The 143,772-nt window shown below is 42.2% G+C and overlaps 2 protein-coding genes across 2 annotated transcripts; both read left to right on the top strand.

Annotated features, from left to right (window-relative positions):
* Positions 1-2,853: 2,853 nt before the first annotated feature.
* On the top strand, positions 2,854-27,189 carry DGAT2 (diacylglycerol O-acyltransferase 2). Its single transcript, XM_063150002.1, has 8 exons — positions 2,854-2,986; positions 11,042-11,161; positions 12,130-12,237; positions 13,044-13,114; positions 21,413-21,617; positions 24,008-24,182; positions 24,815-25,017; positions 25,784-27,189. Exons 1-8 carry the CDS (start codon positions 2,947-2,949, stop codon positions 25,936-25,938), a joined length of 1,077 nt encoding a protein of 358 aa, XP_063006072.1. The 5' UTR covers positions 2,854-2,946; the 3' UTR covers positions 25,939-27,189.
* Positions 27,190-39,447: 12,258 nt separating this feature from the next.
* On the top strand, positions 39,448-127,381 carry UVRAG (UV radiation resistance associated). Its single transcript, XM_063150001.1, has 15 exons — positions 39,448-39,574; positions 53,671-53,788; positions 55,205-55,239; positions 57,024-57,185; positions 58,006-58,080; positions 60,237-60,322; positions 73,078-73,183; positions 75,014-75,140; positions 76,072-76,156; positions 76,631-76,718; positions 77,286-77,346; positions 79,318-79,483; positions 96,311-96,389; positions 114,274-114,365; positions 123,746-127,381. The coding sequence occupies exons 1-15, from the start codon at positions 39,494-39,496 to the stop codon at positions 124,446-124,448; spliced, it is 2,064 nt and encodes a 687-aa protein (XP_063006071.1). The 5' UTR covers positions 39,448-39,493; the 3' UTR covers positions 124,449-127,381.
* The last annotated feature ends 16,391 nt before the right edge of the window (positions 127,382-143,772 follow it).

Below are 143,772 nucleotides of genomic sequence, written 5' to 3'. Positions count from 1 at the left end.
ACTCAAACCATTCTGTGCTTTTATGATCCTATAGTTCTATGATCAGAGGTTGTCATTTGTACAACAAAGAATGGCCATGCACAATTTGTTACTGGGTTCAGAGATACCCTGGTGGACACTTATTTTGCATGTCTGAAGTGTGGCTGGCTTCTGCTGGTATGGCAGGTGTCACGGAGATATTTTCTGAAAAACACCTTTGCTAGGATTTTTCTCCTGAGAAGCTGAGAGGCCTTAGAAACGAAATGTAAACAATGATTATCTGATTGCTTGGAATGTGGTTTGGAGGTTGCTTACCAACAGATGCATCTTTGATTGGTCTCATGTGGATTGTTTGTACTCAATGACCAATCACAGGTCCATCTGTGTTGGGACTCTGGTCAGTCACAAGATTTTATTATCATTCCTTTCCTTGCTAGCCTTCTGATGTCTCCTTTCTCTCTCTCTTTCTTTAGTATATTTTTAGTATATCATTTTCTTTTAATGTAATATCCTAAAATAATAAATCAGCCTTCTGAAACATGGAGTCAAGATTCTCATCTCTTCCCTCATCCTGGGGACCCTCAAACATCACCACAGGCAGGCACTTCTCTGGTGGTGGAGCATTGGAAAGTACCAGTCTGGGCTCCTAAAATCATAACACCTAGCTCAGAAGCATGGTGATGTGAACCTGGGGGGACAGAACACTTCCACCCACCCACAAGAACAAGGACTTGAAGGATCTTACCAGAAGCCACAGCCAGAAGCAGGAGAAACCAATGGGAGCTTTGAAGCTCATGAATTCAAGACTAAGGAATGGGGTGAAGGACCAAGCATGAAATTCCCACAACTACCTAAATCTGCATTGTTTCTTCAGCTTAGTTCCCCAGTAAGCTTGTCCTGATGAGCCAAATACAGGAAGTATCCTATATACATCCAAGCTGCTGGGTGAAGACATTGAACACTGATTCTTTGAAAACAGGGCATTTTCTGCCTCAAAGTAGCTGCACAGGAATAAAGCTACAGAGCTGCAACCAAGTTCTGACTCAAAGCATTGCAAATCCACCCCACAACTTGCAAACAATTCCTGCAGGCTCTGAATAGAAGTGGGAAGGGGAAAATAAGTGTGTTCTCAAAAGCTTTATTCAATAGGCATTGCCCTAAAAATTCAGTATATGTATTAAAACAGGAGTCTAAAACTATTGTGAATTGTTCTTAACCGCAGAGAGCTGGAGGACTGGCTCCTATCTGTGTTTCTCTGTCCATAGCCCATGTTTTTCAGACTCATGAGAAGTAATAGTAGGGTATTTGAAAACATGTTATTTTTCAAGAATAATCATGCCAGACACACAGGTTAATAACAGACAAAGTTGTATATTTCCTGTGTCAACCAAAACATCAAGAAAACATGTCCTGAGTACTTGAAAAATCATTACCAAAGCAGCACCTGGTGTGTGGCTTCTTGTTGGGAAAAACATCCTTGTGTGAACACAGGCAAGATATTTCTAATCTATTATTTAGGACTGTTTGCTGATTTTCAGTGAGTGGGATGGGAGAGGAAAAAATAAGTTTCAGGACAAGTACTCTTCAAAGAAGAGAGACACTGCACTGCACTGCTCAAGAAGTGGGAGTCAAAGAATCCGAGAATGGTTTGGGTTGGAAGGTTCCTTAAAGCCCATCTTGTTTCCATCCCCTGCCAAGGGCAGGGTCCCCTTCCACTAGAGCAGGCTGATCCAAGCCCCATCCTACCCGCCTTAAACACTTTTAGACACGGGGCAGCCACTCTGCTCTGGGCAACCTGTGCCAGGGCCTCACCACCCTCCCAGACAAGAATTCATTCTAGCCCTGCCCTCTCTCAGTTTAAAGGGATTCCCCTGATTGTGTCATTGCATGCCCTTGTGAAGGCAGAGCCTGTTCTGGGGCTCAGTTGTATTATCAGGTTGGGGCTTACATTTTCGTTCCTTACAAGAAACTTGGTGGCACAATTTACAACTTCAAGTCCCAAAGCAGCTGCTGAGGCTGAGGCTGTCTATGGTGGTTGCATCTTTACTCCTAACAGTTGTAATAATCCATGAAGCACTAAAAGATTTTCTTAGTTTATTTATTTAAATTTTCATGCATCCATCTAGGCTGGGGTACCATTGCAGCATATGGAGCAAGAAAAGCAGCCCAGAAAACTCCCATGTCCTGGGCCTGGGCTGATCCCACAGCATGGCAGCAGGTGATTGTGCTCTTGTGCCCCACTCAGGTGAGACCCCACCAGCAGAGCTGCCTCCAACATCAGAGGGATGTGGAGCTGCTGGAGACCTTAGAGCCCCTGCCAGTGCACAAAGGGGCTCCAAGAGAGCTGGAGAGGGACTTTGGACAAGGTCATGGAGGGACAGGATAAGGGAGAATGGCTGCCCACTGACAGAGGGCAGGGTTAGATGGGATATTGGGAAGAAATTCTTGGCTGTGGTGGTGGTGAGGCCCTGGCACAGGTTTCCCAGGGTAGCAGTGGCTGCCTCATGCCTGGAAGTGCTCAAGACCAGGTTGAATGCGGCCCAGAGCAACCTGCTGTAGTGGAAGGTGTCCCTGCCCACGGCAGGGTGTTGGAAATGGATGAGTCTTAACATCCGTGCTAATCCAAATCGTTCTGTGATTCTATAAAACAGGGCATGAAACAGCCTGTATAGGAGCCGGGCCTCTGCTTGGTCTCCCCGCTTACTAATCCCTACCCCATGTATCCCATGCAGAAATCTGCACCGCCGGGACCAGGAACTTCCCCTCACCCTCACGGCTGTGCTGAGAGACCCGGGAGCTGTGCCGGGCCCGCCCCTGCACCCTCCCCGCGTCTCCTCCTCCTCCTCCCGGGCTATATATGGATACGCGGCCGGAGCCTCCCCTGCTCGCTGGCTGCGCCGGGGCTGCGGAGCGTGGGGGGCTCCTCCGTCCCATGGCCCTGCCCGAGCCCTGAGCGCGCCCCCCACCATGAAGACCATCATCGCCGCCTACTCCGGCGTGCTCCGAGGTACCGGGGCACAGGGGGAAGGGCGGGACGTGAGCCTCCTGCCCGGAGGGGATGCTGCGGTGCGGAGCAGCTTTCCGGTCCTTCAGAGGCTGGGGTGGGAGCAGCACCGAAACACGATATTCTTCTTTTCTTTATTTTTTTATTTTTGGCCTCAGGAACGTTGTTCACGGGGAGTAAGGAGCGGGAAGAGCGATGTGCAATGGCGGGGAGGGAGCTGTAGCTTTCCTTGGTTGAGGATTACAGGTCTCTGCGCAGGTTCTGCGTTTTAGCAGCTCGGGGTGCTCTCCTGGGGCTGCCGGGAACGGCTCTAGTTGGGTCTTGTACATTTTGCCGAGGTGCAAATTACAGTGAGTTTGCACCTTTGCAAAATTGTGGGCGTGGGGCACTTGCGTGTAAACGGGTCTTCCCCTCACCCACCCCTTCCTTTTGTCGGGGTAGGAAGAGAAGTGTAGTCGCTTTATCGGATAAAGTTCATTCTCGACTCTATATTCATAGAATTGCATTTAGCTTGGGAAAGGCCTCCTCAGCGGGTCCAAGTGTTTCATAATACCGTGTTCCCCACACCTACATCAAGGGGGAAATGGCAACGTGTTGCTATTTTTGCTGTCTTCTAATGAGGAGGTGAAGGTTCAGTGCTGAGCAGGAGTTCGGTGGTAGCCAGTTCTGCCAGGTTTGCTGTCGCAGCCCTCCAGCTGGTCAGTGACCTGTTGAGAGAAGCGGAACGGGTGTCACCACTGGCACCCATCGTGGACAGAGCTGCTGCAGACACCCAGCGCTTCCCTGCACGCTGGGACATGTTGGTTAAGGGCTGTGGAGAGAGTATAGGAAATCCCAAACCATAAGCTACCTTGCCTGCTTGTAAAGGCATCTCAAAGGATCTTCTAGGAATTGATTCAGCGAGTCTAAATGTTTTGCTAGATAGGGTTTTGTATGCCTTCTGCAAGGGTGCTTGTCTGGAGAAAGGTCAGGATTTGCAGACGGAGGAGCTTTGCGTGAAAATGCAGTTGGACAGCGATTTAACTTGTGATTTGTGGAGGGTCCTTGAGTGATTGCTCTGTGTTGTGAAAGAAAGGCTTTTTGCCCTCAAAAAGCAAACTGCTAACACCTCCTAGGATGAAGAGACCTGTGACATGTTTTATTGGCTAAACAAGTCATTAGCAGAGCTGAAGGGACGTGAACCTGGTGAATTAACCTCTGAAGTCTTGATTTTGCAATGGCCTGTCTGGTCCTGGGTGTAGAGCTGCTGGTGCTTATCTCAGCCAGGATGTTAGATTGATCTGAAGGCTCGGTTGTGAACTCACTGGGGAGAAGACCTTCATGTGTTTCCTGTGTTCAGATCTGTTTCTTTAAATAACTTCGCTTGTTTGCATGACTAACCGAGGACAAGTTATCTTTTCAGGGGAGGGAGGTTATTGGAATTAGCATCCTCTGAACTATTATATTGAGAGTTAACTGTGGAGTAGGTGCAGAGAATAAATAATTCAGGAAACCTATAAAATATGTAGGGTTGACCCGAGACCTCAGCAGCCACCTTGTTGGCACTGGCATGTTAATGTGGATCTAGGACACATGCATAATTCAAAATGGACTGTGGTTTAGGGACAGTGATTGGCCTCATCTCTAGATAATCCTGATTAGTGATGGAAAGCTGTCTTAACTCTCCTCAGGTCAGTTTTCCTCTGAGGCACCTCGTGGGGATCTTGCAGTGATATTTGTGCTTTTTAGCTTAATTTAACTTATTTCTGCCTGGGAAGAGAAGGGATGTTGCCTTGGTGACTGGAACATCTACCGAGCCCTTGCCAGTGCTGTAGCTTGGGCAGGAAAGCACAGAACTGGCTTCAAAGCTGAATCCAGGTGCCTCCCAGAGGAGCTCTGGCTTGGACTGGGTATGGAGAGAGTGGTGTGGGACCCTGCAGATCAAAGCTGGCAGAAGTGATATGGAGGCTCATTTATGAGACCTTTTGTACTGCTTGATCATATTGGACAACTTCTCTCACTACAGAAGATGTGCAGAACAAGCCCACTAGATTTTTTTTTCCTACATCCCTGAATATTTTCTTCCAAGTATCATGCTTGTGCAGAGGGCTGACTTTGGGGTGAGCATCTGAATGGCTCATACTGTCCTTTAGTCTTACTGTTTTCCTGGCATCTGATTTTGCTCTGGTGCTGGTAAATTTGGCTGAATTAAGTCTGATCTTATTTAAAAACAAGCAAAAAAAACCCAAAAAGGTGCAGGTATCTGCCTCTATATTCATCCCTGTATGTATGCAGAGGAATGTTCCTTTATAACTGCAAAAATCCGAGCAGGCTTTGTACCAGTGCCTAGGTTGGATGATGCTCTGAGACGCCTGGTTGGGTAGGAGGGCTTGTGGTCTCCTCATCCTGACCTGCCCCACTGTGGCCATAGGAGGCCCAGGAGGTCTCCTCCTTGTGTTGGGCAGGGCAGCAAGGAGGTCTGGTGTGGCTGGAACCTTGAAAGGCTGTCCTGTGCTGAAGTGTCTTTTCTAATGTTACTTCATCACCAAGAAGTTTGGGATGAAGATGATTTTGCTCAGCTTTACCTTGGAGTTAGTCTTACACTGCACTTGAGGTTACCAGACTTGAGTTCTGCTCTGGGGAGCCTGGGAGCTCCTGTTTTGGGAGAAGAGGATCAGGCTGGCTGCCATGAGGTGCTGTCTCTTGACAAAGTTGCTTGGGAGGTGAAGGTCTGGGCTTGCTGATGTGAAACCCCTCTGTCACAGCCCTCATGTGCTCTGAAGACACTGATGAACTGTAGTAGCATGGGTCATTTTCTCCAGACCTGTGCAGTGTTGCTAACTTAAATCTAAGCTTGTTGGCTGCTCTTGGACAGTGGGGTCTTGTGGCTACATCACTTTAACACACATTCTGCTGTGAATGTAGAGGCTGACGGCTGAGTTTAGTGCTGTGAGTAAATCCAGAACTAACATGAGTAATCATGACAGATTTGTTTCCTGGGTCTGGAGAATCCCAGCTCCTTTCTAAAAGAGATGATAGAAATTTTTATTTGCACGTCCCTGTTCAAAATATTGTTGATTTCCAGTCATAAACACACCGTACTGCAGATAATGTAATTGAGTAGCTTCCTGGGACAGGAGCAAACTGTTCTAAAGCTGTGTACAAGGCAGGATAGCTATACTCTGTGCTCTTTACTCATTATTTTCTTAACAAATTGTTTACTTTATATTGAATATGCTTGTGCTTGAGGCACCCAAGTAAACCCAAAAGAACTTGTGTTGCTCAAGGGGTTTTCCAGGTGCTCCTTCTCTTGCATGGGTGGCTGAGTCCTCCTGAATTTTCTAGTGCTGGTCTGTTTTTCTTGTCTTAGTTCCAATTTCAGCTTCTCTGCAAAATATATGGCTCAAAATGTCCATTTGCAGTTTATGCTTTGATGGATCTAATATGGTTTTCTTCTAAATAAGCCATGTGAACAGTTTAATTATTGACCAAGAATTAACATGCTAATTGTCTGGAAAAGGTGGCAAATGGAGCTTGGGTTTAACAAGGTTTCAGTGTATTTTTAACTATATGTAACACTTGTACTTCTCAGTTAATTTCCTTTGCTGACATTTAATTAAGTCATGTCAGTTGGGTGCCCGCATGTGAAATCCTGTTTACTTCCACTCTTGGGATCTTTGATTCTACTTCCCTGCCCAGATAAATGTTGTTTGTGTAATTTATCTGAAATAAACTGTGCTAGAACAGCACCAGATGCTGAGTCCGTAATGCAGGAATCAAATGCTTGGTCGAATCATTTGCTGCTTCCAGGATCTCCTTGGTAGCAACTCCTGCATTTGGTGTTAAATGGAGCTAAATCATAAAAGTGTGGTGAGCCCATCACCAGTTGCAGGATAGGTGGCTAATGCCCCTGAGCTTCCTTGGGAGGCTGCAGATGAGCAGCAAGGGAGAAGCTGTACTCTGCCCATTGTGACAGGGAATGTCCTTGAGAAGTTGTACTCTCTCCATTGTGACAGGAATGTTCTTGAGAGCCGTGCCTGGCTTAGTGCAGGGAGTATCCCATCAGGACTCCAGGGAATGGGCTGCAGTGGGGGCTGGAGACCAGCTCATCTGAGACCAGGAAAGCTGTTGGTAAAGTATGTCTTGTGGAGATGTGGTTTGCCAAGGCTGATCCCAACAGGGCTTGGGTTAGAAAGGATCTTAATGATCATCTAGTTAAGGCTCCCCAGTCAGGCTTCCCAGTTCTGGGACAGGTAACCTGGAAGATGCTCCAGGGACAGTGCTGTGTGGCCAGCACAGGATCAGCTACTGTCTTCAGTGGCAGAAGATGGAGGTTTGGGTTTCTTCAGGATCCAGGATATTTCCTTGGGGAAAGACTGATAGGAATATACAAATTATAGTTATGTCTACTGGGTAGGAATATACAAATTATAGTTATGTCTACTGGGCCCTTTTAAAGTAGGTTATAAGGATAATCTGTCCCCTGAAAGTTACAGAAAATGCCTTAGGTTTTTAATGTGTGCAAGGTGCTTGGTGTGGGCCCACTGGTGAGCCATTAGGAGGAAGTATTTTCTCTGGTGGACTGAACTCGGGTGTCAGCGTTGGGTTATTCTTCTGTGGCTGAATGCCAACCCCCCCTTCCTCCCATTTCTGTTGACTTGTGAAAGCTCTGCTGCTCTGTGTCACTAGTAACTGGTCTGGTTCTCCAGAGCATGGAGAGTCTTTCCAAAAATGCCTCCTGGCTACTGAAGCTGGCAGGAGATAATGCTTTCCTTGGGGGCTTGAATACACGGTGTCAGTCAGACATGATGAACGAGAAGCTCAGGACTCTCTGGAAAGGATTGTCTTGGCACTAAAGTCTGTAAATGCCTGGTTGATGGAATGGATTAATCTGGAGTCTGCAGGTTTGGTGCAAAGGTAGACCTGATGAACTTGCCAGTTCGACTGACCATTCCCATGGTCCTTTCCTTTGCTACTGGGCATCTTTCATTTCTTAACTGGGAAATAAATGCTAATATTCAGGCCATGGTAGCTACTGACTTCCCTGGTGTCTTGGTTTGAAAAGACAGGAGCTGCTCCTGAAATGGGAGATGTAAACCCCCTCCCTCTAAATTATAAATTTGAAATTAAGGGAAGGCTCTCAGGCAAAGATGTGGGAGTTGGAATAACAGTTCTTTATTAAAGAAGAAAATTTAAAAAATTAAAAAAACAATGCAGTAATACAAACCAACACTGACAGAGTCAGAACACAACCTGACATCCTGTTGGTCAGGGTGTTGGTAGCAGTCCAATTGGAGCTGTGGCTGCAGTGCTGTTGGAGTGTCAGTGTTGGAGCAGGGATCCTGTAGAAGGGGTGTAGTCTTCCTCTGAAGATCCCGTGGAAGAGGCAGCTGCTCCTCTGGGAATCCAGTGGAAAGGCTGTTCTGGTATCCCAAAATCTCAGATTATAGCTAATTGAGAATGCTTGGCTCCTCCCTCTGGGCAGAGTATCTCACAACTTTTATCAGCCATGCAGTGACATTCAATGTCCCATTAACAGCAGATGTCTCCCTAGGGGGAGGATTGGCTTGTAGAAGAGATAAAGAAAAACTGCCCAATTAACAGAAGAAACTGCCACTCCTCTAACAGATGGCAAATGGAATACACACATTGCCCTGCAATCTAGGACACCTGGTGTAGAGAATATTGTTCTCTCTGAAGGATACCTTTGCTTTCAGCAAATAACTGACCCAGGACACTTGTCCAGGGGCAGGGGCTTAGAGCTGTCTGGCAAGCCACTGCCTTCCCTCTGTCTGCAGGAGCTGAATGTGAGTTTTATGTGGTTCAGAAAACAAGCTGACAGGTTGACTTGTGCTACTCAATACTGGTCTATTTACAATGCCTACAATTTGTTCGAACATCTAGAAAATGCTGAAGTACAAATTCTCATCTAGAGGGATAAACAGCTGTTCTCTTTGGTAAGAGGATAGGGATTTAGCTGATCCAAGGCTGGAGTGTTTGGTTTATGAAGCCAGAGAGGTTTGGTAGTGTAAATGCGTGTGCTGGAACTAAAAAATTACATGGGGCTGGGCTTTTATTGTGTCACAAACAAACTTTTGGCTTCTTTTGGAGGACATAGACATATGTCCAGTGACACTACTATTGCTAAATGCTTTCTTTAAACTTGTCTGGTAATCCTCAGTCAATATCAAGTCTGTCCACATGCAATTTTGTAAGGTTTTTGGGACAGCAAATACCTGGAGCCTGTGGCCCCTCAGGAAGAGTTGAACAACCTGGTCTTGTGGAATGTATCCCTGCCCATGGAAGGGCATTAGATTGAGGTGAGCTATAAAGGTTTCTTTGAATACAAATCATTCTAAACCCAAAGATTTATTTTAGCCTTGAACAGGCAACTGGCTTTGTAAAAAATGGGGTGAAGTTTATCCCTCACCCCAAATTTGGGGATTTGCTGCTAGATTTTACAGCATGAGGTTTCTGAATCTCACTGCTTAGATACTGTAGTGTGGCAAAACCAATGCACAGTGACAGTTTAACTCAACATATTCTCCTGTCTCACCTCTGAAACTATCTGCTGGATTCATTCTTAATACTGCACTATATTATCTTGTAAAGAACTGCCTCCAGCTCTAGCTGTTGTTTCAACCTGGATTAGTGCTGTAGGTTTCAGTTCACTTGCAGTTGTAGTTGTATGATCTATCCCAGCCCAAAAGTTGGTCTGCTTAGAGTAATTAATGCCCAATGCACTACTGGGATTGTTCATGTAACATAGACTGAGCAGAATCCAGGGTCTGAACTGGGTGGCTGGCTCTAAATTTAGACTGCAGCCTTTGGTGTGGCTGCCCCCCAAATGTTGCCAGTGATGAGGCATCTCTGGGTAATCTGTGCCAGTGTTTCACCACCCTCACAGTAAAAAACTTCTTCCTTACCTAATTTAAATTGACCCTCCTTCCTAAGAAACAGTTGCTTTATATATTTAAAGGATGCACCAGTGAGAGTATCTTTGTAGAAACTACCAAAAATCATAGTGCCTGTTTATACCTAGAGAAGCTATTTTCAGTCACTTTGACTGAGTGTGAACACTTGCTATGCTATTACCACTAGCAGGTAATATCTTGAACCTGCTCAGTGTAATAGCTTCTTTCATTGTTCTAATAACAAGACAAAAGAAAAGATGTAATTACACATAAAGGGATTTGTATTTTGGTCAGTTTATTATGGTGCTTGTAAATAAAGTAATGAAGAAAAGTGAAGGAAAACCCACTTGCAAGTGCTTCTTTCTGGGGGCTGTGTATGCTGTCAAAAGCTGCAGTGGGTGGTTCTTCATATAGAAAGCAAGTGTTTTCAGTGTTTTACCCACTTCTGGGTTTTTTTCCCTGCTTGAATATCTTAAGCTTCTACATGAGTGGCTTTCAGCTCCTTCCTTCTTATTTACTGCTTTGGGAATGCTGATAGTGTTCGTTACTCATGGAGCTGTGGATCCCCAGGGCTGTTTGTTGAGGTGTTCAGCCAGCATTTGGGCTGTGCTAGGAAGGCTGGAGCACAGAGCTTTCCTTGAACAGCCTTGGGAGTTGTGCAACAGGCCTTGTGAAGGGAGAATAGCTCACAGCACAGCCATGTGCCTGCTTGCCTGTGGTGTGAGGCAGCTGATCTTTATCTTACTGTGAGCTCATGGGGTTCCCTTTTACCAAACACCACTGTGAGGAGCTGCCAGTGTGAGGTGATAGTGGGTGTTAGGAACATGGGTTAACATCCTCTCCCCTTTTATGGTCAGGTTAACAGAGGCTTGTTCGGATGGGTACTGATGATTACTCATTAATCCCCTCCAGTGTTCTGAAAAAAGCTGGATGCTGGCACATGGCAATCCTTCCTCTTCCAGGATGCCCAAACTCCATGGAAAATATTAGCTTTTAAGCAAGGCTTGCTGTAAAAGCGAACTGCACGTTTATCTGAAACCTCTTACTAAAATAAGCTGGACTTGATGACCCTTCCTTCTGTGATTCTGTTTCAAAGAAAAAATATTGTTTCCTTTGCTCAGTGTGCAAAAACATAACTTTATTTCTTTTATTTTTCTTTCTTTAGGCACGGGATCGAACATTCTTTCTGCTCTGCAGGATTTGTTCTGGCTATTGAAATCCAAAGTAGAGAAACAACTCCAAATCATCTCTGTGCTGCAATGGGTTCTCACTTTCCTTATCATGGGTAACACATTTTGACCTAAAGCAAAGGGGTTTTGGCTGTAATTCTGGATGAATTTTAATGCAAAATGTTAACTTGTTTCGTAAGTGTTAATTACTAGATGTGTAGTGTAGTTCCTGGGGTACATGGTTACTGTAAACCAGTTACATTGATATTTTCAACTATAAATGCCTTTTCCTGGCTCTAGCAAGTCATAAGAGCTATGGAAAGACTGCCTGATGTTTAGCTTGTGTTGGTGTCTACCATGCAAATGAGGCTGAAACAATTGGAAGTGCCTTTATTGGCTGGCTCATGGGAATATCCACAGAGATTTCTTAGAAGCAGCTGGTAACTGATGCAAGTGGATGCAACAGGAATGCTCTCCTCTTGGCTTGGTCTGCTTCCAGGAGGTACCAGAGATGAGCAGGAGTTGTTTGTGTTAGACCAGTAAAAGAGTGAAGCCTGTTTATCCCTGGGTACTTGGATTATGTGAAACCTCAGGCTGCTCTGTTGGGTTGTTAATGATTAAACTGGAGAATGGCTGCTCTCAGCATCTGTCTCACTCTACCTTCCCAGTTCAGTTTGTGCTGAAATGTGTCAGTTTTGGGTGGGATCCTTGGCACCCTGGTGGGATGGCTGATACAGAGCTGGTGTAACCTGTGGGAGATGTGTGTAGCTGTGGGGGAAAATCCCATTGGTGTGGGCCGTGGAGAAATCCTCATGCTCATCAAGTCTGATGAAGCAGCTGCCCTACCTGGAGATAGAGGAGATGCCTGGAGGCACCATTAAGGGGAAGTTGAGGTTTTCCAGATCTCTAGAGGAAGCTGCCTCAGCCCTGCATAAGGGGTTTTTGACCAAATCCAATTTATTTGAGGATTAATGACATCAGACTGAGACTAAGATTTCAGCACAGAAGAGTCAAAAGGCAGGGGGTGTAAGTGGAGACCAGAACCTGCTGCAACCTTGTTTTCTTCTTTCTTGCACCTCTCCAGGTATTGCTTGCACTTTAATCCTCATGTACATACTGTGCACAGATTGCTGGGCGATTGCTGCTCTCTATTTAGCCTGGCTGGTATTTGACTGGAATACACCAAAGAAAGGTAAATATTGCAGAAGAGATACTTGTTGTTCAAGTGTCCCTGTCTCCATGTTTGGACAAAGAAGCACTTCCTTGTAATGGATGACTTCTCTTTTAGTGGGACTTGGCTGAATCACTGACCAAAAGCATTATTCAGTGTAGCATTTAAATGTCAGCCCTCAGCATGAACAGTGACTGCAGGTTCCAGTGGTGCTGAGGGAAACGCAAAATTACCATTCACTGCTGTTATGCCATTACTGGCTTTTACTAACATATTTATAAGGCACAGGTTCTTTACTTCAGTAAGATCTAAAGATTCAAGACCTTTTTGTCCTGTCCAGCTCTTGCAAGGTTCAGATTGTGATGTCATTATCAAGGTGTAGCTCCTCTGTGGAGTCAGTGTTGCTACAGATAAGGCAGATTACTTTATTTCAGGAAAAAAATCCCAAACCTGTAGAAGCCAGCTCTGGGAACCAGCAGTGGTAAGCTTTGGCAACTGCTTTTATAGCCAGATGAGCACAGGTGTCCATTGCTTCAAGGTGACTGAAACCATCTGAGATTTTGGCCTTTCCCAAAGGTTGCATTGGAGTGGTTCTAGTTTGAATTGTAGAGTTGTCTATCCTGAATTTGCAGTCAAGCCTTAATTTGTTTGAAGTGCCATGTATTCCAGAATGTGCATTGATTTCAGTGAATGGTGCAGGTCTCCCACTGGGAGGAATGAGAGTGTTGATTCCTCTAGTGAGACAGCAAACCCTGGAGTCCTTCAGGCTTGCTGATGGACAGCCATGTGGAAAGAGCTTTAAAGACATGATGCCTTTTTTTCAACAGGGGGAAGAAGATCCCAGTGGGTGAGAAACTGGGCTATATGGAGGTACTTCAGGGATTATTTTCCAATAAGAGTAAGTAAAAATTTAACTTTGTACCCTGAGGTTTAACTACTTTAGTGTCTTCCACTGGCACTAGTCTATGACACTGAACTGCAAGCAGGTCATGGCTCAGTTGCTGTTGTCACACTGCTGCTTGTGGCAGCTGTGGTTAGAAAATCTGAAATATATTACCAGTGATGGCAATGTGATTGCCAGAAGCTGCTGTGGTTTTACCAGATTCCTGGAGGCAGTGTGCAATCCTTGTTCATGTCTCCAGCTTCTGGAGACACTGGCACAGGTTGTCCCAGCAAGTGGTAGTGCCTCATCCCTCAAAGTGTTCAAAGCCAGGCTGGATGGGGCTTGGAGCAGCCTGGTCTAGTGCAAAGTGTCCCTGCCCATGGGAAGGAAATGGAATTGGATGATCTTTAAGGTTCCTTCCAAGGCAAATCATCCTGTGAGTTTCTTCTGTGCTGCAGCGGTCCTGTGTAGTGCCTGACCCTAACACTGTTCCCCTCTCATAAATCATAACATCTAGCTCAGTTTCTACCTGTTTTCCAGTAACATTTCTGCTCTGGGATGTATTGGGCCAGAGTATCTGGGACCTCTGTGCACCCAAAGTCAGCACTTCACTGGGAGCCCTGAAATTTGTCCTCAAATCTTTTTGCTTTGGAGAAGTGGGTTTTCCAGCAGTGGGAATAGCTTCAGTTCTGCAGCTTGTAACTTGCTCACCACATACTTGTATTTTTCCTACTGGTTCAGACATGCTGCAGAAAGAGGACAGGGCTGCCAGGCTGCTCTGGGACAGCAGAATTAGCTGGATGACTTGGAAGGGAGCAGGGGTCAAATTCGGCTAGGAGGGAACTCGATCCTCTTTGGAAGGGCACGCAGCTGAAAGGACTATTATGTAAGGTTGTTGGCAAGTTTTACTCAGCTTGACTATGAGGGAGGGACCTTGATAGAGCTTTTGAGCTACCTATCCCCAAGATAGTCTAGCCTCAGGAAGGAACAGGGAATCCAGTTCCAGCAGGATGCCAAAGCAGCTTAGACTGGATTCTTCCCTTGCACAGTCACTTGAACTCTCGGGGTACCTGAACGTGCTGCTGGTGAACAAGCCTTTTGTTGTACTCTGAGAAGCACAGAACCATTTAGGTTGGAAAAGACCTTTAAGAGCAAGCCTGACCATTGACCCAGCACTGCTGAGTTCACCATGAAACTTGCTGTTGTTAACAGGTAATTCTTGGCAAGTCTAAGTGTACACAGAGAAATTCACTATGCCTGCACAGGCTGGAAGTCAGCCTGGGTCTCATGGCTGACAGAGAGCTGAGCAGGCTCTGCTGTTCAGGATGGGTCTCAGATGTGCTGTGTTCTAGTACCAAGTCCTTAGTGCTGCACTAAACACTGCTGCCTTGGATATTGCTGAAATGGGCTCTGTTATGCTGGGGACTTGGTTCCAAAGGGTCACCTGTAGCGCTGGTTCTGCTGTTCCATCATTCCATTCCTTTGATGCACATTTATCCTTGTCTTCATGGAAATATGCTCTGCACAAGCCCTGCAGGTCAGATTCACTGTGGATGTTAAAAGTTTGTCAGAGAGCTGGGTTGTTTAGGTAGGTTTAGAGATGAGATGGTGTAGATAAACTGAACTTTGCAGCAGTTTTTATTTAAATACTTGCTAGCTCACATATCCGTTCGTGAGAACCCCTTATGGGTGTAATTCCTTTGCTGCTGAGGGGGAGGAGGAATTGTGCAAGGTTTATGGAGCAGACTGGTATTTCACATGCAAAGGGCAGGACAGGAGTGCTGACAGCTGGGAGATGAGTCCTGCACGTGTTTTGGGGGAGCAGCCAGCTGGCTGCAGGGCTGGGAAAAGCTGCTGCAGGGATCTTAGGCCAGAGAGGTGCTAGAAGTGTTTTTCTGCAGTTATGGGACGGATGCATGAACAATGGATAATGTCTCTTCATGCCTTGGGCTTGCTGAGAGCATGGGAACTCCTGGGTTAAACTAGTTACCTGTTCTTGCCCAAGAGGGAGATGGTTCTACAGAGGATCACTTGTTTAAATGTTCTCTCTGCAAAAATAATTTTTACTGGATTCTGATCTGTGTAATGGCTCAAGGACTTGGTTTGTGTCCCAGGCTTATGGTTTGTCAGGACAGTCCTCTGCTGCATCTCATCCTGTGTCAGACGCATTTTATGAAATATTCTTTCCTTAGGATTTTTTCTCCCGAGAAGCTGAGAGGCCTCAGAAACAAAACATAAACAATGATTATCTGCTGCTGTAGAATGCAACAGGTGCATCTGTGATTGGTCTCATGTGGTTGTTTTTAATTAATGGCCAATCACAGTCCAGCTGTCCAGACTGTCTCGGTCAGTCACAAGCCTTTGTTATTCATTCCTTTTCTATTCTTAGGATTTCATCAAAAGGCTAGCTTTCTTCTATTCTTTTAGTATAGCTTTAATATAATATGTACCATAAAATAATAAATCAAGCCTTCTGAAACCATAGAGTCAACATTCTCATCTCTTCCCTGCGAACACTGTCACAGTCCTGTTCCGTGTGTCTGCTGAGCACTGCCAGGACAGATCACACCAGTGACAGTCACACTGGTGGCACTTGTAATGCTGGACTGGCCTCCAGCAAAGTCTGCATATAGAGATGTGGTAGCTGCACCCATACCTGCACAGGTACCAGCTGTCAGCTCAGATTTAATTCATAGAATCACAGTACAGTTGGAAGGCACCTTAAAGCTTGTTTCCTCCCCTCTGCCATGGTCAGGGACATCTTTTATTAGACCAGGTTGCTTCAATCAGGCTGGATAGCCTGGCCTTGTACACTTCCAGGGATGGGGCAGCCACAGCTTCTTTGGGCAACCTATGCCAGGGCCTCAACACCCTCACCCTTCCTATTTGGCTTGCTGTATTGAGGCAGCTGCATGAGAACCAAGCTCTGCTCCAGTGTTTGTCCTGATTAGGCTGGTCTCACTAGAGTCAGCAGTGCCTCCCAGCCTGACACACCAGGACCATTGTACCCCTACCTGGAGATATGAGGTCATGTTTTGTAATACCAGGTGGATTTGGAAAGCATCCTGAAGCTGTCTCAGTTACTCAGCATGAGCTGAGTTGGCCACATTCCCTGGAACTTCATGCAGCTGCTCTGACAATAATAAGTTACTTTAGGGCACTAGAAACTTCAGTTTGTCTGCTGGTTAATGGCTGGCCTTGCAAATAGTGCTTTAAGCTAAGGACCATGTGAAGTGGCTGAGGAATGTTCCAGTGAACTGAGTCCTGGATCTGAAGTGCAGGTGAAGCCCAAGCCCTGGCAGGTGTGTGCATGGGGCTGGACTGAGCAGACATCACCTGCACGCACCATCTCAATCCCATGCACACACTCACCTGCACACACCCTCTCAATCCCATGCACACACTCACCTGCACACACCATCTCCATCTCATGCACACACTCACCTGCACACACCATCTCAATCCCATGCACACACTCACCTGCACACACCACCTCCATCTCATGCTTGATCCCAGCAGCCTCCTAAGCACATGCTGATCTGAGGATATCCTTCTGGCAGTGCCATGACCTAAAGGTTTTGTTTAGGTAAAGAAGCTGTCAAGCTGTCACCTGTGCATGTGAGCACCTCCACATGCAGCAGGATCCCAGGGAGCCAGGGCTTCAGATCTTTGGCTTACCTTTGTCAGACTGTGAGCACTTCAGGTGTGTGCAGGAGACCTGCTCACTGCTGTGGAAGAGTTGGCATCTGGCCAGAGCAGGAATTGCTGCCAAAAGTGTCTTTTTTTTCTTCAATTCATCTTGTATTCTGTGTCTTGGCTTGCTTCCTGGCAAAGCTCCTCCTTAATCATTGTACATGATTTACAGAATGGAAATAGAAGGGTTTGATTGCTCTGTCCTAACCTAGTGTAGTGGAAGGCCCATGACAGGGAGTTAGAACAAGCTGAGCTTTAATGTCCTTTCCAACCCAAGTCATTTTGTGAATTTGTGACATATATAATACTGGGAGCCTGGTGAGGGGTCTTCAGGTCCTGGCTTGCACTGCTGGGAAGGGAAGATAATTCCTTCCATTGTGTTGCAGGGTGTGATGTGGCTAAGTGCAGGTTTTGGGTTGTTTTGCAAGCTTCCATGCTCATGGGACCTGCTGCTTGGATTCTGCAGGATGAGCTCTGGTTTTCTGCTCTCTGAAAGCTTCCAGTCAGTGCTGCTCAGCTCCCACCCAGACAACTGATTTTTTTCCCTGCTTTCTGGCTCCTGGTGCTGAGCAGCAGTGGTTCTGCAGTCCTCTTTCTCCACTACTGAATGTGCCACTGTTGCTAAAAATAAAGCTGGCAATATGGTTCTTTAGCTGTATCTGGCACTGAAATATTAACACTCATTTTCTTTACACTATTGCACTGGCTTACTGCTTCTGTAGGCTGGCTTAATTCTGTGTAAAGAAATCTGTCATTATTAGAAAGGTGGATGGACTTTGCTCCCAGAGAAACAGGTTTGGTCTCTAACAGCAGCTGGGAACAGGTGTGTTAGTGCAGTGGGGTGAAGGTTCATCTTCACTCCCAGTACTGGTTGTCCAGCTGAGATGCAGCAGGGATGTGCTGACTCTGCCTCATCCTGGGAGCACCGAGGCTCCACAGAGCTGTGTGGAAATGGACAAGACCTTGGAGGCTAAAGGAAAAGCCAGCTGGAGGGTCAGAACAGTGGTGATGTTCAGTGACAGCCACAGCAATTCCTTGGGGCAGCCTGATAACACTGTTTGCTTGTGTTATCTCAAGGGGAGGGGTTCAAAGAACCAGCAGTGAGTGATCAGCCTCCTGAAGAGAGGCATGGAATCCTAGGATGGTTTGGGCTGGAAGGGACCTTTAAATGCATTCTGGTTCCAAAGCCCCATCTTGTGCACTTTGCTATCTTCACTCCTGCTTGAGTCTAGAATACATGGTTTACACTACTTCAAAAACTCCTGCTTCCAGATTAAATTTAGGGAGAGATGGAGGTATTGGCAGGTCATACCATCCCTGGGCTGAGTTTGTGCATTAGCAGATTCAAGACCTCTGCTTGCAGAGAACTGCCCAACCCTGTCTGATGTCTGTTGGTCTTAGGTTCCCTGGCTTGACTTGGGTGGAAGAGCACATAGAATCACCAAGGTTGGAAAAGACCTTGAAGATTGAGTCCAACTATTCCAGTGCCTTTTGGGTAATTTTTCATAATACGTGATCTGAACCTCCCTTGGTGCTACTTGAGGCTGTGTCCTCTTGTCACTCCTCACTAGGAGGACAGGCTGAACCTCACCTGCATCCTCCACATTTACCTTCAGGGAGCCTCTGTGCTGTGGGGCAGGTGTAGAGGGCAGTGGCAGCCTGCATGGGACAAACAGGGGAGAAGCACACATGTGTGAATATGAGGCTAAATCTCAGCACTCTCCCTTGCCTTTGTTTGGTTGGATCCCTGCACACCCCTTGCCCAGCTCCTGCAGTGCTGTGGGTGATGGATTGTCGTGGGTATTGCCAACCCTGTGGCTCCTTAAGGGGAGCTCCTGGAAAACAGCCACAGTGATAAGGCTGCAGCTTGGCTGGGGCTCCTGTGAGGTATCCAAGCAATGGCTGCACTGGGATCTGGGTGTCCTTGCATGTGTGGAGGGGCTGGAGCAGGAGAACAGCGTGTCTTCCATGTGTGGCTCTGCCAAGCTCAGCATGCAGATGCCTCATGCTCCAGAAGGACGAGGACAAACCTCCTTTCAGCTGTGTTTCCTATTAAAGGAGCTGTGCTTGGTGCAGGTGAGAGATGAGGCTTGGAAATCACTACCTTGCTCTGACAGGAGCTTTAAGGAAGGGGTTTCTGCTGCTTGTGTAGCCAAGCCTTGTGTCTGTATCCACCAGGCCTGTAGTCAAAATGTCAGAATATTGTCTAGGCTGGAAAAGTCCCCCAAGATCATAAAGTCCAACCATTCTGCTAGAAGTGCCAAGGCCACCATTAATCCATGTGCCCAGGTGCCACATCCACAAAGCTTTTAACTCCCTCCAGGGATGTGGGGTCCACCATGCCCTGGATAGCCTCTTACAGAAGTCTCTCTACAAATGAGTGAGAATTGATAGGTGGAGGGGTTGCTTACCATATCACTACTTTTTTCCTGGAGATGGGTTTTTGGTCTTTAGTCTGTGATCCCTGTTTCTTGTAACTGATCAAGGGGACAGCCCTTCTATCCTGGAAGTGAAAGCAAAGTCATCTACAAATGGGTAAAGAATTGGCAATGGGCTCTGCAGAGCTGTTGCCACCACAAGCCTCTCTGCCTTCTTCCTGGAGTTCTACATGACCTCAGAGCCAGAGGAAATTATGAGGAGGGCCAGTCACCTTGCAGAATCTGCTGCTGCATCATGCTTGTATCACAGCCACTGTTTTAAATAGCACAGGAGCTGTAGCTTCATCTGAGGACAAGGCTGAGAGCTTCATCTGAGGACAAGGCTGAGAACAGGGAGAAAGGAATCAAGTTTCTGGGCACACTGCTTTAGGGTGTTGCAATGGTGCTTCAGCTCCCTGTAGTGTGATCCAACAGAAAGAGCTTGCATAAACACTCCTTGTCTAAGGCAGTGGCACATGCTGGTGTGACATCTTGGAAATCTGTGGAGTTTTTTTTTTTCCTATGGAAACTGATGCAGAGTGGCCTTTGCAAATATAGTTTGAGGGATGGGCTGCCAAAGCCTCAGCTTGTAGGTCTGAGAGCTGCTGGGGTGTCGCAGACACCTTTTCACTAAAAATCCTTTTTAGGATTTTTTCCTTTCTGAGAAGCTGAGGCCTCAGAAACAAAATGTAAACGATGGTTATCTGCTGCTGTGGAATGCATCAGGTGTGTCTGTGATTGGGCCATCTTGAATGTTTACAATTAATGGCCAACCACAGACCAGATAGCTTGGACTCTCTGTCTGAGCCACAGACTTTTGTTATTCATTCTATTTTATTCTTAGCTAGCCTTCTGAGGAAACCATTCTTTCTGTTCTTTTTAGTATAGTTATAATGTAATATATATATATATCATAAAATAATAAATCAGGCCTTCTGAACATAGTCAGCATTCTCATCTCTTCCCTCATCCAAGAACCCCTGTGACCACTCTCACACTGGGGTGTTGCAGTTGGCACTGTTGCAGCCTGGAAAGAGGAGCTGTTTAGATTAGACATTAGGAGGAGGTTATAGACTCTTAGGGTAGCGAGGCCCTGGCACAGGCTGCCCACAGGAGCTGTGGCTGCCCCATCCCTGGAAGTGAAGTGTTCAAGGCCAGGATGGATGGACAGGGCTTGGAGCAACCTGGTCTAGAGAAAGGTTCTCTGCCTATGACAGAGGTTTGGACCTGGATGATCATTAAGGTTTCTTCCAACACCAACTCTTCTAACAGATGGAAAAAATTAAATTAGATCTCTATTTTTGTAGAATGATGCAGCAGCCCTGCTGTGTTTTGTCCTGTGTGCTGCCTGGGGAAGATGCTCTGAGACATGGGATGCTGCTGCTACCTATAGCATCACAAAAGCCCCCTCTGGCAGTAGTGGTACCAGGGAAAATGGGTTGTTCTGTGCTAGCTAAGACAGCTGTGGAGAGTCCAGCAAACAGAGGAGCAAATGGTTAGGAATATTGCACACCCTGAAACAATGTGATCACAACTCCTAGTGCGTGCCCTGCAGGAATCAGAGATGGTTTGAGGTGTCTTGTTGAGCCTTTGTCATGTAGGCTAGAGCAGAACCTCTTAAAGGGAGGGATAATTTCCAGTGGTTACCACCCTTCTGCACATTTTCCCACTTGGAAGGTGGCCAACAGGCCTATTAACTGGTTGGCTCTTTTTTCAGGCATTAGCTGAACTTGCTTCTGCTGCGAGACAGTGATGTTTATGTTCTTTCTGCCTCATGCTGGGATGTGAGCCACTAATGTGCTGAGAGAGGGCCTGGAAGGAGGCAGCTGTGGCTACAGGACTGGAGAACTTGATTGGTTTGGGCAAGAGGTGTGTCAGAGTACTTTAGGTAGGAGCAGAGAAGCAAAAGGCCCAGGCTGCAGCAATCCATGCCCTGTTCCTACCTGGCTGGCCAGCTTCTTGTGTGTGAGATTAGTCTGTTTACCTTGCTCCCTCTGCTTGGAAAACTGAACTCTAAATGGCTGCTCCTGCCAGAGCCTCTGAAATCCAGGAGAGTCTATACATGAGCTCTTAGGCTGTTCTTCCTGATAGGAAGAGAGACAAAACCTGAGGGATATGATTTTTTTTTTCTTTTTTGCTTCTCCCACTTTTATCTACTATCTCAAAATATCCATCTTCAACTGAGCTCTTTTTTCTTTCCTAGCTGGTTAAAACCCACAATCTGCTGACCACCAGGAATTACATTTTTGGGTACCATCCACATGGCATCATGGGCTTGGGTGCCTTTTGCAACTTCAGCACAGAGGCCACGGGTGTGGGCCAGAAATTCCCTGGGATCCGACCATACCTTGCTACCCTGGCTGGGAACTTCAGGATGCCCATACTGAGGGACTACCTAATGTCTGGTGGTAAGCACAATCACACTGTGCCATTTCTGCTTTTGCTTTTGCCTCTGAGCTGTCTTCACCTCTGTCAAGTGAAAAGCTGTGTAGGAAGCTCGTGTAACCACTTCCTGCTGGTAGCATCACCCAAACGTTGTTTTCATATGATTGTTGAGAGGAAGCTGTGAATAAATGTGAGAAATCCTGTCTAGTGGAAGGTGTCCCTGTCCCTAGCATAGGGTTGGAACTGGATGATCTTTAAGGTCCCTTCCAACCTAAACCATTCTGTGATTCTGTGAATATGCCTGATTTGGGCTGTAGGGACTGCTGTTCCCTTGTGTTCATCCTTAACTCTAGGATACTCCTGTCCAAAACCATAGTAAAGACATCTGACAACTGTGGTCATGGAAGGTGGAGACATGGAACCAAGTTATGTCCCAGCTCACGTGTGAAGGTACAGGAAGAAGTTGCACTGACTGAAAATACTGAGTAGCCATGGCCAGCTCGGCTCCTGGGCTCACACCACATCACTTGTCACACATCTGTGTTTTGTGGTGGTGGATGCTGTCTCCACCCAGTTGCACTGCTGGGTGCCTGCCAGGGGTAAAGAGTCTGAAGTATTGCAGGATACCAGCTGTTCACAGACCCCCTTCCCTGGATGTGTTCCTGTAGATGGATCCCATGAATTATGCAGTGATGTACGTGTGCCAAATTACACTAATAGATCTGTTTTAATGCAATCCAGGATTTTAATGCTGGAGGGCTTGTAAGTTATGACTGGGCAGAGGAAACAGTGTTTAAAATACCAATAAAGTGTTAAAGACTGTGAATTGAACAATCCAGTAACCTGTTTGCTGGTTCTGGAACTGATTCAGCAATAAATGACTTCAAAACAGATATCTTAGTAAGTACCGTGGCTGGGAAGGTGGTAGGAGTAGCTGTAGCTGACTCTGACTTGTTAGAATTGACTATTTCTGAGATTACTGTCTTAAATGAGGGAGAGAAAAACTAACTGGATCTGGTGCAGAGGAGGTGTTTGTCCCTATCTAGAAAGGATGTATCTCAAGCTGGTTTTTCTCTTCCTGTACTGATGTTAGTTGTTATGTGAAGCCCATAATTTGGGAACTCCCAGGACAGCAGTACATGAGAAGTTGGGATCTGCTTTCCAGTCTGTCATGTCTGTAAATTTAGTTGTGTTGCTTAAGTTTCCATGCAGCCTTTTTATATTTTTTTTAAATATCTTTAATCTGTTCAGTATGACTTGCAGACAAGTCTTGTGGCCAGCCAGAGCTGCTTTCTCCTTTTTGGAAGGAATGTGGGAGTAGGCATTAGCAACATCATTGCTGGCTTGGCTATCCCTGAGCATTGTGCTTAAACCAGAGCAAAACTGTGCTTCTTCAGTTCCTAGGATCTAAGCAAGTCTACAGGTATCACGAAGTTAACCTTTTGAAAGCCATAATTTGTTTTTACTTTCCCCATACTAGAACTTAAGGGTGCTGATAGAAAGGCTTTACATCACTTGGAAAGTGCTGATAATTCCCTCAGTCCTTTTTTCTGTGGATAAACCATTTCCAGGTGAAATTATAACAAATCATAACACTGTACCAATACACACAGTTGGTTTACAACTAGTATGAATTCTTAATTTTACAGCCTGCTAGAGGCTAAGGTACAGCAGGGACCCTGTAAGGCATGAGGGCTTGACCAGAAAACCCTATACACTGTATGAATGTGCTGAAGAGCAGAATTTTATCTATTGCCACTTGTCTCCACGTCTCATGGGGACTGGTGCTTTAGGGCAGAGATTGCTTACTAAAGGTGAAGGGAGGTCCTGCTCTTTGCAGTGTGGAATGGAGGGAAAGACCTTCACAGACACTTTCCTCAGAGTATGGATTTACATAAACACTCTGTCCTGTAAATTGCAAGAGCTTCATATTATTTCAGATCTGTCTTAAAGGCTTGTCCATTTATTCTTTTGATACTGCTAAATCTATTCCACATCTATCCAACTACCTGATTTTGCTGAGGAATTGGTCAATATGAGACTCCCATCCATCAAAATAATACAACTGCTTTCTTCCTTTCTGAAGGTAAACCAAATCCTACTGTAGAGTTTACATGGAGAGAGGATGTCTGACACCAATGCCTTTGATATCACTAGATACAGAAAATCCTTGCTCAAGTCTTTTGATAAAGGAAAATTTTTGAGAGCTGAGGTCTGTGGAGTTTATGACCAAGTCTAGTGTCTGTGAACTGCTTGATTAGTTGAGGAATAAGTTCCCTGCTAACACTGCTCTGACCAGAGGGAGGTGGGACAGTCCACTTGCAATTGAGGCACAGACTTTGTGCTGTAAGTATGAGAAGATCCTGAAGTCCCCAGCCAATCTCATTGCCTTGTGTCTGTGTCCTGACTGCAGGTATATGTCCTGTGAACCGTGACAGCATAGACTACATCCTGTCCAAGAATGGCAGTGGCAATGCCATCGTCATCGTGGTCGGAGGGGCAGCAGAGTCCCTGAACTGCACCCCAGGGAAGAACTCTGTGACACTGAAGAACAGGAAGGGATTTGTGAAACTGGCCCTTCGGCATGGGTAAGGGCAGCCTCAGGGCTGGAGCAGGACTGCTGCCATGGGGAAGGTGCTTTTATTTCAACAACCTGGTCTAGGTGAAGATGTCCCTGTTCAATACATGGGTACAGGACTAGATGGCCTTTAAAGGTCCCCTCTTGCTCAAACCATTCTTTGATTCTGTTCCTTGAAGCAGCTGATACCTTGGAGGGATTCTGTGGGTGTTTGCCCAGTGCATCAGACATGAGTGTCCTTTGCCTTCTGCCCCTGAGCAAGGTGCAGGGCTAGGGGGATCCCTGGGACAGCTGGAGGCTGCCACAGCAAGGAGAGGCAGTGCCAGTATGGAGTGATGACCTGTGCAGTTCCCCTGATCCCCATGTGCCTGAAAAGAGATGGCCATTAAAAATAGGAGTTGAGTATATATGGAAGCATGTCCCATGCCTGACAGCACAGTGTTCCACAGGCCCATTGTCAGTACAGTTCTCTGGTGTGCTTTCAAAGTATATCTGTTATGTCAGTACCTTGTGCTGCTAAGACAGCTCTGGGCAGTGGCACCAGCAGCTGTGCAGCCTGGCAGAACACACAGCAGCAAGTGTGGGGCTGTCATGTGAGCTGCAGTCCTGGGGGTGGGGTTCTGAATTTTTCTGTCTTTCTAGAGCGGACTTGGTTCCTGTCTACTCCTTTGGGGAAAATGAAGTGTACAAGCAGGTGATCTTTGAAGAGGGTTCCTGGGGAAGATGGGTTCAGAAGAAGTTCCAGAAGCACATTGGCTTTGCTCCATGCATCTTTCATGGCCGTGGCCTCTTCTCCTCCAACACCTGGGGCTTGTTACCCTACTCCAAGCCCATCACTACTGTTGGTAAGGTTTTGGTATAAACATGCTGTGTGCCTCTCTAGGTAGCAGAATACTTGAGTCTGTGCTGTACACCTGCTGTAGTTTGGTTTTGGAGTCCCGACTATAAAACGGCTTTCTCTCCTGTATAAAAACCTTCCAGCAAAACTGAGAATGAGCTTAGAAGAGTTTCCAGAGGTTACAAGCCTTCAATCAATGTTCTGCTTCCAGGCAACTTTGCAAGAGAGCTCTTTTTGGGGGGGAAAGGCTGTAGCTCTACTTTCTTTGGCCTTGCATAGCTAAAGTCAGAAGCAGCCTGCCCCCCATATTCCAGTGGGATGGATGTCTGACAGCTGAGTGTTTAAAGCCAGCCCTAAATCTTGCATTTGAGTCTTCTAAACCAAAGCAGCAGGGCTTTAAGGGAGGAGGGGGAAAAGGTCAGCTTTGCTTTTGTGGTGTGTTTAGGGGAATACCTAAGAACTGACTCTTGGCTCATGTTAATTGAGGAGGGATTTATCACTCTGCTGTAAACAGAAGGGGGACTTCCTAGCCACTTTGAACAGTAGATGCATTTGTGCAGCTAAAGCAGATCTGGTATTGCTGCAGATTTGGTGTGTGTCCTTGTGGGACAGTTGTGCTTCAGAGCCTGGTAAAACTGTGGGGAATGAGGCAAACCTCTGCTGTAATGGCAAACTGTGCTGTGCCAGAATGGATAGCTGTGTCCATAGAGGACAAATAACTTGGGTTGTAGGAACATTTAAGCTAATATGGATTTGTCCCTTTTTTTTATCAGTTGGAGAGCCCATCACCATCCCCAAAATTGATAATCCATCCCAGCAGGATGTGGACTTCTACCATAGCATGTACGTGGACTCCCTGATCAAACTCTTTGACAAATTCAAGAGCAGATTTGGCCTGCCGGAGACTGAGGTCTTGGAAGTCAACTGAAGGCACTGGCTCAGCAGCACGTCCTCCTCTCAGAACCAACACATCATTTCCAGGAGTCCAAGTTGTCACTGTGTACTTGAAAGCCTGTGTGGGTGTCTGTATTCTTCAAAGCAAGTGTTTAAAGTATTGCTAAACCACTTAAAAAATAATAAAGGCTTTGCTTTAGAGAAATCCCATTAAAACATCTTTTTATACAAAAAAAAAAAAAAAAAAGCCCAACTCCCCATTGCTGTGAGGATTTGGATAAATGATTGCCTTTGTAATCTGCTGTATAATGCTGTTGGATCACCAGCAATGAATTAGAAAAATTCCTACAGCTACTGTACCCACTAGCACAAGCAGTTTTGGGAGAGTAGGATTCATCTGGTTTTCAATCTAAAAAGCAGCAGGTTGATTTGAGCAGCGTGGCAGTTTTACAATTGTGTTGCACAAGAGCCCTGTTGAGACATGCTCATGTAGTACAAGGGTATTTCTGCTTTGGAAAAGCCCTTTCTGGAAGTACAGTTGGGCTGCCAACCCCCCTGGTGTGGCATCTGTGCAGAGAGTCAGGTGAAGCTTGATCCATAGTGCAGTGGATGATTTTGTGGCTGTAAATTCACCACTGTATTTAACATGTCAGTTCAGAGGCAGGTATGTCCCAGGTGCTGCTTGCACAGAGGCTTGTAGCTGGAAATATGAGGCTTCTTCATAGCCACAGAACTCCAAGGATAAGCTCTAGGAGCAGTGGGATGGTGCAGTCCTGTAGCTCTGGTGTTGCAGACTTTTAGGGTAGCCCTTAGGAGGAAAATGCAGTGGGGCTGTTGATGCAAGTGCTTTGGATCCCAGAAGTATTTGGGGAAATCTAGGAGTTACTTCTGGCCTGAAGATGGCTTCCAATTACTCCATCCAGTGAATGTAAAGGAGTAGCCTTTGCACACATAGGATCTAAAGTGAGCTACTTTTAAAAGTATTTATAAAATGTTTATGTGGATGTTAATGCTGCTTGTAGTGAGATTTCTTGGGAGTACAAATTGTTTATGTATAAACCCGAAACGCTGCACTACTTGCATGTCTGACCTGCCTTTTGAACCGTTCAGTTGAGTGTATCTTGAGCTCTAAAATGTGCCTTTCTTCCATGCAAGAGGATGGTACTTCACATTCCTGGAATCTTGCCTCGAAAGACAAATGTTCATCTGTCATATTTGATAGATTATTGTATTACAGAGTATCAATTTTTGTACAAATTTCTAGAAATAAACTTGGCCAAAAATAGTGGGCTGCTTTGGTCCCTTCAGTGTTGCAGGGTTTGTGGCAGTAATTTGTATGATTGCAGTTGTGCCTTTTCTCCTACAGGGAAAAATGGTTTGTCTCTACAAAAGCAGACTCACACCAAAATCACCATCTCTGGAAGTGTGTAGTGGTAGACCTGGAAGAGTTAGGCTAAGGATTGGACTTGATCTTTAAAAGTCTTTTCCAAGCTTAGTAATTCTGTTCTACCATCTGCATGCTCCGTGCATGGGGCAGCCAGAATACTTCAAGCAAATCTTTGTGGTTTAAAGTTGGAGTTTTGCTTGGGAGTGTACAAGGAGCTGAGGCAGCCTCCATCTGTGGATCTCCACTAAGCAGATACAGAAAGCACATGCCCTACTGCCCCTTACAGCAGATTTCTTTGGGTTTTGTTGCTGCCTAGAACAGAAAATGCTGGATTGCATTCCTGGTCCTCAGGTGAAGAAATCCTTCCAGCCCCTTCCAGTACTTAAAAGGGAGCTTCATAAAAAAGATTGACTTTCTATACAGAGTGCTTAGTGATAGGACAAGGGCCAAATAATAACTTCTATAAATAGGCAATAAACCTAAAGAAGAGGTTTAGATTGGATATTGGGAAGAAATTCTTCCTTGTGAGGGTGGTGAGACCCTGGCACAGGCTGCCCAAAGAAGCTCTTGCTGCCTCATCCTTGAAGTGTTCCAGGCCAGCACCATGGTTTAGTGGAAGGTGTCCCTGCCCCATGGCAGGGGAGTTGGAATGAGATGAGCTTCAAGGTCACTTCCAATTCAAAACACTCTTTGATTGTTCTTGTCAGAGCCCCCAGACTTCTACTACTGCAAAGTGCTGCAGAAATAGCTCACAGTGAGCTATTGAATAAAGTTTATGTGGGCTTTTCTAGTAACAAGGGAGGTTTTAACTTGTTTTTGGGCTGGGTCTGTCCTGTGAACCATGGAAGAAATCTATCAGTGCTGGCTGAGTTTCACAGCCTCACAATGCTGTTCTCCAAGGTGAAAGCCAAACTTGATATATGAAGTATATTTGCACTTCTGTGGTTCTTTAAGATCTCCCTGTCCTCCTAACATTCCTCATTATTCCTGCAAGAACCCTGATAAATCTGTCCCTCATGGGCTGGAAGAGGGGACTTTCCACTTTCACCAGTTTTTCCTCATGTGTTTATACATAGTTACTGTCCTGTTTTGTCCTCTTTGCCTCAAATCAGAGCTCTCCCTCTGGCAAACAGAGCAAAAGGGAACATGACTCAGTTTATGGAAAAGGCATGGCAGTTGGATGCAGGCCACCTGCAGTGATTTATCCCTTCCTTGACCGCCAGCCATGGGCATCCTGAGCACCTTACATGAATCCTGGCTTCAGTTTTGAGCCCTTTGTGACAAGAAGGGCATTGGGGACAGGAGTATGTCCACAGAAGGGAATGCAGCTGGGGAAGGGGCTGGAGTGCCAGAAGTGGCTGAGGGAGCTGGTGGGGCTCAGTGTGGAGGAAAGGAAGCTTGGGGGGACTTTGTCACTCTCTACAACTCCCTGACAGGAGAGGGAGGTCAGCTGAAGGTGGGCTCTGCTCCCAGGGGACAAGGGACAGGACAAGAGGAAATGGCCTTAAGTTGCACCAGGGAAGGTTTTACACAGTATATAAGGGAAAAATTCTTCACTGAAAGGGCAGTCAGGCATTAGAACAGGCTGCCAAGGGCAGTGGCAGAGTCTCCATCCCTGGAGGGGTTAAACAGAAGTGTAGGTGTGGTATCTGGGAACATGGGTTAGTAGTGGGCTCGGTATGGAATGGCTGGACTCAATAGTCTTAGGGGACTTGCCCAATCTTCCTGATTCTGTGCGTCTGCTCAGCTGTTTTTTCCCGCTCCGTTATATTTCCTACAGCACCAGCCATAAAGGTGGGATATCACCAACTTGCTTTGAGCCCCTCGTTAATTAGCATAGCATAAGCCGAATAATGCTGTTTGTAGTGTGTACACAGCTTTTTTCTTTTATTTTTTTTATTCAATGTGGAAGTGGACCTGGGTCTAATGAAGGAGATTTGAAAAATAGAGAGGACGTGCTGCCCCCATAAGGTGCCTGTCAGTAACTCCATGATCATGTAACAAAGCTCCCAAGCATTTTGGGGAAACGCCAAGCTAGGAAATCATTCACCCAGACTAGAACAGCCTTCCTTTGAGGAGGCAGAGACCAGAAATAGATGCATTACCCTCTAAATGAACTTTTTGTCAATTTAGCCCAAGCAGCAGTACCACAAGGAATAGCAAATTATTTTTCTAGTGTGCACATTCTCAAAGCTTCATGCTGTAAAATGATCCCCTTGAAAATGGTTCTGTTTGGCAACAGCTTAGATAATTGAAGTTTTTCCATTTAAAGAAAAATCCATACTATCACAAAAATAGGCATATTCTTGCCTGCCAATGCCCAGGATTCAAGGGACCACATTAGGCAGCTGAAAGGGCAGGAAAAAAAATGCTAATGTAGGCCTTTCTCTGTTTTGCTTTGTGGTTATCTTTTTTTCCTCTCAGATGGGGTTTTTGGAGTGAAGATGTTTTAACAAGTTGTAAAAGGCCATAATGTAAGCCTAGTGGGAATCTGAACTCCATCCACGGTCTGATTATTTACTGGGTCCCTGATTCCTCTTAGATCTGATCCACACTTCTAGCTAATCATACATTGGGAGCTTTTTCCCCCAGTAGTTTTTGGCTTTGGGGTGTGCTTTGATCAAGGCAGCAAAGTGCAGGCAGGAGCACCCTCCTGCCACATTTGACTGAGCCAATATTAGCCTCTGTGCCAAAATGTCATACTGCCATTGTGTGCTGAGCTTGATGATCTGAGAGGTCTTTTCTAGCCTGAATGATTCTGTGATTCTGTACTTTTATGCAAATAGGCTGTACAGCATCAGCAACCATAGAATCCATTCTTCTTCCTTTGTCACAAGAGGTCTGGATATCCCAAATTCTTTTGAAATAGATGTAAAGGTTTCATCAGTGAAGTTTCATCAGGATATTATGACCTACAGATGATACCTTATAAGTATCAAAGATAAGAAAGTCTTGGTGGCTTGGTATAATGACATTATATTGTCTGGGAAATGCTTACAGCCAATGGAAGTACAAAGTTTTGGTGCAAATGCTGTCCTGGGGAGGCTTAACAGCCAGTAGGCTCCAGTTCAATGCCTATACTGATTTTTTATCTTCTTATGTATATTTAGCTTTCATCAATGCTTTCATCCAGCAGAACCTTTTCATTCAAAGGGCCTTAAAGGTCTCTATAAATATTGCAAACAAGAATTTACTTTTCCCATAGATTAAATGGAATCACTTCAGGAGTGGAAAGCACAACCATGACACATGAGATTAAGTGATAAAATCACATTACCACCTCTGCAAGATGAAAATGCAGGTGCACTAAAGGGAGGGGCTTTATTTCAAGCAGAATTCAGAGATAAGTTTCCTTCAGGGACTTATGGTAATGTACCAGGAGATATTTCATGACTGTACTTACATGGGAGCTTAGGAATTTTGCAATTCTTGTTTGGAAGACAGTTCTTGCAGTCCCAGTGCTTCTTTGTTATGTGGGGTCAGTGATCAGAGACAGAGACAACACACACTTTCAGGGATCCATGCACCAACAATGGATTTTATTGTTCATATAGATCCTCTTTATATAGGGGGTTTGAAACACCTTGGTCTAAACTGACTGATCTGGTTTTAACACCACCCAGCTCTTTGACCAGTGTGATGTCTGTGGCTTAGGATGGAATGATTGGGTGCAGTCCCTGTTTGGGTTTGAATGTATCCCATCATTGTTCACCGAGGGACCGGTTTATGGAATTGGGCTGGGTTTCTTATATATAGCTGAATTAATTGCTGAGCCACAGACCAGCTGTGACACTCAGTATTGAACCACTAGACTTTGGCCTTGATCTACCCACTGAAATCAGAAAGCATCTTCTGGTTGATTGGCTTTTAATGTGGTCCCCAGTAGTAGCAACCACTTTGAGGTCAGTGGAAGTGATGGACCCCATGTGCTGTTCTCCTTCCTTTAATTGCCTTCTCATTTAAAATATATTTAGTTTCGTAGAATTACAGAATCATTTAAGTTCTAAAGCCTTTGAGACCATTGAGCCCAACTATTCCCCCAGCACTTCCCAGCCCACCACTAATTCATGTCTCCAAGTGCCACATCCACATGCACGCATCTGTTAAATCCTGCCAAGAATGTGGGCTCTACCCCTGCCCAGACAAGCTGTTCCAGGGCTGGATGACCATTTCCATGAAAAAATTTCCCCAATATCTAACCTAAACCTCCCCTCACATGACTTGAGGCCATTTCCTCTTGTCCTGTCCCTTGTTCCCTGGGAGAAGAACCTGCCTCCCACCTGGCTCCACCCTCCTGTCAGGGAGTTGTAGAGAGGGAGAAAAGCCCACCTGAGCCTCCTTTTCTCCAGGCTGAGCCCCCCCAGCTCCCTCAGATGCTCCTTGTCACACTTGTGCTCTTGTCCTTTCACTACTTTTCCCTATCTCATTCACAATATATATTTACAATACATGTTTGAGTCTGAGAAGGAAGTTTTTTCCATGTTAATAATAGCCCTTTTAAGCACCAGGACAGTAACAGATATTCTAAGCATCATTTGCCTTCCAAAGCACCAGGAGTCCTCTTCTGTGTCCTGTGTGGAAATTACCTAATGGTTATGAGCTGACTTGAAAATGTCTTCTACTGAAAATGGATGCCCTCAGCTTGATGGTGTGTCAGAAACACAATGAAGTGTCTCTGTCTGAGGTGAGGTTTATCTATAATGGGGCACTCAGGAAACTTATGGTAAATTAATTAAATCAGTTTTAATACCCCGACATTTATGTAGCTGATGGTGATGGTAAAGTGCAAACAATGGCCAGTTGCAAATTAATACAGTCCCCCTTGGAGTTTATTGCCCTAAAGACCTATATTACTATTAATTTAAAACCAAGGCCCTCTACATTAAAGAGATCTGACCTTTACTGTGCTTTTCACTGTGAGCTTCTGATACATTGCCTAGGGATTACCAGAACACCTTAGGGATCTGCAAGTGTCTCACAGCAGTTCAAAATAACCTCTGTGAACGGAGCAAACATATTCAGCTGCAACTAGAAATACAGATCCTAAGAAATACCTTGGACACAAACAGGTGCAAAGTTCAATGCCCACAAAACCAGTCTCTGGTTTTAGTCACTATTGCTTGAGATTGGTTCCTCTCAAAGGAAAGCTAAACAAACTCTTTTAACCCCACATCTATGGCTGTAAAATACATTTAATACCCAGTCAGTGCAGAATTTGTCCTTTCATCCATGTAAAAGGTTCACAAACTTCAAGTATTTTGCTCTGCATTTGGAATGCTTCTACCCATCAGTGAAGTATGTTGTCTCACTGGAAGGATTTTGCAATGATCTCAATAAGGAGCATATCTGACCTGATCTGTGGCAGAAGTAGGAATTAGCCATAAGGTCAATTCTTCCCTTCCCAAAGGTGCTACCCTGCCAAAATTTGCAATAAAATCTATTAAATAATATTTGTAATAACTTGCAGGTAGTCCACTGTATGTCATTTCGAAGGATACGAGTCCATGTATCTCAACGTCAGTGCAAAAAGACTACAGATAAAGTAATGCTTCCAGAAATGGCATTTAAATATTCCAGTGTAATTGCTGGCAATTCCTCACTGGCACTTCATACAGCTTTCTCCAGGGCCTTCTCAAAAATACACTTAATTCTGCAGGAGTCTTTACCAGATTTTGTTAAAATTGCTTTTTGGAATTTTGTTAGTAGCAATTTTAATTATCTTCTGGCTTTGACTTAAAAAAAAAAAAAAAAAAAAAAGTCCAGAAGAAATGCCTTCTGGTATTCCATAATGTCAAAGTGAGGAGCTGCCAGTGTGAGTTTAGACAACACATAAACACAAGACAGAATTGGTAATCTGGTGATGTTTTTGATTGTTGAATTCATCAGAGGAAAACTGAAGATCACAGAACCACAGACTGGCTTAGACTGAAATGGACCTTAAAGCTCATCTTGTTCCAGCCCTCTGCCATGTGCAAAGACACTTCTATACCAGCCTGCTCTAAGCCCCATCCAGGGCTTAGAACACTCCCAGGGATGGGGCAGCCACAGCTTCTCTGGGCAACCTGTGCCAGGGCCTCACCACACACAGGGAAAAATTTCTTTGAAATATCCAATTTAACCTTGCTTTCTGTCAACGTGAGGTCATTCCCCCTTGTCACAGACTCACAGAGTCACAGAATATTCTGATCTGGAAAGGACCCACTAGGATTATTCTGTCCCTCCAGGCCCTTGTCCAAAGTCCCTCCCCAGCTCTCTTGCAGTTCCTTTAGGCACTGGCAGGGGCTCTGAGGTCTCCATGGAGCCTTCTCCAGGTTGGACACCCCCGGTTCTCCCAGCCTGTCTGCAGAGCAGAGGAGCTCCAGCTCTTAGAACATCTCTGTGGCCTCCTCTGAACTTGCTCCAGCATCTCCACGTCCTTCTGATGTTGGACCCCAGAGCTGGAGGCAGCTCTGCAGGTGGGGTCTCACCTGAGCAGGACAGAGGGGCAGAACCCCTTCCCCTACTGCCCTGGCTGTGGGATTAGCCCAGCACATGGGGGCTTCTGGGCTCTCAGCACACATGGTCAATCCTGCTGAACTTCTCACCCATCAATACTCTAAAATTCTTCTCCCCTGCTCATTCTTTGCCCAGCCTGTGTTTGTGCTTGGGATTGCCCTGACCCATGTGCAGGACTTTGTAGGAATACAGCTAGAAAGCCAAGCTGGGAGCACTGTCCAGCTCATGACAGAAGTGGATATGTTAGCCTTAGTAGGCTGCAAGCCTTGGCAACAGAAAGCAGAACCCTGAAGAAGGAATGCAGAAGTTAGCAGTGTGCTTTGTAAGCAGAACTTCCATGAGATAACACATACCTGCACTAGTTAGTAGGAGGCTCTGAATTAAGCAATGTTACCTAGTTACATAAATGTTATAGTTGTGCTATTTTTACTAATTGGTGCTATTTTTACTAATTGCTGAAAAGCTCTATAAGCTCAGCTTTGTGAATCAATAAATAGCTCCATGTGTGCAAACCGTGGAGTCCACGTCTCTTTCATCAATTGCCGTCAGGATCTTGGACATGGTCTGGTTGAACCTCACAAGGCTCACACAGACCCACTTCTCCAGCCTGGCCAGATCCCTCTTGACACCATCCCTTCCCTCTGCACAGCAGACACACCACTCAGGCTGGGTAGATGGGGAGGTTATGGATGTGGGAGCACTGTGTGCATCGCCATCTGCCCAACCTGAGTGCTCTGTCTACTGTACTTGCTGCAGCTGCAGGAACTTCATCTTTTATGATAACACACTGCAGGAACACCCATGGGGACATAATAAAGGCTTACTGCAATGAAGACAGATAATGACAACCTTTTGATTTAGTTAAAAAATTCAGATGACTGTTGTTATCATATTTCTGGAGTCCCATACCTTCTGGCTGGTCTTCTCACAAGCAGCTCTTCACAGCAGTGTTGTTCCTGCTTCTTCATCAGAACTCCTCCAAGGCTCTCCCTGACTGGCCAAGCCCACCCCCCTTTCATCCCAGTTATCTTCACTGGCTACAGCTGCAGCCCATTTAGAACAACTAGGATCCAGGCAAGGCCACTTCTACAATACATTTATGTTACTGAGACTCATAGGCCACTTATACTATACAGATATTTTACTGTGGCTCAAAGGCCACCTACAATACATACTAAAATTCAGTGGCCACCTATAGATGACAGTTTCCTAGGGCATCAGTAAGTTACACAGGGTCCTGTGTAATGCCATATACATGGGTGAGTTGGGCAGTACTGCTCCAGCATTACTGCCTCCAGTGACTGCTCATAATTAGGGGCAAAAGAAACCATTCTCCAGCTGAAGCTTGAAAATGCTCTACTTAAAATAATCCAACAATCCCAATTAATGAGCAAATTATTGCAAGCTCTATAATTCAGGAACAATCTGGGTTATTAAATGGCTGTCATCATGTTGAATGGTCATTGTGGTGAACTATATAAGACAGGTACTAAGCCTCTCAAAACTCATGAAAATCAGATGTAAATCTGAAACCTTATCCCTACAAACTTCTCATTTTATAATGCCCTTGGAAATGGTTCTTTCTCGTGCTGACATAACAAAACCTATCAATAAATCTGAAATTTAAAATAAGGCCAAAGCTTGAGCTGGTGTGAGCTGGAAAACTGCCAGGACTTCTTTGCAGCTGTATGAGTTCCACTGCTACAAAATCAGCAATATATCCACATGGGTTTTGGGGTCATATTTGAATTTTTCTCTGAGCAATATTTTACTTTTTAGTCCCTGAATTGTGGTCTACATCAGTCTACATCAAGCAGCAAATGCAATCTACTTATACAGGGCCAGTGAACTGCTATGGTAAATAAATTATTTGACTTTTCTAAGCATCACTATTTTATCATCACAGTCTGGTCCTGTGGAAAAGAAGAAAAGTAGGAAAATCCTGCTATGGTAATGACATATGGACTTAAAATTCAGCAATTTTCACTGTGTAAATTAGTGTCCTGGTGTTCTCTGGGATAGAGTTAATTTCCTCCCTAGTACCTGGTATGTGATTGTGTTTTGGATTTAGGATGAGAATAATGTTGATAACATACTTTTTATAGAAGGAGAAGGTGAAGAAGTAGGGGAAAATCAGAAACATCATGTTTCATCTGAGGATGGACTTTTTTTTAAAGGATGTTTGGGGTTTTTTATATTTTGGGCAAACAAGCAAATATATGAAGTGGCATCTTCACACTGCTTCCAGAAGTTGTTTTTAGTGATTTATCTCAGGAAAAAACTATTCTTAAAGCTGTGATCTTCTTTGATTTTATATCTAAGCTAGAATTAGTTTTGCTCTCTGAGGAAACATATTAAAGTCTCCAAGGCAGAAAGCATTCTCAAAATTTCTTGATGTTTACATAATTTTGTCATTCTGAATGCATTTTTCACACCTTGAGCAAAGAAAATCCTCAGATTTCATCCTAAAAATCAAGATTCAATCGTCCAAGGTGAAGATGGAATGCTTAAAAGGAAGGAGTGTCTTGTACTGAACCAGGAACCAGGAGGTGAATCAAACTGATACAACAGGTCCAAAATCACTGTGTTTGAAGTTCCTGATCTCAGCATGTCTCAGGAGTCTGGGTGCTTGAAAACAGAACACTGGCTATAAAAAATACTGAAATAGAAGGTTTTTTTTTTTTTATCAGAAGGAAAAAATAATGGAGACACATTTTTTTCCCAGAAGATCTTCCAAAAAAGGCCACTGTTTTTAATTCATTTTCCTGATCAGAGAGAGCAACATTCTCTACTCACACACGCCAGGCTCAACGATATCCAAAACTTAAGCTTGAGGTATCAGATCTATTTGATGCCTACATGCAGAATCAAACAATTTGGGAAAAGAAGTCCATATAGATATGTTACTATGGGATAAACCAGGGAATCATGCAGAAGAAAAGTTTAGCATCTCCATTTCAACTAGGGAGCATTTTGGAGAAAAGCAGACCATGGTGAGCAGCTGCAAAGGAAGGAGCAGGATGGAAGATGACTTCATGGACGGAAATCAAACCCCAGAAAATATGACTTTCCATTTCAGTTTTTATTTTACTTCCTCTTTTTAACAAGTTCACTTTTGAATACCTTAGACCAAAATAAGTGCTAAAGACAACGTTGTTACAGCACCTCACTGGAGCATGGAACATTACAAACAGAGGAGTACTGCAGGTCAATGAAGGCTTAGTAGGCTTCCAGCAGGATGCTCTCCATGCTGTGGGAAGTGCATGGTGCTGAGGACAGCAGGACTGGAGGAGAGGAGGAGCAGAGGATGGGGTTTTCCAGCACCGCACAGCACACTCACCCCTTTCAGAGCAGCATTTCCAGGGAAGCATTTCCAGTGCTGTGGCATGCATTAGGGACAGGCATTCCCAGTGCCACTGCAGGGTGGCAGATCTGGTGTTCTCAGTCAGGTGTTTTGGCTCAGTCCTGATGGTCCCTGGCAGTGCCATGGGGATGGGCATGGTCATATTCATGCCATTGAATGTGACCACCAACACTAGGTAGGTGCTGCAGAGTGCTCCTGGAATGGACGGCCCTGGTGGGCACAGGCACAGGACTGGTGCTCTGAGAGCTGCACCCTGCGTGGGGATGGTGCTGTTCCAGGTGGGCATGGTCCCCTCCGTTCAGGATGGATGCTGCCTGGGTGGCATGGGATGGAGGTAGATGCTGAGGGGATGGTTGCATTGGGCTTTGGTGTGCGTAGGCATCATGGCTGGTATGATGTGAGGCGAGTTGGCCTGATGTGGGATGGCTCGGCATGGAATGGGATGGGTCCATGTTTGTCTGATATGGGGCTGGTTGGCATAATGAGGGGCAGGTTGGTCTGTTGTTGGGCAGGTTGGGGTGATGATATGAGGCAGGTTGGGGTGACATGGGGCAGGTGGATGTGCTATGGAGAAGGCAGGCGTGATGCGAGGGAAGTGGATGTGATGTGGGGAAGGTTCCCAGAATCACAGAATCATGGAGTAAGCTGAGGTGGAAGAGACTCATCAGGATTGTTAACTCCAGTTCCTGGCCCTGTGTGGGACACCACAACAATCCCACCCTGTGCCTGACAGCATTGTCCAAATGCTTCTGGAGCTCTGTCAGATTTGATGCTGTGACCACTTTCCCGGGGAGACCATTCCAGTGCTCAGCCACTCTCTGGATGAAGAACCTTTTTCTAATATCCAACTCAAACCTTTCCCAACTCAGCCTCAGGCCACTCCTTCAGCTCCTGTCACTGGTCACCAGAGTTAAGACACTGGTATATGCCCCTCTGCTTCTCCTCCTGAGGACACGGAAGACTTCAACGAGGCCTGCTCTTGTTGCTCACTCTCTTTTCCAGGCTGAACAAAAGTGACCTCAGTTGCTCCTTATAAGTCTGTCCAGACCCTTGACCCTCCTTATGGCCCTCCTTTGTGTGAAAAATGCCAATCACTTGTTGTTAAAATGTTAAAGGTTTTATACTAAAAAAATGGTTATAAAAATAGTAATACAATTAGAGTAATAACAATTTGGACAAATTGAATTAGGACAATATGAGACAATAGAGACAAAGAGTTACAGATGTCCGGGTACCTTTTTCTGGGCAGCAAGAGTCCAAAAAAGGACACCCATTAACAAAGGATTAACCCTTAAAAGCAATAGCCTGTTGTATATTCATACACATCATACATGATGCATAAATTCCATTCAAACACAGGATTCTGTCTGGTCAGTGTCAACTTCTTCCTCTGAATTCTAACAGCGCCTTCAAGGTGGGAAGAAGTTTGTTTCTTTTGATAAGAGAGCAATAAATTCTTTATCTCTGAAAGATTTAGGTGTCCTGTGGCTGCTATCTTGCTGTGAGTCCTTTCTTTAAAAAAAAGTATCTTACATAGCATAGTTTCTATTTTTACATTTTTTATAACCTGAAACTATATTTAACCCACTACTTAAGAGCAATAATACAGCATTACTTTCTAACACAACACATATAATGTTCATTTTAATATTTGCGAAAAGCCAATCATAAAATACATCCATTTTTCACATTTGGACCCTCTGCAATAGCCTAAGGCCTCTTTTATATTGACATGACACAGATGGATGTGACACAGGGCAGGCAGGCGGGCCTGTTTTGGGGAGGTGTCACATGGGGCAGGTGGATATGATGCTGAGCAGGTCGGGGTGATGTGGAGGGGGTGCTGAGGGTGACACCATTCCCGATGCACAGCGCGGGGCCCGGCCCGGCCCTCAGGGTCGCCATGGCGACCGCCCCTCGGCCCCTCCGCCGAACTATTTTCCGTCCCCTCACGTGATGACAACAGCTCCCGCACACGTGACGGAGGGCGTGCTGTCAATCAAACTCCATCTCCTCCAATCATCGCCCGCAATCGGGCGCCGTCCCGCCTTCCGGAAGCGGGCGCTCTAATCGGCGCCGGCGCGCGTTCCGGCGGTTTGACAGGGCCGGCGCAGCGGGGCGTTGATTGGCGTCAGGCTAAGCCAGTCGAAAATCGAGAAGGAGCGCGGGGTTCCGCCCCCGTGGCGCGCCGGCCAATGGACGCGCGGGAGGCGGAGCCCCGCCCACCCCCCGGCACTGCGGTAATATGGCTCCGTAGCGGGCGGCCGGCTTGGCGTTGCTGCCGCCATTAACCCCTGCGCGCCCGGCGGCCTCGGGGGAGCGGAGCGGGGCCCCTGCGTGAGGATGACCTCGGCTGCCGGTCCCGCCGCCTTGCCGCCCGGCTCCGCCGCCCGCGCCCTGCATGTGGAGCTGCCTTCGCAGCAGGTACGGCGGGGCCTCGGCGCGGCGCTCGGAGGGGCTGAGGAGGAGGAGGGTGTCCTGAGGTGAATCAGGGGTGTCCCCTGACAGTGTGGGGTGTTCTGAGGTGAAGGGGATGTGCTGTTTTAGGCGTGGGATGTACACAGGGGCGTGCTCACTGAGGTGTGGGCTGTTCTGGGCTGCAGGGAGATGTTTCCTGAACTGAGAGCAGCTCCCTGAGGCGTGCAGGGGCTGCTCCCTCGGGTGGATGGGGCTGCTCCCTGCGGTAAAGGGGGGACAGGTGCTCCGTGAGCGGCCAGTGGGGCTTCCCCGAGGTCTGAGGGAACCTGAGACAGAGTCCCCAGGCTGATGGAAGGGGGGTCAAGGGACAGTTTAAACACCTTTCTCGCAGGCTGGTAGGAAGGCCAGAGGCAGCATGGGGGCAGGAGTTTGTGCCTCTCTCCAAGGGGAGTCAGGTGCTGTTTCCTCTCCCAGAAAACTACTTCTGTGCCTGCAAAAGATCAGACTAAAGGTGAGAATTGCAGCAGGAATAACACCGTGAAAATCCGTGTTAAACTTGGGCACCTCGTGGGGCTGGAGCAGCTGCGGTGTCCCCTCCTCCTTCTCTTGCAAGTGTGAGGATATAACATGAGGGGTATTCTGAAAAGTGCTGAAATGTTCTCTCCCCGTTGCGTCCTTCCTTCACCCAGCTCTGTTTTTCCTGTTTGCTGATCGTTGGCTTTTGGCTTACTGGGCATTTGTCCCATGTTTTCATTTTGGAGAGCAATGATTTTAAGTGAGGAAGACTAGGTTCTGCTGAGCATTGAGCAATCTCTATCAAACCGACTCTGTGCCCTTTCCCCTCTTGCATGTGGTCACTTTGATTGTACAGGAGCTGGAGCAGGACTGGTGAAAGCAGGAGTAATTAGCAAAATTTTGCTCTTTTTTTAGAAGTAGTGTAAGATGTGAATGTTGTTTTGGCTCATTGACTCTCAGTGCAGTGGATGTTATTATGAGTTAGCCACACAATCTGTTTTACTTGAGCTATGGTGGGAATATAAAGAGTACCTAAAGAAAAAATCAATAGATGTTAATGAAGTGGATCTATAACTGCTCTTTTGTTAAACATGTTATAGAAGACATGCACTTGGGGGCAAAGGAGGGAAATGGAGGTGGCTGTTGGCCACCACTTGTGAGCAAGTGCTTGCTCTGAAATGTGGGTCTGCTCTGTGTTAGTAAACATAAACATGAACGCTGCTCTGTACGAACAGGAAACAATGGATTGTCCATGAGATCAAGTATGGCTTTCTCCTTGCTGAATTTTTGGCTTTATTCTTTCTCAGGCTTGTGCAAGGACCAAGTGAATGCTGCAGGGAGAAGCCTGAGATATTAGTCATTGGATTTCATTTGTGAAAGTGAGACCAAAACACAGGGTTTTTCTTCTAGGAGCAGACACTTTTACAGGAGTTCCTAGGAGCAGAAATTGAGTCACCAATTATAGGCTGTTCCAGTTGAGTAAATACTTAGTGAGGATGCTGCTTGTATGTTAATTGCAGCAAGTGTAGGTCTGTGACAGACTGAGGTATCCTGCTGTGTGCTGTGCCAACACAAGGACCGTGTGCTGAGGGATCTGTGTGCTGTGTTTACTTGGAATCAAAGTGAGAGGCTCAGCTGAACACACTGATAGCAAATCACCCTCTTTCTTTGTATTCTCTGAGCTCAAAAGTTTGTTACTGAAGTGCAAGATACCTTGAAGGGGCTCTGGTGTGGTGTGGTGTGGGCTCAGCATGCTGGAGCTATTTTACTGCAGAATTATGAGAAAGATAAGTCATTCCTTCCATATTGTACCACCTCTGTAATGCCACAGTCTGGCTGACCCAAGCTGTGTGATGCTATGCAAGGTAATTGTTTGCTGTGTGCCAGCACAAAATCAGCTCAGTGATTTGCTTCAGTAGCTTTCTCTAGGACACCCAAAGCCACATTTGTTTGACTATAAGATGTGATAGTGACTGTAAGAATTGAGAGCAGGATGGTCTGAGTCATGGCTATAATTCTCTCCGAAGACAAATTCTCAACTGTGAATTCAAAGTGAGTGCTTTTAATGACTGAAGTGACTTTTTAAGGGCAGAAGTACTGCCAGTGTAATTTGGATTTAGTCTAGCTTTAATTGTTCCAGTAACATTCACATTGATTAGAAAACAATGTTCCTGCTACTGACACTCTTGCAGGAGTGAAAAGTTAAGTCTGAAACCTTTTGCTACTGTGATGATACTTGTGTCAAAGCGACTGACCTCTTCTGTAACTTGTTTGTGTGGTGGGATGACTGGGGCAAAGAATGCTTTTTGCTGTTGTATTCTGTATTTTAAGAAAGAGAAATAGAGGATATGGCTGTAAAGAAATGCATAAAATTCCCATTTGAATCCCTTGGTAATTGTGTCAGGATGTTGTTTTCTTTTGCTGCACAAGTTGGCACAACAGAACTGAAAATGTGAAATTACTACACTTCAGGAGCAGAGATTCTTTAGTAATCTCTCTTTGCAGTTGGTAGATGCAAGAAAACTGGGAGTGTCACAATAACTTAAGGATTTCTGAATGCTCACACTGTTCAATCCTGTCATTGGAAGCAGTTCAAAGCAGTGGAGGGGCTGGGGACCCAAACCTTTCGGACTCTTCTACATCCTCAGTGGAAGGGATTGGACAGAAAGATGCAGCCTGAGTGTACAGAGGCAGTCATGCCTCAGTCAAATGATCTGCTGAGTGCTGCTGTGCTAATTGCTGGCCAAAACAGAGCTCATGTGTGCTTGTCCAGGGACAGCAAAGCACACAGTCATGGACTGCAGAGCCAGGGCCTGGCAGGGTGAATGTGAGGGAGGGAGGGAGGGGGATCTGTCTGCTGAGTAGGGATGTGCTGGTGAGGAGGCAAGGGGTAAATTGTGGCACTGTGCACAGCCATGAGTAGTGTCAGACCAGGTCTCCCAGTATTTTCTGTATCTTTCAGTTCACAAGCATCTCTTGAGAGTGAAAGTTCCTGTGGAGAGGAGCAGCAATGAGGTTTTGGCTACAGGTGTCACAAGTGTGTTTTAGGGTAGAGCAAAACAGAGCAAGCAGTGAGTGAAACTTGTCAAGGACACTCTGTGGCCTCCATTAACATTAAGGCTGGGGTTCCAAAGCTCCACGTGGAGTTTATGCACTTGTACGAGTCCAAGAGCAGTGCTCATTGTACATGGCTCCTGTGCCTTCCACACCAGCACCTCTAGCCCCAGGGTCTGACCGTCCAAGCACCTCCTTATCCATCTACCAGTCCACTCACCAAATCCATCTCTCCAGTTTGGAGAGAGGGTGTTGTGGGGGAGTGAGTCAAAGGCTTTACAGAAGTCCAGATAAATGACATCTGTAACTCTTCCCTTGTCCCCTGATGTAGCCACCCCATCACAGAAGGCCATCAGGTTGCTCAGGCAGGACTTTGCTTTGGTGAAACCATGCTGGCTGTGGAATCACCTCCCTGTCTTCCATGTGCCTTAGCCCAGCTCCTCAGAGGATCTGTTCTGTGATCCTCCCAGGCACAGGGGTGAGGCTGACAGGGGGGTGGCTCCCAGTGTCTCCTTTCTGGCCTTTTTAAAGATGAGTACTGTGCTTCCCCTTTTCCAATCACCTGGCACTTCACCCAACTTCCACTATCATGGAGAGTGGCTTGGCAACTAAATCAGCCAGTTCCCTCAAGACTCTGTGATGTGTCTCATCAGGTCCCATAGACTTGTGCACATTTAGGTTCCTCAGGTGGTCATGAAGCCAATCTTAGAGTGTGAGGGGCTTTGTTCCCCCAGTCCCCATCCTGCTGTCCCTCCATTCAGGATGTGCAGGAAGAGAGGTTGTCATTGGAGATGGAGGCAAAAGAGTTGTGAGTACCTCACCCTTCTCATCAGCTGTTACCAGTTTTCCAGCGTTATTTACCAGGGAGAAACACCTTCTTTGGCTTTTTTTTTCTGGGTAGCATACATGGAGAAGCCCTTCTTTTGTGTCCCCTACCAGGATCAGTTCCAGATTCAACTTGGCTTTCTTTCTTTCAAGATGTGCATCACTCATACACAACATTTTGGGCAACATGGCAGAAAGGGGGGCTTCAAAATGTGCTGGCAGATGTGTTTGAAGGGTCTTGTGTAGGAAAAGTGAAGAAAGTTACTGTATGGGCCCAGGGCTGTGCATGAATGAGACTTTAAACTAAACAATGAGAAAATAGTGTCTTTTTAAACACTAGTTTTCTGTTACTCTTGTTACATATTCTCCTGAGTTATCTGGAAAAAAAAACTGATTCTTAAATATTTTACTTCCCCTTTCCTACAAAATATGGAAGGAGGGGAGCAATCAGAATGTGTGGCAAGTGTTGTATTGGAATATTGCTTTCACTTCTCTGACACACACTGTCTTTAAATGCTGAGTGGGAGGGAAGTGCTGCTCCAGTGAAAGGCCTCAGTGTGAGTGACCTGCTGATCTTACTCAGTTGTATCCATACCCAGCTGCATCAATGTTTAGTGTTTGTTAGAGGTAAATTAGGAGTAGTTGTTAAAGTTACTGGAAAATTGTAATTTCAGCCCAAAAGACTGGGGCTGGAATTTTGCTATCTGCTGTGTACCTTCTGCATTTTGTAAGGGATGCAGGGGTTTTTTGCAGACCAAATGATCTGTTGATAAGTTAAACTGTTATATCCAAAAGCTGTACTAAATCAGTTTTGATGCTTTATTTAGGATGTTTGTGGTGGGTTATGGAATGCTCTTAATTCTAGCTAAAGACTGAAGTCTCATTTATGAAGGGAAACTGACTTCTTTGCTCTTGATTTATCATCCAGCAACAAGATCAGCATTAATATGCTTCAGGTTATTAATCATCATGTGCTGTTTGCTTTTGCAACCCAGAGTGTCCTTTAATGCTTCTTTAAGGTCAAAACTGCCACTGTTTTGTTTTTGTTGTTGTTTCTGTAAGACCCTGTTTACTTTGGGGTGCTTCCTTCTGAGTATCATCTTGGTATTCCCCGGTTATTCCCACAGCTGGAATGTGGAATGTGGACCAGTGCTCCCTTCCCCAAGGTCATGTTAAGAGGCTTAAGGGCCTTGCCTCAACTGCTGCAGTGTTATTAATGGATGGGACTTGCACCCTGATGTTCTCTTCTATCTGGTGGGTTAGTTCCCATGCTGTGTCAAAGAAGCAGCTGCAGTTTCAGTCTTTCATCTTGAGACTAAACACTTGCTTAGACAAACTCAGAGAAAAGCATCAATAAGGAAAGCTGTTATTTCTAGCTACTTCTTCTAAAAGGTTTTGGTGAAAGATGGAAAGACTGTCTAGTTTCCTATTATTTGCGTCTTATGTAAACACCTAGCAAGAAGAGCTTTATCTGGCCACTGGGCAATATTTGCCCACTAAGATTTTCTTAGCCATAGTTTAGAGCAATTTTTTAGGGTGTGCTGACAGTTGCTACTCTTTGGAGCTGTGGTGTTTGCCAGCTCGCTGGATCTGTCACTCTTGATGTTACAGTGACCATAACCAAATACAGCTGTTGAAACAATACCCAGGAACAACTTTATTTGCCCAAGACTCTGCATAGGCACATGATTTGGCTTTTGAGTCCTTCCTGCTAACATTGTCTGTAAGTTAATTCTGTGCATTGAGTCTTGTTTTGCCACATCTGTTTGTGTCCCAAGACTGAACGGGTCTTCTGTACCTGCCCCTACAATATGTTTTAAATAAGAGGCTTTTACAGTCTTTGTGCAGAAATGAGCACAAAAAAAGATACAGAAGATTGTCACAGTGAGTCGTGTGAACATCATGAGCTCCCATCAGTTTTAGTCTTAGTTCTTTCATTCATTTTGGACTCTAGAGTGAGTGGTGTAGATTTTCTGCATGTGATTATGGGTACAAAGAGAAGATTTGTTGTGCCAGCTGAAGTTACCAGCTGTTTACATCATTGGGGGTGGAAGTTGAGTTCTGAGTTGCTCCTCAGTGTAAATGCAGTTATTTAGTGAGGAAGTAGTTCAGAGGTTTAGCTGGTAGGAAAGGGTGCAGGGAAGGAGAGATCAGAGAACACAGCTGTCTTTCAAGAGTAATAGGTATTCTTAAGTTTTTTCAGTTATAGTATAGTTATCTGTTTTAATTATGTTGCTTTAGTTAAAGGAGCAGATAATGCCAAAGGCTAAAATATTTTGTTAGACCTAACACTGACTTCAGATGCATTCTTTAACTCCATACTGACCTTGCAAAGGGCTGTTTTGCATTCAGATAGCTGGAAAATAATTATATTTCTGCATGGACCATGTCAAGTATTGAGATATTCCTTATTCTTCCTGTTTTACTTTCTCCTTGTGTGAATTAGGGCAGACTTGATGTCTTTTGAGCATCTCCCATTTGCTGCCTGTTCTGCTGAAGCTCTCAGTGCAGGACAGGAGCAGGAGTAGCCATGGCAGGGGGTATGGATGACTAGAAACCTATATTGACCATTGAGGTGTTCACATGAAAACTGCATAGCTGTTTTCCTTCTTAAGGGAAACTTTCAAAAGCCTTTCAGATGCCCAGAAGTGTAAAGGAAGGGAGGCACTTTGATTTAAGGATCTGTAAATGAAAATTCACAATTGTGCATCTTAGAAAACTTTGAGCCCGTGTTGATGAAATAGCTTTGATTTTTCTTGTGCTCATTTCTTGTGGGTAAATCGTTCTGCACAGGTTCAGTGTACCTGGTTCCTTGCATGAGATCTTTGGGAATGTGAGGGATGTGATGTATGTGAGTGTGTTGCACCTTCACAGGAAAAAAGGTGTAGTTGTGTTCCTACAGTGCATCTTCAAACCAATGTTGTCCTCAGTTCTGATTCCTAGTAGAAATTGTTTTCGTAAAGGCACTAGCAAGAAAGTAGCTTCATCTTAGAAAGGAAAAGCAGTTCCTGGATGGCTGGTGGTCACTTGATATGGGGAAATGGAGATAGGAAGGAGGCACAGACATGAGGAGAACTACAAGTGATTAATTATGGCTGTATATGAACTAATTATGGCTATGTAGCTTTGAGGGCCTTGCTGTCTTCAAGTGTGTGCTGGAAGACATTAAAACAGAATTCCTTAAAATTCCCTATGGTTTGTCCCACAAAAAGTGCATATCAAATGCTTCTGCTTTGCATCAGAAGTAGATCTGAAAGCTCATTTGATTCTCTTGACTCTGAACTGTGGAAAACTGTTAAATTGCAAACCTCATAAATCTTCCTAGCAAGTGTGTAAATTAGAGTACAAACTTTTTCATGCCCTTCCTGTGGTTTTAATTAGCCATACATCTAGGTAATGCCTAAACTTCCCATGTACATTTCTTGGATTAAAAGCTTTGTTTTGCAGCAGAGGTGACCCAACCTTCTGCAAGATATGCTCCACTAAAAAAAAAGGTATTAAATTGGAAAATGAGTCAGCTTGAAAACTTATGTAAAATTAATTATGAATTTTTGTCTACCATTTGACTTCAAGAGATTGGATCATGTGATTGCTTCTTAATATTCAAACTGGCATGGAGAGGTGAAAGCAAATAGTGAAAATCTGAGGGAGTTGATAGGTGCAACATGGAGGTGTAGAGCAGTGCTGTGATAATAAATAATGCTCACGTTGACTAAATATAGATCATATTTTGGTGACTTTTTTGTGTTTTAGGGCTGGAGGTTTTATGCTTTTTAAGAAAAAGACCCAGCTCAACCTGTCTGCTATGAGCTACAAGGCACACAGAGCCCTCTGTTTTAATGTGACTTAATTCTGACAAATATGCAGACTAAATCTGAATAGCTGACATTGCAAGCTCAGGTCCATTCAGTTCAAAACCAGTGGATTTGCTGGAGTAACATTTGTGTTGCTAACTAATCTTTGCCTCCTGCTTTAATGCTAAAATAGTTGGAAGGATTTTGTTAAAATTCTTCCAGAGCTTCTGTGGGCCATAGAGCAAGGAAGCAAGCTATGAAATTCATGTGAAAGCCAGGTAAAAACAGAGTGTGTACCAAGTCATACAGAGGTCAGAGCTGATCCTGATCAGAAAAGAATTCAGGGAATTTACTTCCTTGACAGAATTGTGAGGAAGGCAGCAGTCTGAAAACAGAGATGGTGCCCAGAGATGAAGACTGTCTAGGGTACTCCATTAAAGGCTGAGGAAGTAGACCTGGTGCTGAAATTTTAGCCAGTGTTGAAAGTTCTTTGTTCTGGAAATACAATAATTGTTTTTCAGCTCATCAGGCTTCTGAGAGAGCCCTGAGTGATGATTAATTTTGGTGAATTTGGGCTAAGTAATTTATGTAAACTTTTACTTTGCTTGTAGAAGATGATTTCCCAGCCTTCTTAATGCTGGTTTTACCATTGTATTTACATTTCAAGTTTCTGGTTACATGGGTTGTATGGAAAGTCATCAGGAATGGGATGGGTGGGGCAGCCTTTTTCAAATTTAGTCACAGATACATAAAACTTTCTCCCTGGACAATTGATTTTAAGCTTCATTCTGGAAAATGTATTTCTATTTATAAAATTCTTAAAAAATCTGCCTGATGGAGTTTCTGAAACTTGCTTATGGCCATGGGTGCAGTGAGCCCACTGTCACTTAGCAACATCTGGAAGTTGTCAGCCAAACCCTCCATTCACACAGGGGACTGTTGGATGGCATCTTGGATGGTTCTTGCTGGAAGAAACCAAACTGCCTGCCTTGCTTAAGTTCAGATACTCCCTTGACACCTTTGCAAATTTATTTAGCGTGTCAAAGGGTCTGCTGAGAGCAGAATTCATGAACAGTGTTGCTAAAAGAGCCAGTGCTACTGGGAGAAGACAGAGCTCCCCCTTTGCCAGCTGTGAGCCATTAGATCATCCCAGCTGTGACAGCAGGATGGGCTCCATGTGATTAGAATGGGCTTTGCTGTTGTCCATATTAGTGACCTGAGCTTCACAATTGATGCTTGGGGCCAGAGCTGGAGTCGGTGGGATGGCTGAGTACCAGAAACAGAAAATGGTGTTTGGCTGTGTTCTCATCCAGCCTGGATATACTGACTTTTTTTTTTTTTTTTTTTTTTTTTTATCTGAGGGTCGTCAGATTCTTTTAAGGGAATAATGAAGTGGTTAAGATGGAAGAGGAATCAGAACTCTCCATGCTTACTTTTGCTAACCATTACATGACCTTGAGCAAATAATTCTGAAATTCCATGAATACTTGAGGCTGTTGTAGGTAGTCCTGTTCTCCTGCCACGAGCAGTCCTGACCTTGTGTTAACAGCAGTGCACTTCTCTCTCATTTGACTTACTCCTTTTCTTACCTCCCTGCTGTGTCATCTCTACAGTGATTTTTATTAACGATACCAGATTATTAGACAAAAAGCAGTCACTAGCTTATCACTTCTGTTTCTCAGGCCTGGAGGAAAGCAAAGAGTGGCATCTGGATAAACTTAAGCTGCAGAGCAACTTAAGTGTTGAAGTCTGCCTCCTCTGTGGTGGTGGGCACATGTGTGTAGCTGTAGAGAGGTGAATTTAGCCAGATGTTACCCTTACTTACCCAGTTAGTTACCCTTACTAACTTTTGGTTTTGGCAGCTTTACCTTGGTTTAATTTTTTGATCCTCACCATAAGACTGCACAAAACACATTGTGCAGGATGGGAACATGCTGAGGGTGGCATTCTAGGCAGAGGTAGTGAAAGATTACAGTATCTTAGTGTTGAGGGGACTAAAGCATGAGGGGACCGGACAGTTTCAGTCCTTTAGACCTCAAAAGACGTGGCAGACTGTCTAGAATCACCTGATGGAAAAGCCATCTTCACAAGGCTGATGATGAAATGCTTGTTTGTGGAGCAGTGTGATTTGTTTGGAGTGCAGCTGGCAGTCACTGGGCAGGGATGGCTTTGCTGCCCTCCACAGCAGCTCTGTTAAGATGCTGTTGCAGTGTTCTGGGAAGGAGCTGTTCTGCCTCTGCAGGCGTGAGGGATGAAACCTGATGGTAGGTTCTGCTCTTCAGATCTCTCCTACAGCTTTCCTGATCAGACTTTCTGTGTATCTTTGGGATTGCTGTCTGCTTATCACCTGTGCTATCTTTACATGCAGCAGTGTTTTTAAAATACACCCAGGATTTCTCCTAATGGAAAATAAGTGTATCTCTTCTCCTGGTTTGTAGTCATTTGTCTTCAACATAGAAGGAAGTACTAATTTCTTTCATGTGAATCAACATGTAGTTGTTATATAGCTGTTGCTTTTAATCAAATGCAACTTAGAATGGCAATTAAAGCAAAGGATAACCAGGCCTGTAATGCAATTTCACTGCTCCATTGGTTTTCTTGGGAATTGCAAAGGTCTAGGACAATTTTAACCAAAATAACTTGTGTCACAACCCCCTGAGAATGACCTGTTAGACCTGCTGTACCACTGTGCTAAGAACTGATCCAAATCTGCCCCTCTTAAGGCTGCATGTGCTGAATTGTGAGCTCTTGGAAAGGTTAAACAACCTTTTCCATGGTATGTATTCTGCAAAAATAGCTTTTTTTTGTGCTGTAGGATATCTCACTAAGATACTTGCTTTAGATGCCCCTCTGAGGTCTTCAGTCCTGTATTGCTGGTAACCTGTACACTCACTGAGGAGATAGCAGTGAAAATTAGCTATACTCATTGCATGTTTTGCTCTTTTTTAAAAATGAAAACAGATCCTGCATTATCATCTTGCACTCACACTGGCCTTTTTGAAGTTAAATGACTCATGAGGCTGTCAAGGCCCTTAGATTGTTTTATAGCCCTTGTATTTTGAATTTTAAGGTGAGCTTTTTAGAATGACTGTTGTGGTGCAGAGCATCTTATCCTGGGGGAACCTCCCTCATGATGAAGATTTCTTGACACTTTTACAGAAAGAGCAAAATAGCTGAAACTTGTCACTAAAAAGAAGGGACCCTTTTTAGCACTTCACCTAGAAGGAGGAGGAAATGAAAGAATTGTGTGTTATCTGCAGCTGGTGCATTCACCATACTGGTTTATTCTCTAAAAAGAGTTGCTTTTGCAGTTTGCAGTGCTCTGGTACCTCATTGTGAGCTGCCTCCCCTTGGCTCATGGCAGTGCCAGGCTCTGCTGCTCCACGTACACTTCAGGCTGATGGTTTCATTCCCTGCCTTCAGCCTCTTGCTGCTGCTTGTGCCCTCCTTGGTCTGCTCAGCTGCTGCTCCAGCCATAGTGGGCAAGTGAGCTGGTGGCACTAACCCAGGAAAAGGGAGATGTGGTTGGTTTCCATCCACACTGGTTCCCAGACAGGGTTCTGTGAGCAGCTGCACGAGTGCTCGTTATGGTATGAGGAACAAGAAAGGGTGGTGCAGTGCTGGGGGTTGGCACTGTTGGGCTGATGCTGGTGCTAGCTGAGCTGCAACACAGTGGGGTTTTTGTTTTGTGTGTTCCAGTGTCTCCAGCACAAAATGATATCAGATGCGTAGAAGCTAACACTAGATATTTAAAACTTCCCTCAAAATTAATATTTGCTTTGTCACAAAACAAAGCCCTTGATGAGGAGTTCTAGAATCTATTTCAGTTGTCTTTGGGTGTGTCTTTGCAGCTGATAGTCTCCTGGTTTAAGCTAATTATCTTTGATCAGGAGAGGTTAATTAACTCAATGTTGCCAGTGTAGAGTTCTGAGGAAATTTGAATAATTCAGTGTAATATCAGTGAACATAGTGGGCGAATGGGAAGATTTATTATCAGGATTCAAGTCTCTCTGTCATCATGACTTCACTAAATGGATTGGAGGAGAGTTCTGGCTAAGCTGCAGATTCAAATATTCATTACCCGTTGCACATTGAGTTCTTAACTATGTTGTGGTCTTATAGCCCCAGATTTATCTTTTTCCAACAGGTTTAGGAGAAGTGTGACTTTAACCCCCAGACGCTGAAGGGTGCAAGGAAGTCACAAATCATGGAGATAAGGACTCACATCTTGTTCAGACGTGCAGGTGTAGGTTAGGACACTTGTGAACTTTTTTTTTTCCCCCAAACCTCATTGACCTCATTGTGTACTGTAAGTGGTAAGAAACTTGTTTAACTTTGCTTGAGAGCTAATCAATGAAGCATATTACTTAAAGCAGGCACACAAATCAGTTTGCAATCCTAAAGAGACCTGGAGAAAATTGCTGTCTTAGTTAGAGTACAGTGTGGGCTGTTCTTTGTAAGGGATGAAAGGAAAAAAAGATAACAAAAATGAAGGGAATGAGCGTGGTAGTTGATTGATTTCACTGCTACTGATTTCTCCTGATGTTAATTAAAAGAGAGATGGCACATTCAAATCTTGAATCATTTTTATAGGTAGCAAAATTCATGTGCAAAGCTGTTTCTTAAGAAGTGTTTCAGTTGTGTATAAAAACAGCCAGGGAAGCTACCCAGCTTTGAGGTTAGATGTGGAAAAAATATTAAAGGTCTATATGGCTTCTTTTAAGTGAGGCATAATATTTCTGTTGACATTTTTGATACCACTTTCTAAGAAAATAAGACCATGTAGTCTCACAGAACGTTTTTTCTTTATTAGGTTGTTTTGTTTTTAATTTTTTAAGTTTTTGTATATTTGTAGTAGAGGTACCTGGGCATCCCATCTCAGGCTGTGTTTATAGTCTAAGTCATAAATAGACTTTAAAGAAAATGACTCAATTGGTGATTTTTAGGCTGTCAAACAAAAATTGAATATTCCTCATACCTTTCCATAAAGGAAAACTGATATATCACTGGAGTGGTGTTAAGTGACATCAAGTGTCATGCTATGATTCTAAAACTGATTATGGCCTTTCAACTCTTGTTAAAAGCCTTTAAGACAAGCAACAAACAGGAAAATTGTCTTCAAATTTTGGTTTCAAAAGCTTTTAAAGTGCTTTTGGTCAATCAGCTTTTAAGGTGGATTCAGCCTTGCAAATAAAGACACTTTTGGGAAAAAATGGTGTAAGATGAGCTCTGAGGTAAAAGTATGCACTAAGAAGTTGTTTGAGGCTTGTTGGTATGTTGTGGTGATCCACAGAGTATGTGGAGCCATTTGTCAATGTCCCCATGGTAGTGGGTGAGACGCTGGTGAGTTGAGAGATTGATTGGGAAAATATTCCACTGAAGGATTTGGTGAGAACTTGATGTATTTGAGTTGGCAGTTCACTGAGTGCTGCATTCCTGGGAGGCTGATTGAAGCATGGGTCTTTGAAGTTACAATAGAAACAACAGCTAAGCAATGATTTAAGTGTGACAGTCCTGCAAAATGGCTTTGTTAACTAGTTAAGTTTTATAAGAAGTTAATAATGTAAAATATTTGTCAAAGATTAAGGGTGTGATGTGCCTTGAAGCTAAAACCTTAGTCACAGCTATTAAAGCTGTTGGGCACAGAGAGGAGATTGATTTGATCTGATGATTTTCATTCAAGGTGCAGTAATGTAGTAAACCAAGATAATGTTGGAGTTGGATAAAATCACTTAAACTAAATATTTTAGTGACATATCCTCCTGTATTCATTCCAAGGGAAAAGGACTCTCTCATCACAGCAGATGGTAACTGACAGTGAAAATCTCAAATTTCACTGTGCCCTTAATTTTCCCTGAAAATCTTGATATGTCTTCCTGATGTATTTTACTTTTATTTAAGGTTGTGAGAGCAGTTTCCAGGATTACCATGAAATCAGGAAGCTTTGTTCAGCCAGTTCCTTATGGCTCTGGATTAGCTGGTGGTTGGTTTGAGCTATTTGGCCATTAATGCTTGTTGAAAATAGCTTTGGCTGGGAAGTGTTTCCAGTGAGATGATGCAAAACATCTGGTGATGCTGCTGCTTGTTTGAAGCTGATAGCATCACATTGCTTGGAACTGCTCAAAGAGTCAGGGTGATAGAGTTATGTGGGATAAAAATGACATAGAACATGAATAAAAACAGCTTCTCTTGAATATCAGAGTTGCTGAATCCAAGCTTGTAGGTGCTTATTGCTTGTCCTGTGGCTTTGCAGAATCCTGGCTGTTTACACTTGCTGTCTGACAGAGAAAACTGAGTGTTTGGTGGGATTTTGTTTTTACAACACTGCTTTGGGAATCATTAAAATGCTCTGAAAAAAGAGAAAGGGTAATTTTCAATCTAAGAAAAGTTTTGAATTTTTTTCCTTATTTTTAGCGCCGTCTTCGTCATCTTCGGAATATTGCTGCACGTAACATTATTAATAAGAATGGTCACCGCCTCTTGGATACCTACTTCACTCTTCACTTGTGTGGTAACACCAAGATCTACAAAGGTAAACCAGCCTTGCTATCAACCTTTTTGCTAGTTAATCTTTGAATTCTTATGATATGAATTCTCTTTCTTCCTTTTATTTTTTTTGGCTTGACAACTTTCTGCCATTAGTTGCATCACCTTTGCGAACACTGGAAAAGAGCTCTTTAGTTTCCTCAATTTCATGAAAGCTTTCAGTGTTAGCAGACAAGGAGGCAAAACAGATGACAGGTTTTTGTAGTCTTTTAAATCACCCTATTTTTGTCATTGTTCTTCCCTGAGTGTTGATGTAAGAAATTGGGGACTTCCAAGGGCACATTTTTGGTTGCCTTTTGTGGGGAAGAGTGTCCCACTATGTGCATACCAGCTGTTTTACAGAGCATACATCAGCACATACTGTTATCAAAATTTTCAAAAAATAGAGTTGTCAGCCAATGCCATGAAGCATCCAGGCACCTGTTCTAGTTTAGATAATTGTGTTTGAACATTAGATCTCCTCTCTTTCTTGCTTTTGTTTCCCACTATGGTATATAGTTCATTGTGGAGAGATGTTATTAAAAATACATTTTCATGCTCCTTTTGGTATGCTTGGAGATGAATTTTGATTTTTCTCTTAATTTTTATTTTCATCTGGCACAGTGACACATCTGGCATCTTGCCTTGCTTTTTTTACCAAGGTTGGTGTTTTAGAAGGATAAGAATACAAAACTTGAGTTTGCTGCCTGGACTTTTTTGTGGTAGTTGGTTAAACTGGTCACTGATGACTTTTCCTGCAGTGTTTGGTATTAGGGACTCTTCTGCATTTTATCAAAGCTTTATCTCTGATCTCCAGTGGGCAGGGATATTATACAAAATCTGTATTCCTGCCTCTAGAGCTAAAGTTTTTTAAGCTCTTGCTTTGACTGGGAAAGCCAAGGTTCATGTGCCAGCAGTTGATTATTCCCATTTAAACACAGGGTTGTTGGCACCTTTGTCAGGTAACTTGGCTGTTTCCTCTCTGAGCACCTGGAGCAGATCACCCTTGCTCTGCAGGAAAGTGCTGTAGATTATTTATCCCAGCTGCTGTGTTCCAGGAAGAGCAAACCAGTGTGGCAAACCAGTCATTTTTGCAAATGTCATCCAAAATCTGTTAACTACCGTGCCATGTTCTTTCCTCAGAAATCAAAGCCTTCTAAAACCTGGGGGTTATCATGGGTATAAAGATGAAATACTAAGCTTACATAATGACTTGTAATAGGTGTGAAGGAGTAATTTTAGTCAAAACCATGACTGAATTTCAAAGTCTATCTTATGAATTGGTTACTAATAAACTGTACCCACTAACAGTTGTATTTCTTGATTGTTACTTATTTTGGTTTTTTTTCTGTTTCAAATACTAAGATTTATATCAGTGTTTAATCTAAAGTTTGTTTTTTTTTTTTTACTTATTTTTCTTCAGAATTTTATAAGAGTGAGGTGATCAAGAATTCTCTGGTAAGTTACTTTAATGTGGAAAAACTTTGTTTTAAAAATTGTGTATTTAGTACAGTATGTTGATTTCTCTGCTGAATACCATAACTGTTTAATGTGTCTTTCCACTGTTTGGTTCTGTTAGGAGCAGTGTGTTCTCCTCCTTTTCAGATTCTTTTTATGAAGGTTAGAAAAGGGAGCTGCTGAGTAGTAGAAATGCTGATTTCCTACACAACATCTTTGTGTTGTGTAGGAAAACAGCAAGGAACATGTACCTGCCAGATATATACATGTATTCTTTGAAGAGCTAATAGCTGTTAGAAACTGAAGTTTAAAAACATGTTAGATTTTCTAAATTTTTCAGTTTAGATGAATGAAGGGGCCAGAACTAAACAGTTTATTACTGTTTAGTTACTGAGGAAGGATAATAATAGAATAGGAGTAGGATGTTCAAATGTTGGCTAAGGGAGTTTGAAAACCTGCTGAAGACTTTAATTCCTGCATTAACAAGGTAGATCTGCTCCATTTATAGCACCCTGGGTAAATGCTTTGAAACCCTCCTGAATGAAGGAAGAGCTGTCTGCTTACTCAAGGCTGCTAACTTATCCAGTTTTTCTTGTTAGGATTTTTAGTTCTGTCTATTCTAAATCAGGAAAAGGAAAAATGAAAAGGGAGACTAACCACAGGATATAAGAGATGGAATAACAAAAATCTAAATAAACGATGTCTTGAGGGCATCCTGTATATAACGTATGGGTATTTGAATGACATGGTATTCTTGGGCCTGAATAGCTATGAAATAGCTATGAAATATTCCTTCTTGTTAGGAGGACTTGATTAATGCATTTCTTCTGTAATCTTTACTGGGTAACTCTGCCTCTCCCTTCTTTTCAGAGGCATCCTATTTCAAATTGACTCATTCCAGTTCAGGGATGCTAGAAAAGCTAAGCAGCTTTTCCAGGCTGCTTAAGCACTAGAAGGGAAGGTGAATTCTTTCTTGGGGTCGTGGATTCTTACCTTTTGTTTTGCAGGAGCTACTGTTTCTGTGTTCAGCAGAGGAGGGAGAGAAATAAATATAAATAAAAGCACCTTCCCATATCTGCTTTTGGACACCCTGTTGTCTCTTGGCACTAGTAATGTGGGGTTGACTTGGTTTTGTTACAGCTTGGGTCAGTTCTTTAAATGTTGTTAGAGATGAGTGGAAATTCTTGGAACACATCATCTTTGTAAGTCTGAGTTCTGGTGGAATTTGCAGTTTAGCTTAATGTGTGCTGGTTCTGAAAAGCTCCAGGTGCAAGTGATCTCGTGGAGTAAAGATGAGCTTTTAGTGACAGCATTTCAGGATTGAGCATCAGTCAGGAGGAGAAGAATGTGAACAAATACGTCAGCAAGTTCTGCAAATTTAATTATTGGGGAATATATCGGCATTTAACTTTGGGAATACATGCTATAGTCTGGTTTTCAGAAGCTGAATTATAACTGTGAAAGAAATGCTACTTCCATTTTGAAAGTTCCTGATTTGGTTCAACTGCATTAGTAATTTCTGAAGTAAATTCTTTGAAGTCTTGTAATGGAAGGAAGCAAAACCCATTCACAGTTTCTGAAGTACTTTACAGCATGTACCTTTTAACTGAGGAATTCTCTCTAGCAAACCATGTAAGGAAGCAGCAGAGCTTGAAATGGGTGTTGTTCCTAATTCTTAAGATTTTAAAAAATCTTTGAGGTAGGCTTTACTGCTTTCTGAATTGTCAATTTATGGACTAGTTTCATCTTGTTTTAACTGTATTTATCCTTCTTTGAATGCTTAGAATCCAACATGGAGGAGTCTGGACTTTGGAATAATGCCTGATCATCTTGATACCTCTGTCTCTTGTTTTGTTGTGAGGATCTGGGGTGGCAAGAAGGAACACTTTCAGCTTTTGATTGAATGGAAGGTCAATTTAGATGGATTAAAGTACTTGGGCCAGCAGGTAATGTGAAAATATTTTTTCCCAACTTTTTTCTTCAGGAAACAAAACATCTGGATGAATTAATATATAGAATGCTGAGAAAGGAAATGAATGTGTTTAAAGATTGCACTTTAAAGTTTGATTACAGATATTCATGTTAGCTTACATCAGAGCTTTAAATCATAAAATCAAATAGTGGTTGGGGTTGGAAGAGACCTTAAATATCATCCAGTTCCACTCCCAACTGTGGGTGGGGACACCTTCCACTAGACCAGGTTGCTCCAAGCCCCACCCATCATGGCCCCTTCCAGGCATGGGGCAGTCACATCTCCTGTGGGCAGCCTGTGCCAGGATCTCACCACCCTCACAGCCAGGAATTTCTTCCAATATCACATCTAACCCTGCCCTCTGGCAGGGACAAGCCATTCCTCCTTGTCCAAGGTCTCTCTCCAGCTCTCTTGGAGCTCCTTGAGCCACTGGCAGGGGCTATAAGGTCTCCCTGGAGCCTTCTTTTCTCCACATCAACCTCTTGAGTCTTATCTCTGTTTAGTTTCCAGCTATCTTAATTTATTTTTGTCACCTGGAAATGCAGTATAGGAAAGGTGCTCTGTCTGGTGTTTCTGAGTTCAAAGTAGAATGGCTGAGTATGGTGACTATTGCTAAAGCTGTGAAGCAAACAGATTTTCCATGTTAAATTCAGTTTTCTGTGAGTTTTTGTGTTCTATTAGAATTACGAGTGATGAAAAACTGCCTTAGACTCTTGGAGCAATTTGTGCTCATTTGGTGTGAAAATTTGCAGTAAGCTGCGTGTAAACTGATTTGTTTTCTTCCTTCCCTACAGATCCATGCAAGAAACCCAAATGAGATTATTTTTGGTCTCAATGATGGTTATTATGGAGCTTCATTTGAACAGAAGGTAAGGGTGTACTTGTTCTGAGTTGTTGGTACTAGTGACAAACTGAAATTCAACCTGTGAGATTGATTTTTCACATTTGGATGCTCATAACATTAAAATGCTTTGTTTTGAGAGGGAATAGTTTTTTGACATGACAGATACAAACTAATATCTTGCCTTGGTTACATGGATATCTGTGATGTTTTGAAAAGACTTGAATTGTAGCATTTAGGGTCCAAAAACCCTCTGGTTACTGAAAATAAGTTTTGACTATATTCTTTAAGGCAGACATGTCTTTCAGACATAGGACATATTGAAAGTGATGTGGTTGTTAAGACTCATTTTCATGGCATGTATAAAGCCACAAAGTTTTGGTTTTCAGTCTGCAGCCTAGAGCTTGTAGGTCTTTAATGGGAAGCTATTTATTTGCTCATGCTGCACCTGTTTTACCCCATGGGTTTTTTCCTCAAGAATCCACTGTAGTATTTGTGCCTCTCCATCCAATATTGTCTCTATTATTACCTCATTGATGTGAAGAATTTTAAACTTACCTGTTGTAAATAGTGTCTCTGACAGTTTTTTTTTTTTTTTAATCCTCAATTGTTGGTGGCAGTACTGTGGTCCAGATAGGTTGTGTGGTTGGTGAGGAAATGACTCCTTGGCACACAGCTGCAGTTTCTGCATTCAGTTTTCCTGAAGCAGGATGCAGTTGTTTTTCAAGATTTCAGTACTGACAGCCTGGGCCTGAATTCAAAGATGGGAACATTGTCTTCTTTTTCTGATTGTTGTCAGGACTTGTTCCCTAGTTCATAAGGTTTAAAGGTACTTTTTGGTTTTGGTTATAGAATCATATCATAGAATTGTTTGGGTTGCAAGGGATCTTCAAGACCATCTCATTCCAGCCCCCTGCCATGGGCAGGGACACCTCCCACTAGATCAGGTTGCTGCAAGCCCCATCCAACATGGCCTTGAACATTTCCAGGGATAGGGCATGGTGATGATGGTAACTTGTACATTTTCAGTTTTCCACCATCCTAGTTCTTTCAGACAGACATTAAGATGTTTTTAGTTTGGCATTTTTTAAATGGAGAGGTGTCTGTATTTCAGCATTTAGCATCCAGCGTCTTGGGTGTGAAAATGAGGAGCTGAGAGAGCTGCTGGGATGGTGCCTCTGCAGCAGTAGGATGGTGCTACACAGTGTGTAGATCTCAGAATTATTTAGATGGAATCATATTTTTGGTGGAAAGGAATGTCTGCTGTGTGGCCTATGGTTAACACAATTGTGTCAGGAGATGTTGATGTTTATCTCTGAATTTCAACATCATCTGTATGGAGACAGACTTGTGTTGGGGCAGGAAAGACTCTTTAGGCAGGGATTGTGGTACTCAGAATCCCCCTCTATCTGTTGGAAAGCTGCCTGATCACAGGTATGAGATAGGGCTGCTTTTTACTCTAAAGTGCCTTTTTCCCCTGCAATCCATAATCTTTCTGACAGTGCTGACAGTGGCTTGACTTGCTTAAAATTTACTTTATCATGTAAAGCAACATTTCTAAGTTTGCAGCTTTTCTAGGAATTTGTATGACACTGCCTGATATGGAAAAGCTCAATATCTGGCATTTGCAGCATGAGGAATTGCTGGTTTTCTCTTACTGTTTTGATACCTTTTGAGCAGGATGGATACTCTGGTCTCTTGAAAGAACAAGCTTATCTCATTCTTACTTTGTAACTTCCAGAAACTTGTTCATTCAAAACTGAGATTACTTTGATCTTTTAATGTGTTACAGCACAGATAAAGGATGGAGCTTTATCTCATGTTCATGCAATCCTCTTTCACATGACTGAGGGGGCTCTCAGGTCTGAAGGTGAAGAATGGCAGTGCTGTCAGTTGCATTTTTCCATGTTTCTGTGCATAAAATTCAGACAGTTATGGTTTATAAAGTTCAAGAAAACACACTATGTGCTAGAACGTAGATAAACTGATATTTTTATTCCTTTATAGGTAAGCGGCGATACTGCCACCTTAAATTGTTTCTACCTACCATAGATAAAACATGTGTAAAGATAGATTTAAAATACATTAAATGCCAAATCATTTATTCTGCTAAAAATGTATGCTCTTACTCAAGATGGGTTTTTAAAATTTTTTTTTAAAGTAATATTCCTTCTTTTCCTCAAGGATCACTCAGGTACCCTGAAGAACAGTCTTCTCCAGGTGGATCAGAACTGTGTTCGTAACTCTTACGATGTCTTCTCTTTGCTTAGGTGAGGTTTTTGATAATATTTTGTGTAGCTATTGTAACTTCTGTAGTGTCTGTGTGGGAGGAATCTTTCCAAATATTAAACCCCAACATTCTGGTATGGAGTGTGCAAAGGAGATATCCAGGTTGGGCCAGTATACTCATGTGGTGAGGAGCTGGGCTGTGGTGTGTTCAGTGGTGGTTGCTGGGCTTCTGTTGTGTAGATGCTTGAGTCTCTGAACTGGGACTGACTGTGGAGCTGGACATGCCTTGTGAATGTAAAAATCATGGAGCTTCTTTGTTGGAAAGTTTCTGTGGAAAGCCTCTACTCTGTTCTCAACAGCAATAAACTTTTTTTAAATACATGAGAACACAGTCAGACCCAGCTACTCCAACACAGATGTGGACTAAGGAAGGTACAGTGTATTTTTTGCTTTTGGGTGGCTAACTAAATATCTGTGGTGATAAAAAACATAAAGTGCTAGTATTAAGTTAAACAAGGTGTCCTTTTTCAGATCTGCTTTAATTATAGTAGTTCAAAAATATTAGTTATGAAAAAGTATAATTGTGGTCTACCACTATCAATGAGTTGGTTTTGAGGAATCTCTATTTAAATGGTATTTTACATGACAGGTTAATAACTTTGGTTCTGCAGTAAAGGCAGTAGATGTGCTATGAAGGAAACCCTCAAATAGAAAATGTTTAATATGCTTTCAAAAGTCTATGTAAACATTTGACTTTTTAAATCAGTTGTGCAAGTTAAATCCATTTGACAGTGTTGACAGTAGGTGTCAGTGTTGCCTGTCTGAAGAGAGAGGAAAAGTCAGCTTAGGTTGCCTATTCAGATGTCCTTATTTAAGCTCTCTTAAAATTTCACTGTTCTTTCTTGATTCTGTAAAGCATATTTAAACTGAAGGCTGCTTTCTAAATGTTTGTTTTCTGTGCTTTTAGTGGGAATCAACCAGGGGGCATATTAGGAAGTTCTGATTTACATTCTGGCACAGTCCACTAGAAGGGAACTTGTACTAGCTGACATTAACTCTTTGTTAGACAGAGAAAGGAAAACATGTGCTGTGTACCCTGATTACTTCATTCAGGAGTGTTTTTCATGTTTTGTGTACATCTCTATATATGAAGACAAATGCAGAAAAAAGACTCACTATGGTCATGAATTTGACCCCTGTCTAGCTCTGTGTAATTGATCTGTAATCCTTCTTCTGACCATGCCTGACTGTTTTTCCTCAGTCTGACAAGAAATTAACATGTCAGCTGTGATAAAGTTCACCTTGTTGAATGACCAGTGCTGTTTTGAGCCCTGACTACTGGAGCCTCTCTGTTTTGGGGATGTGAGAGTCCAGGCTCAAGTATCTCACAGTGCCTAGGCATGCTGTTGAGTTTAATTTCTATTAAGTTTTGTCTCTGAGCTGAGTCATTCTCCTTTTCTATTTTGTCCCAAAAGGAACAGTGTTTTCCAAGCCTCAGAACCAGGCCTGCTGCTTATTGTGTTGTAGTAGATTGTGCATACCATGTCAAGGGCTTTGCCTTGCATTGTTTAGTTCCAGCAGAAGTTAGAAGCTGTAATTTGTGACTCTGCCTAGGTGTCATCTTTGATTTCTCTGTAGTTAGGAAAGTTAATCAGGAACTAAGCAGAGTCATCTGTGTAGTTTAGAATCCTTTCTATTCCCTCTCACATTAACTCTGTTTGCATTTTCTATACTGCTGCTTAGCTTTGATATCAAGCTGAAAAGCCTGGTGATGATGTTTGTTTGAAACAATCTCTAGTCACTTTTTGTTAGGTGTCCTTTTTCTCCTACCAAGCAGTTTGGTTTGCCACCTCCTCCAGCAGTCCATGCTTAAATAGCCAGCCCATGAACTCTTCCCAAAGATAGCTTGTATGAGTGTGTTCCTCTTTGAACAAAAGAGAGAGATGGGCATAATTTGAGTTATGGTTCATTAGATAGGATGTGTCTAATGTCTTGGGAGGTGTTTTGGTTTGAAAAGACGGGTGTCTGCTAAGGAAGGCAGGAGCCTCACTTGAAACAGAAAATGCAAACCACCTCCCTCCAAATTATTAGAATTTTGAAATTAAGGGGATCTTAAGCAAAGATATGGGAGTAGAATAACAGTTATTCATTAGGAAAAAAATTAAAAATTAAAAAAAAAATGCAGTAATACAAAACAACACTGACAGAGTCAGAATACAACCTGACATGCTGTGGGTCAGAGTGTTGGTAGCAGTCTGATTAAATGGTGGCTGCAGTGCTCCTGGAGTGTCAGGTGTGGTTCTCTTGGTGCAGGGATCCTGTAGAAGGGTATAGTTTTCCTCTGAAGGTCCAGTGGTGGTGTAGATGGGCCTTGTCTTCCTCTGGGAAATCAGTGGAAAAAGGTTGCTTGTGGTATTCCAAGTCTCAGATTATATCCAGTTAGGAATGCTTGGCTCCTCCTCCTGGGCAGAGGATCTCACAATGGGTGCTGTAATTTTATCAGTCATGCAGAGACACTCAATGGCCCATTACCAGAAGATATTTCCCAGAGGGAGGATTGGTAGTGGAAGAGGTAAAGAAAAACTGCCCCACCTGGTTTTAACAGGTGGCCCAGTTAACAGCAGAAACTGCACCACCTCTAACAGATGGCAATAGAATACACACCCCCAGCCACATCTTGCATTTGCAACCTAAGACAGGAGGAAATGAGCTGCTCTCTTCCTTCTTCTGTCCATTGGCTGTAAAGAGAGTACTGAGGTGTCCACACCATAAAGATTTGCATCTGGTCACATAAATCCCATGTTTTGAAGAGTTTCTCATGATAAGATATTTGTTTGTAATAAAAATTCACAGGCTGCACATGTGGTTTCCTAATGTTTTCACACTAAATGTGGATATTAAGAACAGCTTCTACTGGCTTTATTTAAACTTTTACAAAAGGAAGCAAATCTTGGTGACAGTGGCATCTGAGTCCCAATTGTGGTGATACTGTGCTGCCAGATGTGGCAAAGCCACTGATAGCCAAAATGGAGGGAACTGGTTCTAGCTCATCCCCTAACTCTTGGCTGCACTGTGAGAACTTCTGTGATTGATCTGTGTTTCAGAACTGCTTTTGGGGAAGATGTGATGTAGTTTTTTTCCTCAGAAGTGAATAGTTCAAATTTATGAAGCTTGTGAATTGACCTTAATGAAAAGTGTATGCTTGGCTCAAATTGATTAATAAAATTAATTGGGAATGACAGAGTGTGTGAACAATAGAAATTTTTTTGTGCATTGGATTTAAGTAGTGCTTGTGTTCAGATGCTGAGTTACATGGATTTATAAGTCAGTTAAACTAAGAAGAAAAAGTGAAATGTTCAGCCAACTCCTCTTTACACAAAGAACATTTCAGCACCTCTGCAGCTCATGACCCTTCTTGTTCTGGGCCCAGGGACAATATCCTCAGGCAAACATGGTGCTGCTTGGAAGTTGTTTGCCATAAGAAAGTGACAAATGTTCTTCCAGCCATTTGCTTTAAAAGGACTAACTAACAAGAATTCACCACATCAACTGGAAAGCTCGAATTCTGAGGTTTTTGTTTCTTGTCATATTTCCTGAAAAAAGATAATTTAAAGACTTTCTAAACATTATGTTGCTGATAGTAATAGGTTATACAGTAACAACTTTCACACAGCACTCAGGATGGGCCAAATTCATCTGAGGTCATGTTCTGGACATGTCTCAATAATCAAGTTCTGAGCATGTTTGCAGCACTAATGGGAATAGGTTTAAATTTAGGATTCTCTTGGTTTTCTAGCCTTTCTTTTCCTAAAGCTTTGAAAAATAGGCATTTAGTATTAAGTGGTGTTGGGAAGATGAGATCACTAAAGAAAGGGCTTAAAATGCTATGTAATAAAATTTTACTTCAATGTCTAAATACAAAAATTAATATAGTGTGTTCTGCAACTGCTTTTTTGTTTTGTTGTGACACAGAGCAATTGATTTGTGTCTCTAAGTATGTGACTGCCTGAAATCCTCCCATATTCTTCCTGAAGACAGAGGACTCTAAGAACTAGTGAAAATCTGCCCCTTTGAAGTTTTGCTTCCAGCAGTTTTTATTACTCCATTCAAAACTGCTGTCTCTATGGCTTAACTGTTCTTCAGCAGATGGCATGGTATTTTTGTGGTGGTTAGTCAGCCACTTAGTGCAGATTGAAGACATTTTGCTTGTGTTTTTGCTTTAAAACAGTGTTCTTTTACAACAAAACCACCAACAGAATCTGACATTGGCATAATTTGAGTGCTGGGCTGGGTAAAAGGACTCGCTCCAGGCAGCTGCTTAATATTATTAGTGTCTAATCTGGCAGAATTTGATTTGATTGATACTTCTGGGGATTTATCTCTTACAGGGCAGGGGTGTGCTTCAAGTGACAGAGTTTGCTTCAGGGTTTGCCATCTGTAATATAACTGTTCATTTAAAGAAGAGTGCATGTCTCATCACTGAAGAGATATTATTTAAGAATACAAATATTGGTAGTGTTTCTCTGTGATCTGAAACTGAGATGTTCATAAAATCACCTTCTAGTGACCATGGCTAAAACATGTTGATGTGATAGAAAATTAGCTTTTGTTTAGCTCTGCTTAATTTAGGGAAGATGGTTTTAAACATCTATTTTGCTTTTGTTTAAATTCTTCCATCTTTATTAACAGTTTTATTGAACAAACAGAACTTGATCTTTGAAACTAGAAATTAAGACAAAATATATGGTCAATGTAGGCTGCTGTGGAGCTGAAAAACTTATTAGTAGCTCCTCAGTGTAGTTTCTCTGAGACTACAGTCCCTGAGTTTGCATATGCCAAATCTACATGTAATAGCTTTGTGCAGCTATTTTTAACACATGGAAATAATGCTGAAAGTGAAACTTTTTCATAAGCTCTGAGTAGGGAATGGTAGAGCAGCACAAGGGCTCTGTGGGCTTAGGCTGCTCAGTGCTGAGGTGTATCTCAGGTACATTGACTTGTCTTGTGTAAACCAGCCCATCTTGAACAGAGTCAGTGTCCTGTCTGCCAGGAGCTCAGCCAGACTTTGCTATTGTAAGCTTGATTTAAGTAGCAGTTCCAAACTTTAGGCTTCCACTTGTTTAGTGGGTGAAAGGGAGGGAAGGCAGGAAGAAGACATGTTCTCATCACTGGCTGTGGTGTTGAAAGAGTTGCACAGCATCTGATAAATCCTGATGTGAGCCATGCAAAGCTGTACTGCCTTTTGAACTTCCTTGAAGTTCCTCTACTTCTGTCTTCACCTCCATGAAAGAAGTGAACCCGATGGAGCTAGGAAGTAGATGGGACTGCATGGAAAAGAGTTGCTTTTTGCTACCCTGTTCTTTGTGGCATGCTGGTACCTGCATAGAGATAAGAAAACATCTAGTTAAATTTTAGAAGATGCACTGATAATTAAGCCTCCTGTTTCTGGCTTTTCCCTTTGCTGTCCTTTACTCAGAGAAGAGTCCCAACTCAGCTGTGCCCAAAACCTCTCTAAACATTGGAGTTATGGATCTTCACATGGTGGAACAGTCACCATCTTTTTGTAGCATGTGAATGGCTCAGGAAAGGTGATCACTAATAAATAACCTGACACTCTTGCAGTGCCTTGCCCTAGCTTTTTCTGAGAGTATCTTGGCAATCACATTGCAGACTTTTGGACTTCAGTGTTGCTACTGCTGCTGCCATCATCTTCTGCTAGTGGATGCAGAAATACACCATCTTAAGTGTGAAAAAGATTGTAGGTTTCCTCTTACTTGCTCTTAAATCACCAAGTTCCTCTGCTAAAACATCCCTTTGCTAGTGATAAGCATCAGGGGGATTTTGTGATGGCCAGGTTTGTTTCTAAACAGGAAAGATTTGCACCTGGAAGACTTGGCACTTTGTACCTAATAGGCAGCCAAGACCAGGCAGGCATCCCCCCTTGGCTTTGGACAGGCAAATCCAGGAGGCCTGAGGCCAAAATGAATAACTAGGAGCTGGATTCAGACCTCTGGAGTGCCTCTGTATGCTTAATTAAGTAGTACTGAAATGGATGAACAGTTTAACAAGTGTGATTCTTCTTGGCCTGAAAACTTAGTGGGTTGGAATTGTGCTGTGGGGGCTTCCTGAAAAGTAGCAATGGAGATAAAAACTCGGATCTGATTTTTTTTTTTTTCTATCTTGATAGGTTCCTTAGGGATTTTTATTGGTGGCATCAGACTTCTGGACAAGTGTCTTCCCATGCATTTTACCTCTGTGGTGCTGAGCTGTATGGGAACTGAGGCTGTTCAGTCATTAGAACAATAAACTTACAAGCCTGCCTTTTGCCAAAATCTGTAGCAGAGAGTAGCATGGGTCATAGCAAGTTGAAGCAGTCCATGAAGCATAAGAGCAGCACATGTTTAAGTCTGCTGCTGCTCTGATCTTCAATTTTCCTAATAAGCCATATGCAATAAGCTACCCCTGCAGTGGCACATTTTTAGCTTTGATATATTGCTAGCTCTTGGTCAAATTTTGTTTCAAAGCACTTTTGAGAGGAATTACACAAAGCTGTGCAGGGCTTAAAAAAGTAGCTTTATTCTGCCTCTTTATTTGTGACAGTGTGTAAAAGATGGTATTAATGAAGCAGTACTAAGAAGTCAGAACCCAGTCCTTTTTCTGGCTCTGGATGAAAACCAGCATGTTGTAGAATTGTTCAATAGTTTGGGTTCAGAGGAGCCTTTAAAGATCATCTTGCCTGCCTGCCATGGCAGACCAGGTGGCTCCAAGTCCCATCCAACCTGGCCTTGAACACTTCCAGGGACGGGGCACCTACTATCACCTTGTGCCAGTGTTTCACCATCCTCATTGCAGAAAATGTCTTCCTTATCTTTAATCTAAATAGCAAAGTGTCACCAAAGGAGAATCTAAGTATTTACTGATGGATACCTGAAAGTTTTTAAGAAGGAGAACTGTGTGAACATCAGGACTGTTTATTTTTTTACACCTTTGTCCTGGATGTGGCCATGGGAATGGTGCTTTGAGTTGCTTTCTCTCTCAGCCTGGGCAATGATTTTGGTGAATGCAATCATGTCTCTAAAATCCTCAGAACTATCCAACCACACCAGGGAAAGTCAAGGCAGAATTTTGATTGAGAACAAATTAAACAGGGTAAGGATCTTGTCGTGGGTAAAATGCTCTAATAAATTTGCTCATTAAAGCAGGGCAAGACAGGAATTGCACAAATGTCCAGGAAGCTGCAGAACTCTCAGGAAAGCATTATGACCATCTCTGTTAGGTGGGAGTTTTCACTACTATAGCTGCAGAATTCTGCTTCCCTTGGAAGAAGACTCAGATTTGAATTTGGAGGTGGCTTCCAGGAGGAGAGTGCAGCAGTATGCAGCTTTGAAAGATGTGTCACCTGAATATTGGCTGGTCTTTCACCTCCTTCTCCATTCCATAAGCCTGTGCTCTGCTGTCACAAGCACTTTATCAGTTGTGTGGCCTTGAGTGGAAGAACACAATCAAGCGGAGAGCACCTGGTCTCTTTTTGGGTGGAGCCTGGAACACATTCAGTCTGAATTTGTACAGCTTCCTGTCGGTTTCTCGGCTGTTTAGGTGGCCTGGAAAGGCCCAGGGTGGCCTTGGACAGCCGGAGCTTCAAAGGACGAGGAGAGACTTCAGATCTTTTCTCGGTCTCGCTGTTTATTAATTGTTTATCTAAAAGATTTTCTTTCAGCCCAACAGAGGTCTGCACAGCAAGCCAGCCATGAGCACACTGAGAGCCCCTGGGGCGGTCACTTATCTTTATACTCGAAATTACGTGTACAATATTTATCATTTTTCCCCAATACCTTTTACCCTTATTAACCGGTGCACTTTTAGTAAAGACCAATCCCAAAGTGCCACCATCACCACAGAAGATGGAGGCCAAGAAGAAGAACAGGACATGCCCCAATTCCTCCATCTTACTTCTTTAGACCCCCCTGTACAGAAATCCTAAACCCTGTGTATTATACTCTAACTAACTTATCCCTCCACCATTCACCCCAGTGAAATCCTCCCATCCTCATACAGGTGTCATCTCCTGTGTAGGATCAAAGTCCTGCCACCAGACACTTCTGGCAACATTCCAGGACTCCCGAGCCCCCCAAGGGTGTTCTCGGCCACTCTGCACATCAGTCCTGAGGTGCTGAGATCCCACAGCTTCCTTTTCAGTTGTTTGGTGAATCCCAGTCTTAGGCTTGCTCACTGTCTCAGAGTGAGAGTTGAAACTTCTGTGAAGGTTTGTAAGGAAATGCCTGTTGAGTTATTCTGGTGTTACTGTCCACCTGGTAGGAGTCATCTTGACGTGTTTATGCACTTTAGAAATTTGATTTGCATCTAATTTACCTTTTTGACTAAATACAGTGTCTTGAATATGATTGTGTGCCCTGGCAGCAAGGTTTCTGTAATCACAAACTGAGAAAGAGCAAAAAGAAGCTTCCTTTGTAATTTGCCACATTTGTTTTTTGAATTATAAAAACTAACCCATAAATCCATGCACTTAACTGTGAATTGGAACTAGAGACATCTCACATTTGTTGCTTAATTTCTCAAAAAAACTGAGTTTCACTTTAAGGCTCTCCTCTTCCATTCATGCCCTGTGAGTATTGAAGGTGATCTGTATCCTAGCTAACTTCCTTAAGTATTCCTCAAACTGGAGGCTGGAACCTGCCCATTTGAAAGATGTGTTTTTTCCTTTTCTTCTCTGTTTCCAAATAGCTCAAAGCATTTGCTGTTGCAGACCACAAATCCACACGGACTTGATTATTTTAAAGCTTGATTTGAGTCTTAAATGTGTAAGGCTTAAATGTAGACTCTCCAGTGTAAACATAAGGCATACATGTAAGTGATTTACATTTGTAGGACTCAGAACTGTTTGAGTGAATGATGGAAAGTTATCTCTGCTGCTCACTCACTTGTGTGAGTGTGAGAAGTGATACTTGCTTTCAAAAACTTTAAAAAGTTTATTAAAACCTTATCAAAAATACAACAGAAGATTGAATTGTGAAAATATAATGGCACCAGGAGCAGAGGATCTCTCCCACCATGAGCTCACCCACACAATGGAGGTTTCACCTTTTAACTCTTTACCCCCTCCCAGAGTTCTGTCCATGGACTCCTTCTTTGCTGTCCAGTGGTGGAGTTCACTTCCTCAAGTCTGGATTGGAGGTCAGGTGCTGCCATAGTGACAACCTGACCATCCCAAATGTCCCAAACTCAGGCCACCCCCAATAATAACACAAGGGGAGGTAAAACATAACTATAAATCTATAAAACTTCTCTTAACATATAGACATGATATTTGCCTTTTAATGGTGAGAGTCAACCATCACATTACTCATCTATCCCATGAGTTTCTTACAGCATTGGCTCTTGTAGGGGTTTGATGTCACAAATTATTAAGTCAGACTTGTATTTTATTGTTTTCTTACTCTCTACTGTCTTTTCTTGCCCTACATCTGCTTTTGATAAATTGTAGGTATAGGTATCTTAAGAAATTGGAAAGGGAGTATATGATTATAAATTAGGAATTTTTTCTTGTGGGAAAGCAGATGTAGCAAATGATGGTTTAAGAGGTTATGAAAAAAATCTTACAGCTGGCTGGCACCAAGTAGGGATGCAGCTTGTGTTAGTGTTAGCTTACAATACATGGATTGCACTTTTAATGTATCCAACTGTTTTCTAAACTGTTCAAAGACAGGGAGAGTGTTTTGTGTCTTCCTTATCTCTCCCATCTCAGAAAGCTGGTGCTGTAGGAATGGAGGTGGAACAGCAGCCTTGTGGATCTCCACCTTCAATCAGTCAGGATGCTCAAGAATTGAAATGTCTGCTTTGCTTTCTGGTCTTTCCCAGGCAGCAGCATGGACCTGGCCTGATGTTGGACAATTGCAGAGCAGCTCTCAGGGCCCCAAGCAACAGCAGTAAATCTGTCAGTCAGCACGTTCCAGTTGCTCTGCTCCTGGCTGACAATGGCTGTGAGCTGCTGCAGACACTGAGTGACAACACTGTTGGCTGAACTATCCCTTTCAAAAGGCTGGAGTTTCTGCTGTAACTGGCTTGGCTTTCCCAATTGCTGGAGGAAATTTGGTAGCAGGCCAGTGGCCTCTTCAAGTCCTCAATTAGCTTTTAAAGTGCTATGGAAGTGCTATTTTTAATAAAGTACTTTAAAAAATGAAGTCTTGGGCAACGTAGGAAGAATCCCAGGTTGGCTGATGGCATGTAGGTGATGTAATCAATTGGCTTATGGTTGACAGTTATTAAACCAAGCAGGATTGTGCTCAAAGCACAGCTTGTGCTGACTAAGCTGTAGCCTTGGACCTGCATTTAGCCTAGAAATGGAAACAAGATGTGGTCAGTCAGGGTTGAAGTTTCTCCCTGTTTATTCTGTAAACGTTTTAATCCAGATTTATGGCCTCAGCTTGCTGATCTCCATTGTGCAATCATAATTGCTTCCACCTAAGTCTGCTGTGCTGAAGTGATACACAAAATTTCCATGTTGCTATTCTTAATAGCTTAGTTTGTATTCCCCTTGTTGGATGACCAAAGATTTCCATGTAGAGGATTTTTTTTTGGCTGAGAAAAAAATTCTGTTGATGGTTGCTGCTTTTGTGACATGAAGTCCCTAAAATTTTAATCTTGTAAGATTTAACTTTGGATGTGGTCATGTTACTATTTTGAAGTTCTTGGAACAACAGTGGATGTACTGGGATTGAGTCAACCAATATCAGTAATTTTTCTGTCTTGCAGTGTAAATGGCCCTATTTGGCATCAAGGCAGCAAAGTTTAACTGTGCAAGGAATGAGTGGATGATGCTTGGCTTAAAAAGAAATACATTTCTTATTAAAACCAGATTTTATTGCTGAATTATTTTCTATAGCAGTTTTTATATGTCAGAAATTTATATTTAGATACTGATTCACCAGTTGAACAAGTATTTGACTATATGTATTGTTTTGAGAAGTCAGTCTGTGTAGATGTTTGTTCCTTGTCCTTTGAGCATGCATAGGAGAACTTAGTTACTACACTGGTAGGTTGTTAATGAGTGTTGATCAAATCACTGTGAGGAACTCACATGGCAAATGACCTTTCTAATAATTTCTCCATTATGTAAGTACTCTTTCAATGAGTAGAACACATTCCAGGAGGTTTTGCTGCCTAAATGGAGTGCTGTGAAAACTTGTAAGACTATCTCATGATCACCTAATGGAGTAAATCAAGAATGTTCTTCCAGTGTTAAACTGCATAAAGAGGAAGGGGAAATGTCATTCAATTATTACTCTTTACCAAAAACTTTTATCTTGGGTAAGGCTTTCTTGTATGTAGAAGGAAAACACTCCAGACTTTTGGAAAGAGACAAATTGGGAAGTGTGGAAGTGGAAGACATGGCAGCAGAGCTCTGAGTGATGTTCAGGATGGTCAGCAAACCTTGGCTTTGACCTGTGTAACCACATGTTCCATAGCCAACAGCCTTGGGATGCATTCACAGAGATGGGAGGTGTAAGGAGTAGTTCCCAGTAGGATCAGGGAGTCCAGGAGGTCTCAGTTCTACATTAGGTGTGTTTAGACCGAGCCCTTGGGTGATGCAGGACTGTTGGTCTGAGCAGTCTTAGCCCCCTCCCACCCCCTCAGCAGCCAGCAGAGCAGTGTTTCCTCATATGGGATGGCCCCTGAACAGCTCTGTGGCTGCTGGTGCTGTAAGCAGTTTGAGAAACTCAGGGGAAACCAAAGAAATTACTTAGATTTTTGCTTTAAATTATGCTATTATGGTGTTTAGGAGAAGCAGCAGTGTGAAGGAACTAAAGGCATCTGGTGACTTAAGTGTTTTCATTTAGAACTGTAGCATGTAAAAGTTTTAAATCACAAGACCTTGTTTATTAATATTGCTAGTACTGTTTGTTTCCATGTAAAACTCCCCTTTTTGTAATAAATACAATAATTTCTACTCTGTGTTAATTTTAAGAAAGATGTTAATGTCTCTCTTAGACCTGTTTTTGCCATCTTTTTCCTCTGCCTGTTTTTTTTTTCCCCCTAATAAATATGGTAAATAATTGGTTTTCTCTCTTCACCTGGAAGCCAAGGCTAACAATCAGTAACATGTCATCATAATCTTTTATTGATTCAATTAAGAAACCTATGTTTTTGCTACAGAAGGACCCAAAGTATAGTGGGAGATACTGAAGAATGTTTCATGTTCTTGACTGGGGAGCGGTGTGTTAGCTAAAGGGTACTTGCACTTTTTCTAAGGCTAGCCTGTGTTAACAATGCTTGTGTGTATCTATATTTCACATTAATGGTAATTTAGCTTAAGTGAGGTACCTGTAATTGCCTGCTCTCTCACCTGCAACCTGATCTATCTGTTGAAGTGAAAAATTGAAGAGATTTTGATACTGGATTGAATTTAAGGACTTGACTGTTTTCTTCATAAACTATGCAGATTGTCACAGAATGGTTTGGGGTTGTGGAAGCTTAAAGCTCATCCAGTTCCAGCACCTTGCACCTAGACCAGGTTGCTCCAAGCCCTGTCCAACCTGGTCTTGAGCACTTGCAAGGATGGGGCAGCCACAGCTTCCCTGGGCAGCCTGTGCCAGGGCCTCACCACTCTCACAGGGAGCAATTTCTGCCCAATGCCCCATCTAACCCTGCCTTCCTTGTGCTTCCTGATGTGGTATTTTGAAATGGAAGCTGACAGTCTGAGTTTGCATTCCTGTTGCTGGTTTTGAGGTGTTTGCACATGTGGGGAACCTTTATCACAGCTGTAACTTTTTCCTTGCAGGCTCCACAGAGCTCAGTGTGCAATTAAACAGACTCAGGTAACTGTTCAGAAAATAGGAAGGGAGATTGAAGAAAAGCTGAGATGTACATCTACAAGGAATGAACTGGTATGTTTGATTTATTAAAACCTTATTTATGGGCTTGCTGAAGCATCTGACTGATGTCTTGACTGTAACCTTTTTTTTTTTACACTTGTACCTGGAATCTTTCTTTACACCTGTCATTTTAAATGGGAATTCATTTGAGAGCTGTGTAATATCATCAGTGTGAGTCGTGAGTTACTCAGATGGATTGATAAATCAGTTATCCTGTTTTTACCTTTGTTTTGTACAATCATGCTATCAAAGCATAAACATTGTACAAAAGAGGTCTTTCAGGAAAAACAAACTTCTAATGATTTATATGAAACTTGACAGCAACCTGTGGTGGATTTAGAGTGAGGTGAGTCTATTGGCTGTATCTTCTTGCACCCTGACTCCCTTTGGATGAACAGAGTTCATGCAATTGCTGTCATTCAAGTGACATACTCATTTTAAACAGAAATTATACTAGATCTTACAATGGCTTTTGACATTTGGTTTTGCCTGGTCTCCTCTCCTCTCCTCCCCAGAGAAGTCTGTTGACATTAATTCCTGCTTTCTGCCCAGGAAAGCTGATCTTGGTTCAAAGATGCGTTGACAGAACAGGAGTGGTTTGTGGTACCTTCATTATGTTGGTACTCAGTGGTGTGTGTTTGGTGCCTTGTAAAGGACACATTTGCACTGTGATGTTAATTTATTGCTGTAAAGCAGATCCTGAGTTGAGAGTACTCAGCTAAGTTCCAAAAATGTCAGACTGGTTCAAGGATTTGACAAAATGGGAAAAATGGGAGATTGTTTACCCTCTGTAATTACAGGGGTTACATTGTAGATGAAGAGGTGAAGAGGTCACCTTCCATACAGGGCAATTTGTGAATCATTCCAACTCAGAGCTTCTTTGCCTTCTGGTATCTTGACTGTTTAACCATTACCTTTTCAGTTATGGATATGTTTGTTCCTCCTTACAAAGGCTTTTAATTTTTAAATATCTGAGAGCAAAACTATATCAAACAATACTAGTATGTTTTTGGCTGGAAGGAACCTTAAAGCTCATCCAGTTCCAAACCCCTGCCATAGGCAGGCATACCTTCCATTAGACAAGGCTGTTCCAAGCCCTGTCCAACCTAGCCTTGAACACTTCCAGGCACGGGGCAGCCACAGTTTCTGTGGGCAACTTGTGTCAGGGTCTCCTCACCCTCACTGCCAAGAATTTCGTTCCCAATATCTCATCTAACACTACTCTCTGGCAGTGGGAAGCTATTTCCCCTTGTCCTGTCATTTCAGGTCCTTGTCCAAACTCCCTCTACAGCTCTACTGGACAACTGGGGCTCTAAGGTCTCCCTGGAGCCTTTTCTGTTCTCCAGGCTGAACACTCTCTCAGCTTATTCTTTGTATCCTCTTATTCTCATCATCCTAGACTGGGAATTTAATCTAATAGTGCAGCTTGAATATCTTCAGCCTTTTTCCAGCTCCTACCTTCACTTTGTGTAGATTTCTTACTGCTCACCTTCCCTCTTGCTGGTGAGCTCTTTGCCAGGGAATGAATGCTCATCCTGCTGCTAGTGCTGGTGCTGTCAGTTTTTATGTCCTGGTGAAGCACTGTTCTTAATTTTTGGTCTGGACTCAAGAGAGATGCATCCCACAGGAGGATCAAGCACTGTGGCACACAGCTGCATTGCTTTCCTTCCAAAGCAGCAAAATTATTAATCTTTGGGAATCTGTTGCCTGTGGTAATCTTTGAACTCCATTCCTAGGCAGGGGCTAGTCTTGTCCTGTTTTTTCATTCTCTCCTACCACATTTTTATGGAACTGCTTCTGTGCAGAGAATTTTTTTTTTTTAATCTGTACTTTTTCCCATAGAAAAAGGAGAGTGAATGTTTACAGTTGAAGATCCTGGTGCTGCGTAATGAACTGGAGCGACAGAAGAAGGCTCTTGGTCAAGAAGTAGCCTTGTTGCACAAGCAAAAAAGTACTTTGCTTGACAGAGGTAAGTGTGGAAACCTTAGCCTAGTTTATGACTAGAATAAAAGTGCTGGTTTCTTTTCTATTTTCATTGTCTGGCTGTAATGTGCTGCTTGTGTTTTTTCTTTATCTGAAATTTGCAGCAAGGTGTAATTTTTTCACTCTGTGTTATACTGAGTTTTAGACAGCAGTTTCTGGTATCTTGTCTCTAAATAACTTCTTACTGTGACACTTCTCCAAAGCAATCTTAAATCTGTGTTTAATTGACATTTTATGAGAACATAGAAGAACTGCAGTATAGTACAGTAAACATTGCCATCATAAAGGAACTTCATGTCATGAGGGAAGTTGCTGTACCTGTGATTTGGATTCAGTTTTAAGTATTAGAAGACAAAAATCCCCTCTTAATATTTTATTATGTAAGTGACAGATTAAATACTCTGTCATAAAACTCTTCTTGGTATCATCCTTTACCAGGCAAGTCTCCTATAGTTAAATGTTGCATTACTGCCTCTTCAGAGCTCACCAAGACCAAACTATACACATACTTGATTTTGTTGCAGGAATTTTTGTTTTCAATACTTAGTTGAGTCTAAAATAATTAGTTACTACTAAAAAGGATGGTTTTTACCATGTACTTTATTCTTGCTGTGCAAGTATTGAGATCCCATAATTGGATTACTGCACTGTGTGATTGTTAGAGGAACAGGTATTAAAAGAAGATGAAATCTGATGGGTTGTGTTTGGCTGGGGAATGGTGTGTAGTGCATGAAGACAGGTGTTTCTCCTGTGCTGTCTGACAATCTCTAGTTTGGGAGCATAATATGGAAAATGGAAGGGTAAGAATAAGTGGAGGATTATTGCCAACATTTTGTCAGTATCTACTTTTAAAACTTTGGATAACTAAGAAAATATTTATACTATTTTTTTTTTTCCTCGTTCTTCCTGTTGCTTAGAAAATGCATTTGGGATTGAATACCAGAAACTTGAAGAGCATAATGAATCTCTATATGAATCAAGAAAGGAATGCACTGCTAAGAGGTAAAAGGACCTATGTTTGTTCTGTAACTGGAAAAAAAAAGATAAGCTTGAGAGCAAGCCATTGAAAATGGGACTTTTGGCACCAAATTCTTCTCATGTTGCCCTAAAACTTCTGTTAACATATCCCTGCTACAATTTGTAGATATCTAAAGTGATTACTAGTGGCAAGTCTAGAAGAGAAGAAAACTAATGCTTGGTTGTATGTGTAGACTCTGATAGGAGTTTCTGATATGTTTTAGTGTAACACAGCTTTGTAATACCTGATTCTTGTAGTCAAAATATGTCTGTGGTGTATGGTATGTATGAAAACAGAAATTAGCTTTGCATGCTGTATTTTTTTTTTGGGTGGATTTACATAACTTTTTGGAGTATAGGAGGTAATAATTGGAAAGCTGCTGAAGGGATATGACAGCTTGATACCTTTATTTGGAGCTTTTGAAGAAAATAATAGTTTTGGAATCTCTTTCCCCAAAGAGAACAGTTTTTGAAGATAAATGCCCAGCAGACTATTCGATGCAAGCAGCTGCTGTCGGAGCTGTCCTACATCTACCCCATTGATTTGGTATGTTTTCAACATCCTGACAATCTGCTCAATGTGAAATGTAGTTCCTATTTATTGCACTGCAAACAAATATTATGCTTTACTTGTGACAGAATCTGCTCTTTGCTCATTCTGTTTATTTCAGTTTTTGCTTACATTTGGTCTTCAGATTACAAACTTTACAGGAAGGGAACTTAGGCCACCACCTCTTACACAGTGTCCTCTATGAAAATAGAATAGTTATAATGTAATGGATGTTTTCCATTTTGTGTACAGTTCCATAAAGTAACCCTGACAGTAGGCTAGCTGAGTGCACAGAAAGATGTTAAATTGTTGAGATTAAAAATCTTCTATATAATGAATTAATATAAAGTTCTTCACTCTTTAAAAAAGTTGTATTTCTTTTCTGAACTGTGTGAGATATGGATTAAAATACTCTGTCAGTCACTCTTAAGTTTAGTTGAATATTTAGTTTTTTTATTTTTATTTTATTGTTTGTTAGGCTGGTTGTCGTGTTGTATGCAGGTTTTGGTGTTCTGGATGTTATTGTTTCATGCTCACTTTCCACTCTTGATGTTAAATTTACAGAACAACCAAAAGGATTACTTTGTTTGTGGAGTCAAGCTTCCTAATTCTGAAGACTTTCAAGGTAGCTGCATATTCTTAATGTAGTTGTTACAGTTAACACTGCTTCTAAACTTTGTAAAATTAAGAAAACTGGTAGCAATAGTTTGGGGTCCAAATTTTTGACCAGAAAGATATAGACTAGGAAAAAACTGACCACTTATTTGTTGGTACTTCCTAGCTAAAGCAAAGGAGGTTCCTTTTGACCCTTAGTAAAGTACCTCTGTGTTCTAAGACTGCATATCGAAACACTGGAACAGGTTACTCAGAGGGGCAGTGAAATCTTCATTCTGGGGGATGCTCAAAACCCAGCTGGACACAGTCCTGGGAACAGCCTGCTCTGAGCCAGGGGTGAAGTGCCTTCCAAGCTCAGTGATTCTGGGAAATATTGGTGTCTGACCTAGAATTCCGTTGGGGCTACTTTTAGTCCATAGATCTCAGTGGGGCAACAGGCATGAATCCCCATTTGGTTTGCTGTAGTTGCTGGTGAACTTGCCAAATAAATACCTTGCAAAAAAAGACTTTGAACATCTCTGACAGTATGGAGTACTTTACAAGTGACCTTCTACTTCAACTGTCAACCCTCATCCTATTCCAGAAACAAATATATGCCTGCCTGTATAACAGTTGTACAGGTAACTGCATGCATTCATCTATAAATGTTTAATGTGAACTGGAAATCCATTAAAATTTCCTTGAAGATTTCTTGCCCCCACTACCTGTTCACTCTGGTTTCTTGAGCAAAAACCTCCATCAGTTGTCTGACTCTATAAAGCCATACCATAGTGATTAACTTGTCCTAATAATATGTGTATTGAATGCTTGAATATTGGAGGAATAATCTTTAAAACAAATAAATTTGTCAGTAGGACAAAAATCAGTCTATTGCTTTGTTTCCCTAAATGTGGTAATGAACTCAGTTTGTTGACTCCTGAGGAATGAGTGTTGTGCCATCTTCCGGCCTATTTTCAATTTCCTGGTATTAATGAATTGCAAAAGAATTACTAATTCTTTATCCAAGTCTTTAGAAGAATTGTTTTGTGAGCAAGAAGTACTAAGCATCCAATTTAATGAAATAAGCAGTTAGATTTGAAACCCAGCTGTCTGGCATGGATTTTATCTCAGACTCGGTAGATACTAGCTTTTAAAAAACTAGGCATCAAAAACAAAATCCCTAGAAAACCAGTTTTGCTGCAAATTTTCAACCTTTTTTACAAAATCCATTTTGGCAGGGGTGTAACTTAAATACATACATACATCATACATCTCATAGAGCTCAGTATGGTTGTTGAATATCATTATAAGCTTTGTTGAAGGTCCTCTGTTCAGCTGGTTTCATGGATGCATCAGAAGGGATGACTGTTGTGCTGCCTGTATCCCTTAAGTGAAAGGAGAAAGGAGAAGCCTTTGTATGGCTAAAAGATGTAGTTTCAATTGCAAGATCTATGTGTATTCGTGGCAGGTGAAGCTTTAAGGTTGAAACTTTAACTGTCAAATTGAAAATTATACTTGTAAGCAATGGATTAATCTGAGTTTTTCCAGCTATTGGCAGAGAACAGAGTTCATAGCTTGGGGTCAGTGTCTCTCCAACTGATCTCACTTGTAAATAAGGAGGAATGCAGCTTTCTCCTGATCCCACTCACACGTGTCAGCTCCATCTAGAGAAACGCAGAAATCTTAATACTTGGGTTTTGTCTTGTGAATTTTGTTTCACTTTTCTCATCTCTTCTTCACCCTCCCCCATCCTGGCAGTGCAGCTTTGAAAGTAAAATTTGCAGGAGAACAAGCCATTCCCAGTTTTCTGTCCCTCATTGCAAGAGGCAAACACAACACAGTGAAGTGCAAACATTTGTAAAGCTCTCCAAAGTGACACCAGGTCTCCTTCTGTCCTTGAGTTCTGACTTCTGAGAGCTACAGTAATTGTTCTCTGAGAATAAAGATGAATATTAGGATTCAATGGATCCAATTAATAATAGCATCTTTTTGTCATTGACAGCAAAAGATGATGGAAGCATTGCTGTTGCCCTGGGCTATACTGCTCACCTAATTTCCATGATCTCCTTCTTCTTACAAGTGCCACTCAGGTATCCCATCATTCACAAGGGCTCCCGGTCTACAATCAAAGACAATATAAATGACAAGCTGACAGAAAAAGAGCGAGAGTGAGTATAATGTGAATACACTGATCTACTGTCTTCAACAAATCAACACCAAAAAAACCCATCTTGAACAGTTTGGGGCAGTCTGAGGTGATAAGGAATTTGAAGTTACTTGTTACTGCTTTCAGTAGCTGTGGAATAGTCGTTAAGTTTCTCTTGTTGGAATTTTGGGATACAGTAGAGTAACTCAGCTTTGTTATTCTGGGTCTGTTGCCATATATATGGCTTTGATTTGGCATCCAGTAATGCTAGAAAAACTTAAATAGTGTTTCTTAGTGTTTCATGAGTTTTGGTTTCTATTTGGAAAACTTGCCTTTTATGTTTTGCTACTGGCTATGGGAATAAACTGCAGGATAGCAAGTGTAGTTTCACTGGGGAGGTGCTGCCAGTGTCCTAATAGTGGTTGATAAATGGGAGGAAACAAATTGCTTTTTAAAACTCTATTTTAACACAGAGTTTTTTAATCAATTGAAAAAGCACAGTAGCCTGCCACCTACTGTAAATCAACTGAATATTCAACGTAGAGATCTTCAAATTCACTCTCTGAATGTCTTCTCCTGTGTTTTGGAGCTTTGTTTATTTTCCCACTGTCTTGGCCCAGTGTGCTCTAACATGAAATTAGTGGCAATTACTGGTTAAGGTTCCCTTTGTAGCCTAAAACCACTGAACTGCTAGGAATGCTACACTGACCATTGGTGGGAGGCCAACTGCTCTGTTCAGATTCTGGGCACTGGCAAAGTTTGCCCAGAGGCTTTATGGACTCCCCATCCCTGGAAGTTTTCAAGACCAGGTTGGATGGGGCTTGGAGCAACCTGGTCTAGCTGAAGGTGTCCCTGCCCTGGCAGGTGGTTGGAATGGGATGAGCTTGAAGTCCCTTACAGCTCAGGAATTATGTGACCCTGTATGTGTGTATGGATGGCTGCAGTCAGACTTGCAGCATCATTAAATTCATTTTTCCACAAAAGTTTGAAAAGGGAGCAAAGGAAATGAACTTGGGAAAAGTATTGACTTTTCCTGACTCTATTGACAGTAAGCTGTGAAAAAACAAATTCTTCTCTTTGGAAATATGCAGTTAAAGTATTACAGTATTTTAACACTAATTCCTCATAATCCAAATAAAGATGGAAGGGTTTTATTGTGCCTACTTGTCAGAATTTGGATGCTTGGAAGGGTCTGATTTCTCTTTGAAGGTTAGTGACTTTAGGCAGGATGGGCAAGGTAATTGGCCTTAAGATTTAAACTTGTCTTCCTGTTGTGACACCATAAAACACAACTATATAATTATGTCTTGCAGAGTAATTTTGATACCATTTTAATAACTTGTCCAAACACACTTCTAGTACCTTAATAGAACATTGACCTGTTTTGCCTCAGTATAGTTCTTGAAGCAGATAATCCTACTCCTTCCTGAACATCACTTCAAGAAGAGCTGCAAACTAGAACATCTGTATCTTGAAAACAAATTTCTGAGTAGTGGAGCTCCTTGTATGTGGGTGTGTAAAGATTAATTCAATTTCTTGTTCTGTCATACAGATTAGAAGGTTTAGTCCTTCATGCTGCAGCCTTCCAAACTCTTGTGACTTAATACTTGATTTCACAACAGATTTCTGAAAAGGAGAGATTTTATCTAAGTAAATTTATCTCTGTTGAGCTATTTACCTGTGTTGTGCGAGGTTTTTTCAGAATTAGCTCCTGCTGGAGATCTTCTCTTCCCAGCTATTGGAGACACAGTCCTCCAATAAAAATCATCTCCAAGGTTTTATGTCAAATGTCTTAAATTGCAGTTTTCTTTCTAAACTAATAGATCATGTTTCTCCCTTGCTCCTAATTGTGTTGAGCACAGCAGTTAACATACATTATTAGATTTTTTTATGTCAGTTACCTGTCCTTTAGCAGCTTTTCAAACTCAAACATAAATTGTTGAGTATTTGCAGTGATGTAATCCCTGTATTTGATCTTTACTATAACACATAGTGTCCTTATTATTGACTAGCTTTTACTTACATACTTGGCTTTTTTTTTTTTTCCATTGCAGGGTGTTGGAAGTTAGGATTTTTTCCTTTTTTTTTTTTCCTTTCTCAGGAAATTTTTCTCCCATTTGTTGTCCAAGGGATGGGAAGGACAGATGCATAAAAGAGACTAAAGATGTGGCCAGGGCTGGGGACGGGGCACAGTTTTCTTCTGTCTCTTAGCTGGAAGTTTTGTCTTGGAAAATGCAGAGATACTGAGAGAATTGGCTGGGAGTTAGGGGCTGGGCTGAGCTCTCATTCTCTCTGTCAAGAGCAGGCTTGTGCTGCTGACTGTGGCAGTAACTGCACCAAAGGGGAAGGTGCTCAATGGCCAAGAGAAGGCTGTGGTTCTGTTTCTGTTTTTATTTTGTTGTTGCTGCCATTGTTGTTGTTTGTTTGTCTTGTTATACATATATATATTTGTAAAGCACTGTTACTCTTTTTCCCATATCTTGGCCTGAAAGCCCTGTAATTTCAAAGTTACAGTAATTTGGAGGGAAGGGGTTCATGTTTTCCATCCCAGTAAAGTTCCCACTTTCCTTGGCAGGCACTTGTCCTTTAAGCCAAGACACTGGGTTTCTCTGAGATCCTTATTAGGATCTTTCTAGAAATTCTAGAGATTTTTTGTTGGCGTAAATAGCTGAGGTGTTCGCTCAAGAGCAAATTCATAAGTACAGGTGTTTGTTTTTAAAGTCATACCGTATAAAGATGTTACTACACTTTCAAGTTTCTTTACTGACTTCTCTAAGCCCTCCTGTTGAGCTGGTTAAATACTTTGAGAGCTTTCAGAATGTCAGTAACTTCTGGGAAATGCTTCATCTGCTTCAGATTGGTTTACTTGCAGTAAACCAATCCAGTCACCATGAGGACCTTGAGAACTTAGTTTTTTTCTGTTACAATAACTGTTACATTGGGACTTTGAAGTAGGAGGTTGTGGTGAGAACTTAGCTCTTGTCTGGCCATAGCACTGAACTTAGAATGTAAGTACAGAGTGACTACCAGTAGCATATAGCATATGGTCAGCCTTGTAATTGTAGAGATATTAGTGTTTGTAATCTGTTGAATAACTGTTTCTTTCGTGTATTCCAAAAGCTGATTTTGGTACTACCAAAAAGCTCTAAGTTTTCTCCAATGCTGTCTAGTTTTATGAGTTTTTGAATTACCATGTTAAGGCAAGAATCTGATTTTAACAAAATTTCCCATTAACTCGCTTCTTCAGTGGTCCCTTCCAGCATCTCCAGAGTGCATGTAATATGTAGGAAGAAAGAATTCTCAGAAGTTCTGGAGTCTGAAAGATTTCAAAGCAATGAGTGCACTTTGAGTCAGCTTGCAGAGCATGCTATGTTTGACAGGAGTGCTGACCTGCTGGAGGGGGCAGGAAAACTCTGCAGAATGATCTGGACAGGCTGCATTGATGGGATTGGCCAGTTGTATGGGGTTCAACAAGGCCAAGGGTTGTATCCTACCCTTGGGTCACCACAACCCCATGGAATGCTGCAGGCTTGGGGCAGAGTGGCTGGAAAGCTGGGAAGGGCTCTGGGGGTGCTGATCAGCCATGGCTGAACATGAGCCCAGGTGTTCCCAGGTTGTTAGCGTTCAAAAACACATAATCACGGGGGATTATATGCGGTGCTTTTTATTAAGAGCTCTGGGAATCGGGGTATATTCAACCCAAATCTGACTCCGACCATACATCCGAAATGATCATGTTTTATACTCTATCGTTACATAACTTTCATGTTAATTATTAAACTTATATTGTTCTATTGTATACATAAATTTAGCCCCTCTCTGAATTTCCAACATAGTTTCTCACTATTCTTCTTATGGTTATATAATAATTACATTTAATTACTAAACAATCATCACATCTAACAATTATATAATTTATCATACTGCTTACGCAGGTGCAGTTGATCTGGGAAAGCACAAAGCCTAACATTTTAGATTCTATCTTTAACTTTTTCCAGGGTTCCACTATCAAGGTGATGAGGAGGCCAATGGCACAGCCAAGGGCAGTGACTGTCCCCCTGTGCTGGGCACTGGTGAGGCACTTCCAATCCTCCCTGTCTTTCAGCAAGACAGACATTGAGGAGCTGGAGCATGCCCAGAGATGGGGATGGAGTTGGGGAAGGGTCTGGTGCACCAGCAGAGACTGAAAGAGTTGGCAGAGCTCAGGCTGGAGAAGAGGAGGCTCCCACTCTTCTCAAGAGGGGACCTTTTCACTTTCTACCACTCCACAGGAGTGTGGAGCCGCGTGGGGGGGTTTCTGTTCCCAGGTAACAAGTGACAGGATGAGAGGAAACAGCCTCAAGTTGTGCCAGAGAAGTTTTAGGTTGTATATTAGGAAACATTTCTTCCCTGAAAATGTTGTCCAGCCCTGGTCCAGTCTGGTACAGTGGTGGAGTCAACATCCCTGGAGGGGTTTAAAAGCCACGTGCATTTAAAAGCCACTTGAAACATGGGTTAGTGGTGGCCTTGGCAGTGCTGGACAAGTGGTTGGATTTGAGATGTTCTCAAAGATCTAAGAACTTCAATGATTCTGTGATTCTCTGGGTATGTAACTCCCACATTAAAGCTACTTAGACAGCAACGTGTTCCTCTCTGCAGTGATGAACAAGTTTGCTTGCAGAATAAATCACCCAAATTCTTTGGCAGTGTTCTGGTGGAACTGAAACCTAACACTTCATCACATCCTCAATAACAGGGTGAGAATGCTAAGATGAAACTATTTCTGATATGTTCTGAGACTGTGTTTCTCAAGCCCTGTATTTAATGCTTCTGTTAGTCTGCTCACAGATTTTTAACAAAGAATGGCTCCCACTTTAGGGCAAAATAAGGATTGTTGTGGCTGGAGTGAGACATACATAGTGACATTCCCTGTGCTGGTGTTGCTGCTCATTTTATAGTCTTTTTGAGTATAAACAGCTTGGAAATACATATATATATATATTCCTCTAAGAGGAAAAATAGGTTTTTTTAAGTTAGTCACCTTTCTGATTTGCTTTGTATATCTGGACAAGTGAAATGCATATTCAGATGAATTATTTATGTTGAATTTTTGAGCTATCACTCCTATTCTATGTCTCTTGAAGATTGTCAAGAGCTCTTACTTCCCTGCTAGGTAACTTGGAACTGGAAACTATTTCAAGAAATAGTTTTACTAACATTATTTCTCTGTGATAATAATACAGAGAAATCAAATAGTACACACAATCTGATGGATGTTACACCTTCTTCCCAACAAAATGTGTTAAGGGAGGACTAGTAGGAGCAGTAGGAAGAAAGTTGCCACCTCGATGTCATACTTCAGGTTGGGGAAAAAATGAAGAGGTAAAAAATGGCATCAATGCCTAAAAAGGTTTTATATTTAAAAGGTAGCAAGAACATTGTCATGTGCAAGCGGCTGGAGTTGCCTGATCTCCAAGAAGGGCTTTTTAGGACTTTTTTTTTTTGGGGTCATATATTTAAATATTGAACTTGTTAGTATTCAGTGTTATAAAGGCCAAAAATATATATAGAATTTAAAGATAAACAAACAGGACCCAGACAGTGATGGAAGAAACCTGATCTAGTCTGGTGCATTTTTTGCAGGAATATTTGGCATTAGTTAGTCTGAGATGTCAGTAAACAACTGTAAAGCTTTCCTTGGTATTTTGTAATTTAGAAAAAGATTTAATTTTTTTTCTTCTTCTTCTGTGTGTGACAAAGGATTGAGACAGCTACCATGCAAGTCTTGGGCATGTACATTGAGGCATTTGACATCTTTGAAGTTGTTTTATGACTTTGATGTACCTCAGGTACCAAAAGATGTATGAAATGGTGTAAGGGGGAGTGAAATTAAGGATGTTACCATGGGTTACTTGTCCTGTCTAAATTCCTTTTGTTGTCATTAAAGTAGGAAACATCTGTCTATTGTAATACTGGGCCTTCATAGAAAACAAGATCAAAAGACAGCTAAATAATAATATAGTTACAGCTCAAATTTGTCTTTTTATGCAGCTCACCCTGATGATTATTGAAAACCTCAAGCAAGCCAGAAGATTGCAGTGATAGGCAGTTTTTGTTTTGATGTTTGATTTCTCTAGGTGCTGATGCTTTGAAGGCCAGTTTGAATTCATTGCTGTAGCCCTTGTGGGAAGGGCAAATGTATAAATAAAAAAAAACAGGTCACCCTCCACTGGGGTGGTGCAGACCTGTTGCAACTGAAGGGTGCATAAAGCATGAATCAGAGGTGCCCTTCTTGGGTCTTCAGAGTGGTTCTGGATTCCTTAAGGATGCAAAGCATTGAGTAAGTTTATCTTAGTTGATGTGCAAGGTCTGCAGCACCTTTGCATGTGGGGAATGCTGATGTATCTCCACAGTTTGTTGACTGAACCTTGAACTCAAACCCCAGCAGACTGGATTAGTCCAGTTTGGGGTGCTTTTCCTTAGTTTAGGAAACCAAATTTCAGAGAAGATTAAGTAAATCAGGCAGGATGTATTTTGAATCTACACATACTCAAGCAATTATTTTGGTGTATTGGTGTTGTATTTTAGACCTACTCATTTGCACTTCTCAGAAAAGCTGGTATGTTGTGTGTGGTTCACACAGTGTTATATTGTGGAAAGTGAGTTACTGACAGTGGAAGTTCTGATGTAAAAAGTTTCTTTTCAGGGTAAAATAGGAATAAAGCAAACATATGGGATTCCTTGCCAGTTCTGCTCCAAAAAATGCTTCCAAATTATCTGTCTCGATGTATTATCTTTAATTTCTTTGAAGTGTGGTTAGCTGGATTTGCAAGTAAATGGAGATAAGTGTTGCTGAACTGGCCTATGGATAATTTTGGAGCATTTGCAATCCACTTGTTGAATGAGCATAATCTGTAAGTGATCCTCCTTATTGTGGCCTTACTCCAGTTTGGAAGAATGGGAAAACAAGAATTTCAGCTGCAGTAGACTTAGTACAACACCACTGAAGTTGTTATTGCTCTGTGCCTGGTAACAGATAAGTCACTTGCAAACAAAGCAGTCTGAAAAATCAGAACACGAGCATGTGAAGAATAACTTTTCACTGACGTTAAGATTTTCCAACTCAATTGACACATCTTTAATCATATTTGGTACTTTGGCTGAGGTCATGAAATGGCAGCTTTGGGAAGAAATCTTGGCAAACTTAGATGGAGGGAGATGGTTGCTTGAGAAATCCAATAGCTATCAAAGAAAAGTTGATTCTTTGGGGCAGATTGAGTGTGTGTTAAGGGTTCAACTGTATTGCTCAAAGAATTCTGTTTGCCATGAACTTATCTTGAACTGTATTTTTACATTCTACAATTCTTGAGGATATTTAGCTAGAATCCTGGCTTATTTGATTCTTGATTAGCAAAACAATACTTTTGCCTTCATTGAGTCAGCAGATATTGCTGTGTGTAGATAAAGAATTAGATCAGGTGTTGTTTAATGAATTTAGATAATGTTAACACTGTTTCTGGGAACTAGAAGTTTTAACATGCTCTTGCCCAGTCTGAGAAAGCAGATTTTGTTTACAGCAGTATTTGAGACCACTGACCCCAGACATCTGAGACCAGCTGAGAAATGTTTCTGTGAAGACATACTAGTCTTAATCTACTCCCATTGGAAAACGAATGTTGAGATTTTTTTTTTTCCAAAACATTACTTCATTTTTTAAAATAAGCAGGGACTTGACCTGTATAGAGTGTCTTCTAGTTAAAAATGATTCTTCAGTGGTAGTGAGATTTAAAGTTCTGATAGCAAGGTTGTCTGCTCTGTCCTTACAGATAGTCCATGTATTGTGGCATTGATCATGGCTTGCATGGTGCAAGCCTTGAATCCAAGCTGAAATATGTCACAGAAATGCCTAATTTACAAAAAGCCATCAGTGTCACTGGCTCTATAGATTCTTTGCTGTGATTTTGAGGTGTTTGAAATCATTTGCTGAAGCAATAGAATGATACCCTCTTGTACAAAGTGGTGACTGTCTTGTCAGGATTTGCCTGACTTTCATAATTTGGGTATTGGCTTTTATTTTCTTTCCACAGTCTGTACATACTGAAGCTATTGTGCATTCCCCAAGAGCAAGGTCACAGCGGTTACACTTAGCATGGAAAGATGCTTCTGCTTTTGATTATCATCATCTGAACAGTTCAGAAATGCATTTTGAAAATACATTTCATAAAGTTAAACTAATGTTTTATTTCCCCAGTAAATGAATTCTTTATTTATTGTTTAAAGCTTGAATGGGGATATGCTTTTTTCTTCATGGCAGTCTATATTTTTGTCATCAAATTTGTTTTACAAGTGTAGCTTTTTTTGTTAAGTAGGTACTCAAAACCATGTAGTAATCCAGTCTGAATTTGCTTGTGATTTGTAACACATATTTATATCTTGATCTGTAATTACAAGCAAAATGCATGCTTGTAATCCTTTCTTCTGTCTTTTCATTTAATTTTGGATCTTCTGCAGGAGATCTGTGCAGTCTCTGCTCTGAAGCTGATAGAGTTGTGGTGCAGCTTATCTGAGAAGGAGACTGGTTTTAAAGGAGTGCAGCCAAAGCTTCTTGTGCCTTGATCTTCAGGTGGAGTGCTAAGATGTTAGGAATGCTGGATATTTTGGTGCTTATGGCTCTTGAGCAGTTATTTGTCCTAGTATTTGATTTGAAGTGTCCTGAGAAATTGTGATTTCAAGAGAGCTGTCTGGACAGTGGTGGTCCTTCTGACTTAAAAGGCTTTCAGGGTTTAATGTCTTCTGGTTCAGAGAAGCCCCAGGACTTTTAAATCACACAAACTTCCTCCTCTGAATACGACATTCCATTACAGTGAGCAAACAAGGTGTGGTGAGGTTGGAGGGAAAACACCAGTTCTTTCCTCCCCTGCCTGCCCCCCTTGCAGACCCCAAAAGGGGGTGAAGCTGAAATAACTCAACCTTCAGTAAATATTTAAACCTTTTCTTCTACATTCCTCATACTTCAGACATATCAAGCAAGAACTTGTGGCTTTTTCAAGCCATTATCTTACCTGGATTGTGCTATTTAGTCCTGTCCTCACACAAAGTGCCCTATCCATGGTCTAAAGCTTAAAACTAATTTTTTTTTTCTTAACTGACCCGTTTTTAGTAGCGTTGTGAGACACACAATTTAGTAACCATTGTGAGACACAAATTGTTCCCCCAGATTTGGTAGATGCTCTGCTATGACATGATAGTCACAGAAATTACATCAGTTCTTTATCTGTATGGTAATGAATAACTGGGTTTCAGCTGCATTCTGCAAGTCTGTGCTGCAGCCACCTCTCTGCAGTCATTCTGCTTACTGTCCTTGAAAATGAGAAGTGAAAGAAAAAGCCAGATTGAGTTTGTTCTCTGATAAATTTGACACAATTGGGCAGGAAGTATCAAAGATAGTGTAAATACAGTCATGTGAAAGTGCAGTGGTGTCAGCTTCATTTAATCTTTGGATTAAGATTCCAGTCTGCACTTAACTACTGGGTAATGTCGTGATGTCAAAATGGACAACAGTGATGATTGTTGTCCTCATGATTTCGAATTGTGACCTGCACTGTTTATCTTCTAAGCCAATGGCATGGACTGTGAGATGGAGTTTGCCAATGTCACCAAGCTGTGTGGTGCTAGAGGGAAGGGATGGCAGAGGGACCTGGACAGGCTGAAGAGTTGGGCCTGTGCCAGCCTTGTGAAGTTCAGCCCAGGCCAAGTGCAAGGTGCTGCACATCGTAGCAATCCCAAGCACAAGTTCAGGCTGGGTAGAGCATGGATTGAGAGTAGCTCTGAGGAGAAGGACAGCTTGGGAAGATGGCTTGGATGAGAAGCTGGACATACCCTGGCCATGTGTGCTGGCACCTGGAAGCCCCCATGTGCTGGGCTGATCCCACAGCATGGGCAGCAGGGAATGGGGAATTCTGCTCCTCTGTCCTGCTCTGGTGAGACCCCACCTGCAGAGTTGCCTCCAGCTTGGGTCCAACATCAGAAGGACGTGGAGCTGCTGGAATGAATCCAGAGGAGGCCACAGAGGTGCTCCAGGGGCTGTAGCCCCTCTGCTCTGGAGGCAGCCTCAAAAACAGAAGGTTCCATGGAGATCTGAGAGCTTTTTCCAGTGCATGAAGGGGCTCCAAGAGAGCTACAGAGGTATTTTAGGCAAGGGCCTGGAGATATGGCACAAGGGAGGATGGCTTCCCACTGCCAGAGTGCAGGGTTAGATGGAATTTTGGGAATAATTTTTCCCTGTGAGGGTGGGGAGGCCCTGGCAGAGGTTGCCCAGAGAAGCAGTGGCTGCCCCATCCCTGGAAATGTGCAGGGGCAGGTAGGACAGGGTGTGGAGAAACCTGGTCTAGTGGGAGCTGTCCCTGCCCATGGTAGGAGGTTGGAACAAGATGGATTTTCAGGTCCCTTCCAACACAAACCATTTTGTGATAATTAAGTGTTCCTAAAACATAAGTATCCTAATGTAGCTTATAAAGCTGCAAATATTACTGGTCCTTAAAGTTTTGAATCACTTGGAAAGTTAAGGCTATGTAACATAATTCCAAACTAGATTTGGAATTTTACTTGGATTTGCCAAATGAGATGTAATATGATATTTACATTGTGCCAGACTTTGTCCTGTGCAAGACAGTTGGATGTGATGTGTAAAAACCATTATTTTACTGACTTCTTCCCTTAAGAGCTTTCTGAAGTACAGATTAAACTTTGATACTTTAATATAATTTGGGATATGGCAGAGGTCTGAACTGAAGAGAGAATAGAAGATCTAAAACATATGGTGTATTACCAAAGTAGAAGCAGGTGAAAGCAGTTAAAAATGAAGCAATTTCATAAGCTTTAAAAATAGTTTGTGTTAAAGGCAAGTGGTTATAGACAATAAAAGTGAGCCATCAGTATATTGGGGCATATGTGATATTTCTGGATGCAGAATTCATAAATCACAGAACACAACAGTAAATTTATTTGGACTTGAATTCATAAGAGATGCTTGAGGTCTGAAATAAATGTATGGAATAAGGATTCTTTCAACTTTTCCTGAAATATACCATCTGCCTGAGCCAGGAATCCTGTAGTGACTTACTTGAGTGTTCATCAAGCACCAAAGTGACTATTTAAAAGAGCTAAAGATGAGATAAATATATGAAATTAAATGAGATCTTGATGGCTGATGAGAACTTGTTGAGGGTCAGCTGGAAAAAGTAGGACAGTGTAGAATTTTTTGTTATTAGAGTAGAACACTTAGCACAACTTATTTGAGTTGTAAGAATGGTCTAATGCTTAAAACACCACAAGTAGTCCAGTCATTGTTGTAGCTTTGAAACAGGCCTCTGATTTTCCAGAGTAATATCTGTGGGCAACTTTAAAAGATCTCTTTTTCTGTAGTCAGTTTTCTGGTTTTTAAATGTATCAGTATTAGTGAGCAGTTTTGATTGGAGACACTATATTAGCAAATTGTTGCCTATGCTCTTACCAAAGCCAGGGGTTTTAAAAGTTGGTAAAAGAAGGCTTGCAACCCTTTCTTTTGTTAAGAAGCCAATAATACTCCTCATAAGGGAAAAAACCCCACCAGAATAGATTATGGATATGGACTGCAGGCATCACACCTCAAACTGTAAATATGAAAATGAAAAATCCTTGCCAAGAGGCTTTTTCTCTGTCTGTGCATGAAATTTCTTGGTTTTACTTTCAGCAGCATGTGAGCATAGTCTTCGTTACATCTTGGATCATGGAAAAGACTTGAATTAAGAATGGAAGGTGACTTAACCTTCCTACCCCAAGGAAGGATAGTGTTTGAGAGGAAACTGTTATGATAGCTGAGTGTACAGGGTGGTTTGAACTTGCCTTAGAGGTGATACATGAGGCTTCTTTGTGCCTGTAGCTTTGTGATTACAGGATGATCTCCTTGTATCTGGATGAACAGCAACACATAGCAGTGGCTTGTGGCCTTATGGGTGGACTGCAGCCTCTGGGTCAGATTCCTGCAGGGATCCCATAGAATTACAGAGCTGACTTCTAGCAGAAATGCCTTTAGGCCCCTAGACAAGCACAACTGGCAAAAGTGTTCATCTGAAATCATCTCTGCTGCTCCTGTACTGCCACCAGACCATGAATGTGTTTAGACATACTCAGGAATCCTCCTTCAACTGAAAATTGGAATTTACCTTGATTTGACACTGAGATTTCTGTTCAGCTGTTTGCATGTGCATGAGTCAGCTGGAGTGGAAATGCTGACAACCAGCCACCATTGGTTTTTCATATTGACTGGAAACACATATACTGGGTTTATCTTTTTTAATAGAAAGACTTTTAAACCAGAGTGGATGATTTAGTATCCTGTCTAGTCTTTGTAACCTTGATGTGATTTACTGTAATGAGATTATTATTATTATTATTATCATGGTAGAATAAAGTATAATTAGACTAAGCAAAGTTACAACTCCCCAAGAGTCCTGTTGATGGTGTAATTGGGTACATTTAAACTTTATACCTATCAGAATGATATTTTTAATGCAAATATTCAAACTAACTCTTTAAAAACTTAGCATTTATGTAGTCTTGTGAGGTCCTTGAACTCAAAACTTAATTCTATTGTTGATGGTACTGTGCTGGTTTTGTAGTTTCAGTGTGGATTACAGGTAGGCTTTCAGCCCTGTTTTTTGTTTAAAAGTCTGACTTGATGTTGAACCATCAGGGTAACTGTAAGCCAAGCATGTAACTTCTGCCTTGCTTTTTCTTTTTCACAACTCTATTGAGCCTTGACCTGCTCACACTTGTTTCCTTACTCATTGCATATCAGCAGATCCTCTGTAGGTTTAAATATTTGAGTGTTAGGTGATTTTGATAGAAAAACAAGTTTTAAGCTGAAGAGTTGTTTATCCAGTAGCTGATGTCTGCTTAGGAAATGTGGCAGGAATTAACAGGGAATGGAATTAAATAAAGCAGTGGATAATGACTTGCTGAAATTAAGATTGCAGGTAGAGAGGAGGGGCTTATTCTTGGGAACCCTCCAAGCAGGAGAGATGGGAGAAAAGTCAAGTGGGTGAGGACGAGAGAGGTAAGGTTAGGGCATATGAATTGTCATATCTATTTTAAGCTCCACTAAAATGAAGTTATTCGGAGATGATTAAAAGTGTCTTTTATCTACTTCTATTATTTTGGGTTTATTTTATTTAAATTTTTTTTGGTCATCTGTGAGAAATGACAATCAAAACCCCTTCTTCTGTGCGACTGCAAATGCTTGAGTCTTGAACACAATAGTGTTGGTTCACCAGGGGAGAGACTGTTCAGTCATGGTGGCACCACCATAGAAAAACACAGGTTTTGTCCAAAGTGATATGCCATGGAAGGGGATGTGAGCTATGTGCCTAAAAATGTCCTGCATGTGTTTTGTGGTTAATTGTTGATGTGCATTATGGTGCAGTTGGCAACACTGGTCATCTGACTTGTATCCCAGCGAGCCCTATAAAACAGAACATGATTCAGAAAACATGAGTAAAAACTAAGTGTTTGTCACAGTCCTGTAGGATTAAATAAGCAAAACATGAGACTCCCAAAACAAATGTAAGCTTTTAAGATTAAGAATCTTCTTTATGTTACCTTAAAACTTCAAAGTACATATTGACCATCTGGTTCAAATCAGTCCAGTGTGCAGTTTGGATCACTCTGATCCAGAGTTCTCCACCTTCTGAATTCACAGTGGGCCTTGTTTAATTTCAGCATCTTTGGTGCAATTCTCTTAGATCCTAAAGCCACCTTTATGCATGCCTGCTGGCTGATTATTCCCTTAATCACTCCTAGTTGTTGTTGCTTTTCCCCAGTACAGGCTCCTACCTTTTCTGACATGTCTTGAAAGCAGTGGGAATACCAGATACAGAAACAGCTCCAAATGGAGTAAACCTGGTACAAGTTACTAAACATGGTGGATTTTTTCTTGCATCAGATAATCTTCTCTAAACCAGGATCTTTGTTACAAATCACTATTAAAACTACTATTGCTGCATTGCCTGTCTCTTTATATACAGAAACAGACCATCTTCTGTAAACTCAGGGTGTGTTAACACTGTATTTTAAGAAGTCTACATGCTATTGAATTTCATATTCCCTAGCTGTATGTAAATGACAACATATTTTTACAAAGGCACGTGTTGACCCTCCCTGAGCAGAAGCTGCTTTGTTCATAATTCCTGACTGTTAACATGGCAGATGCGTGGTTTCCTAGAGTGTGTAACTGCTACTCTGAGGAGGACCAGAGCTCAACTTCTGAGCTCTGTTCTGGACTGAGAACAAATTTCCAACACTTGATAACTTCTCTCAGATAATCTTTTCTGTTGATTGTAGAAGGGGTACCTATAGCTTGTGGTTTTTGATTCTTTCCACTAAACATATCACACTTGTTCAAATTTTTTATCTCAGAGTAAGTATCTGTGTTTTGCTTTAAAGGAGCTTAGTGATTTTTTTCCCCAAATACATCAGCAAGAATGGAAAGAAGGAAGGTGCACTTGCACTTTGGAGTAGAATAGGTAGGCAGATGCCATTTTGAATTTCACTATGCATTTTGTGATTATAAAAACACTAAAATAGTGTTTTTCTAAAGTATTTAGTATAACTAAATCCTTACACAGCAGACTCAGGTTTTTGCAGCATGCCAAAGGAAGGGATTGAGCTTACAGTCAGTGCTTTTCTGTGGAGTGGGCAAGAAGAATTTCACACAGGGAGGCAGCAGTTCAAGTTGGATTCAGTTATACTCACTGAAGCACTGTATAAAATGATTGAGTTCCTTGAGTTTATTGCTTGTGATGAGGCTTAATGGGCAAGGAAGATAAAACACAGAGAGAGAGGCATAAAACCTAGTAATATTTTTCTCTTGAGTCATAAATGTGTATATGGAGAGACATCCACTGGCAGTTTTCAAAACTTTAAGTGATTATGTTGTGAAAGCTGACCTGAGGATGTATGTGGTTTAAAGCCTTTCAAGATTAATTAGTGGAAGTTAGAGGATGGAAATCTGAATATTGGCAAAGAAGCAGGATCAACGTGATAAGCAGAATAGCCTGATTTTCCCTTTCAAAAGAATCTGTGTGTGGGAGATGTCAGTGAGCACTATAAACCAGTTTTTACCCTCTTTCTATACTGCATGGATCAAAGAGCTCTGTGTCTAATAATAGAATGCATGGTTCCTGTTACCAGTGACTTCATGAAATGCTGCTTTCTAGGGAATCGTGGTTTGTGTTGCTAATGGTGCTTTAATTGTAAAAAAATGGGTTAGTTGTAGACTGTTAATTGTAAAGTTATTCTTTAAATCTAACTCTTCCTCTGTTTGGGTAGTGTAATTGGAGATAGTGAAATGTATTTTGTATTTTGCACATAGAATAATGTGTTGCAGAATTTTTGTAGCATTTGGGAGTTTCATTGTCTTGCTTGGGGAAATAGTTCAATTTCTAGATCTATTAAGCAAAGTTAGCTAGATATATAGTATTCACAGAAATTTTAATGTTCCTCAGCTTAAAGAGACCTAGCAAGTTTGAAAGTAGCAGAAAACCTGAAGCTGACAGTTTGATCTGCTGTGATCATGAGTTGTTAACCTTTAGCTTTAATGACACTGTATAATTCTTAAAATTACAAATGTACTCTACTGTGGGGCTGATGGATGATAAAATTCACTTTGCCTAATCACCTCTCCAGTGTGTGTTGTTTCTAGTAGATATTGATCTCCTGTATTTGTTATCTTATATTTGAGAACCTTAGTTTCTGCTATAGGGTGGGGCTTATGTGGATACTTCATTCAGCATCTTGATTAGGAGCTGCAGGACATGGTTCATGAAAAGGCAAAAACTTGATTCATGCTGTAGTTCCCATAAAAATAAATTTTAGTTTGTGCTAAGATTTCTGAATTGACCATGATGACCTCATAACCTCTGGTGCTGAGGAGGAGTCAAAAGACAATCCTTAGAAGTGCAGTGTACAGCTGTTATGGCTGTTTGAGAACTGCTTCACTTAAGCAGAGATTCTTTAAGCTGACATATAAAACGATATTCTTTAATGCAGAAACTGTCAAAGAGTTTCAGTATTTAAGGGACTAATGTTTTAGTTCTCCTGTCTCATGCAGCAGTGCTATGCTATGTTCTTACAAACTATTTGATACATTTGGGTATATAAATGTAATAGCAAATTTGCATTTAAAATGGTGAGCAATATTTATTACATAGGAAAGATAAAGATCAGTAATAAAATGTTTGCAAGGGCTATAGTGACCTATGATGCTGTGACTCAAGCCTTTGGTGCATGTGTGAAGTTTGTTGAAAGGAATCACTTCTGTTCTGTATGTTGTTCTGGTGAGCCTGCAAATTTCTTCTCTGTGTAAAGGGCTTTGTGCTCTGTCAATCACAGGGTAATGATCAAAAGATAACAACTTTTTAAAATATTCCTTCTGTTTGGAAATGAGCTAACCAAGTGTGACTGAGTGAATGCAGAGGGATAATGTGGGATCTGGAATTGTGCTGTGTGCTTCTGAAATTACACTTTGGTTGGTGAGAGGGATGTTGCAGCCCTGGGAGAATCATAAAGTGTCTTTTAAAAACCTCAGATACTTTAAAAATGGAGTTCCGTAGCTGACTTTTGGCATCAGTTGTTAAGTGCTGATTGACTGGAGTTGCAGGGGGTCACTAAATACCCCCTATGGAGGGGTTCCTGGGAGAAGTCAGCAAAGGAAGCTTTTTTAATTTTTACCTTCTCAGAAAAGGAATCTGGGGCTTTTTGAAGTTTACATAACCATCTTGAATACTGAATAATTTCACCTTAAATACTTCCCCCCCCCTTTTTTTCCCATCAGATTTCCTTTATATGCAAAAGGAGGGGAGAAGCTTCAATTTGAATATGGAGTTTATCTTCTCAACAAAAATATAGCACAGGTTGGTACATTTGAGATTGCTTTTTAGTATTATTTATCTGTGTATTCTCTGCTTGGTTGTCAATGTGACGTGAATCTGCATGTGCTGTCCTGTGATGCTGCTCTCTGTGGTAAAAAACTATGAACTAAGAAAAATATCCTTGAAAGCATGATTTTCACTTATCTTCAGCTTTGTGTTTGACATTTTCTTCTGTGATGCTTAGAGATGGACTTGCCAGATAATAATGAATCTTTTCAAATGGTACATTCTAATGAGTCTATAGACTTCACACTGTTTTGAAAACTGTAAATATTCTCAGATTTTTTTATTCTGTCGTACTTGAAGATCTATTCATGTAATTCTTGCTCGTGTGTCTTTAATTTTGCTGTATTATTACTTCAACTAGTATTCTACCCTTATAAGAAAACACAATACATGTAAAATGTGAAGTATTGCAAATGTGTGACTTTTATTTAAAAAGTTCTCTAATCAACCTTACTTCCTTGTTTTTAATGCATTAAAAAAAAACCCCAACATCTGTTACTCTGAAAAATGGAAGAGACTTTGCATACTTGTATTTGAGATGGCAGCAATACCTGCAGCTAACACATTTGGTTTGGAATTCAGAGAATGTTCAGAAAGCTGGTGTTAAAGAGGCCTGGCTGTTTCAATTGGTATGTAGTCCTAGGACAGAGTCAGCTGCTTTTATGCTGTCCCTGGTGATGTTCTGTGAAGGAAAACCTGTGATATAAGTACTCCTTAGTTCCAGTGCTTGACTGTCTTGGCCACTAAAGACAGCTAATTTCTGACATTGATTCCAAACCTGGCTTGCCTTTGTTTATATATTATAATAATCTGATCCATTTAAGTCTCTTCCATTTTGCAAACTTTTATGCATTGAAAAACCAGTTTTCAACACTTCTCCTGTCTCAGATTCTCCCATCTGAATCCACATTTTTCTTGAAATGCAATGCCCAAAGCTGGATACAGTGAGCAACTGTTGCTTTCAAAACATTGAGTAGGATGGGAGAAATGCTTCCCAAGTCTTGTCCTTTTATTTCCAGTTCATTGGGTTCTAATAGATTTGTACTCTTAAAAGCCTAGCAGAGTAAATCTTATGATTGTGTGCAACCAACAGCCCGAGGTATCTCCTGCACAACACACAACACTCCATTCTGAATTTGTGCAGGTTGTTATGTTTGTTGCAGTTCTGGAGACAGGCACAGGACTGAACACACAGAGTTCAAGTGACAACACCCAATGTTTATTGATGGACACCCCCTTTTATAGGGGGCTCAAATTTCCCATGCTTGAACACTTGAGTGTTCAACCAGCTGATGTCTGCATTCAGGATTGAATGGGATTGGCTGGGCTCCCCTGCTGGAGTTCCAATCCAACATTGTTTTCCTGGGGCTTGTTTACTTTTACTCCTTAACGAGCTAGGCTGGTCAAGTTGGGGTCTGTTATGGCCAAATTTATCTGTGCAGCTTCAGACCAACTGCAGCTGTCACAGCAGGTGATTTGTTTAATTCACATTTTATATGCTGTACCTTGAATGTATTCTTAAAGAAGAACTTGCTTGTTCTTAATCATGTTTATGCTTTGGTGGCAAAAAAAAAAAAAAAAAAGCTGAGAACTCAGCCTCAGCTTTATGCTGGCTGCATCTGAGCCTATGTCCTATCCAGATTACCTAATTAAAATATTGGATAGAATTGAGGTTCTGTTATTCCAGGTGGAGTCCCATTTTGCCAGCACTTCAGTTGTAGTCATGAGCCGTTCTTTATTACACCCAAAGAGTACTTTCTCTGTATTCACTTGTTCTTCATCAATATACCATTTCCCCAGCATGCTTGTGAGCATATTGCATTTAAATTCCAAAAGAAATATGACATTTCTGTTTCTAACCTGTTTGAAATTACATTAGTCTTACAGTTTTATTCTTGAAAAATCTGACCTTTTTATGCTTAATTTCTGCTATTCTTGTTTGTTTTTCCAGTTTTCTCTTCCATAATTTTTTGCCATTCCTTATCCCAAATTGAAGTAAAGCTTCTGAGTCTTTGTGTTGTTTTTTTTTTTTTTTTAAGTTTGGATTGCATTTACCATTTTCCATACTTGCCCATGCTTAGTGTATTTTGGACAATAACCTCTGAAATTACTTAAAGGCTAAAATATCTTAAGACAAAGTTAATGGAGTCCTACTAATCTTGGAAATTGGCTTAGCCAGGCTGTTAATGTATCTTAGACTACACTTTCTTGTTGGTGGTATTGGTAATGGCAGCCAGCTGTTCACCCTTGACCTCCAGAGGGAAGATTAGTGAGAAAAAGGGATTAGTCTTTCTCTCAAATGCTTTGCTCTTCATTACTATCAAAACAATGCTTTCCTTAATCTCTGCTTACTAGTTCATTCTGTAACTTGTGAGTGTGATGCTGCTTGCTGTGCCTTTCAGTCCTTCTTTGTCTTTAGCTGTGTCATTTTTTCATTGCAATGATGAATTCTTCATTGAGGCCAGAGTGGTTGTCTTTCCTGTTTGTGTAGTTTGGGTTACTTGACACTTGTGCCTGTAGTATTTTTTTACAGAAACTGTCACCACTTCACTTGTTTTCCTGTTTATCTCCTTGACTTGTCACCTTTAAGATGTTACCACTCTTATACCTACTTCTCATTCTGATTTTCTTGTCCTGTTTCTGAAGGACTCTGGGTGGTTAACACACGGTCACTCACCCATGTTGCCTTCCAGTTCCTTGCAGTTGGTTTCTGAAATCACTGGCATATGTTTAAACTTATTGAAGTAAATGAAGGCTTTAAGTATGTATTGGTATAAAAAGAGTTTCCAGCTCTACTTGAGGTCATTGGTGCTGGTGCAAGCCAGTCAGTGGCCAAACTCCAAAGTGGTTAGTAGAACACTAGTGATTCCCATGTAAATGCTTGAGATTGTATGCTGTTGGACATAAAAACATAATAAAAGTAAATTGGAGTTTCTGGGGGTGCTTCTACTACTTATTTAATCATGAAAGTGTTATAATGTCCACATAAACTGTTGTAGTCACCTTTGTTTTCATGTCCTTGGTCAAAAATTGCTGCTTTATATAGTTCTGCCAGGGGGAAATCAACTCTGAAAGCAGAGCAGGTAGGTAATGTGCAGAAATGCATCATAAAACCTCTGTGCTCTGGGGCTGGCTTGACCTAAAAACCCAAGATATTGTGTGAGTTCTTGTATGTTTCTTGGGATGCTGGAACTGTTGAATTTACATAGCTTTTAGCAGACCTTATGGCTGCTTTCAGAGAAGTGTTCAGATATACTTAGTTCTTGTGAATGTGTGAAAAATTAAGTTTGGACAGAGAATGAGCAGCTGCCTCTCTCTTATCTCCAGACCATCACCCAAAGGTGTTTATCTTGATTCAGAGAACCAGTCCTCTTTGTCAGGAATAAATGTAAATCAGTTGCTTAATTCCCTCTGTGCTCTGGGAAGAATAGTGGTGACTTCACTGGAGCATGGAAACAGGAGCCTGGGTCTCTGTTACCTCACTTGAATCATTCATGCAAGTTTTGAACGCTGTGACAAACAAGAGCCCAGAAAAATTCAATCAACTTCAAGAAATATTTTGAAATTATTTGTATAAGCTCGCCTGATTTACCAGATTTTTTTTTTTTTTCCTTTTACAATTACCTAGAATTCTGGCAGCAAGGAGAAATGTGAGTGTGGCAGAAGTGAGATGGGATTGATATAAAATTACTGACATAAAAACTCTTCTAGAGATAAAGGGGTACTGTTTTGTAAAACAGCAGGATAATAACACTGGAAACCACATCTTGCACACAGGAGAATTCTGCTGGAATTAGAAGCAGCCGTGCTGGCTTGGTAGAGTTTTTTTTGGAGAAACTTGCTTTGCTGTTACATTCCAAAGTTGAAACAATGTGTGTTAATTCTGAGAGTTCATAATAACTTCCATCTGTATGTGAGCACGAATTGTTTCAATACCCATATTTTCTGTTTGTAAAATTGCATCCCTGACAAAGTTCACAGAGGACCTTTTTGAGTTGGATAACATTATCTAAGGCTGTAAATTTCCATTTAAGATTTCAGCTGTTTGACTCTCACTAGCATAGAAATGCAGGGTTTTGTTCAAAGATAAATTAGTCACTTATGTCTAATAATACCTACAAAAAAATCATTATAATTATCAAAGGTGAAGTACAATAGAGTTGCTAAAATGGGAGTGAATTGCACAGCTCTCCAAAGCATTAGACAGCTGAGAGCATTCAGCAAGTACTAGCCCCATAAACCCTGTAGCTCCTAAGTTAGGGATGTGTATGGAGTATCTGAGGAAGCTGAGGCTTTAGTAGGAGAAAGAAGTGAACTCTCATCCTGCTATTCACAGTGGAGTAATTGAGATTATGCCATGAAAACCTCTTGTTATGGTGGATGAATATTAGGAAATCCCTGAAGTTTGGTGAAGTTTTTTGTGGGTGATAAGTGAACACAGAACAGTGTCCAAATAGCATCTCTCAGAGTTCTCTTTGGTCTGAACAGTGTGGGTGGCACCCAGTTCTGCTGGGGCAGAGACCTTGTAGAACTGAGCTCTCACAAGTGCTTGGGCAGTGGTCTTGCTGCTCTAGGTTTTTTCACCTCAATAATTTAATTATTTATTTTAAACTTTGCAGTAGGCGTTATTGAGAATGTAGTGGCCTTGAGTTTTGAGTCTCAGGTCTGTAAAAAGAAAGCATCTTTATTGCTGCTTTACTGGCTGCTTTGCTGTCTCTCCCCTTTGTTCCCAGAGCCTTAATTGTTTCGGCCTGACTTCAGTGTAGGTTCTTCATTACATATGATGAGGTGATCTTAATTTAGTGACCATCCTTCCTGAGGTGAGTGAGTCCCTAGTGAGCACACACAGTGTTACTGTGGGAGAATAACTTGCCCAAGATTGTATATGCAGAAAGTTGAGGGTGGTGAGGCCCTGGCACAGGTTGCTCAGAGAAGCTGAGGCTGCCCCATCCCTGGAGGTGGCCAAGGCCAGGTTGGATGGGGCTTGGAGCAGCCTGGTCTAGTGGAAGGTGTCCCTGCCCATGGCAGGGGCTTGGAATGAAATGAGCTTCAAGGTCCCTTCCAACCCAAACAGTTCTGTGTTCTATATTAAATTATTTCTGTCCTGTATTGGTCATTATGTCTAATGCATGCATTTATGATGTGTAGTCATTGAGGACAGCATGTCCATCTTGTTCATCGAAGTTCCAATTTCTTTAGGTATTCAAGAGCTTGTCTTTTGCATGATACTTGGCAGGCATTATTTCTTGTCCAGTTACCAGACTGCTTGTAGAGGACATAATTTCAATAGAGCTGTAAAGCTGGTTTCTTTAGGTACTAGTGAGAAGAGAGTTTACTGCAGCTATTTTCTTGCGTGGGGTAGTGAAGTTATTTACACTCCATGTGTCAAACGATTTTCTATTTCAGTCAGCCACTGAAGGACATCAAATGAATTTGCCTCTTAATCTTCTGGATTTCTTATTCTAAGTCTTATCTCAGCTTTACCACAGAACCAGAGGGCATCTGTATGACTTTTGAGACCTCTTTTATTCTTTTGCTGTGACCTTGGTCACTCTCTCCATCTGGCTTTATTTGACATGGCCTCAGGAGCGGTGGTGTTCTGTCCTTGTCTAAATAATTTGGCTCTTGAAAAGTAGACTTGTAAAACCAGGTGTCAAATCATTTGGACCATTTTACAACTCTTTGTTTTCCTACAGCCAACCCAAGGAGTGAATGTGTCTAATTTAACCTCAGTTCATAGCATCATACAACAGTTTGAGTTGGAAGGGAATTTGAGGACCATCTTGTTCCTGGGCAGGGACACCTTCCCTAGACCAACACCCTCCTTACACCAACCCTTGACCAGGTTGCTCCAAGCCCTGTCCAGGCTGGCCTTGAACACTTCCAGGGATGGGACAACCTGTGCCAGGGCCTCACCACCTTCTGAGTAAAGAATTTATTTCTAGTATTTAATCTAAATCTGCCCTCTTTTAGATTAAATCTCTTCCCCTTTTCCTATCCCTGTCTATCCATGTGAAGAGTTCATAGTTGCGTTTGTTAGCAGAGTCTCTGCATATGGTGTCAGACAGAGCATCACCTTCCAGGCATCACTGCCAAGTTTAGTGAAACCTGTGGAATTTGTTACACTGTATGAAATGAGGGTTTTTTTCCTTCTGTTCAGCCTGATTGCTGTGCTCAGGATTGTTTCACAAGGAAGTCTTCTTTCCTTATCCTCATTTGTTTTGTCAGACCATTATTGTGTTGTGTTAGGCTGATACTCCTGTTCACAGTGGCATCACTTGCTCAGCCCTGGCCAAAGAATAGTTCTGCTTTCATCTGACAGTCATTAGCAACACATGAACTTTGCTATTTGATATGAAAAAAAACCAAAATACTCTCTTGTCAGTTCCCCCAAGGTTCTTTTTCTCACCAATAGAGTACAGATCCAGGTAAGTAAGTAATGTCTGGCCCTCCTCTTGTGTGTCCATGGCCACCGTGTCCACATGGTGGCAGGTGGCATTTGTGTGCTTTGTGTCATCTGCTTGAGAAGCTGAGCAGCCAGTGCTGCTTTCCTGGGAATGCTGCTTTGTGGGTGAGTTGCTTGTCTAATGCACAAAGTAACATTCACAGAACCATAGAAGAAAACCAAAATTCTTGTTACATTGTAGGTGTAGTTAAAGTGCCATGTTCGTAATACCTGCATGGAATTAAAGTTGAATACTTGTGTATTAGTATTATTCTTACCATATGTAAGAGGCTGAAGTGAAACTCAGCTGTTAAACATGAAATGAAGCAAGAGGTTCAGTTTCTGGTTCTGTTAGACTATCAAACATGGGAGAAAATCAACTTTATAACACAAACTAAAAGCTTTTCCATGGGAAGTTGAACAGCAGAAATGTTAGGCCTAGAATTTGTTTTGGCAATGAACACTAAGGAGCAGAAGTGTCTTTAAAGAATTCTGTGAGTAGTGGTGTACATGCAGTGGTTATGGCCTTTGAGTGCAGGATACTGTGACTTGCACTCTGCATCTTTTGTGAGGCCCCTAAACTAAGATCATAAAACACAGTTCAGAAAGAATGCACTGTCTGAGTCCAAGGGCAGTGCAGCTGCATACGGAAAAGTGTTCTTGAAAGAGCAAAGATTGAAGCCAGAGCCTAGTCCTTGTCTTGTCAAGTGCCAGGCTTTCATTTCAAAACTAAGAGGAAGGTACTGCACCTGAAACACCACAAAGTACCTTCTCCAGCTGTGTAGAGCCAAAAGCTCTTAGGAGAGGTTTCATTCCTGAAACTTTCCTAGGGTAACCGTGAGCTGATACTTAGCCAGATCATTTCAAATTGGTGCATTTGTATACGTTTTTTGCAAACTTTTTGGAAAGGCTTTCTTTTTTCCTTTCCTATCACCCATGCCAAGAAAAAATAGGTTGAAATGAGGCTGGGTTAGCTGTAACTAAAGTCCTGGCTTTCATTCAGCTGAAAGCCTGCCTATCCTTGTCTGTAGGCAAGTACCAATATGAACTTGCTCTATGAAGGAGCAGGTCTTGGGTGTTCAACCCATACAGATCCTGGCACCTGCAGCCTAAGCCCAGGCAGTGCTGGAGGCTCCTGCAGCTGTGGTGGGATGACCAGTGTGGTTGGGTGACTGGAGGGATGAAGCACTTCTCATATATGGACAGGCTGGGAGAGCTTGGGTTGTTCAGAGTGGAGAAGAGATGGCTTTAGGAAGACCTCAGAGCCCCTTCCAATGTGTGAAGGGGCTCCAAGAGCTGAAGAGGGACTTTGGAGAAGAGCCTGGAGTTACAGGACAAGGGGGAATGGCTTCCCACTGCCAGAGGCATGATTAGGTGGGATACTGGGCAGAAATTCTTGGCTGTGAGAGTGCTGAGGCCCTGGCACAGGTTGCCCAGAGAAGCTGTGGCTGCCCCACCCCTGGAAGTGTTCGAGGCCAGGCTGGATGGGGCTTGGAGCAGTCTGGTCTAGTGGAAGGTATCTAGGTCCATAGTGGGGGAGGGTAGGACTGGATGAGCTTAAAAGTCCTTTCTAACCCAAACTGTTACGGGTTTCTATGAATAGGAGAGGCATCACCAGCTGTGTTTAGAGTCAGTTCTCCAAAATTATTTTGTGGGACCAGCCTTCCAGGCATTTTCTGTGTATTACATAGCTTTTGTAATGTGTAGCTGTCATCATCTCTGTGCATTAGCTCTTCAGACTAAAAGAATTCCAAAAAAAATAAGTGTGTTTTTAAAATAGAACCAAAGTTGAGTATACAAAATGCAAATGGATTCCTGATATAGTTAATCTGACATAAACACACGTTGTCTGCCAGATTCAGCTGCTTTGTAGTGTATAAAAGTTCCATGTTACAAAATTGAAAGAGACAGGGAGGTGGGAAATCTGTTATCAAGCCCTGGCACAATGTATTGGTGTAGGAAAAAGCTGCAGTGTATAGTTTTTCTTAACAAGCTTGGTGTGTGCACTGGAGGCAAAGCTGGACATTCAAATATAGTGTTCAATCTGTGGATTTCCAGGTCCTGCTTGGTAGGCCTGTTTCTTCCTTCAGAGCCTTCTCTCTTTCTGCCATGTGGCCCATTTCTTAATGGGAAAAAGAAATTATGGTAAAATGCACCGAATTTCTTAAAACTTGACTTGTTTTAATGCATAAAAATTCTTCTTATCTCTTATTTGCAAGCAAGTGACAATCTGTGACTTGTGGGGTTCAGATTTTTTTGTCCCTGAGCCTCTGTTATTTTCACATTTCCCCCCACATCCTGGGTTCTTCTGTTGTATAGTTTAATATGTATGTTTTGTCCTCCTTGGTCAGGGTTGGTCTCATACTTCTGTGCATAAGATTTGGCACATCAGGGCACAAAACCTCTTTTGAATACTTTTGGTATGTCAGCTACTTAATCATCCATAAATGCCTTTCATGTTTTTTATAAACTGGGGTTGAAGTTTAGAGCTAGTTGTTCTCCAACAAATGGAATAAAAGGCTCTGATATGTATGGGCTCATTCACTTTTTGGTCAGTCCATAATGTTTGGAAATCCAGAACTTTAAAGTGTTTTGTTTTTCAAGAGACTGGAAATACTGAAGGGGTTATTGCATTTCTCTTTGCTGGTCTTGTGTGTAATTCATGGAGTTAATATTCTGTAATTAGGAAAAAACCAAGCTCTGCTTCAGTTTAACACATATAGATTGATGTTTTCAGGAAGACCAGTGCTGAACTGTCTTCTCTGACCTCAGCTTTTAAGTTTGAAATACCATTCATCATATGGGAAACCATTTCCTGTGTTGGTGTACCTTACTGCCAAGTGGAGTTCACTGAATGCTGGTGTTATCCTGATAGGAAGCAAGGCTTTCATAGGTTAAATTGTTCATTCTGTGCTCCTCAAATGAGAGGGCTTTCCATTTGATTTACAATCTATCTTTTTTTAGAAGTCAGTCTCTCTTTTTCACTGACAGTAATGTAATAGATACCTGGAAAGCAGTTCAACTGAAATGCAAGATGTGGCTGGGAGCAGAGAATCCCCAAATTCTTCTTCCATTTAAGCTCTGTGTCATGGGCTGAATCACTTGCTCTTTGAGTAAAGCTTTCTTGAAGCCAAAGCCTTTTTACCTGAAAGAGCGGGGATCACAAACCTGGATGAATGAATGGCCAGGAACTCAATTTCACCTATTTTAAATAAGGGCTTTCCCAACACAACATGAAAGAGCAAATAACGGAAAGATTTTACAACAGCTAATGGAGCTCATTGTTTGCCCACTGAAATAATTCTGTGGGTTCCTTTCCTGTAACATATTAAGGTAGATAGTAGAGCTGGACTGATGTAATATGTGAAAATTACCTGGTTTTGGAGTGGATTTATTACAATGTGAAAGTAACAGAGAAGTGGAGGAGGAGTGTGTAGCACTATAACCCTAACCCTACATTTTCTCTGGTTTCCATCCAGGACAGGGTGGGAGAGTTCCCTGTACATACCTGAGTATTCCCTGAGAATATTGCCCTTCTGGTATCCATAGGTTCATATGTAGGTAAAAAGCAAACTTCAGGTATACAGATTACATTTGGGGAGCTAAACACACACAGAAAATTTAATGTTGAAGATGGAGGCACAGAATGTTACTTATCTTTCCCCTTTTGACTTTTGCATGTCTAACCTCTTGTTCTGTGCCTGATGCAAGGATTTTTAATACAGAAGCTCAGCATGAAATAGGAAATAAGTGTACCCATTTCCTATAAACAGTGAACATCAATTTCCAGTGAACATCAATTAGTGATACTGAAGCCTTTTGAGAAGCTCTGACCTGAATCTGTAAAGGTTATGTGCTCTATAGTTTCATCAAGCTATAAATGCAGCAAGACTGCAGTAAACATGGTTTTAGTTATTTGAGTGCTTCACTGGGGAGTGGGGGAAACTTTTTGGAGGCTGGTAACTGCTCTATCTTCTAAATTGCCTTTTAAGTGTTCTTTTATGAAACAGTCATGGCATATGAGGTGTACCTTTATGGGCATGGGGGCCCATATATGTTGGTTTTTGTAACAAGCCCAATAACTGCTAAGTTTTACAGGAATACTTTACTTATATGAGTGGCTCCCAGCCCGTCTTTGACAATGGTTTCCCTTACTGGACACCAGACTGAAACCATGAAGGTTAATGTTTGAGACCTCTCTGGAGGGAGAATAAACTTCTCTTGTGTTTACTCTCAAGGAGAGTTTTATATATATTAGTGAGAGAGTTCTTGAGGAAATGCAGCTTTTTGGCTTAGCTAAGTGTTCAGTTCTACAGTGTACTCAAACAAATACTCTTATTTCCTTATTTTGTTGAGGTCTATCTCCAGTAAACACTTTTGCTGTGAAACCAAAATCCAATAGTAAATATTGCTGAAATTTTAAGAATAAGAAGAAAACTGCTTCATAAATGTTTGGCAGAATAGTAAAAGTTGCTGTGCATTTAGAATTGAGGCTGCTGTTGTCTTTGAATAAAGATCAGACTTCGTGTTTGGTGAATGCAAGAGGAAGACGCAGTTTAATGTAATTCCAGGACAAATCAAAGAAGGTATAAAGGGAAGTAGGTCTGTTATCAGATGAGAATATAGTTTCCCTGATCACTTCTGTATGTAGATTTCATGCATGAATTTCCCCTGCCTTTCAGATGGAAATGAATTAAAATTCTCCAGGCTGAGAGGAGAGGAAAGGAGACAGGCTGTTCTTGGGGCAGGAGGAACCAGTGGTGAGAAAAAGTTTCCATCTCAATTTGATGCAGTTTGTGAGAGCTGAATCAGCCAGAGCTCTCTGAGGGACATTTTTCTCTTATGTAGAAATGAACATTTCTGAACTGTACTAGTGACTGTCTTGGTCCAGGGACTGTGTAGCATCTCCAGTGTTAGTTACCACTATTACAGGTCAGAGTGAGACAGTGAGGGGCCCTCAACATCAAAAGGACACGGATCTGTTAGAGAGAGTTCTGTGCAGGCCACAGAGATGCTCCAAGGGCTGGAGCCCCTTTGCTCTGGAGACAGCCAGGAGAGTTGGGGATTCAGCCTGGAGAAGAGAAGGCTCCAGGGGGACTCAAAGACCCTTCCAGTGCCTAAAGGGGCTCCAAGAGACCAGGGGAAGGACTGGAATGACAGGACAAGGAAGAATGTCTTCCCACTGCCAGAGGGCAGGTTTAGATGGGATATCGGGCAGAAATTCTTGGCTGTGAGAATGGTGAGACTCTGGCACAGGTTGTCCACAGAAGCTGTGGCTGCCCCACCCCTGGAAGTGCTCGAGGCCAGGCTGGACAGGTCTTGGAGCAGCCTGGTCTGGTGGAAGGTATCTAGGCCCATGGTGGTGGGGCTAGGGCTGGATGAGCTTAAAAGTCCTTTCCAACCCAAACCATTCTAGGATTTTGTGATACCTGGAAATTATCTTATTGAAATCAGCATCTCCCTTGTAAATGTGGGACAAATCAGGTTAGTTCAGACTAAGCATGCTTTTAAAATTACTGACTGTAATTACCCTTCAATGGTGTAGCATAAAATGCAGTTATCTCCTCTTAATGCTTTGTTTTCTGCTTGTGTGCCTTATTTGCTATTGCTATATCAAAATTGTGGTGAGAGTCTTTTAAGATGATTTTAGTGAAGGCTTTAGGCACGTTGGGTTGGCTTGTGGAATTTGAAAGAGTATGCTCAATGGATTAATGAAGGACATGGGTCCTCAAGGATATGGATGTAACTTGCTTTCTTGTTTAATTCTCTTGAATGAGTTGCAAAGTAAACATCTGCTTTTCAGGTGTAACTCTGGGAGATGGACACAGGCATATAAAGATAAGTCATAATATCTGTTGAAATAGCTCTTATATTTGAGCACTTCTTGCTTGGATGAGGGCTGTCACTACTGTAGCAGTCCTCTATTTGCTCCTTCTGTAAGCAAGATTGAGAACTTCAAGACTTGTTAAAATCACAGTGGTTATTTTTCTTTTTTCAGCTCCTACTTCCCCAAGAATCTTAAAAAAGTTTTAAAAACCCTGTTGTTATGTTTACTTCCAAACTGTAATTGATGCTTACTGATAGTCTTTTGAAGTATCAAAAATGAAAATGAGTTTTAGGTGCTTAGTTTGGAGGTACATTATCTAAAGAGCTGTTGATACCACAACATGTTTCAGTAATGTTGTAGCTTAAGGGTTTTTCAGTAAACCCACCTAGGCATTCAGACCTAGAACAACTAGCCAGATTCAATAAAACAAAGGCAAGCAAAAAATTTTATAATTGCTCCCAAAAGATATAAACACACACAACTGTTTATATAGCAGCAGGCCTTATTACAGTGATCCCCCATAGTTGTTTATATAGCAACAGGCATTATAACAACGCTTCCCGTTTTCTTTATTGCAGTGCTCAGTAATCTGAATCTCTGCCAGTGTTCTGTTCTACTCTGACAAAATCACCCAGGATCTTGTAAAACAATTAACTATGTCATTTTATTAAAACTTCTAAAACTTAATATTTCTGTTTGACATTCTTAATATTTCAGTGTTTGACATTCTCTGAAAACCTTGTGAAAATGCTTGGCTTGTGACCAGCTCTGCAAATTTGATTGAAACAATAGTTTTGGTTCTATTTTTCTCTGTAGGTTTTCACATTTGTGGAGCAGATGTTTTTTTGAAATTCTTGACGCTATCAAGAGAAACTCCTCATATAGCTGAAAATAATTCAAAATTGATTTTGACTGCCTTAATATTGCAAGATCTTTGCATAGTGTAATAGTGGGTTGAGTCCACCTGTTGTGTAGGTACAGGTACTGCTACAACATCAAGAACCAGTTGCCTGCAATGGGGACTAAGGGAAGTCCAAAATACAGCGGATTTTGGCATAGACTTGAATATTATGCAAAATATGTACTAAAGGGGCTGCTATTTTGAGCTTTAATAACATATTCTAGCTGTTAGACAGCTTCCACATAGCTTAAAACAAGATGAATATGGCTGGGGAAACAATGTGAGAAATGATGAACAGATGAGGTTAGAATTGGAGTCAGTTCTGCACTCCCCCCAAAAAAAGATAATTGAGCCCAGGTACTCTGTGGTTTCTGGCTGGAAGTACATGTATATGCTTGTATACCATTAGTCATGAAATACTGCTGCAAGAGTTAGGATAGGAAGTGGACAGTTGTTTTTTGCACATAAATGCAGGATATCATTGTTTTTCCTAAGAGCAGGCATATAGAGTGGCAAACCTCTTAATTTCAGTCTTGGGTGTAACCTGCAATTACCCAGTAATAGAAAGATAACTAAATGGTTTCTTTTAAAGCCTACTTGATTGAAAAACTTCTGTAGTCCTAGTACTTCTTCTAGACTTTATAGGAAAGTAACTGAGCTTTTGCAGATTTGTATTTTAGTTAGTTAACAAATGATGTATCTCTACTGGTAGATTTGATGAATGAACATTTTGCTGTGGAATTGTTACCTTTAGGAAGGCAGTAAGCTTTTCTGTTGTCTAACGTGATTTTAGGTCATGATTTTTAAGTCTAACAGTCCAGTTGATGAATTGAATCCTTGGAAGCTGTTTGGTTGGCAGTGGAGTAGAGATGCTCAGATTGGAGCTGTTCACTGCTGGTTCACTCATTTACCTTCCAGTGTAAGTTCAGACCATTGCAGAGAAGGAAATACAGGTAGAAACTGGAGGAGCTGAATATTGTTTTTTCTCATCTTAGAGTGTAAAATAATTGTGCCTATTTTGTTACAAATTAACTTCAGTTTGTCATGCCTCGCCTACAGCTAATGCTGTGGTTTTGTTGGTATTAGTTTTTAAAGGAAACTTAGTCTTTAAACACTATCTTAGAAAGCTGATACAGGTTTTTAAAGAATAAATCTACCTTTTGCTCTGAGAACCACTGTTTTAAATGCAGCTTATTTTACCATTTATGGTTTTCTGTGATGTTGGAATATATAGGTATAATAGAAAATACCCACTGCTATGATTAGCTGTGGGTTTTCTGTAGAGAAGTTGGCCTTAAAGTAAATGTATTATCCTATTTCTTGAGATTTCTTGTACAGATAATTCTTTAAATTCTTCTGCCTTGAACTGTTCATAAAATATGATGGATCCTGTCTCCTATACCTTGTTTCTGTGGAGTAATTGTTGTTAGTAACAAACATGAGAGCAGCACTTGGGAAAACAAAGCTGTGCATAGGAGCTAAATATTGGTGTAGAAATCAGAATTAATATTTTATCACTAGAACATCATTAATGATTTACTCAAAGTTCTGTGGAGAATACATGGTGTTCTATGTGAACACAAATCTGGGACACCTCTTCAATTAGAATAGGCACATTTTTTTGGATGGCTGGGTCTGTAATATCCTGAATCAGATCTCTAAAATCTTGAATAAAATGCTGCTTTTGAAAATTATTTTGAAAATTATTGCAGTAGAAACTTAGTGTGGAGATGGGTGACTTTTAATAGTGACAATTGAAATTTGAACAGGTTCTTAGGAGAATCAAGGCAGCACATGGTTACCTCTGTCTGCTCTTGTTTTCCTGCCCTCTTAATTCTTCTGAGCAAAGCAGCTTCTCCCTACATTTTTCTTTTTTTTAAATTGATTTTGATGTTAAGAAGTACTTGTGTGAATCCTACTCTAACAAGTCACAGGAACTCAGAATGGTTTGGACTGGAGCAGACCTTAAAGATCATCCAATTCCACCCTCCTTCCATGGGCAGGGAAACCCCCTCTAGATCAGGTTGCTCCAGGCCCTATCCAGCCTGGCCTTGGAGCCCCATCCTTCCAAACCTGAGGCAGCCCCAGCTTCTCTGTGCAGCCCATGCCAGGGCCTTGCCACCCTCACAGCCAAGAATTTCTTCCCAGTATTCCATCTAACCGTGTCCTCTGTTAGTTTGAAGTCATTCCCCCTTGTCCTGTCATTTCAGGTCCTTGTCCAAAGTCCCTCTCCAGCTCTTGGAGCCCCTTTAGGCACAAGAAGGGGCTCTGAGGTCTCCCTAATGCCTTCTCTACTCCAGGCTGAACACCTCCTGCTCTCCCAGCCTGTCACCAGAGCAGAGGTGCTCCAGCAACCCTCCTCTGGATTCAGTCCTTATAAATGTTGTTCAGTGCCTTACTGTTTATTGGATGAGGTGGATTAACTAGCCCTGCATGTGTGGTGTTGGATGTTAAAAAAATTAAGGGAAGATGTATGAGAAATGCTTTATGGATTGGGGAAAAAAAAACAGTCCTTACTAATATTTGTTATTTTACATTGTCAGAGGTTAAGGGGAGGAGGAAGAGGAATTCTGGTCTTTTAAGTAAAAGAAGTTGTTTTTAAGCTCCTTCCACCTCCTTGTTTGCATTTGTTTGTTGTTGTACCTGTAGTGGCCTGCATCATGCAGCAAAGCAGAGATTTCTTTGTTAGGATATGTGAGACCACTACAGAATTATGCCAAGAAGGAGTTAACCTTTGCTACATTCATGTGGTGATAATTTTGAATCCAGACTAAAACCCAATTCATCAGCTGGTTTTTGAATGTTTTTTTCTGTTCCTAGAAGGCAGATAAGTTTTTCAGGGATTTATGGGTTTGTAAATCCAGCAGCAGCAGCAGCTTGTATTGATGCAGACACAAGGCAGTATTGCTTTGCTTTTAATCAATTACAAAGCCAAATAGTACACTGTTTATGGAGCTAAGTAATAACTTTTTCTAGGGGTTTCATGAAACTTGCATCCTAACTTTACTTATGCATCTCTACTGTTGGAAATATGAAAATTTTAGTAGAAGCAGTGGTTTTGCTCATATTTGGATACTGGGGTCTCCCATGAATTCTTCTAATCTTGGCTGTTGAAGAGATCCCTTAATCCACCTTATTTTTGTGCTCTGAAACCTTAAAATGTAAGAATGACTATAAAAAAGGGTATTCCATGGACTTTTCATTGTTAGAGGAGAAACAAATGTAAAGTTTTTGAGTTGGTGGGCTTTTTCTTCTTTATTTCTTTTGCTCCAGGCTAATTCTCCAGTTAACGAATTCCACTGTAATCCCATCAGGAGAATGTGGTGATGGTTTTGTAATTTATATTGTATGGTTGTCTTAATCCAGGTTCTGTCATTGTAGCAGAAAATATGAGCCCAAGCCCACCATATGATTTGGCTTTGTCCATATGGAAATAATAAACTGTAATAAATGGCCAGCTGTTGTACAGTGCGGTACTGAGGGTGATTTTCTTCCAAAGTAATTATTCTTTCTGAAACTCAGACAAGCACAAAAATTATTCCCAATTTCAGGAGTCTTTTTCTCTGCAAAACTGATTGTTTGGGAGAAGTCAAAAATTTTTGAAACCTATGATACTTTCCTGCATCTTGCTGTCAGGAATTGTGGAAACAGGTGTGTGATTCTAAACAAAAGAAATTTAACTTTGAGTGAGACTGTTCATGTTTCAGCAAGTAGCTCTATCAGCACTAAATTTGTGCAGTTCCTGTGTGTGCCTGTGTTGGAGTCCAGCAGAGACTTCTATAGTGTGTTAATGTATGCTAAGAACTGCTTATTAAATTGGTAGTGCATCATTCTAGCAGCCTTAGAGTTACTGGAATGTAGGGTGTTTGGTCTTTTTTCATATTTTAACCACACAAGGGATACATTTGTCTGCAAAATTTCCCTGAAATTTTGAGATTCAAACTTGAAAGACAAGACTTTTTCCCTCCCATGTGCTGTTTTCTTCAGAGGTATTTTTAATTTGTTAAACACAGAGTTTAAAATTCTCACCAGTGACAGTTATGTCATGTGGACGACCTAAGAACAACTTGTAGGAGTCAATATTCAGGTTAAAGTATGTCAGTGTTTAAAACCTTTCCCTTTTCTAAGTAGCATCTTAGTGAAGTGATTTGGGTGCTGGATTTAATTATGATACTGATAACAGGTGTTTAAATGATGATGTAAACTGTGTAAAGATCACAGATATTGATCAGCTGTGTCACAATATGTATTTTTACTCATTGATGTTACTGTAATAATTCTATTACTGATTCCAGTATACACTGATACACTCAGACTGACAGGTACACATAAATTAATATTTGGAATTCATGAATACAGAACATTGTGATGAAATTTGGTGTCTTCCCATAATGGCTGTGTTTTTATTGAGCTGTAAACCTGCTCTCCTGTTGCAGATACTAAATGGAGAAAGTGTAAGGAGATTTAAGAGTCAGGTTGACTGATTATTTTGTCCCTGTTCTTGGATGGGTTTCCTAATACATGTAGTAAATAGACCATTTTCTTAAGGGAAATAAATATCTTGGAACTGCTGGATAATCATCCTAAACTTTCTAAAAACCTAGTGACTTAACTGACCATGATGTTGTATTCTTTGGCATTTGGAAAGCTGTGCTAATTTTAGGAATTTTTTTTTCTGGTTTTGTAGCTTAGATACCAGCATGGGCTGAGTACTCCAGATCTAAGGCAAACTCTTCCTAACCTGAAAAACTTCATGGAGCTTGGACTGATGGTTAGGTGGTAAGTATTTTTTGTAATTTATAAGAAAGAGGTGGATACTACAAAAAAATTGAAGGTAAGGATTTGTCTCAAACAAGCAGCTCCTCTTCACAAGTTGAGAATTCTAGGTGAGATTATGACCTTCCCAAAATACAGACTCTGTTACTGTCCACAACTGTCTACTGTTTTCTTACGCTCTTACAAGTTCTTCCATATGATGGGCCCACAACCCTTCTCGGAGGTTGATGTAGCAAGGGAATCCTGTTTGAAAAAACAATGTTCTTCACTAGAGGGAGGTGAATTAATTGTTGTCATAAGACTGTATTTAATGTTTGGTAGCAGGTGCACCTTCTGTACCAAACTGATCAAGTAAACAAGTCGTAGCCTGGGCAGTCCCTGACTGTAATTCAAGTGAGCTGCACAGGAATCTAAAAGATAAGCAGCACAACCTCTCTGTAATATAATTGCTGCTAATGAAAATAGCTGTTGCATGTTCACTGTTGTTGCTAAATGAGGAGCTACATTAATAAATAACTGAAGGTTATAGTATCTCCCACAGAAATCCCATGTACTTCTGTTCTGATTCACTCTGGAGGATTAAGACTCATCTTCTTCCACTGTCTGCAGAAAATCAAATCAGACAGGTTTCTGTGTTCTAAGACTTAAGTTAGTTTAGGTTTATCTTGCAGCAGTTGTTTGAGCAGGAGGCTTAACCAGTTTTCCTTAAACTGAGGTGAACTTCATTAAATGTGAAGAACAGTTTACTACCCAATGGATTTCAACAAGTGATGGTTTGTATTCACATGGTTTTAATTTATGCTCTTTGAATTGCGTGCACTCATGCAGTCTCTTGCTTTAAGCAATTGTTTTGTCCTGCATTCTCATCTAATCATAGAATCATAGAATGGTGTTGTTTTCGTTCCTTCTTAACTCTCATGAGCAAAACAGTTTCTTCTCCCTACGTTCTCCTCTTTTTAAAATTGATTTTGATGTTGAAAAGTACTTGTGTGAATCCTACAGGTCGCAGGGAATCATAGAATGGTTTGGGCTGGAAGGACCTTAAAGATCATCCAGTTCCCACACCTTGCCACGGGCAGGGACACCTCCCAGTAGATCAAGTTGCTCCAACCCCATCCAACCTGGCCTTGAACATATCCAGGGATGGGGCAGCCACAGCTTCTCTGGGCAACTTGTGCCAGGGCCTCGCCACCCTCACAGAGAAAATTTTTTCCCAATATTACATCTAACCCTTCCCTCTGGCAGTGGAAGGCCATTCCCTCTTGTCCTGTCATTCTAGGCTCTTGTCCAAAGTCCCTCTCCAGCTCCCATGGAGCCTCTTCAGCCACTGGCAGGAGCTTTAAAGTATCTGGAGCCTTCTCTTCTCCCAGGCTGAACACCCTCACCTCCAGGTTGCTGTTTGGAGTCTTGGCAAGGGAAAACAAATATAGGAGTAGGAAAAGTTTCCTCTTTCAGCAATACTGTAAAAAGTGTTGCCTGATGGAAATTCAGCTCAGCTAACAGAGGAAGTAAATAGGTCCTGAGAAAAGGAAGCTCAGCCCCTTGTGCAGTTTTATTCTGTAAGTAATTTCAGACACAGCTGAAAAGATTCTCCCTGCTTTTGTTTTTTCTCTAGCAAGAAAAGCCTTCTTCATTAGGAAAATATCACTGTGAATCTTTGTGTGGTATCCCTCAGAGTAGTATAAAAATCCTCAGATGATGTGTGGTACCCTTAGAAAATTTGAAAATGAAGGGCTAGACTGTGATATCTGTAGCACTTCTCTCTGCTCATCAGTAGAGTGGGAGGGATGCAGGTCATGGCTGTCTACTACAGTCTTGAATAAACAGAAGTGGGTTGACACTGGAACATATGAAATGGGAATTATTTTCAGTGCGGATACCTGTTCTTCCCTTCTGGTATGTGCTGTCTCTGAGGAACTGATCTGGAAACTTTAGTTATGCTTCAGAGCTTTTGCCACCATACAATCCTGTTGTTTTTTATAGGTGATGCACAATCATTAATAAAAGAAAGCACTGGTTTTTTTTTTTGGCTGGATAATATTTCCATGTAGGAATATGAAGCATAATTCTTCTCGAGTATTCCATTCCCTTCTCCCCATGGTGTCTATGCCTCATTTCCTTCTCATGTCCAGAAGTTGTTAATTTTGAACTTATTTCTTTTTTAAACTGATGATTCCAATCAATGCTTCTTAATGCTTCCTAATAGTATAAATGGAAATGAGGCTTTACAGGGAGTCTGTCTTGAGGGGAAAACTGGCTAGACTTTCATAATTGGGCAGAATACAGATGTCCACTGTCCTGTGGATAATACCTGACTACGAACATTGAAACAAGCAGACAAGCCTCTAGCTGTTAAAATGAATATTTGAAAGAATTTTTTGTTTTCAGGTTACTGTGAGTCATCTGATACTCTCTGACAAGGTGTAGTCAGTAAAATATTTCCAGGTTATTCTTTGTTTGCAGGATAAGAGCAGAGAGACAAGAGGTTTTCTTATCCACATACTCACTTGCACTGCCTGATTTGTTTGGTTCTCTTGCTGATCTTCAGTTTCCTTTCTGAGCACTATAGCTGGGTTTTTCTGAATTTAAGTTCTGTCACCACCATAATCATTACCATTTTAGATTAAAAGTAAACCCAAAAAATGCTCCATGGCTTTTGTAGAAGAGCTCACTTATTTCATACATCCATCAGAGCAAATTTGGCTGTAAAGTGTCTCCCTCAATCTTCTGTGAGTTCCCCTTTTTTGCTTTGAGCTCTGGGCTAGCCTTTGGCCCTTTGGAAAGTCTGCAGAGCCTAGTGTTTGTCCATCAAGGTTTAGTGGCTGGTTCCCTGAGCCTGGTGAGATTTGTGTTGTCTTGGTTTCTCAGGCATTACATTTAAATGATTAATAAATGTTTTCACATCCCAATTTATGTGATTTATTGCAGCAAGCTTGCAGATCTGCAAACTCTGCTTCCATCTTCATACCTCTCCTGGTACCAATATTCTGCTGTGTTTACTTTTGTCCCCCAAATCTTTTTTGTTTCCTTTGGGGAATACTTCTCTCTGTTTCCAGCTTTTTAGTCTTGGAGTTTTACTGGCTTCCAGAAAAGTAGCTCAGTTTTTTAGGTTAGCTTTTGTGGATGCAAAAGGCCCTATGCAGATTTTGTCTTAAATCCTTTTTCTTGTTAGCAGGCAGTTTATACCAGCATTTGAGACAAAATCATAGAAAGGTTTGGATTGGGAAGGACCTTAAAGTCATGTTGTTCCACTCCCCAGCCAAGGGCAGGACACCTTGCACTACACCAGACTGCTCCAAGTCCTGTCCAGCCTGGCCTTCAACACTTCCAGGGATGGGGCAGCCAGACTTCTGTGGGCAGCCTGTGCCAGAGCCTCACCATCCTCACAGCCAAGAATTTCTTCCTAATCTCTAATCTAAATCTCCTCTCTTTTAGTTTAAAACCGTCCCCCCTTGTCCTGTCCCTCTCTGCCTCTTTTATGTTTCTCATAAGTCCCCTTCAAATCCCCATTTTCGTGGGGATTTAACATTTTTAATTAAAATAATTTTATTTATTTTTGCACGTTCAGATTTACCTTTCCCAAGTTTAGGCTCTTTAGATTATAGTTGCATTAAATCAAAAGACTCTGACTCATTTTCTCTCCTATTCTTCATCTTTTTTCCTTTTTTTTCACTTTGTAACTTATGAGGGATAGTATATGTGATTAGCAGAAAGTAAAGAACATGCTGCAAACTTGAGCAGACTAGCAAGAAGATTTTTTCTTAGCGAATAGACAGTAGACTTATCTAAATACACTATACCCCTTTTGAATGGCTTGTCTGTAGGCAGGGAGATGCCCTTTTGAGGTGCATTTAAAGGTTTTCCTCAAAAATACTTGAGTGCCAAGGCTTAAATTTGTGTTTTGAGGCTGTGTCTTGATTAATATACTGCTAGAATCAAGAGGAGCCCAAAACTTCTTAGTTATGAAAACTCTGATGGCTTGATTTATGAAGATTTCATTTTTAAAAAATGTGTTGCCGAATTTCTTTGCTGCCAAAAGATGCACTTTCATCTTAACTTCATATTGGCAGCCTTCCTATTGCTATTGTACATTATTTTACCAGTAATCTCTGAGAAGGTGAGAAACTATCACAAGCTGCTTTTTAGGACAATTGACATGGTATTGGCACTGAACTGCTCATGGAGCTTCAAGCATTTCAAATAGCTATAAACCAACTAAAACACCTTCATTTAGTGTTCTTACTGCCATGAGGCCATAGTTTACAACACAAAAAGATGAAATGGTGTTTAGGTTTTTGTGGGTTTTTTAAGCATCCTCATAGCAAAGAGCTGTAGCTGTGGGTTTTGGCTTTTGGTCAGGCAGTCAAAATTTAGTATTTTGTCCAGCTGTGATCCAGTAATGTTCCTCACAGGAAATATTTTGTGTGGAGGAAAAGATACATATTTGAGCCTGTAAATTGTATTTTGTTCCTCATATTGCTTTACAGTTTCTCTGAGCCACTTGCAGACAGATTGAATAATCACAGGTGAATCTGACCGAAGAAACGTTTTATCAAAACTGCAACCAGTTCGCTAAGAAAACAATTTCAGAAATGTTTATGTCTTACTTCAGTCACTTTATCTCACCTGTTTACAGTGGGGAGTCTGTGTCTTCCACCTTAAGACTAAGAATGCTCAAAGTGACTACTTGGAGCTAGGGAAAATTAGTATTTTGGGAGAAAATAGCTACTTTGTCATTTTGCTGCCAGAAAAACTTAGAGCTAAAGTCAGACTGTTAGAATTGGCTTTTGAGATTTGGATACAATTGAAACATTGAAATTGGTGACCTGAGGCTTCTCATTGCCTTTTTTTTTTTTTTTTTATAATTTAGAAATCCTGCTTTCTGACAGGAACTGTACATTCCCATATGTGTAACCAGTTCTAGTGTCATCCACTAGACTAAAAGTCATCAGGCCCTAATGACAGTTAATCAAATCAGTTTTTAATCTCCACAAGTCACAGGCCATTCTTCTTGGACAGATGTCCACACCTGTCTGGTGTCTCAGGAGACCAACCATTGTTGCTGGAACCTGAATCAGCCCAACCTGAGCAATTCAGCTCAAGGCTGTGCCTTAGAGTAAAGAGCTGTGCTCCTGCAAGTCAAACCCTTCTCACTGGGGACAATACCTCACAGCCTCTAAAGTGTGTAACTGGATGAGAGTTTTCTAAAATTATTCTCTTTTTCATATACTTTTATATATTTTTATTCATTTCATGAGCTGTGAAGCTCAAAGGACAAGGGACAATGTCTTTAAACTGATGGAGAGTGGGTTTAGTTTAGAAATTAGGAAGCAATTCTTCCCTGTGAAGGTGGGGAAGCCTGTGTTCAAGGCTGGGTTGGATGGGGCTTGGAGCAACTTGGTCTAGTGGAAGGTGTCCCTGCCCATGGCAGAGGGATTAGAACTAGATGGTCTTGAAAGCTGGTTTCAAACCAGACCCTTCTGGGATTCTTTCTCTGGACTTTACCTTGATATCAATGCTGTGAATTCTAGTAACAGTACTGCCTCAAGGAAGACACAAATGGAATAGACACCCTCCATCAGCTGCTTGTTTTCATAGGTATTAATAGCAGCCTTGTATTTTTGAGCTCTGTGCCTCTGTCTAAACATTACTTCTGAACTAAAACCTCTACATGACTTCCCATGCTCACCTGGAGGGAGGTGATAACACAGGAAAAAAACATTTAATCCACATAAGTCATTATGGATTTATTTTACTTGCCTGCAGACTATGTCCATTATTCTACTTAAAAGAGAGCTATTTATCTTCTCATGTTTGCTGTGTAGACACTTCTCACTTAGCCTGAGCTTGTTGCCTAGGTTGCCCCTGTGATCAAGAAAAGGCATCCAGGGAAGATGACTTTCCCAGTGATCATAACTGGCTCTCAAATAGGGGATTAACACTCTTGTCTCATATTTCCTCTCCAGTGACTGTGGAACTCTTCAATGGCTGATCTCCAAAACCTTTTATACATATTTACTTCTATCTAGATGCCTTAGATAATATTTGATAAGCAGACAAACCGTACTATTGACTTCATTCCTCCATTCTCAGATTTGGGATGTTATCCCTGTATTTATTCCTGACTGAAGCTCAACACATCCTATTCATATTTATTGGTAGCAATGGGCAGAGTTCTGAACGCTACTCCCATATTTCTCCAGCAGTTTAAAACCTGGTTTTGAAGCCTTAAGGTCCATTTCAGTGCATGTCAACTAAGGAATCTAAAAAAAAAAAGAAAAAAGAAACCAGAGTAAACCTTCATAACACTTCTCCTATCCCCCCCCACACCTTCTTTTCTCTCCCACTGACAATGTAAAGAGACAAAACCTGAGACTTTCAGTCAGTGTGCCACCTCTTCTTCAGTTTTCTTAGGGATAGGAGTCTCTCTTGCCATGCCATGGAGACTTCTCCACAAGAAACAGTTGTCTTTGGCTTTAAGGTCACAGTGAATCAGCCCCCAAGTAAAGGAAAATCTCTTTGCAGTGTGAAAGTCTCTCCCATGCCTTGCAGTTTTCCCACAGCTGCTTTCATGGGCCATGTCAACTTATGGGGTACTAAGGATGAGCTGTTATAGCATAAAAGCAAAAGTTCTCTTCAGCCATCTCTAGGAAACAGAGGTTTTCTTCTTCTGTTCCTGGGGCAGGGTTTCTCATCCCTCTCATTTTGTTCTGTTCAACATACTTCAACATCTGCTTACTTCAACATGGGTGCTTCTGTTCATGGCTGTGGATAGAATGCTACATCCCCCCAATGCATTCCAAGAGTTACAGGGAAAAAATTTAATTCTGATGTATCAGTTATATCTTAACCATAATCTTACAAGAGAATTTCAGCCCAAGACTAAGGGATCTCCTCAGTCTCCTCCCATCTGGGATTTGGCTTCTTCACTGACCTCAGTGTCCCATGTTGTTTTCTCTACGTGTCTTCATCCTTTTTCCTGATTTGGGAGAGAATTGGTGTTCACAGGTTCATTTGTTCTCAAGCTTTATGAACTGAAGCAGTTTTGTATAGACTTCTGCAGTGCTGGAAGGTTGATCTCATCCAGGCTCTGCATTGGTAGGATCACTCACTGTGCCTCTCTGTTGGTTGCGGGGTCTTCACCGACACTGTGCGAGTCGTGCTGGCTGCTGGCACCACCCTGTGTCTTCTTTTCATGTGGGGCACTGTTACAAATGAATACTCCAATTTAACAATTAAGGAAATTTATTAAATTATCAGAGTATAAACCTGGAAAAAGCCACAAGGGAATCAACTCTGAGACAGGCGATCAGGGTCGGGGAGACTTTGGATTTGGCCTCTATTGCACCAAAGTCCCTGTGGGTCTCCAAAATGTCATTTCGAAGGGATCTGTTTTATACAGTCTTTTGGACTCTGGAAGGGGGCTCTTCTTTAGCATATTTTAGCATATTATCATAGTTTTTTCTTTCTTGCTACCATGTTTCTGAGAACCGGTGGATAATTCCTGAAATCCTGCCAGGTGAAAACTTTCAGGGATAAACTTCTAATGATGGCTATCAAGTGCCTCTTGCTGGGGTCTTGTCAGAAGGAAAGAAATCCCTTGAAATATACATCCCGTGAGACAGTGTCCTCCTGGTGTTTGAATCTCCATTCTTTATCACGTAGCCTATTCCTGCTTGTTGCCCAAAATTGGCTTGGTATACAAGATGCTGTGGTTTTAATTTCCTTTAGCACAAATTATTGTATAACATCACAGGCACAAAAAAAAAAAAAAAAAAAAAAAAGAAAAGCTGCTGCTTCTGTCCTTCTGTCTGCTGCATGGCTGGCTAAAAGCAGCCAAGGAAACAAACTTCATTGCAAGCCATGCTGAGATAGCCACTGCAGCACAGTGCTGCCCCAGCCACACCGATTTTGGCCAAGCAGTCCCAGCCATGCGGCTGCTCCCAGCCTCGGGGCCCCCTCCAGCACCGGTCATGGGGCCATTCCCAGTGCTGGTCCCGGCCACATGGTTGCTCCCGGCATTGGGATGGGCCCTGGGGGCATGGCCCAGCAGTGCTGCCAGAAAAAAGGACCAGTGGGCTTTCCAGGAGGTGGCTTGGTACTGCTGGGAAGGGGCTCCAGCCACCCCACAGGGATGGGGTCTGGCAGGCTTCCTGGGAAGGGGCATACATCGCAGCAGTGCCCAGCCTGGCCAGCTCCCAGTTACCTGTTCCAAGGCCAGAAGCAATAGAGCTTTTCACAGGCTTACCTGTCCTTAAATATGTTTTCACAGAGGTCTATGCAGCTCTTTTAAGTGGTTTAACTGGGGGTTGATCTTCAAAACTAGCCGACTGATTGGGTGTGCCAGATCCCCACAGGGAACCACCCTCGCAGCCCATGGACTCCCTCCCCACCTAAAAACCCCAAACCATCTGTTAAACCATGACACAAGATTTTCCCGTGCCAGACAAAACATATCAGGCCTTGAGCAGGAGTTTCTTTTAAATGAAGTTCATGAAGGACATCCTGAGGGTGGCTGAATCTTAGAGTTGTATATTCAGTAGATCAATAATAGCTGTTTTTTTACTATTTTTTTTTTAATTCGGGAGGAAAATGAACCAGCTGCTTATGTTAATGTATAGCATGCTATTTATATATAGGGTGGTGATTATAGTCGCATAAATATTGAGCTGATGAAGGAAAGTTCTCATAACACACCTGAGATGATGTAAAGTGGATTTTCCAAGTTACAGAGCTTGAGACAGTGAAAGTAGCTTGTAGAACTGTACTACAGTTAGACTTGTAAATTAGGCTTGATTGGTTCATGTTCCTTAAGAAATAGAGGTTGGCAATTGTCCAAAGAGTTTTGGAATGACTGGCACAGAAAAGCAGAAGATCTGGCAAGAGTAACCCTCTGTAAATAGTGAAGTTGTTGTGGTTTTTCTCCTTTGTGCAGCTGTCAGGGAAGTCTGCTGTTGGAGTCTTTGTCCATAGAGAATTCAGATGTTATTACTCACTTTTGAAGAGTTTATGATGACCCAATACAAGCCATAAATACGTAAATATATGGTCAGCAGTAATATTCCATAAGTGCAGCTCAGTCCTATAAAATGTTGTTAACAGTGTGAATTAGCATAATGTGATGGTTTCTTGGGTGATTGGCTTGCCAAACCATAGAGCTGTGTAAGTGTTCCTACAAAACGTATTTTTCACTACAGCTGTTCCCTGGGCTCTCTTCTGTGGTTCATATGGCATGTTTGGGGTTTTAGCACTTTGGGATAGAAGTTGTTGGCCAAACGGAGCCTGGAGTTGTGATAAAACAGTTGCTTCAGCCTTTGGTTAAACATCTGTGTTGCTCATGAGCGTGCCTGATGGGTGTGATCTGTTCTTCCCTTCTTTTACAGCGATCGACACCATACTTCCAGTGCAATTCCTGTTCCAAAGAGACAGAGCTCTAGCTTCGGCAGATTGGATGTTGGTTTTTCCAGTGGGCTTCCTTCTCCAGATAAAGGACTCCGAAAACGAGCCAACACGGGAAGCGAGAGACTACAGTACAAAACTCCTCCTCCTAGTTACAACTCTGCTTTAACACAGCCTGTTGCTGTCACAGCCTGTGTGGGAGAGCTGGATAAAAAACCTGGACCCATATGTTCTTCCTTGGACACCTGTATGGACTCCTCCAAAAGAAATACCAAAAAAGGCCAGGACTTGTGCAGTAGTTTAAATGGAGAAAATGGAAGCCTAAACAATACCCAGGACAGGCAGGAACCTTTCCTAGGACGTTCTAGTGCAATAAATGGGGCGTTTCTGCCTGGCGAGTGCTCTGGCCCCATGAACAACAAGCAGCCCTGTGAGTTTCAGCCCCCGCTCAACCCCGTGCTCTGCTGCACCGTGGAGCAGGCAGAGGAGATCATGGGTATGGAAGCAACAGGGTTCAGCACAGGAGATCAGCTGGAAGACTTTACCTCCATCCCAGTGGAACATGCTGTAGCGGTTGAGTGTGATGAACAAGTGCTAGGGGAGTTTGAGGAGTTCTCTCGAAGGATCTGTGCACTGAACGAGAACATGTCCAGCTTCCGCAGACCTCGCAAGAGTTCGGACAAGTGAGCTCGCATGGAGATTTGATAGCAGACATTGAGGTGAAATCAGTGATCTGAAATAGAAATAAAATTGCACTTATTCTTTATATTAATTATGAAAATAAAAAAGCTTAAAGTTGTTCCTATGGTGTTAGACAAATGGACTTGAGCACAATAACACAGGATCATGGTGTATTCACAGCCCAGGTAACTTCATTCTGCTTTAAGTCCTTTTCTGTCTGGTATTTATAATCTGTTGAAGGTTTTGTGGGGTTTTTTTTCTAGGGCATTGGAATCCATTTATAAAGGCTTTTCTGAAAACAACTTCTAGTGATGATCAGCCCCCTCTATGAATGTTTGTTATGTTCTTAATTATTATTTAGAGTTAAATTTATTTTAATCTTTTCAGAAGAAAAACCCTTTAATTTAATATATTTTTATGGTAAGATGTCTTTACATTCTCCCATGTACTCCTGTGTATGCTTGAGCAGTGTAGTCAGTATTAGAGAAATACCATGAATTTGGTACAATTGGACAACTTTATTTTGGCTGTGCTCTGTAGCCTTTGAAGTTCTAGTTTGCACTGAGGAGTCTTCACTTGGCAGTGTGAACTTGCCAGAGAATGAGCACCTGTGTGATTTTTTTGTAGTTTCCTTGCACCTGGTTAATCAGAAATGACATTTGGGGGTTTTTCCACTCCTCTTTTCCTCCAAACTTGCTCTTCCTACCAGTGGAAACCTTGAGGAATAAACCACCTCTAAGGTTCTGTGTAATAATCTCAGCCTGACCATTCCCCACTTAGGCTGGGCACAGATCTCATTAGTAGAGACTTAATGAACCCAGTACCAACATGGGGTTCAGCTGCTGCCCTCCAAGGTGTGCAGTGGGGACAGTGTGCCCTGAGACACTTCAGACATCTTCCAAAAAACCCAGACTGGGAATGAAGCACTTTGGAATTAGGTCAATGTGTGGAATTGCTCCATCCTCTGTGAAAAGGAGGCACTTAACATTATTCATCTGAATTTTTATTTTTTTAACCATCTATACTTTGAGGGAAGAGACTTCCAGTGGTTTGCTGGAGGTGCAGATTGCTGTTGAGTCGGTTACCACTGCCACATGTGTTCAGCTGCACTAATGAGAAAGCAATTTGCAGCCTGCTTTGTGATTCCTGGTATGTATTTCAGTTTGGATTTCATTGCTCTTGCTTTCTATATTGTATACCCAAGAATCTGAGCTCAGTTGTGAGCTCTGAAATATAAAAGTATATAGCAGAATAAAAATACTTCATCTTGTCTGGCTTTTTTTTCTCTCCCTGGTTTATGTTTTCTTTTGAACCCACAACCTAGTCTTTTCCTAACTTCACTGTAAGGCTAGCTGAAATTAACTTTTAAAAAATATGGATATGTATAATCTCAGCTTTCTGTTGTCAGAAAAAGATGTGTTTGTGAGAACCAGTATACATAATAGCACTGTTCTAGAATATGCATTTTTCCAGGTAACGCCTTAATAATTGTATTAAAACTATATTCACATTTCTTCAGTTAGCTTTTAATGGTTGTGTCCACAGTTGAGTGGTTGGATAGAGCCTCTCTGCAGCAGTTTGCTAGCTTTGGTCTATCCCAGGATGATGTGCTAGATGGGAGCACTTGGAAACCTTGATTTTGAGACACTGAAAATGATTTCATGTTCAGTACAAAGTTTGACACATCCATGAATATCTTCTCCCCCAGATTAGCTCCTCTGTTCAAACCTCATGAAAACTTCCCTGAAGGAAGCACTGCAGAAGCTTTGCAAAGGAATGGGTAGGAAGCTCTTGCTGTCCTTTGGCCTAGAGAGGGAGAAATAAACACCTGAAAGAACAGCACTTCGTAGTGATGAGCGTAAGAGAGCCTGTCCTGGGCCCTGTGCCATCTTCTGATACCAGTGTAATTTCAGGTGAAATTCAGTAACTTGAGGTCAGTTTTGCACCATGTGGGATGGGGTCTGGCATACTCGAGGCAGCACAGGCCTGTTTGTGCACACACTCGTGTTCCTGTGTAACAGAAAAGCATCAGCTTGTGTGGGATGGTGACTTTTCAGAGCAACCCAAAGAGTAGTTGTGAAGTCACTGCATTTTGTAGGTGAACATGGCAATTTAGCAACATGTGAAAGTAGGTTTGTACAGCATCAGTGGGACTTTTTTTTTTCCATTAGTTGTTTATTTCTCAGGTTGCACAAACCAAATGAAGTCTAGTTCTCCTCCCCAATGTTGTGTGGCTGTTCCTGTTTAACCCTTGTAATTGGTAATGTGCTAAACACTACGGTTGATTTTTGCATCTGTTGCACAAAGCTGCTCAGATGAGCTTTCTATAGATTATCTTTAGTTAGCCTTAAATTATCCCTGTGTTTCTCTTGCACTTCTGCCCCTTTCCATGTAGCAGGTGGTGTGAGGTGGGACAGCATCACAGGGCTGATGGAGCATTGACCAGCTCCTTGTGGCTGTCAGGAAGGGGGTTGTACAGACTGCAGCTGTGTCATAACTTTCTCCTTTTGGTGTTTATTTTTTTCACCCCCTGTAAATTACTTTGGAAATAGTGTAGTGGAAGAGAAACAAACAGGAGGTTTGAGGGTGACATAATGGATCACAGTGTATGTTCAATTTTCAAGAGCCTTTCAGTTCCTGCACAGCTGTGGCACTTAAAAGTCTGCAACTGTCTTCAAATTAAGAAAGCATTTAATTGCAATCTCAATCTAATCCTTCATTAGAAATCCTTAAGATTTTTGAGCATATTAGTTTTGGAATATCAGATCCCACTATATTTTTATAGCAAACACAACAGCATTGGTTTATCCTTGCTTGACCAGGTATTTAAAATAAGCGAGACCAGAATATTGCTTAATAAATGACACATTTAAACTCTGTTGGCAATTGCGGGAAAGCTCATCTGTCTTTATAAAATAAAATTGATTTGTATCTCTCAATTTGTGTGTCTTCTTCAATGGATCCTTTGTGTTTGTTTTCTTTATGAGCCTGGTTTAAACCCCAGTGGCCTTCCCAGCCCCAAAACTCCTTGGCTTATTGTTCATCAAATCAATAGTGCTTCCACTGTGAATGGTTGGGCAAGAAGACTTGCCTGAAGGACTCACTGCCTTGATGGCTCCAAATCCTGTCTCAGAAGAGCTGGTACTGCACTTCTTGTTCATGCTTCTCCCCAAAAGATGGCATGCAGCTAGAAAAATAGCTCCAGCCTACACTGGGGCTGGGATTAAGCTGGATTTGTAGACATTTATCGTTACTGAAAATACTGTGTTCCTTCATCAGGGAAGTACTGCTACTCATCCAGCACCTTCTGTGATTCCAGCTAATAATCAACATATAATCAACCCAAAATGGTGATGTGCACCTTGAACAGGAGTCGGCTGCATGAGTCTTGGCAGGAGTGTGTCCACAGCTCATGAGTCTCTGGTGGGAAGCAGTGAAATGTGAAGAGCTGCAGGGACTCTCCAGGAATCATTAGGAGGTTTTGTGGGTTAGTTTTTTTCCTGCTACCCAGTCTGTCTATCAGCAGAGAGTAAAAACCCAGGGCATCGTGTGTATTGTCCAGGAGCTGAAGTGGGAAGATACAGGAGAGAAACTTTACTTTAAGCTATCTTACAATGTTGAACAGCATTGCTGAAATATAATTGCCTGAAAGTGTAGAATAAGGAGTGGAAAGAATAAGATGGAGGTGCTGCTGGAAGAGTGGACTTAATCTAGGGAAACCTTGGGTTCTTCTGTGCCCTATGCTGTCACCTTTCAAATGCCAGAGAAGGTATGTCTGCTTGCTGTCTGCATTTTGACCTTTTTCAGGTGGAAGTGTTTAATGTGCTCTGTCTGCTCTGAAATGTTGTGGCATTGCTGGTATCTCTGAATTCCTTGTCCTTCCTTGGTGGAGCTCTGCTGCAGAAAACCATCTGTCTCTTTTTTCAGCCCTTGCTTTTCTGGTTTTTCTTTCAGGAGTCTGTTTTTTCCAGCACCAGTTGTGTTGTGTGCTCAGGCAGGACACCATCAGTTCCTGTGCAAGAGAAGGACAAAAGCAATTGTATGGTTTTCTGCAGTCTGGGAACACCTTCTTTAAAATCCTCTGGGCAGGCTGAAAGTTACCTGGAATTCTCTAAAATCATTCCCTATTTTCTATTTCTCTGTTACATTTGTAACCTCAAAAAAAAAACATTACTTGTTTTGGAAAGAGGTTGATACCTTCTATATTTTTCAGATGGCCTTGAAAGGCAAGTGCCCTTTGGATTCTGTATGGCTTCTCCACCTATTGGTGTCTGTCACATCTCCCTTTGTCCTGTGTTGGTCTCTTCTCTCAGGGAATAAGTGATAGGACAAGAGAAAACAGGCTCAAGATGTGCTACAGGAGATTTAAATTTGATATCAGGGAAACTTTTTCCCCCAAAAGTTGTCCAGCACCAGCAGAGGCTTCCCAGGGCAATGGTGGAGGCCCCATTCCTGGAGGGGTTTAACAGATGTGGCACTTGGGGACCTGGGTTAGGGGTGGCCTTGGCAGAACTGGGGAACAGTTGGACTTGATCATGGAGAGCTTTTCCCACCTTAATGATTCTGTGACTCTATGTCTGTTCAGAGTATTGACTTGGACAGCTAAAACCTCTTGAAACTACAGCATCTTCTCATTTAATTCCTTGGTGAGTTTAAGCACGTTCAGCCTTGTTCCTGCTGCACATTTTTACCATCTACCTGATTTCCTTCTAACACCTCACCTTTGGATTTCGTATTCCTCATCTGCCACATGGACCCCTCCTTTCACAGATCACTTTCCTTGGACTTTGAACACTGATACAGGGCAAGTGCAGGTCCACAACCTGTGGCAGCACTGGTTATCTTTGCCTCCAAGTGTGCCTTTAACAGCCTTTCCCCTGAGCTAGCAGGAAATGTTCTCATGCTGGAGTGAGTGGAGGGCCCTGGCTGGCTTGGCTCAGTGTTTTTATAATGATAACTTTGTCAATAACGCATAGTGTGACAACAGAAAGCAGTTTGGCTACCCTATTGTCCATTGAGGAGGCTTGCTAAATTGGGGTAGGATTTGTCCTGGGTGATAATTCCAAGATGATGTCAGCTCTGCTGGGAGCTTTAGGGGCCAAAGAGGGAAGGTTTAATCCTCCCTGATGTTAGCCAGATATCAGGTGCTGGAGTGTGTGGGTTTGCTCTGTGCAGCAAAGCTTCCAGCCTTAATGAAAAGTGTTGCTGCCTTGAGCAGTTTGTTTAGCTGAGGAGTGGTGGAGTAGAGGAACATTTTTCATGCTCTTTGGCTGAGCATCTTGAAACTTGTGCCTCAGCTGTGATTTTCAGCATAGGATAAACAAGCAAAACAGACACCAGTGATCATTCTCTACCTGCCAAAACAAATCTGTCCCAAAACTTTCCATCATTTTCATTACAAGTCTGTCCAGCCCAAGATCAGGCTACCTAGGGCAGTATTGGAGTCCTCATCCCAGGAGAGATTTAAAAGTTGTGTGAATTGTGGCACTTGGGGACAAGGTGGTGGGTTTTGCATGCTGTGGGATTGGTTGGAGTCGATCATGTTAGTGATCTTTTCTGACCAAAATGATTCTGTGAGATACCTTCTTCCCTGACAAAACCACTGTGAAACAGGTGACCTAATGTCCCTCACTTTAATTTTGGTGCTAGTGTAGTTAGTGAAAGTAGGGCAAATTAGAGGCTCTGGAATCTGAATCACACAAGCAGTCACTGGAACAGAGGAGAGGAGGAGGAGCATGAAGTTTCCAAGAGTGATTTTCCATGACTTGGCTGGGACAAATGCTTCTAGCCTAAGATTGTTCCCAGTGATTGGCAGCCAGAAGGAGGAGTGGACAGAGGATGGAGATGACCAGCTCCTCATGCTGCTGAGTGTTTGCAGGGAAGAAAAGAGGCTGCAAGTGCCCTGCAAATGCCATTCCTGACTTTGGTAATTCATGGGATGCATAGCCATGGTCTGCCAGATGATTGTGTGTGCATGTGCAAGGCAGAGGAATTTCAAAGCTCCCTCAAAGCAAATGAAGTTCTGGTCTTATCCCCAGATTCACCATAAACAGGTTAGAGAATTATGGGGTAGAGTTATGAATAAAGGTTTATATTTGTTTTGTTTAAATTTTTAAAAGACTTCAGTCCTACGATCTTTGGTTGGAAAAACCAAACTTCACCTTTCTTTTCTCCAAGTATTTTCTCCATCCAGCTAACTACAAAACGTTGAGAGTCTCTGTGAGAAGAATTTGTAAGGAAACTTTTGGGAATATTAATTAGGGAGAATACCAAGAACAATAACATTAGCAGCTACCAAATAGAAACTTTACCAAAACCATTTATTTAGAGATTGTGTGTATTTGGACAACGCTCTTGCACCCTTGGTTGGTCTTGATGGTCCTCGTGGGCCTCTTCCAGCTCAGGATATCCTATGATTGGCATTGGATTCTTCTCATCTAGCTTGAAATAATTTTAAAATCTGGCATGTGGCTTGTAAGTGGGATTTCAGGTTCTTCTGAGCATCCCTTGGTAGGACACCTTTTCCCACCCCTGTGTGATGGTGTGATCCCTCTGTGGATCTGAGCTTCCTGCCTTGTGTGCCCCCTGGCTGCTGCTGGGTAGGTGCAATGAGTAGTGGGCAGCAGAGGAGAATTAGCTCTCACTTCTGAGTGCTCAGGATGGAGCATAAGGAATGAATGGAGCTCCCCAGTTTTCCAGTCCAGCCTCCCTGTTTCCACATGAATCCAGGCTGATGCAGGAGTGTGGGTGAAATCCCAGGCACAAGCTGCCACCAGCCCTTGGATGTGCCTGGAAAGGAAGATGTATTATCCCTCTTGCCCCTGTGCACCTCTCCTCTGGCATCCCATGCTCTGGACTAATTCTTGTGTGCCTTTAGCAGAAGGGCTGGGATCTTGTCCTCACCTGTGTCTGGGAGGATGGGAATCATGATTGCATCTGGCACTTTAGGCTCCCAAAATTTCACAAGTGGCTGTGATTTAGATGGGCACTAATAGGGGAATTTAGCCTCCCAACACATCTTAACACTCCAGAACTCTTTGGGCAGCCTCTAATGAAGCCTTTCCAGACAAGGAAATCATGTGCAAAGTAGGAAAGGGGCTGGGGAGAGGATGAGGGGGCTCATCTCCCAGACATAGTATGTTTGTGAAGTCTTAGCTGTACAGTCTTAGCTGTTATATTTGCACATTTATATTTGCAATATAAATGAAGGCTATGCTAGTCTTTATCTGGTGAATTTCACTCTGGAGCTCCTGACAGGTGACCCCAGGGTCCAGCTGCATTCTCTCAGAGCTTATTTTTGACGTTGTGATCCAAATTGACGTTCAGTGCTTGAATGTACAATAAGTTCATTACAGCTAAACCCTCCACTCAGGGATTTCCTGCTGGTAAGTGTTGGAAAAATCAGGATTCCTAGTGGTATCAGACTTAAAACCTTTACAGATAAAATTCAGGTTAGCAAGTCACGCCAAAATATTTTTGGAGCCAAAGTTAAACTGTCTTTAGCCCACTCCAGTGGTGCCTTATCCTTCCTTGTCTTATCCTACCTCTTCCTGCCCGGGGCTTGAGGCAGAGGCACCAGCCATGCACAGCTCCTGAACAGGGTTTTGGTGCTGCTCTCAAGGGAAGCTCGTTAAATTGCAGCAGATCAATCCACAGTCCTATGGCTAAGCACATTTCTCGAATGTGTTTTTGCAACTTAAAGTGTTTCCTCTTGTCCCTCTTTCTAAAGAGCATGAGAAAAATCCCATGCAGGATGGGAATCTCAGCCTTGGATCACAGCTCTGCAAGCAGGGAAGGACAAGGCTCTGCCCCTTTCATCTCGTGTGAATAACTGAGCACTGCAAACTCTTTCTCCCACAGAAAGGGTTGCAGTTCATCAGGTGGAACTTTGAAGGCTTTCCCAAATAAAATATGAAGGAATGTCCTGTGAGGAACTACTGTACAGCCAAGGAGAATGGACCTTTGCCCAGCTGTTCAGCACATCCTGTAGCTTTTCCCAAGAGCTGCATCTTCCAACCCCTGTCTTTCCACCCACAAGACCCAAAAAATCGTGCACTTAGCAAGTGGAGGAGGAAGCTCTTCACCCAACACGTTGGTCTTTGCCTTTCATTATTCCTCTTAAATAGTGAATCACAGAATTTTTGAGCTTGTTTAGAGGGCTTTTAAGCCCTCTAAGATCATCAAGTCCAACTAATCCCCAGCAAACTACCAAGGCCACCATAAACCTTTGTCCCCAAGTGCCACATCTAGGGATGGGGACTCTACCACTGCCCTGGGCAGCCCTTGCCAGGCTGGACAACATTTCCAGGGAAGGAATTTTACCAATATCCAGCCTAAACCTCTACTGGCAGAACTGGAGGCTCTTTTCCATTGTTCTGTCCCTTGTTCCCTGGGAGAAGAGCCTGACGTCCCCCTGGCTGCACCTTCCTGTCAGGGAGTTGTGGAGAATGAGCCTCCTTTCCTTCAGTTTGAGCCCCACTGTCTCCCTCAGCCCCTCCTGGTGCTGCAGCCTCTTCCCCAGCTCTGTTTCCTTTCCAGGACATGCTCCAGCCCTTTGGTGCCCTTTGGGGTTGGGAGGGGCCCAGAAGTGCCCTCAGCAGTGCCTGGAACCCTGCCCTGGTGCTGCTGCCACACACTGCTGGTACAGACCAGGTGCCCTCGGCCTCCTTGCCCACTTGGGCACCCCTAGGTTCATTTCCAGCCCTTAATCAAAGTGAAGGAAGAAGACAAAGATTGGTGGACATTTGCATATCAAATTTGTATTTCAGGGCTGCCACAAAGCTCCTCTGTTAAGTCTCCTGACACAGAGGAGTCTCAGGGGCACCATCAGAGGTGTCAAAGCATGGAAATATTCCAGGGATGTGGGTGCTCACACTCAATCAGCTGAAGCAGGGCAGGGTGTGTTATGTCCATAAACAGAAGAATTTGGCTTGCTGCTAACCTTTGGTGGAGACCAGGGAGTTTTTCTCCAGCCTTCACTGCCCTGCTGAGATGCTGATGAGGGGTTGTCTGAAGGAGCTATGTTGCTGAAATGCCCAGATTGCCTTCCAAGGCCAGTCAAAATAAAGAGCTTGGATTCTTTTCTACATTGGCTCCTGGTGCTGACACCTCTCTGGGGATGGGGCTGGAAGGGCCAACGTGCAAATGCCCTCTGATGACAGGCCCAGTAAACACCTCCTCGGGCTGAAGAAGTGAAAAATGACAGTAATTTCCTGCCCACGCCAACCACACAGATATGTTCCCCCATGAAGTTTTATGAGTCTGCAGAGCCTGGAAATGTATTAAAGGCAGAAAGGACTAATCAGTGGAGAGGGAAAAACTGATTGAGAGGAAATTATTGGTGTGGAACTCTGTGGAAATTTAGAAGCTCCTCTGAAGACCCAGGGTGTGATTGTGACCTGACCCAGAGAGGTGACAAAACTTCACTCGATCCAAGGTGGCGGGTTTACAGAGCCCCTTGCAGAGACTCTGACACACTAAAAGTGGGCAGGAACTGATGGAGAGTGTGGGCACAGAGCAGATGGATGTCTGAGCACTGGTGTTTCCCTGCCCTAATGATAGAATGAGTCTATCATAATTATCATGGGTTTTGTGGGGTCTCATGGCATCTTCAAGACCGTCTCAGTGTTCCACAGAGGCTGCCCATGTCCTGCTCATTGGTGAGTTGTCGCAGACATCTTTTATGAAAAATCCTTTCCTTAGGATTTTTCCTCCTGAGAAGATGAGAGGCCTCAGGAACAAAATGCAAACAATGATTATCTGCTGCTGTGGAATGCAACAGGTGCATCTGTGATTGGTCTTATGTGGTTGTTTCTAATTAATGGCCAATCACAGTCAGCTGGCTTGGACTCTCTGTCCAAGACACAAGCTTTTGTTATCATTCTTTGCTATTCTATTCTTAGCTGGCCTTCTGATGAAATCCTTTCTTCTATTCTTTTAGTATAGTTTTAATGTAATATATATCATAAAATAATAAATCTAGCATTCTGAAACATGGAGTCAGGTCCTCCTCTCTTCTCTCAACCAAAAACCCCTGTGAACAGGGTCACAGTGATTCTTTCAGGGAAGGGCATAGGAGGGGATGTCTCACCCTGTTTCAGGGCACATGCACTTACAGCCATGCATTTTCAGGTGTCCTGGCTCCAACCCAGAGGCTGAGGCACATGCAGGGAAGTGTCTAAACCCTGCCTCCTTCTTGCACCTTCCATCCTGAGCATCCAAACCTGGTGATTATCCAAGGGCTGGATCTCTTTCCAGCTGTTCCAGGCCTCAAGTCCCAGCTCTTCCAGTCTCAGCCACCTCCCAGAGCCCTGTGCTCATGCTGCAGAACCAGGCACCGGCAGTCTGGGTTTGGTGGGGACTCGAGGCACCAGCTGCCTGTCATGGGCCAGACAGGGTGGGGTGAAGCAGCATCCTTTGTGTGAGAGCCCCAGGAGAAACAATCCTTCTGGGGTGGCTCTGCTGCTCTTCCACTGTGAGGGATTTCATTGATGCTGAGGAGTCAAAGCAGAGGTGCAAGGGAGAACACAAATGGGAAAAAACAGTCAAAATGGAATTAAAAAAGAGAAATACTCTAATTTTTGTAGAAGTTGTGGTTGACCTATTGCCTTCAATTTGCTAAAATGCTGAAAAATATGGTAATTGCACTGAGTGTGATCACACAACTTTTGTGAAACATTGAGTGGCTGACTCTTAGAAAAAACACCTTTCTTTAATGAATAATTTGAAAATTGCAGGAATAAAAAGAATGCTTTTTGAAGGATCCAGTTTCAGCTGTGGGGAGACAATAGACATGATCTTGTTGAAGGTGTCTCTGTTCATTGCAAGGGGGTTGGATTAGGTGACCTTTAAAGGTCCCTTCCAACCCAAATCTTTGATTCTTGGACTTTCCAAACTGAGGCAACCTTGGGTTTTTGCAACTCCACTGCAAGTTTTCCATAAGTACTCATTACTGACTTTGTTGTTAACCTTATTGTGTTTTGGTTTTTTGTGAGAAACATCCCTGTATCACAACTACCTTTCCCCTCAGGGATCTTCAACTGCTTTAGAGACAAAGGCAGGTTTATTATCTCTGCTTTAGAGATGGGGAAAACAAGATGTATAAATGGGATTGGCCTGATGTGATGGAGTTTTTTACATCTGGACTAATTGCTCCCTTCATTGCTTCTGGAGAGAAACAGACACTCCTACTCATTACTTCCTAATATAGATGATTAAAATAGGTCAGGTGAGCAGCTTCAACACACTTATGCAGTGTTTGTGATGGGCATCTACAGGGAGAGGACAAGGAGAGTAGAGACAGCCTCTCTAGGATAATTTTTTCTCTTTAGCTCCCCATGCAAGATACTTATATCTAAATAGTCACAGGCTCATTCCTGTCCTAGTATGTGATGATGGATAGATAACCTTTCTCCATAAAAATAAACATAATTAAGGGTAAATTTTTCATTGTCATCTCCAGCTTGTGTTGAACAATTAATTTTCTTCTTTTTTTTTTTTTTTTTTTCCCATGGAATATTGTTGTGGGTGAAGAGATCTGATCTATGTCTTTTTGAGTAATGACCCTGTTATTGTACAACCTCCAGCAGGAACAATTTGCAAAGTGTTGTGAACTTTTGAAAATGACCTGACAACAGCTCTCCAACCAGAGTGGTTTTACGGGGGTCTGTTCCAGTTCCACAGGGCTTGGAAAGAGGGAGGGGAAAAAAAAAGGCATCAGAGGTCTGTGCAAGCTGCCCTTCAAGTTTGTGGTGTTGGTAAAGGGGCCTTGTGTCTGCTGTGCAACACCCACAGTGGATGCATCATTCTCTTTGGGCATGAAAAGCTCCAGGTGCTCAGTGTTTTTTGAAATAGTCTAAACCCAGAGTCACAGGTCACCTTTAGGATTTTCTCAGAAGGTTTATCTACACCCATGACCACCTGTGAACACAGAGCCAGCAGACTCGTGCCCAGAAGCTGCAGAGACCTTGTGGATAAGAAGAAAACCACGTGACTGTAGATGCTGTTCCCTCCCTTGTGAGCACACAGTTCCTCTGGGCCACCAAGACTTTGCTTTGGTCCATTTTCTCCCAAATTGCCTGTAATAAGATACAGGTCCAATCACCATGAATTCAGGTGAGACCTGGATGCAAGCTGCTGCTGTAACAACTGAAATCTTCATGATGTAACATGGGCTGGTCTGGTGTACCCAGGAGTTATGGTGTGATTATTACTTGCTAGGATTCTTACAAATTAATTTCTTCCTCCATGTGGGGTGTGGGTCCCCTGAGGGGCGGAATGGAGAAGGTGAATGCTCAGAACCAAGATTTACTCCACAATCCCACGGCAGAAAGGGTTAATGTGGGTTAATCCTGTGCCATCAGTAACAGCAACAAGAGAAATTGGCTGCAGAGTCAGGGTCAGATGGGGTGAGACCCTCTTGCTGAGGTGCTTTGATGGTCACCAAAGGATTTAAAGAGAGATTTTGCTGTATGGGTGGAACGAGGAGACTGCAAGGGAGGGGAAGAGCAGGTTCATAGTCAGCGGGTGTGGAGGAACCTTCAGAGGTGTGGTGGGACCCAGAGTGGCAGGAGCACTGATACCAGCACCCTGCAAACACCAGTGGTGTGAGGATGGATGGATGGAAGGATTCTCTGTCTGTAACAAAGCAGGTGTGGGAAGCATCAGCTGGGGAGCCAACACTGTGTGCTGTGTGCCACAGCTCTGGGCCCAGGGGTGCTCAGCCTCCTTCCTCTGGTGCCAGGGGATGCTGAGGGTCTGTCAGTGTGCAATTAGCAGGGTCTGGTCAGCCTTCTCACCTCACCTGCTCTCAGTGGCCTCTCCTGGGTGTGACAGGGAGTGGGGGCCCAGCCAGGCTCTGTGGCCAAATGCCAGGCCCTGCTGACACACAGCAAAGCTGGTACAGCCGCAATGAGGGGAAATGGCTGCCTCAGTAATTACAGTGGGTTATACAACCACAAATGAGGGGAAATGGCTGCCTCAGTAATTACAGTGGGTTATACAACCACAAATGAGGGGAAATGGCTGCCTCAGTAATTACAGTGGGTTACACAGGAGGAACCAAGGACAGGGACAAAGCAAGCCATCTGGGCTGGCAGATCAGGGGATTGGAATTCTCCCCAAATGGCCTGAATCCTCTCAGCCATGTTTTAACCATAGGAGCCTGATGCTGGCATCCACCTCCCAGGAACCTCTGTCCATGATATCCCTCCATCCAGTGAGACTAAAATTGGGCCTACAAGGGAGACATCAAGTGTACCTGGACTCCCAAAGATGTGTGACCAACACTCCCTTTCTCCCTGCTGAACAAAACTATGTGCAGCTGAGATGTCCTCACTGTATTCCCTTGAGATGAGCCCTTCTTCCTTTGTGGTACCAGGCTTCTCTGCAAGCAGTAAAGTTGACTTGAACCATTATTAAAATAATATAGAGACCCCAGAGATCTTTACCCAAGAGATCTTTAAATTGCTGCCTCTAAGGCTGTTGCTACTTGACTTGAACCAGGGTTTCTCCGGCTCTCTGAGTGCTGGAGCAGACCTCAGGTCTGTTCCCACAGGGCTGTGAGTGCCATGTGGCTTAATTGTCCTTGATATTTTTCTGGTCATGTCAAGGGTTTCCTTAGAAATGCTATATAGCTGAGAAAGAGTTTATTATTTGCTGTCAGGGGGAAAATAACACCAAGGCATCTCTGAAGACATTTATAACATATCTGTGTAATGTGGAGGTTAAAATAAATCAGTAAAAAAGCCATTCTCTTGAGGGCAATATACTGTAAAATATTTCATCACAAGGCCTGGATATTATTGCACTTGCAATTAATCTTCTTGGTTATAGCACAGCTTGTTTTCTCCTGCCACGTTATCTTTCTCTGTTTTCAGCAGCCACTAGATGTCAGGGGGAAATTCTTTTGGCATTGTTTTTGAGAAAATTCCTGTCTAAGTTGGAAGCTGCTGAGTTTCTGCGTTCATTCGAGGTCCAAAAAAATGCCTGATATGGTTGGAAATGCCTTGGTATCTCATCTGTGCCCCAGCTTCTCCCCTTGGTTTGCAGCCATGATCACTGCATGCAGCTGAAGAGGCTCTGGCAAAATGATAACCACAGCACTGACCATCCTTCACCCACTGCATGCAAGTCATGGATATTTTATTATTACTACTCCTGGATTTTGCCTAGGTTTAAACACTGGCTTTTGGAGCATTTGTAACCCTTCTGTTATCAGATCATCATGTTGCAAGTATTCTGTGATTTGATTTTTATGACTGGAGTGAGTAGTTTTTGTTTGTGAGATGAGTGGTGGGGACAAATCTCGTAAAACAGATAAATGCTTGCAAGGAGCCACGGCACCAAATGGACTTTGGGAGGCAGTGCTTGGGGAAGGTGAGGGGAGAAGACACTTTGTGGGTGGTTCTTGCATGCAGGGAGACCACCTTGGTGCAGATGCTCCCCTCCTATCGTGTGCACCATCAGCAAGAACCTCCTCCCCAGGAAGGGTCAGGCTCTTTCACAGAAAGAATCCAACAGGAAGGTGCCAGAGACCCACACATCACTCCTGTCTCCAAGAGTCATTGCAACACTTTTTTTTTTTCACACAGGGGAAAGGGGGAACAAATGCAAACTGTGAGTCCCACAGAACAGAAACACGACTGAAATGTTTTCCTGTAAGCTCTCCTCCTGAGCTGTGCACTCCTGACTCTTGAGCAAGAGCTGCCTGTGGCAACAGCTCTGCCCCTCAAAGCAATGACCTCCTAAAGAGGGCCAGCTCTCTTGTGCAGGGTCCTTATTAAGGGAAGAGAAAGGTAAAAGGCCAATGCAGGAGGACAGAGAGAGGGTCTCTGACATTTGAAGATGATAAAAATGCTCCTGCCTTTCTCTTGGGATCTTTTGGGGGTTGCTGTGGCCCCGAGAGATGTTAAAGTCTCTTTTCCCAGCCCGAGTGCTTGAAGAAGGAGTCGGAGCTCTTCAGTTCTCGGTCTCAAGGTCGTTTATTGCATCTTATCTATAAAAAATTTTCTCCTGCCCTGCCAAGGTCCACCCAGCAGGACAGTTCCAGGCACTCTGCCTGCTCCCAGGGCAGTGTTATGTCTTTATACTAAAAACTACGTATACAATGTTTACAATTACTTTCCAATACCTATCACCTATGTTAGACAGTGAGCTTCTACTCTAAACCAATCCAAAAGTGCCAACATCACAGCAGAAGATGGAAGCCAAGAAGAAGAAGGAGAAAGGCTGGACATGCGCAGATCCCTCCATCTTACCTCCTGAACCCCCATAACAAAAACCCCAAAATCTACATTTCCACCTCATGATAACTTCACTATTATTTTACCTAAACTGTTGTGGCTTGCAGATCTTCATATAAGGTTGGTAATTTGCTCCAGGGGTCATAATCAAAATCACAGGTGCTTTGGGCTCTGTGCCAGGGCTTCTGAGCCCCCTGGCAGGGGTGTTGGCCGTCCTGGACAGCCAGAGGGATGTCCTGGGTTCCCACACCTTTCATGTCCCCTGGCAGTCCTCCCTGCCCTTTGAATGCTTTTGCTTTTCAGCCCAGCCAGCTGCAAGTTTGAAGTGGCTTTTCCCCCTGTACTGGAGAACAAGTGGTTTGGGAAATTTGGAAATTTGGTTTCTGCCCGGTTCATGGTGCATTTTGATCTGTAAGTTTCCTCCTAATGTGCATGGCTTTTCTATGGGAAACTGAGAATCAGAGGATCATGGAATCATTTAGGCTGGAAAAATCCTCTAAAATCACTGAAACCAACCATTAACTCAGCATTGCCAAGCCCACCACTTTAACCACGTCCCAAAGTGCCACATCTGCATGGCTTTTAAAACCCTTCAGGGATGGTGACTCCACCCCTGCCCTGGACAGCCTGTGCCAGTGCTGAACAATCCTTTGAGAGAAGAAGTTTTTCCTAATTTCCAATCTAAACCGCTCCTGGTGCAACATGTGTCTTTGGAGGGTATATATTTGAATCAATGCAATATGCAATAATTTTGCTGTGATGGAGAGAGGCTGCAGCAACAGACATGGTGCTTGGAACCAGATGTAGATAGCGATGGGAGACGACCCATCCTTTGATTCAGCATCAAACTCCGATTTATTGATTCACCAGGCACTTTTTATAACCGTGTTAATTAAGCTCATACATATTGCAAAATCCGAGCTCATCATAGGTCACAGATTACACATTAACCCCTCCTTTTGTTTTCAATACCTGTAGTTTGTTATTGAATCCAAGATTTATTTTCTCACCCTGTTATGAAAGTTCTCAAGGCCTCCATGTTTGTCAACTTTTGCTTTCCCATACCTTATCCAAGGACAAGATATTTACTTGTTATTAAAAAACAACCTGAGAACTTCTGCTGTTTACATAAAAGTGCCTGAGAACTTTTGTTGCTTACAGAAACAGGCTGTGAGAATTTGCTCCTCACAGCTGCCTTTTACTTTTCCATCAGCTGTATATGATTATGGCATGTCTGAACAAAACTCTATAAGCCATTTCTGAGCAAAATTCTCCAACAACCAGAGATGCTTTCTAAACATAAATTATAGGTGTGACCCATGTTTCTTTTGTGCCATGCTGTTTGCACCTTGTCCCAGCTCAGGCAAGGCTCCTTCATCTAGCCGAAGAGGTTTCAATGTATTCCAAAACTGTAAAATGCTGAAAATTTGGCAGCAAATGAAACAAAACAGTTTTTGCTCTTTTTTCCTCTTCTTTTTTACTGATCTTACTGGAATGCCCTCAGCAAGGACAAAATCTCATGTAAGTTTCTTGCAGAAAGACTTTATACCTACCATTACTGAGAACAGGATTTGGTTCCTCTCCTCCAGCCTCAGCCTGTTGAACTCAGCCTTTTCCACCAAATTAGGTGCTTGTAAATCCTGGTGCTTGGAGGGAGGATGTGTGTAGGTGAACAGATTCTCTGTCTACTAGCACTGGTTTTGAAGACAAGATGAACTGTTACTCTGTTTTCCCTTGTGGTGTGAGTCTGGGTATTAGACCTACAGAGACTCCTTTTTGATGGAAGTTATCAAAAGGTCCATCTGTCTGCTTGTAGGCATCTAGTGCAAGCTGAGGCTGTAGAGCATTCTCCTTGGTTTCCAGCTTCCAGCATAGGAGAACATTTGTGTCTTGTAGGTCTGGGGTGATGCCTACTGTTTCTAAGTATTTACAAATGTACCATTGATCTGACTACATTTCCATTATGATTTCTTTGCTTCTTGTCCAGATATCTTCCATTTATTTCCTGTATTGTCACTTGCATTAGCCCTGATGGAGGAACAAAAAAAAACATTGCTGGACTGCCCCTTAACTTGAGCACAGGCTAACCACAGACTCAAATCACCATTTTCACTTTTTTCCCATCATTCCCAAGTGGCAAAGGTGAATAAATGGAAGGACTCTTGGCTGTTACTTTGGGGCCTGTCAAAGCCTCCTGGAAATAATGTAACCTCTATTTCCTTATCTGTCACATAGCAAAGATAGTGCGGCTTCACCTGGGGTTTGCAGCAAATGGTTGTACAGTGTTGGGAGATACTTGGGTGAAAGGCACTACAGAGCTATTAAATTATCAGGTTTACTGTGCTTTCTCAGGTGGGTCCCCTTAACGATGTAGTGTGCAAGTAGTGTGATTCTAGCACCATATTTGACATTCAACTCTGGAGCTGAATTTCTTCAGTGCAACTTCATGGCACTGGAGGTAGAGCACTTAGGTGTGTCTTGTGTCATCAAGAGCACTTGCCTGCTTTTCTCCCCTCCTAAGCTGGTTTTCCCTCAGGAAATCCTCACAGTCCAGTGGAATTTGATCAAGGCAAAGTTCTGTTGAGCTGTACTTCTGGAATTGCACATGACTCTTCTTTCTGATGCTCTTGAATGCCACCTTGTAAATTTGCAAAGGCAGAAGACAATACACTGAGGAGACTTGGATTCTTAGCAATTTTCTTATTGAAGTGATTTATCTTTCTGGTCTCATTTACTTTCATTACTTTGAAGTTGGCCCTTTAAATCACTTTTAAGGGAGAGAAACTTGGTGATGTAATTAATTCAATGTACTGCCAGAGTCTGTGCTGAGATAAACTATGTGCTACATATACTCTTGGTGATATCTCTGAGCAATTCAAAACTCCAGCCTCGAAGAAAATGCCCATTTCCCCCCCTTTTTTTTTATCATCAGAACAGGAGGTGATGTTCAAGCTACCACTGTGGTGGTGTTCACAGGGGTCCCAGGAAGAGGGAAGAGACAAGGATCGCACTCCATTTTTCAGAAGGCTGATTTATTGTTTCATGATATATATTATATTAAAACTATACTAAAAGAATAGAAGAAAGCATTTCATCAGAAGGCTAGCAAGGAAAGCAAAGAATGGAATGAATAACAAAATCCTGTGTCTGACTAGAGAGAGACACAGCTGGACTGTGATTGGCCATTAATTACAAACAACCACATGAGACCAATCACAGATGCACCTGTTGCATTCCACAGCAGCAGATTATCATTGTTTGTATTTTGTTTCTGAGGCCTCTCAGCTTCTCAGGAGAAAAATCCTAAGGAAAGGATTTTTCATAAAACACATCTGTGACACACCACCAGTTAGGCACTGATTGCTCTGGCCTCTGTGCTGCACCAAGTACCATTTTTTTGCCTCCTGGTTGTGAGGCACACCCTCTATCTACAGACTGCAGTGTGCAAAACATAACTGGAAACCATCTGAATACGTGTGCTCTTGAAGAATTTCTTATGCTTTTTATTCAGATACTTCTAGACAGCCTGGAAATACCAGAGGGAATTGCCTTTCCAGCAGGGTTTGAGTGGACTCAAATCCAGACAAAAATGAGAAGAACAAAGAATGACAGGAAGCAGAGTCTGATTGTGATGGATTTCTGTGTCAAAGCTGATGGCTTGTAAACTGATTTATTTTAAGATTGTCCATTTTTTCTGTTTCCCCTTTAAAATTCCCTTGGGTTTTTTGTGCATTTTGTCTACTACAATCTGCTATGTACATCACCTGCCCCATAGAAATCAGCTAATAGGATAAAAATAAGGAATTGTTTAGTTTGAAATAATTCCTTTCTCTGAATAATTATTTTAATGTTGAAATAGGAACATAATATTTTTGGAGACCTTCAGTTTCCTGTCAAAACTGTTTGAAAAATCAACAAGTGGAGAAATCTCTGGGGGCCAGGTAGATGACAGATTGAATGACCATGTAAATTTAAATTCTTGTGGGGAAGTTTATATAGTAAATGGGAAAATGAACTCACAGGGGGTTCCTTCCCTCTATTTCCTGTACTGAATGGAGGAGAAATGAATTGTGGAAAACCTTAACCTA

This window comes from Melospiza melodia, chromosome 2 (genome assembly GCF_035770615.1).
Source record: "Melospiza melodia melodia isolate bMelMel2 chromosome 2, bMelMel2.pri, whole genome shotgun sequence".
Lineage (NCBI taxonomy): Eukaryota > Metazoa > Chordata > Aves > Passeriformes > Passerellidae > Melospiza > Melospiza melodia.
Note: the sequence above shows the minus strand (reverse complement) of the source record. Positions and strands in the feature narration are given on the sequence as shown.

Excerpts from the sequence above, each read along its gene's own strand:
- DGAT2 (XM_063150002.1), top strand. The coding sequence starts at position 2,947 with ATGAAGACCATCATCGCCGCCTACTCCGGCGTGCTCCGAG. Across the intron at positions 12,238-13,043 it reads CTGGAATACACCAAAGAAAG|GGGGAAGAAGATCCCAGTGG; the intron begins GTAAATATTGCA and ends TTTTTTCAACAG. Across the intron at positions 24,183-24,814 it reads AAACTGGCCCTTCGGCATGG|AGCGGACTTGGTTCCTGTCT; the intron begins GTAAGGGCAGCC and ends CTGTCTTTCTAG.
- UVRAG (XM_063150001.1), top strand. The coding sequence starts at position 39,494 with ATGACCTCGGCTGCCGGTCCCGCCGCCTTGCCGCCCGGCTCCGCCGCC. Across the intron at positions 39,575-53,670 it reads TGGAGCTGCCTTCGCAGCAG|CGCCGTCTTCGTCATCTTCG; the intron begins GTACGGCGGGGC and ends CCTTATTTTTAG. Across the intron at positions 73,184-75,013 it reads CATCTACAAGGAATGAACTG|AAAAAGGAGAGTGAATGTTT; the intron begins GTATGTTTGATT and ends TTTTTCCCATAG.